Source organism: Lethenteron reissneri, chromosome 69, assembly GCF_015708825.2.
Source record: "Lethenteron reissneri isolate LAM-NWPU_2019-01 chromosome 69, ASM1570882v1, whole genome shotgun sequence".
In the NCBI taxonomy this organism is placed as follows: Eukaryota; Metazoa; Chordata; class Hyperoartia; order Petromyzontiformes; family Petromyzontidae; genus Lethenteron; species Lethenteron reissneri.
In genome coordinates, this window is record NC_083847.1 from 3,420,248 (window position 1) to 3,564,426 (window position 144,179).

The following is a 144,179-nucleotide window of genomic DNA, read 5'->3' on the forward strand; positions in this document are numbered from 1 at the left end:
CTCCTCACAATCCAACTTGGTTAAACCCAGGATGGATCGTAGGCAGGCCAGCCTAAATGTTTCTAACCAGCGAAGATGTTCCATTAGGGGGGTCCACGTTTCGCAAGCATAGATAAGGGACGGAATGACCCTGGCCGAGAAGACGTGAAGCTTAGTGCGGAGTGACAGACCAGGCAGCTTCCACAAAGCGTTAGGCAACCGATGAAAATATATTGCCGCTCGACTGATTTGGAGTGAGACACAGCACACACACACACACAAACACACGGGGCACACACAGACACACGCACACACACACGCACACACAGACACACGCACACACACGCACCGAAACACACTAACTACAACGTTCCCCCGTATCGCCTAAACAGACTGTCGGGGCAAGTGCTGTTAGCGAGCAGCGCCTGTGAAGGTGGCCACTGTGGCACACGAGGGGGCGAAATGGCCCTTGGAGTGGCATGGAAGGGGATGGGAGGGGAGTTGGGAATCGCGAGGCGCGGCGTCGATGGGCACGACGAGCTGTACACATTAGAACACGCGCCATACCCGGCGCATGTTCAAAGACGTGGTTACATTGCGTGGCTATGGGGTGTCTTTCTCTCTCCACGATTGTTTGCATGATTGTTCCCACAGCAACGTTCGGGTTTTAAGGGCATCGATTACAATTCTGAACCTCGAGATCAGTCGATTGTCGCATCGCCGACCATCAATAGACTGAAAATGACTGCATCACGGACATTGTGCGGCGACAGTCGGGGTACTATGGAACCCCGGGGTACCGCCACTAGGTTCACTTGCCACAACGGTCTGTTCCAGGCTACAACGCACGTGTCTAATGACACGTGCGTCTGCCTGTAGGTATCAAGTACATCGTAGACCACAGGCGTCTTATCATGCTTAACAGACCGTTTGAGCAAGTGCCGTGAGAGGCACCTATGAAGGCAGACAGCACGCACACCGCATAACCAAAGTAATTATAAAACCCTAACAGTCCATGTGTAAGTGTCTTTAATAAACAACCTTACCTGTCTTAATTTTGGAGCTTTCGTGACTGCAGGAATTATTCTTTGTTTTTTTCGGTAAAGTCACGTATAAAGATAAAATAATAAATTAAATAATAGCATACGACGTTTCGATTGCAACACAAGCAATCATCATCAGGTATAATGAAATAGCGACATAGAATATAACCAGAAAACTATAGACAGACATATAAGCAGACAGATATCACCAAGATACATATAGAGAGCAACCCAGGTACAGAGAGGGGTGATCGTCTCTGTGGGGTGGCCTTAAATAGACAGAGGGGAGCTGAGGCAGAGAGAGGGAGGGGGTAGGGAAAATATTTTTACATGTCAATGAGTACGAAGGGAGGGGAGTAAGGTAAGCGGGCTTAGAGGGAGACAGAACACACTAAATTAAATAACCTAGCAAAGTATCGAAATGTTATGTAAAACGACACAGAGAGTCGGTCAACACACAATTAACGCATAGCCTGGTCGATTACGTATTTCAAAGATTGCTAAGTTAGAATTTAAGTGTGAAAATTCCAAAGAAAGACAAGACATGAAAAAACAAGAGGAACGGAGACACACAGAGCAGAACCTAGGAACGATAAAAAACGAGTGTAGACAGAAAAAATTACACTAAATATACAGGCAGAGAGAGAGAACAAAAACCCAGAGAGAGAGAAAAAGGTAAACTTGGAACTTCCCCGTAGAAGTGGTTCAATCTTAATTTTGGAGCTTTCGTGACTGCAGGAATTATTCTTTGTTTTTTTCGGTAAAGTCACGTATAAAGATAAAATAATAAATTAAATAATAGCATACGACGTTTCGATTGCAACACAAGCAATCATCATCAGGTATAATGAAATAGCGACATAGAATATAACCAGAAAACTATAGACAGACATATAAGCAGACAGATATCACCAAGATACATATAGAGAGCAACCCAGGTACAGAGAGGGGTGATCGTCTCTGTGGGGTGGCCTTAAATAGACAGAGGGGAGCTGAGGCAGAGAGAGGGAGGGGGTAGGGAAAACATTTTTACATGTCAATGAGTACGAAGGGAGGGGAGTAAGGTAAGCGGGCTTAGAGGGAGACAGAACACACTAAATTAAATAACCTAGCAAAGTATCGAAATGTTATGTAAAACGACACAGAGAGTCGGTCAACACACAATTAACGCATAGCCTGGTCGATTACGTATTTCAAAGATTGCTAAGTTAGAATTTAAGTGTGAAAATTCCAAAGAAAGACAAGACATGAAAAAACAAGAGGAACGGAGACACACAGAGCAGAACCTAGGAACGATAAAAAACGAGTGTAGACAGAAAAAATTACACTAAATATACAGGCAGAGAGAGAGAACAAAAACCCAGAGAGAGAGAAAAAGGTAAACTTGGAACTTCCCCGTAGAAGTGGTTCCCGCTATTATTTAATTTATTATTTTATATTTATACGTGACTTTACCGAAAAAACCAAAGAATAATTCCTGCAGTCACGAAAGCTCCAAAATTAAGATTGAACCACTTCTACGGGGAAGTTCCAAGTTTACCTTTTTCTCTCTCTCTGGGTTTTTGTTCTCTCTCTCTCTCTGCCTGTATATTTAGTGTAATTTTTTCTGTCTACACTCGTTTTTTATCGTTCCTAGGTTCTGCTCTGTGTGTCTCCGTTCCTCTTGTTTTTTCATGTCTTGTCTTTCTTTGGAATTTTCACACTTAAATTCTAACTTAGCAATCTTTGAAATACGTAATCGACCAGGCTATGCGTTAATTGTGTGTTGACCGACTCTCTGTGTCGTTTTACATAACATTTCGATACTTTGCTAGGTTATTTAATTTAGTGTGTTCTGTCTCCCTCTAAGCCCGCTTACCTTACTCCCCTCCCTTCGTACTCATTGACATGTAAAAATGTTTTCCCTACCCCCTCCCTCTCTCTGCCTCAGCTCCCCTCTGTCTATTTGAGGCCACCCCACAAAGACGATCACCCCTCTCTGTACCTGGGTTGCTCTCTATATGTATCTTGGTGATATCTGTCTGCTTATATGTCTGTCTATAGTTTTCTGGTTATATTCTATGTCGCTATTTCATTATACCTGATGATGATTGCTTGTGTTGCAATCGAAACGTCGTATGCTATTATTTATTTTATTATTTTATCTTTATACGTGACTTTACCGAAAAAACCAAAGAATAACCTTACCTGTGTTTAGTAGTATAGGAGTGAGGGACTTTGGTACTTGTTAGACTATACTTATCCGCTTTGACACGTAATTGTCAGAAGATGTGGTGGGGAGGTCTCGTACACAGCTGGCTGAATAGTCTCGCTCGTTCCTTGCTCAAACCTCTGAGCTCACTGCGGCACGGCAAGGCGATGCGTGCTCGCTGAGTCACAGCAAGTGCCTCTGGGGAGAGGGGGGGCATGGCTCGACGGTCGCTCGGATAAGAACGTGTCGTCACACTCATAAACTGTCGGGTGGAGGAGGGTGGATGACACACACGGAACTCGTGTAATTGCTTATCATATGACGAGTTAATAAAAGTAAAATATAATGTTAAAGACTAGCATTTAAAGATGTATTGAATTTATGTAATCAAAATGTTATCTTTCTGCATTGATGTGAATAAAAAAAGTATTTGTAAACCATAAAAACAGGGCGGTGTTCCCCAATTTTCGCAAAAAATGTGAGCAAAAGGTGTCAATTGTATCAATGTTATATTAATCATCTATTGTTAGCTCACCTTTTGTTTTTCCGTGTATACCTAGGTTTAGTGACGAGTGTGTGTGCGTATTTTATTTTACGTATGCGCGTGCACGTACGCGTACAGTATATTGTGTGTATATGTATATATGTGTGTGTATATAAGAGTATAGTGTGTGTATATGTGTGTATGTATGTGTTTTTGTGTGCACATTTGCGCGCGTGTCTGTATGAGCGGAACGAACCCGGTGAGCAGATTTAGATTCCAGATCACGGCCAGCCAACACGAGTAGCGAATATCTCAAGTCAACCCAGCCCATTAAACAAAATAAGCACCTCGCACTCGGTCTTAAAAATAAATCTGGCATATTTTGTTCACGTGGCTGCCGGGTTGAAGAGGGTTGTTCGACACGACATGTATTTACGCGATCTGACCCAAACAAATATCTACACATCTATAAATCAGCTTGCAGTTTTGTAAGACCATGCAGGTGAGAGCGAGTTCATTGCAAAAAGACGCGGCCCTCGCTCATTCACAGTTTTAGGAGCTGCCGGGGGGAATGGGCAGCAGGACGATGGCTCGGAAGGGTCGATTACACACCGTGACATGGGACCTATGTTGATGTAAGTGCCTACACACGGACACGGTGGAGTTTAGAAAGACAAACATGTTACTCCAGAAGGGTAGCGGCCTCTACCTAGATTGTATCTCCTCATCGCCTTTTTTTTCGAATTTAATAAATGTTACATTATTCGTGAAATCTCAGGGTGAAACCAGCAGCCACCACCACCAGCAACCCCCCTCGGGTCGGATTAACCTAGAGGTTCGCGAGGCCAGAGACTCCTCGCGTGGTGTGGGCCCTCGGCTCCACGCTGACCCAGTAACAGTTGACATCAAGAACATTGTTTTTGCGTCTTTATATCACGCGGACATCTGTGAAAAGGAGCGCCATCGCTCATCGGATTCCTCCAGGATAAATATGGATTCTGAGAGAGAGCATGCATGTACTTCGTATCAACAAATTAGTTTAGTGAGTAATTTATATTTGATTCCATTTAAATTGAGTCGATTACATTATTTTATTTTACATGGATTAATCTAGAAACGTTTGACTTCAATTATTTGTGTTTGCAATCTGTAATGCTGCACATACTGGGGCCTCACGTTCGCTTTCGGCCCCCCACAGCCTGAACCTAGCTCTGCTCCTGTCCCATCATCTCTGATGTAAATGGGCACTGACGCTATGCTTGTTTATTCTAGATACTATATCTATGTTAGTTGTCGCCAATATATTTGATAAACTGTGACCGTCAGACCAGAGCAACTGATGTCACACACCGTCAAACCAGCATTGAAGATGCAGTCAACTACACTCTATGAAATGGCCGCTCATATGCTACATATACATGATATATACACACATATGATAAATATACTTATAATACATTATAGTTAGCGTCGAGTCGCCTGGCACGCACAGTCGAACATCAACACACGTACACGCTGTTGATTTATACCGGAAAATGCTCTCATGTTGGCGATTATTGAGGATATATTAAATAACGAAATATGAGGATATATTAAATAACGAAATATATTAACACACTGGCTTTATTATGGGTGATATTGCCGCAAATTAAATGCAGATCACAAACTAAACGGCAATAAACATCATTCAATGCTGCTTCCAAGTTCTCCTTCCAAGCACCGTGTGGGGTGCTGCCATCACAAACAAGGATTTTAGAATGAGACACTATACTGTGGCTATACTATTAATTTATATTGTTGTTTTCGTGACATGGGTTACTCTTGCAAATGCTTTGTCTGTCACTCAACAGCTACTGGTTAGGTAATTATTCTCATGGCAATAAAGAAACAAATTGGTCTTCGGAAAATGAATAAATTGTCATGTGTTGACGCGGTCCCGTGGTGAGAATGAGCGCTCGCCTACAACTCGGAGCACGCTCCGTCTCTGCGCTATCAAGAAGGGGCCACCGTGCAACGCGTCCCCACCAGACTCTAAACACGACACATGTGTGGACTGTCTTTGTTTAATTTCGGGACCAGCACTCTTGACAAATGTGAATAGGAGAGTGTGAATTATGGTCATTGGATAAAATGTTCTCAAATTGCATAATTTATTATTCTCCAAAGGCCAAACGTTCAAATTATAAATTGTCCACGTTTAATTACATTCGAACGTTTTTGGAATGTTAACGCTAATTTTTATTGTAACACTTTTCTCTCCCAGGGAGAAATGTTCCAAAAAGAAGTTGTATGTATATTTTTTCATGATTTCCATTCTATAATAGAAAAAAGCGTGTAAAAATACATTTAAAAAAGCACGCTTTAATGAAATGTACTGTCCAAGCTGCCCCTGCCCCTTCCCCCATCGCCCCTCCCCTCCTTCCACATCCCCCGCCCCTTGGCGTGGCTCTGAGAGGCTTGTTGTGACGTAAGGGTCCGTGGTGATTTACAGGCAACGTGAGTTGAGCGTCGACAATTTTAGCCGTAAACGTGGACAATTAGAGCCGTAAAAAAGATTATTTAAAAATAGTTTTAATTTTCAATGATAGAATATAGTATTGTCATCAGTATGACACATCTATACCAAGTTTGCAGTCGATACATTGGAAATACGGTTGAAATTGAGTTGCAAGATTTTAGGATACGACAACACACAGTAAGTTAAATAAATGCGTGTAAAATTTATAAAAAACATATGTTTTGGATTTTTTATGATAGACTATAGTATTGCCATCAGTATGACATAGGTATTTAAAGTTTGCAGTCTATAGCACATTTGGAAGTGGGTACAAATTGAGTTACAAGATTTCTTTTTTGAGGATACAATAGACGGAGTTAAATAAAAGCGTGAAATAAATAAAAAAAAGAAACGTATCCAGTGAGCTGCAGGTAGCCAGCGACGCGTCATGTGGCGCTGTCTTTGTGTTGAGAGAAGCGACTCGAGTCGACTGCGCTGTCACCGTGAGCGCAGTTCGGTGTTGCGTTGGCCTACAGGAGGCCTTGTTCGCGAGAGCTGTTTAGTTTGTATCGTTCGCAATCGCCGTGGTTTGCTTTTGACAACCGGTTGCTTGATATTCGTTTACTGCTTTAATATTCGAGCAGCTTGTTCCCGACTGCACTAGTTACCCTGCGCTAAACCGAGGATGAGACTAGGCGAGGCCGATGCTCTGCTCATACACCGAGAAACCCGCTCGGCCAGGGGGGACACCGCTGCCCTTGGCTCCAGAAAGAGAAAGTGCAGCTCTGCTGTGGACGTGAGCACCCCGCAGTGCCCACAAGCCAGCGGCTGGAGTCGGCGACTCGCGTTTGGGGTAACTGCTGGCTTCGCTTCCCCCGCATGCACTCTGGTGCCGCCATTCACTGATGATGAATGCTTGTGTTGCAATCGAAACGTCGTGATTTATTTTATACCTACGTGACTTTACCGAAAAAACCAGAGAGTATGGATTCCTGCAGTCACGAAATATTCAAATCTAGATTGTTGAGTATGTGTTACGTATTCACAAAAACACAGTTGATTCATTCTCACCATAGTACCTTACACTCTGACCTTTCAAGAGCCTATCTAACAACAATCTTAGCAACAACCTTAGCAACATCAATCTCGTAAAACCAAAACATCACCTCGAGTTATGAAAAAAAAATCTCATACACGTTCCTTCGGAGTGGGCAGGTAGGAACTTGGTTGGACAGCGCATTCGTGCACGACAGACAAATAATCCCTGGTGGGCAGTGTGGAAACCTGTTGTTCCTACCTGTATAAAAGATAACTTGACTTGAGGTAGCCAGGCAGCCAGCCAAGTAGCCAGACCCATTAAATATCGGCCCCTCCCCCTTGCTTAGGCCCCTCCCCTTACCCCCCCCCCTCCCTTAGGCCCCTCCTCTGACCCCCCCCCCTCAGGCCCCTCTCCTGACTCCCCCCTTTAGGCCCCTCCCCTGACCCGCCTCCCTTAGGCACCACCCCTCTCCATACCCGGCAGTTGGTCTCCACCAATCAAAGAGCTGCACGACAGACAGACAAAAAATCTCTGGTGGGCAGTGTGGAACATATTGTTCCTTCCTGTATAAGTAAACCGTGTACAGTATCATCGTGGCATAGTGGTGAGCACTCAAAATACCAGTGACGATTATCTGAACTGGTCCTGGGCCTCCCTTCGGTCGACTCATCCTAAAATTAGTACCTCGTGCAATGTGTAAACATGGCCATTTGGGAGACAAGGGCTGCTGGGCGTTGTGCTGGCCACCCACCTCTTCGTGTGCCATTCCAGCCGATTATAGATGCTCGCTGACAGCACCTGCCCCAAAAGTATGCAGGTAACACAGGAATCAGGATTTTCAACGCACTGCTTGTCACAGCAGCAGCAAGTGGATTGTGCATCTTACTGTGCAAGTGAAAGCCTCCGAATTCCAAAGATCATCAGCACTGCGAGTTTACTGTGAAGAGAGCAAACCGGCACGTACGTACATGATTCGCAAGGCAACTGCTTGCACTGCATCAGTTGTTGAGGGAAGCGTGCACCAGCTCAAGAAGGAAACAACAGAAATGAAAGTGCATGTCGTGAGTTTAGAATACAGTCTATGAACACTGCCGATTTGGGAAAATGAGAGCAACGTGCATCAAGTAATGTCGCTCTGTATTGACAAAGATGGCAATGGAGATGGCTTGTCTGATGCACAGTCTGGTTTTGAACGTGGTGTATGATGACAATATGCGTAAAACAAAGTCCATGAACGTATTTGAGGTGCATGGGAGATGTCACTTGCATGAAACACAGACAATAGATAGCGGCATAGATATTTTTTTCAATGTGTGTATATCAGAGTCTTGAGTCTAGTGAGGATGAAGTGAAGCTGTAATATTTACAGCAGTAGATTGAGAATGTCTTCCCTTTACTTCCATACTTCTAACTCTTGTATTACGCTTTTATTGAACCGATAACACAGACACAAGAGGGTAAACAAATTCACATGTGGACGGAAGCTGTGGCCCTCTGGGCAATTCTCCCCCCAATGGGGGCCGGTTAAGGTTCACCGGTTTTTAAATCCTTTATATTAAGTTCGCTTGCTTGCTTGCTTGCGTGCTTGCTTGCTTGCTTACGACTGTGCAAATCTTTCGGTCGTTTTTTAACCCACTTCCCATGATCCAATCGAGCTGACATTTTCCACACAGACTCGTTGTACGTGACAATTAATTTTCGTGAAAAGCAATTCCAAAATGTTACACTGTTTAGGGAAACAAAATTAAATATTTAATTACCAATTGCTTAATGCTGGCAGACAATCATCTGACCCATAGGTGGCAGCCATCTCAAGCCAGAGGACGAGAGGACTCTAGCCGCCGCGCATATAAAGGATTTAGAGTGAAAAACTTTGTTTTTACGGGTTAATTTTTTTTCTTCCAACAGTAGGGTCAAAGATTGGAAGAGGGGGATTAAAGGTGGGAGGAAGGACGGGGGTGCGAGATGGTGGGGTGGGGAGATAACCAAATAAAGAACAAGGAAATAAAAATCACGATTCCTGGTTCTGCCTTTTTCCTTCCTTGGAACAAGTCACTCAGAATGTGATAGTGTGGTTTATATGGCCCAGTTCTCTCTAGCTCCTTGCTCACTGAGAATACTCTTTACTCCTTCCAGTCAGGTATTTCATATTACATGGGTTTCTCAAGGAATGGGGTCTATATCGCCTATTATCCTTCTTTTCCCTTCAGATTATAGCTAAGGGGCTCCATTGCTGCCAAGGTGTATAGAAATCTGTACCAAGGTCTCCAGGTTCATGGTCTTTCTAGTTTCCCATGATTGTTTTCCATGCCATGGTGTAAAATGCTTGAATATATGCTGGTTGCCATTTGGTGACCCCCTTAGGTTTAAACTGGACCCGCCTGTGCCACAGATCAAGCTAAAGTCGTTGGTAATGTTTTGGTAGAACTCGGTGACATCTGGGCATAGCCAGAAAAAACCTTGTATATAATGTTGTTTAAAAATATTAAATAATTAGAATGAGATGTTAAATGTGTGAATGAGCAAATCACTCGGACTTGTAATGCGCCCGACCTGGTCGAACTTTGAAAGCCAAGCACCTCTGAGCTTGGACAGGTGCCTGGAAACTGCCCACCATGCACAAATAGGTTGTCATTGGGCTGCGGGGCGACGTGGTGTTTATATGCAGTTGTACTGTACTTCCATTCCAATCCACATGGACCAGCCGGGGTGTAGTATGGTCGAACGGCCTCCACAACCAGCCCTCATCCAGCAGTGGATTGACAAAAAAAGTCTAGATGCTCCTACGGGCATTGTGCGGCGTTCATCTCCACCAGTGGAAATTCCACATTGCCATGGCAGGGACCATTTTACACGCTTTCATTTAACTCACTCTGTTGTTGTATTCTCAAATCTTGTAACTCTATTTTAACCCACTTCCAAATGTGGTATCGACTTCAAAATTGGTATACTTATGTCATACTGATAACAATACTATATTCTATCATAAAAATATATATTTTTAAACAATCTTTTTTTATTTTTTTATTTAAAGCTGTCGCGATTGCAGAGATTCATATTCTTGGTTCTTTCAGTAAAGTCACGTAGAAGGTAAACAATAAAGTAATAATAAAATAATAATATTTTATTGTTTTATATTTTTTTATTTTATTGTTTCCCTTCTACGTGACTTTATCGAAAGAACCTAAGAATATGCATCTTTTTATGTTTTGTTTTGGCTTGGGTCTAATTGTCCACGGTAAACTGACGTTGGTTGTAATTGGCCACGGTCCCTTACGTTATGGCAAGCTTCGTGGCCACTTCCTGGAGTCGTGAAGTTCTGCCATTACTAGTACATTTCATAAAAGTGTGTTTTTAAAATAGTTGCTTTTTAAATTACTTATTTAACAACCGCTGACGACTTGGCACAGAGTGGTACCTATATTATGACCTGTAAAGATGACAATGATGTCTTGCTTATGTCAACCCTTGACCCTACAAAAATGAAAGCATGTGAATTGCTATAGCTATGGTACTAATTATTACAGTATAATAATAATTATCCTGTAATTATTGGTCCCGCACGAAGAAATAGGCAACCACAGCGTTATGATGAGCGGCTAATAAGCGCGTCTTTCGTTGGTTATAGGCTGCCTAGCAACAACCGTTCTGATTGGACGAGACGTTTTATGCGTAGCTGGGCACGATCATTCGTGATTATTAAACACGAATCGGGCCATAATCGGTGGGACCTGGACCGTTTTTTAAAAGTAATCTTGAATTGTCACGCGATACGAATCTATGTAGAAATTTTAAGCTCGTTAGGCTTTGTAGATTCTAAGATATTAGGCGTCAAAGATTTGAAAGAATATAAACAGCAAGGCAAGTTGAATCAAAGTGTGTATAAAATAAAGTTCACGGGAGAAGAGGGAAGAGCTCGTAAGAGGAATAGATAAATATAAAGAAGGAAAGAGAGGGCGTGGACGGATGGCTGTGAGGTAGGCGGCGAAAGCTGCAGACAACGTGGCCCCATTCCCGCAGCCGTGCCCTGGAACCACCACAACACGGAACGTGTCACGTTATAACACTTAACGTGTCCCGTTATAAACACAGAATGCGTCCCGTTGTAACACGGAATGTGTCCCGTTATAACACTTAACGTGTCTCATAATATGAAACGCCCGTTATAACATGGAACGTTCATCATTTTAATGCGCACTGATATAACATGCACAACGCAAAAAGTTCCGTTATAATGCGGAATGCACACAACGCAGAATGCGCATTGTTATATAACGTGGAACGCGCCCGCCATAACGCTTAATACACTTGTCATAATGCTGAACGCGGCCATCATAACGCTTAACACACCCATAATAACGTGGAACACGCCCATCATAATTCGGAACACGCCCATCATAACTCGGAACACGGCCATGATAACGCAGAACACGCCCATCATAACGCGGAGCACGCCCATCATAACGCTGATCGCGCCCGTGATCACGTGGATCGTGCCCGTCATAACACGGAATCGCCCGTTATAACCTGGTTTCTGAGCGGTCTAGGATTATCTACTTTCTTGAGCTGCGAGACGGAGTGGATGTGATACAATACGCGGAATGATACAGCAACGCTACATACCCTCAGTTATTTGTCCCGCCATCTCACTGCATGTGCGTAGTACATCGTATCTCGCCAAACTGTATTGTTATGTTATTTATGGGGAATTGTTTTTACTCAACACTTTTTTCGCTTAATGTGGCACTTCTCAGGAATGCATATACCGTTTTAAACGAGGACTTGCTGTACTATTTATTTTTATTTCTTTGTTTTTGCTTTCATCGTTTTGTGTGAGCCAGGTCACTCCTACCTCTGGCCTCTCCCAACTAGTTCAACAACATCAAGGTGAAACCTGGTTAGTTTGATTTGTGACCTATGCAAAGGTCATCAGGGTGGTAACTGATTGGGAAACTGGTCCTATTTCTCCTACCTTGACTAAACTGCACTGACCAGCGTGAAGTATGGCCAAACAACCCACACGACTGAGAAGGCAATGGAGGGCCTTCATAGTGTTCTGAACTGACAAAGCGCTGTAATAATGAATTCTTATTAAGTACGGACAGTTCCAGACTTACGAACGTGTTCCTTTCCTGAGAACCATTCGTAAGTATAAAGGTGCGTAAATTGGAAGACAATAATGCACTTTATTTAAATGCCCAGACGGTCACTGTTATAAAATGTTTTACGGTTCAACAAAAAATGAAACATTGTTAAACTCATAAATAAGAAATTGTACATTTGCATGTAATGTGACAAATATTGCAGAGTAAAACAAACATTAAATAAAGTAACATTAAATGAACAAAAACATTGACTTAAAACTTTCGTGTCTGCAGGAATTCATATTCTTTGGTTCTCTCGGTAAAGTAACGTAGATAGAAGAAGAAGAATAATAAAAATAAAAATAATAAAAAACAAAAATACTATTGTAGACTGTAGCCTGGGTTTTAAGCTTGGTGAGCCGATTGGCAGTCACTGGAGCTACACACTTTTAAATCATCTAGATTGACAAACTCATTTCTTTATAACTTCTTTTTGTGTTTAGTTTGTCCTGCACCTACAATTAGCACAGTTGGCTACATACATTGCGAAAGACCTTCAAAATACATACATACGAGAATATGAATTTAAAATATATTATCTATGTGCTATGAATGAGGGACATTGCCTGAAATATCATCTATTGCATATATATTTTGTTCCTATCAAGGCTACGGTGTTATTGATACATTTTCTTGAGTTTTTATATTTACACTTGTTGTATGCAGTATCACCAGAATCACATGTTTAGTTTCTTAAGAGCTGCCTTCCTTAACTGGCGCGTGCTCTCTCGTCCGCACGTTCCTCTGTCTCATTGACATTTGAATTACAGCGCCTCTAGACGCTCTGTGCATGGTGACACTTTTCCCATGTTTTTGTCAATGTCTATATTTGTTAATCCATGTCATTGTGAGTTGTATACACTGATTAATAATATTCTTCTTCTTTCAGCACATACCCAGTGAACATGGAACAGTTCCAATCCCATGCCAACGTTGGGCAAACGTTGGCATTTTTACAGCAGAGTTTGTTTTAATTACTAAGCTCAGTTGACCAAACAAGGATATTTTATTTCATAGATTTTCTCCTGGTCACATTCAATAACTGGGTTTACAAAGTCACTGCATTCTCCAGCTGTGTTCTCTCTCACAGCTCTCTTCAATTGTTCAGCGATCTCGTCTTTGGGTGACCTCTGTGTCTCGGTCATTTCTATCTTGAGCCGAACTCCGTTGCTGTGTGCCGAGGAAGACGACAGCACATTCCTGCATTGTGCGGACACGCGACACTCCTGTTGAAACAAGAACACTGCTGTTATACACAACGCACCCTAAAACAATGTCTTCGAATGTACATACAAAATGTGTGTACATACGAAATGAAAACCACAATAGGAGTCAATTTAGTATTACAATGGGAAACACAGTAAACTTTGCTTATTCCCTCCGCAAGTTAATTAAAGTTAACAAAATTGACGTGGTACACAATGCATGAACTGTCAGTCATATGTGGTCGGTTAATCTTCACGGCAAAACCCCCCAGAAACCAAACGGGCAGATGGAAACACGTCAAGAATGAATGCATCCATTGTTCCAGATTGTTACAGAATATTGACTGAGAGCTCAGTGTGACAGAGGGGTATTCTTCGACTATAGACACGCCCTTAAGGCACCGTGAAGCGCCGAGTATATAAACTTACGGGACTCCAAGCCCTGACAGGTCACCTCCTTGCGAGCCACATCTTGTTGCCTCTTCAGTGCTCCCGTGAAGGTTCACGTAAAGGTTCATGTCAAGGTACGTCGTCGCCAAATTGTGTTGAAACCGTCACCAGATTGGTGCCATAGGCTTTCAGGATCGACTTTCATGACTCGTGACGAGTGTCCTTTGGACTCGATCTTCGTGTAGGTTTAATGCCAAATTTCAACTAAAATTATCAGGCATGAATATTATCAGGCATGAACATTATTTCCTGCAGTTGCAGTGTAACGGTTGTTGTGGCGATGACGTGATCAGCAAATGTGAGATGGTTAAAATTTTACTCCGTTGATGTTTACGCCTTTAACTCGCAAACCCAATTTTCAGAAAACGTGTGATGAAGTTGCGAATAGGTTAGAGATAAATTAAGCATCCTTGCGTGACTCCTCCCCCTCCTCCCCCCTGCTCACTCCTCCTACTCCTCCTCACCATTCCTTTTTTTACTGATCAGTCCCAGGTTCACAGATCGTGAGCTCCATTTGGTCATCATTTTTGGATTTTTTTGCTTTTTTTGCAGGTGAGTGTCCGTTACTTTGGACAAAAAATTTAAATGTGCTCATACAGTAAATAGAGTGGTGTGTAACTGACCAGGTCTCTGTTGGCTAGTACTGAGCACACGGGGCCCTCCACCGCCCATTGCTCCAAGGAAGGTACCCGGTGTCCCCGTTGAGATGGGTGTGGCAGAACTCCAGCCACACTCTTGCAGAGAACAGGGCCCTGAAAATGCCCGGGAGATTCGGTTGAGCGGTTCCCACCCACCGACGCCTTTCTTGTCATGTTAATCGCCAGCTTGGTGTAACTCATCAGAGTGTTAACAAGTCCGTCCCGCCGTTTGTCATCTATGCCTCCCCTCTGGCCAAAAGACGAGCATTGTGGGGGAGAACTGCAGGTTGAATCTCAGTAGGATGTTCCACAGGAGCTTGAAAAGTGAGTCGAGAGCTTGCACTGGGTGTACAGGTGCGCGACCGTTTCCACCTGCTCCCCACAGAGAGAGCACTGAGGTTTGGTGTCCGTAAACTTGGCTCGGAAGGCGTTGGTGGTGATGTTGCCGTGGGCTAGGCTCTGACTGAGGTCTCCGTGACTTGTAGGATGGCTTGCAGTAGAAGACCCTCCATAGAGGCTTCTCTTGGACCTCGCAGGACAGGGTCTCCCTCCAGGCGTGGTCCTTGTGGGTCCTAGTTGTGGATCTCAGGAAAAATCAGAACACTGTCAAATAATCACACAAGCATCCCTAAGAATAAACACCTAGACCCCCACCCATACCAACTGAGCCCGAGTACAAAGCAACAGCCAATGTCAAGATTGACTCGTGAAGTATATAATTGTGTCTGTTTCAGCATGTTCTGTATAACAACAAGGTACATTTTGCAGAAAGGTCTATGACTTATTTCGGGGCAGTTAGGGTTTGCTTGGCTGCACTTTTTTTCATGTAACACTGCGGAATTTTTGCTTCCTCTGCACTCGCAGAGCAATACAACGACGGAGGAACTTTCTCGCAAGTGCTGTGTTGTGAGCCCACAAAGCCGTGGACGGATGGGGCTCCTCGGCTTTCTTCCCATTGTGCTCTCCATCCTGCACCTCATTTGTGCCTTGGAATCCATGTCCGTGAATGATGACACGGACTACGGTGGCCTGGTGTTCACGTACACGAGCGACGGTGAGTGGGGGACCCACCACTGAGACATTTTTTTTTCAGAACGCCTCCACGTATTTTGTCGAAGGACGAAAGAAGTCCACTGTCGTAAACGCGACTGGAATTGAACGCAGACGCAATCAGGAGATGTGATGGGTGGTTCAGAGGTCAGGGTGCTGAGCCGACACCCCTGGAAGTGGGGTGTGAGTCTGGGTTAGAGACTCCCAGCGACTAAACTATGTTGATGGGCACAGCCTGGTCAGCAACAGCTGTACAAAGAAGACATCGCATACAACTTGGTTCAGTAATTAAATTGGCGACATTCCTGCTCGGAGAAGTAAAATTACGAGCGGGAGAATTGTGGTGGGAAAGTGCCACCCACACTGTTGACCAAAGGTCAATTGAAGGGATCTCAGTGGTAGCTCTGCAATGTCCACTTTTCCGAGCCGCTGCCTATTACTGAGGCTTGCACTGGGATACAATTTAACACGTAGGCTTTTGCAACCAGTCTTATTCATAATACAGGTTTTTGGGTTAGATCGCGTTATTTATAAATGTGTCGCAACCCTCCACCACCCCACATGGCCCATCAGTAAAAAATGTGTCACGTTGACAAAATACAAATAGTTCACTACTTTAGCCCACCGGTGTGTTGAAGAGTGAATCCACAACATTTACAAACAAAAATTGAGTACGACGTTTCGCTAGTAAGTACATCCAGCATCATCGGGCAATTTGCCAGAATAGTGAAGCCCTCTGCCTGCTCCCGGTCTTGAATAGAGCAGCAGGGTGACGTCATCATTTAATCCATTCAGGTGCAGTGATTTTAGGTGGAGAGGGGCGGTATTGTAATTATATAATAGATTAGTAATCAGTCAATTGTTATGATTAGTAATCAGTTGTAGATTAGTAATTAGTTGTAATGTGGATTATTTAACAACTGCGTTCGTCTTCAGGCTATCATCGCCTTTAGACGAACGCTTGCTTTGCGTTCGAAAAGTCGTGATTTATTTTATTTCTACCTATGTGACTTTACCGAAAGAACCAAAGAGTATGAACCCAATTACTATAACCTGCCATCCAGTTCACCATGGAAATGGAGGTGAATAACACACTCCCGTTCCTAAATATTTTGCTTGGACATGGCCTAAATGGCAAAATAACACAGCGCTTACAGAAAGCAAAAGCACACTAATGCCTATCTGAATGCAGTTTCACATCATCACCCAGCTCAGAAATCCTCTCTTATCATACATCGGGTTAAAACAGTGTCAGATAGCGAAAGTCTAGTGAGAGAGATTAAACATTTTAAAGAAGCGCTACGACAGAATGGCTACAATAATTCTCAAATTAACAGAACACTGAATGCCAAATCACGATTGCAAAGCAACACTGCTCAAAGTGATCAAATTATTAAAATAATTAAAATACCATATATCTCAGGAGTAACTGACAAATTAGCCCGTGTTTTGCAAAAGCAAAACATTAAAGTAAGATTTGGTAAAATACACAAAATAAAAAAACTAGTTTCTTGCACTAAAAACGAATTAACTAAATTATTAACAGAATATGTATATCGGATTAATTGTTTATGTGGCAGATGCTATATTTGGCAGAGGGGACGTAACATCAGCGTAAGACTAAAAGAACACCAAATAAATATTAAATTATCTCAACCACAACTGTTGGCAATGGCAGAACATGCTTGCCAACAAGGCCACACAATTGATTTGATAATGTTGAAGTTTTGTGTAAGACTAATTATTACTTGCCAAAACTAATTAGAGAATCAATTGAAATTGAGAGAAATACAAATAACTTTAATTGCTGTGACAGCTACAGGCTTAGTGCGGCCTGGAAGCGTATTATTAGATAATACATGCTACAATTACAATTCCTTATAGGGGAAACATACTAATTAACTGAATACGAACGTAGTATATAATTACAATAACCATCTCCCTCCCCCCATTCCGACCCCTCTGATTTCTGCACTTGCTGTTGTACTAATCTACAACTGATTACTAATCATAACAATTGACTAATTACTAATCTATCAAATAACTACATCTGAATGAGTCAAATGATGACGTCACCCTGCTGCTCTATTAAGACCTGGAAAATTGCTCGATGATGCTGGATGTAATTACCAGCGACACGTCGTACAATTTTTTTTAAATGTTGTCAATTCACTCTTCAACACACCGGTGGGCTAAAATAGTGAACTATTTGTCTTTTGTCAATATGACACATTTTTACTAATTGGCCGTGTCGGGTGGTGAAGGGTTGCGACACATTTATAAATAATGCGATCTCACCCAAAAACCTTTATTATGGGATAAAATTGGTGAAAAAGACAAAAAATAACAATAGATAGACAACCAAAGACACAAACAGCCTTTGTCCTGTAGCTACACACCTAGACTGTGTCCTGAGCTGTCCTACGCGAGTTTTAAACTTGAAGACAAAAAAGGCTTCAAAGGGATGTTTAGGAGCACTCCAGTGATTTTGAATCTCAAAGTCATTCTTATTTTCCCAAAGTTAATGGTAATCGTGCTGGGTGCGGAGTGCACCAACTACTGTGCCACTGCTCCTCGGAGACCCCTTCATTGGGTATGGCTACTAATCAGGAACGTCAATTGCTGTGCTCCTTATTGCATGAATACTGTCAGGAAACTAAATGAAAAGGGTCCCCGATAATCGGGGACAAAGACATTTTGCAAAAACGGACGATCAGATTCTCGGGGCCCTTGTATGGTGATGTGTGTCATGGTATCTTTATACCAGGGCCACTTTATTGGGAGTATTACAAGATAATTTGTTTAACGTCTCAAGATTTATTTCACAACTCAAGATACCATACACAGACAGTATGACATTCGCATCATGTAGATGGCAACGTGTACAGTTTATGTGTTTGAATATTAGCTGGCTTTAAACAATAAATTAAATAATAGCATACGACGTTTCGATTGCAACACAAGCAATCATCATCAGGTATAAATGAAATAGCAACAAAAAATCTAACCAAAAAACTATATACAGACATATAAGCAGACAGATATCACCAAGATACATAGAGAGAGTAACACAGGTACAGAGAGGGGGATCGTTTCTGTGGGGTGGCCTTAAATAGACAGAGGGGGGCGGAGGCCCCCTCTGATGATTGCTTGTGTTGCAATCGAAACGTCGTATGCTATTATTTAATTCATTATTTTATCTTTATACGTGACTTTACCGAAAGAACCAAAGAATAATTCCTGCAGTCACGAAAGCTCCAAAATTAAGATTGGCTTTAAACACTTTGCTACATAGAGAATTGCAGACCTTGGGTAATTGTGGGTAGCAGCTGGCTCAACTGCCTGCTGCCTTTCCGCTCGTATCTGGTTCCTCAGCAATTGTGATATGCAATGCAAATGAACGACGACGCTATTATTGGTATCATCATCATTATACGAGAGAAGAGGTATTCAAAGGCAGAAGAGAATAGGAAGGTATTGAGCCCCAAGTTGAATAAGGGCAGGAAGATGACAGCACGGGTGGCTGGGGGGAGGGAGTTATATTTTGTGCTGACTGGCAACCTATCTGTCCGTGCTCACAGATGCCAGCGCTGTGCAAGCGGTGATGTTCCACTTCAACTTGAACCACACTGTGACCACGCACTTCCCAACCGTCTACTCCAAAAGAGCCTGGCAAGCCACAGGTATCGCGCGCCACACTAGGAGCCATGTCCTAAACACAGGGTCATTTTCTATGAACGTCTGGTGGTTCAGCAAGCATTGACTCAAGCAAACCTATCTCTGCTGATTAGACAGCGTACGTCTATGCTGGTCCAGTTTTCTGAGTAATGAATCAACGCTGCTGAAATTGTGCACTCCCAGAAAGCCCGTGTGTGGCTGATGAGCTGTGTGAGAAATACGTTAATTTTATGTTTAAAGCTGAGAGATGGATATCTTGCAGGAAGACATATTGCCCGCTTATCTATCTTGTGTAGCCCAGAGGTCACGTGAAGGGAATCTCAGAAGTAGCTCTGTGACATTTGCTTTGATGGGCCCTTCGCTAACAAGCAGAGAGGGTTCCACTTGCTCCCCACAGGAGTTCCGTTTGGATTCTTCCCCTGCAGTGACATTGGAGGCAGGATCGCCATGGAGTTTGGAGGAAAGACGATGTGTGTGTTTTTTTTTTCAACACTCACATGGGCTTTATTCGTAAGTCAAGACAAAACTGAATGTCAAAAACTGCTGGTAAAAAATTTGACACATTTGGCAACATTATGGAATTTCCACTATTAAAGTTTATAAAATTAGCTCCAGGAGTGACGGCATCTCTTTAAAGGTAGAACTCCAGTTGATCTTAACCTATCAACAATAACGTAGTTGAAGGGAGTATGGATGAGAGTCACGAAGAAGCTGATGAAGCCCATGATGGCAAAGCCAACTTCCGTTGCCATTGCGATATTTTGAAACTCTCTTTGCGGTCGGGCTTTGGCGTACTGCCTGGCGGGCTCCAGGAGCGTCATCAGCTGCTCCATGATGGATTTGTCTTAACCTGGCCCGAGTCTCTCATTACCTGGAGCCTCTCAGTATCTCCTTCTTGGCAGGCCGCACTCTTGACGTGCTCTTTCAAATACTTCACTTGAGACGACGTGTTTTTTTATCTGTATTAAATCTGCTCTGTTCCAGACTCCACATGGGTTCATCGCAACTTGTATCTGCCCTCCCTGAAGACTACTTGTGTATTCTTCTGGGCTGCAGTCACCATTGGCGACTGGACTCGCTTTTTGACGGACAACGGATCGGCTTGTGGTGAACAGCAGCACACCGTACACTGTACACAAGGCCATGCGTTGCGAATGATCGTCGCCACACGAGTGAGCCATCGTCATTAGCAACAACAAGGGCCATGATCCACCCACTGCTGGATGACAGCCCCTGCCCCTCCCACGTGTTACTCCGTGGTGGTCATTCTAACGGGCGTGGCCCCTCCTTGGGCTGCCGTTCTGTCGCCAGCCTCGTGCGTTGACCTTCACCCTTCATGCCCATGACGCGTCCAGCCCACGCCCCCTGACTTATCATCGTCGTTCTTCCCCTGCACCTCCGATTAGTAGAGTTGGCTACATACGACGTGAAAAAAGTTCACCGTCCACACATACATAACAGTTTGGATAATGATGTCATGAACCTGCGTATGCTGTCAAATTCATGTTTCTCTTTTGGTCTCTCAATTTTATTTCAAGCATGCACCTTTGCATGCTTTTTTGGGCACTTTTAAAATTTTCATTCTGTATTTTCATCAATAACAGTGTATCTGAACCTCGTCACAGCAGGTAGTATGTACTGATGAAAAACTTCAAGAGATAACATAGCAAACCTATATTATTCTAAAATTCAACTCTTAGTCAACAACATACTCCACTATATCCCATGATATTTAGTCGGAGCAATGAAGGCAATGTACAATTAAAGCAACTCGATTATTCAATGAGCATTCATGACAATTAATAGGATGTGAATATGGCATGAGGTGCGACTGTTTAGAATACCGCGCCACCACAGCCTGGACCAGATGGGGACATTTTTATTGTTTATTCATCAAATTATTTTCCTTGTCTTCTACAAGGAAATTTGCGATAGCTGCCACCTTGTATTCTAGAATGTGCTGGAATCGTAGTCACACCGCCCCCTACAAATAACTTTGGATTCATTGAATCTTATTTTTTTAACATCCGTTATTCAACTCATAACTGTAAAACTTTACTCAAAAACCGGATATTACCCTCTCCCAATTTTGAGGGGGCACTCATTGGGCCGAGCTAATCTACTTAATATTTACTACGTTTAGTTTACCAAGTAAGGCCCACCGAGCTAGTGAGCTCTTTTTCAGACGCGACCTGCCCACAACATTTATAGCAGCCAAATACTCTAAAACGCATGTTTCTAAGTGTGAATAAAAACCGAAGGACCCGGAGTAAAATCCACACGACCTGCGGGAGAATACGCAAACTCGAAATATGCAGGCGTCAGTGTCGGGATTGAACCCACGACCTGTATACCAGGCGCAGTTTTTGACATCTCGCCACTGCAGCGCCCCTAAGATGCATGCACACTCAATGCAGCTTATGGCCTCTCCACAGCGTTCTTTCCCAATCACAAATTCTCAGATTCCTGGGTTGCTCCACATGTACCAACGTGCATGCTACCCAAGACAGATCACATCACATGGTTCTAATTTTTTTCGTGTTCATGCCATAAAGACTCCTGGAATTTCATCGCTGTTAACATGTCCTTATTAACTCATCCACCTTTTTCACAATGTGGTCTTACATTTTCGATTCAGCATGATTATTTCACTGGCAATTGTATTTTACATGTAACCTTGCTTGTATATAGTTTTCGTGCAATTATCACCTGAAATCAATGGTAACATTTCCATTACTTAATTATACTTATGAACGTTTTTTTCATTGTAGAATTTCCCAAGCTAACTTTCGTTATGGACAATGTGCTTAATTTGATGTTTATTCCATTAATGTAGTATTTATTATTTATCCTGTAACATCTTTGTCTGTGTTCTGATTCATATCCAGTTGTCTGCAATGATCTCTATCTGACTGTCTCTGCTATGATCTTTATCTGGCTGTGTCTGCTATGATCTCTATCTGGCTGTCTCTGCTATGATCTCTATCTGGCTGTCTCTGCTAATGATCACTATCTGGCTGTATCTGCTATGATCTCTATCTGTCTGTGTGTGCTATGATCTCTATCTGACTGTCTCTGCTATGATCTCTATCTGGTTGTCTCTGCTATGATCTCTAACTGGCTGTCTCTGCTATGATCTCTATCTGGCTGTGTCTGCTATGATCTCTATCTGGCTGTGTCTGCTATGATCTCTATCTGGATGTCTCTGCTATGATCTCTATCTGGCTGTCTCTGCTATGATCTTTATCTGGCTGTCTCTGCTATGATCTCTATCTGGCTGTCTCTGCTATGATCTCTATCTGGCTGTCTCTGCTAATGATCTCTATCTGGCTGTCTCTGCTATGATCTCTATCTGGCTGATCTCTGCTCTGATCTATATTTGTCCGTCTCTGTTATTATCTTTATTTGACTGTTTTTGCTATGCTCTCTCTATGGCTGTCTCTGCTATGATCTCTATCTGACTGTCTCTGCTCTGATTTCTATTTGGTTCATCACGGTACTTTATTGTCTATGTTTCGCTCGAGTAATTTTGGAGACGCTGATCACTCTTGAATCATACACTTATACTGGTCTCTTGAGTTCCAACGAGGTAAAAAAAGACATTTGAATATGCGTGTTAATTATTTAATAAAATATGAAACATCTTTGGTGGTGTTAGTACGTAGACGGTGGACAGGTCTAGTAGCGTGAAAATGACACGAAGTTTGAGAATCGCCGATCTAAGGAGCTCGCTTTTAATTGTGTCACTTCAACAATCATTAATTATTTAATAGTAGGAGTCTAGGTATTGATCTCATGAATCTGTATTGAAAAAACTGTCATCTGCATCTGCTCATGCAGCAAACAGCATACAGCAGGAGCTTGGAAGTAGAATATCATCTTTACCTGATGAATTATCTGATGGTGAGTAATGGTATACAGTATTTCATCTTCACAATCTTCTTCTTTCTCATGGACATTGAAAAAAGCATCGGACTATAATTGTACTTTAAATTATGGAAGCCATTCCACTGCATCATCTGGGGTGGTAGCTGAGTGGCGTAGTCTGCTTGTTCCACCAGAACACGTGTGGTTGTATTGGGGTAGTCATCAGTGATGAACGCCTGATGAATTGTAACTCACCGCATACACCGTTTGCTGGGGTCCCTGACCGTTTATGGAGCTAATATCCACACCTCCCCGTGTATTTGGCTGTTGGAACGCGGTTGAGAGTGGTCACCACTGTCGTTGTGACAGCAGAGAGAAACCAGGAATGTTTATCCACTAGGTCTTTAAGGAGGGTCTTGTTTGGGACACCACTTGTTCCATCGTGTCTCACACCAACAGGTAGCACAGATATCCTTTTCGGCTGACAGAAGAGTAGACTAGGCATGTGTCCAAAAAGGATGTCTTGATTTCAACTGGAAGGAGAGTTACAGTGTGATTTGATGATAATAATGTGAGGGGGGGGGGGAGATTTGGACTTTCCAAGATCTGCTTGCGATCCCTTAAGAGTTGCAGCAGCGGTGGGGATGTCCGCGAGCGCTGGCTGCCGATTGTAGGAGTTGCTCTCTGCACACGGCAATGGCAGCAGCATTGATTTGAGTCGAGCCTGGCAGTCACAGCCGCTGGATCAGATGGGCACGGTGCGAGTGCTCTGTCGTGGAATGGATCAGGGCCTGCGTTTATATCCAAAGGGTTCTGGCAGCGTCGCATCCCAACGAATGATGTTGGCCTTTGGATTCCGTCTCCTTGCTGGTGGATTAGTCTAAAAAGGTGTTAGACCAGAGGATGCCTTATGGTTCCAAAGAAAGCTGTCTCTGGTGTTGACCAATCAGTTTAAAAGACAATGCATATATTATCAGAGTATGTTTTTTTGTTTACATTCTAACCACAAGTATTGTGGTTAATGCAGACATGATTCCTTGTTAAAGGTTTCAGTTTGGTGTTTTAACATCTTAACACCTAAATTTCGATTTAAATCTTTCGTGACTGTAGGGATTCATCTTCTTGGTTCTTTCGGTAAAGTCACGTAGAAGGGAAGTAATAAAATAATAAAAATAAAACATAATAAAATAATTATCACAACGTTTCGGCCACAACACAAGCAGCCGTCCTCAGGTGAAGACCAGGTCTGTCGAGGCGACAGCATCTAAATGAAACACCACCATGCTTGGAGCGTCTATTTAAGCTGGGTTGGAAGGGGGGGGGGAATGCGCCTTGACAAAAGAATCTGCATATCAAGAGGAATTTTAGCATATTTATGGGAAATGCAGGAATGCGAATAGTGCTAATTTGTGAAATGTGTAGGAGGTGGGCGGGGGGTTTTCAAAGTTATATTATGCCTATGCATTATGCAGGATTAGCAGCATCAAAGGGAGGGGGTAGGGGTAGCATTAATAAAGAGAAGAAATGTTAATAGTATGTAGCTGCAGTAACTAAACAACCACGTAAAAAGCTAAAGTATAAACTACATAGTATCATCAGTATGCTAAATATACTCTAAATAAGCTGAGCTACCAACCGTAAGCAATACATTACAATTCTAGGTCGCAAAAAATATAATGTGTCTGTGTCTATATATATATGGATGGCTTCATGAACGAAACTTTGTTGATAGCCACTGGGTTTGCAAAGTACCTTCGTCTTTGAGAAATCAATTTCGTGTGAGCCTACTGCATTAAAACAATGATAAGACACGGCCGAGGTATTGGTCCTACCGTGGTTCAGATCTGCCTTATGTTCACGAACACTGTACGAGACATATCTCTTAGTTTCCCAAATGTAACTACTGCCACAGACACAGCTTAGTTTGTAGACGCCGGGATATTGCATGCCATGGATCACATCCTTCACAGATGGGATCAGATCCCAAATTTTATGTACTGTGTTAAATCGAACCTGGATCATGTGTTTGTTCATGATTTTGTAAATCTTATCGGTGATCCCTGCAATGTATGGCAATGTGATGGTTTTGATTGGGTCCTCAGATGGTTCTTTCCCACTGGTTGGGTGATTGTAGTCTGAATATCCATTCATCTTGAGAGCTTGGTGTAGGTATTCCAGTTCACTGGCTAGGTGATGATGGTCAGAAATAAATCGAGCTCTATGGTGTAGAGTTTTGATGAGGAAATTCTTCTGGGATGGGTGGTAGTGGGAGTCAGGTTTTAGGTAGGCATCTGTATGGGTGGCTTTCCTGTAGACAGTGTCCCATTGAGCCATCTGGTCTCTTTTCGATTAACCCATCCAAGAATGGTAACTTGACATCCTTTTCCACCTCCATTGTGAAGTTGATGGCTGGGTGTATGGAATTGATGTGGTTGAGGAATTGGTTTAGAGCTGGTCGGCCATGTGGCCATATGACGAACGTGTCATCTATGTACCTCTTCCAAAAGGACGGACGTAGTGTGGATGCCTGGATGTCACCTGTCTCAAAATTTTCTATGAAAACATTAGCTACAACTGGAGATAAGGGGTACCTTCAACTTGTTTGTAGAATGTTCCATTCCAGGTGAAGTAAGTGTTGGTGAGGCAGTGTCTCACCAGAGTCGGTACATCAGCATTCAGTCCTTGTTTGACCAAATCTTCAATGATTGCAATGGTGTCAGGCACAGGAACTTTGGTAAACAAAGAGACCACATCGAAACTAACGAGCAAATCACATGGAGATCGTGAGATGTCCTTAATTAACGATACCAAGTGAGCTGAGTTGAGTACAGCTGAGGTGGTCTTACCAGTGAATGGTTGTAAGGTCTCAGACAGAAATCGGGTTAGTTTGTTGGTGGGTGAGTCGATGGTGGAGACGATAGGACGAAGGGGTGTCCCTTCTTTATGGATTTTTGGTAAGTCATACAATCTGGGTGGTCTAGCAGCAGAGGGTTTTAAGGAGTTCAGTGGAGACACTCTCTCCTCTGGGTTTAGAAGACATTTTCTCACGTGCGTTGAAGAGGTTTTGACATAACTAATCTTGCTGTATAAATATCCTCATTTGTCAATATTTCTTTTTCTTACTCAGATGATGTAATTTCACTCTTATTGGATTATGGACGCATCCTGCAGCAACCTTATGAAATCGAAAGCTCCATGTCACTCCAAGGTAATTGTGGAATGAAATGACCTTCAAATAAAACTCTCATTTTCGCACAATATTTATGTGGTCTATATTATAATCAGGCGGCGGCTATGCACATGGCCTGTTGAGCATTAGTCATATCCTAGCTCGCCAGAAGGGGCTACAGCAAATGTGGACCCGACCTCTTCGATCTTTATGGGATAGAATGTTACCCTCTCGCGCGAGTGGGTTTTCTCCAGGTGCATCGATTTTCGCTCGGGTGCAAACACTCATTAAATGTTCGATAACACCTTCATATATAGAGGACCGCAGAGCTTGGACAATAGTTGGTGCTGGTTCACAGAGTGGCTGCCTTCCTGCTTGTCTGTAGTTGCTCCCCGAACCTCTGAGCCGTTCTCTCTCGACAAAAGTGATTATTGTGCTGCATGTTACAAGTTTAATCTATATACACTTATATTGAACCTGGCTGAGTTCAATCCTGGCTGGGACTAACATCAGCAGTGGCATTATATGTCAACCGATCCCTGCACCAATCCACGCCGACGAGCACGGTGAAGCACGGATCTAACAACTCACATGGATGGCACGACATGGTGTCCTTCATCCAGCAGTGCTTTGACAAATGGCTGTGAATGTAAATGACAGCGGTGTGCCACGTCGTCAATTAGCTTGAGTTGCCATTGCGTGAGGTGTGCGGAGTGTCCCCCGTGTGAAGCCACCTTAACGCGTTTTTCATTCCCTCCCTCCCTGCCAGTTACTCTGAACGCCTCGTTCGACAGAGTCGCGATCATACGTATGATTAACACAACCACAGATACTTTCGATGCACTACTCCTTTCTGGTAATCTCTACGAAGTTCTTTCATGTAGCTCCAACTATAGTTGCGTCCTCAAACTTTCCTACAATCAGCCAAGTGGTGACGGTGCCGCAAACTCTACGACGATGGATTTAGAACACTTTATGACCTTATCGGTCGCCTACGTGAATGACTGGCAAGTGGATCTATCCTCGTTCTCCATTGTCATCATAGACATCCACCGCAGTGTCAAGAACCCTGCTGTTAAAAGTCTTCAACGCAGTAAGTACAGCTCCATGCACTTAGCCAACACCGCTGGGATCCTGGGTTCGAATCCGGGATTTCAGCCGTCTATGATCGAACTGGGTTTCTCTGTTAAGCTGGGTCAATCTTCCCTGCTACACTAAACAAAAAAAACTCACCCTGTGCTCCGGTGTGTGGGAATGCATTACAGCTGAGAGAGAATTCACACTCCCTTGCTTATGTAGTGACGACAGGGACGGTCGAGCTTGAGGCAACACCCGTTTATTAACACTTACGTAGGTACAGCATATAACTGAAGAGGTAGCGGCCTCTTCACCCGTTTATTAACAGTAAGCACTCCCAGGCTAGCTGCCACCCGTCCTCTCAAGGAGACTACCTGATCTGGCCCTGGCTAGGCACAGATCTCGACTACCAGCCACACGAAGTCGGCCCTTAGAAGGACGTCGACCTTCGCGGCTCTGGAGTCGCACCACTGGCTTGCTCTAGGCGGCCCTTAGAAGGACAGCGACCAGAGGAGTTCCAGGGACTAGCTAGCTGGCCTTCAATCTTCACTGGTTCTTCATCTTGACCCGTTCCCAACGTCTGCCTCGAGCTCTCTGGCTCTCCGATTTTTATACCAACTTGCCACCGAGGGGCGGGGCTGTATGGGATCACAGCATCCTCCCACAGCCCCCCAGGGTGGTAACCGTTTGTGGATGTGGACACCCCTGTGTAATCGTCCGTTTTCCTTCTGTAACACCCCTACACTTATACCAATCTTGTTAAGAACAAGGAAATCAAGTGGCACTGACATAATCAGTACAAGAATTTCCCAAACTGCGTGAGTGTCTCCACGTCTGTCTCCGTGTCTGCCTGTGTGTGTCTCTGTTTATGGGGAGCTGTGGCGCAGTGGTTATCGCGTTGCACTAGGAAACCGTCGATCCGACTTCGATTCCCGCTCACGGCCAACATTTTTGATGATTATCTAAACCGGTCCTGGGCCTCCTCTATATCGGTTTAGCGTCAGATGAGTACTCGGTACAGTGTGTAAACATCGCCACTGTGGAAACAAAGGCGGCCGGGCGTGGTGATGGTCTCCTACCCCCTCGTGTGCCGTGCTGGCCTACATAGGTGCTCACTAACAGAACTTGCCCCAACAGTCTGTTAAGGCTTTGTATTTGTTTGCCCAACTGCTCATGCGAGGGAGTTGAAAGGGCCAGGGGTGGGGGCTGATGGCAGTCTGCTTCCGTGCTGTGCCAAGGCGACTGATTGAGGGGGTGGGAGGTGAGGGGTGGGGTCTTGAAGGTCTTTCCTCTCCAAAAACTCACAAAATAATTCCCAGCACACCTGGTGGGCCACTGCTCACCGCTTTCGAAGTACTGCTCCAGTTTGTAGTGATCTGGTTCAACTCTTCATGCATTTTTATTGATACCTGAATTTGGCACATCTCACCCTGAGCACAAAAGGAAAACAATCTGTTGTATTGCTACTTGATGCTTACTCTTGTAGAGTCCGTTCTCTAACGTGAGCTGGCATTTCCAATGGCATTGTTTTGTCTGAAGACATGATGTCTGCAGAGACATGCTGCTGCTAATCCTGCATAATGCATAGGCATAATATAACACACTGAAAGGGAGTTACACGATTTCTTGTCAACAACTACCCGCCATCACCAACCTCAACAATGTTCTTCATCACTGACTCAAGTCCCAACCCCTTTCTGGGATCGCACTGCGGTCACCATCCTAGAATCTCACCCAGATCCAGAAGAATGCTGATGGTGAACACAGTGGAAAAGAGCCGACATCCAGAATTAACAGTTCATTCAAGACCCAAACATCGCCCCTCTTAGCTTTCGCCATTCCTCCAATATACTGGTGTAGCCATCAATCACATCAGAATTTCAACAGGCCGATAGCGCACATCTCCTTCACGCATGTAAAATGAAAGCCAGGCCACAGCAGTGCGATTGTGGCCATGCAACCCAAACTATGGCTCATATAGTAAACCCCTATAGTCTTCACTCCTTCACTGGACTAGGAACAGCAAAACGATGCAAACTCTCTCCTGCAGTCCTCTCGTCGTTGCCAGCAGCAAACCTTCACATTGGCACCGATCTCCTAAACGTATCGCTGCTGCCATCATGCACAAGAATACAATATGCAGTACCAGTGAGCAGTTCTGGGCTGTCACCAGACGTAGGGCCTAAGTATAGAAAATTATCTTAAGATAACTCATACATTTGGCAGGCAAATATTTTAACTAGACATTATATGGCATGAGAGAAGGCAAATTGTAAGTCAAAGCCATCGTGAGATCGTAACCGTCCCTGAGGCAAGAGCCGTTGATTAGGAAAACGTCATCCTACTGCAGCAGCCCGTGGGTTTCCTGGGAAGACAAAAACTTCCATCCCACATGGTCATTGTGACATTATCTCTCCGTGAGTGTAAGCAGGTCTGTGGCTGAGGAAAGTATATCAATGTTATACGTTGATTATATGAGTGAAGTTAATAATGTTAAAGGTGGTGTCAATGTTTTTCATTATTATTTTTCGCATTGTGATATTAAGTATCACCGGCTACTTTAAACCTACAAGTGGTCCTGACCACAATTGTTACATTACTACGACGTTGTAACGTGCCATGGACTCCTTTGAGGATGCACGAGAGTTTTTTTGGCTGGACAACCTGAGGTTGCTTCTAGATTTAAAGCTTTAGATTTGAAGCTTTCGTGACTGCAAGGATTCATATTCTTTAATTTTACTTTTATTAATTTAAAATTTTTACCTACGTGACTTTACCGAAAAAACCTAAGAATATGAACCTGAGGTTGCGTTCGCTGCCCACGTGACTTTTAGCCATGGCACGTGACCGGTATCGCAACTCCCCGAGCACCCAGAGCCAGTGCTTGAATACAGACGCCTCGAGGTGCTGGCTCAAGGGCCTGCCAGGCATTGGCTTTCCAACTGACAGTCAATGCAACGTTCTTGTTGTTTTGCAGGTCCTGACATCCGTAACATGGGCTGCCTGTGTATCAATAAAGATTTGCCATTAGGTAGAGAAAGATGGTGTGTAACACTCGGCAGCGCACCGTCACTGATCACACTAAAGCGCATGGAGGCTTGCACCGAACCCTTTGCGCACAGGGCAAATCGGACGCTGCAGCACGTGCTCAGTGGAAAATGCCTCACGCTTTCCTCAACATTGGACTTGAGCTTCGATGATTGCTCATTCGCCAGGACTGTTATATTCCAGCGCCAGGCAATGAAATTGTGGAGGCCTTTGTCAAGCAGCGATTACATCTGCGTGAAAAGTGACGGTTACACTCTCCAGCATGGCACGTTCAAGGAGAGAGCTCGCTTCTTCTTCAGCACAGGTAAATACTTTTGCATAGACCAACTCTGTCATCTCTTATACCGCTCTTCCACTGGCACATCCGAGCTTCACGGTCCAGGTTGTTTTTCATTGACTATTTGCTGTGCCAGACTGTAAAAACACTGTGATACGCTGGCCTCAAGACATATAAATGTGGCTGGGGCTAAACGGGGCCAGGGGTGGGGCTAACGATGCATTTGTTGTGTGCGAACGTCCGTCAGTACACTCGGACACAGTGTCACCGCATCGTCCAAATGACTCGTTCGTTACTTGCAAAGTTGACAGCACACAAATGGCTGGGCTTTTTAAGTGGAAAAATAACCTGGTGCCGTGCCTCCTGAGCTATGCTGGGCTGGCTCGACACTGGCCCAGCGTGGCACGATAGCAGAGGTGTGGACTCGAGTCATGTGACTTGGACTCGAGTCAGACTCGAGTCATGAATTTGATGACTTCAGACTCGACTTGGACTTGCATAACAATGACTTTGTCCCACCTCTGAGGTGTGGACTCGAGTCATGTGACTTGGACTCGAGTCAGACTCGAGTCATGAATTTGATGACTTCAGACTCGACTTGGACTTGCATAACAATGACTTTGTCCCACCTCTGCACGATAGTACAGCAGAAAAGAGGTGATAGAAAAACGTTGGCCGGGTATACATCCTCAGATATCGCTCGCCACTGCTGTTAGCCATGGGCAATGAATCAAACTGAGGTCAGCAAGTTAATGTCTCAGTGTTTAAAACCATTGTGTAACCACTCCCCACAACAATAGTAATTTGTGAGAGCCACTATCTCTGATACAATCCGGTGACCATCAGAGTTGTGTGGAAACTCATGGCCAAACAAAGTAGATCTTAATCTTGATGTGAAAAAAAACCTGCTGGGGGATTAAATCTTGACTTAAAGCGTTCGTGTCTGCAGGAATTCATATTATTGGGTCTTTCGGTAGAGTCACGTAGATACGTTCAGAGAAAATAACAAAAATAACAAAGAAAACTTCGACGTTTCGATCGCAACATAAGCGGTCGTCTTGAGGAAAATTGGGGTTAGCTTCCAAGGCAAACTTTTTATAAAGGTTTGCAAATAGTCGTAGCCCAAATGTCAGCAGCCAATGATATTGTAAGTGCTGGACAGCCAACCCGACGGTGGTTGGTTTTTCACCAAAGGGCTGCCAGGTGAGAATTAGCATGTTAAAGAGAGTTTAGCATGTTAATGGAAGATCGCAGTGCCGCAACCAAAGGGTCAGCGCGCGAAGTGACTGTGAAAGCGCAAGTTTGAAATGGGCGTAAAGCACAACTAACATCGGAAGGTGGTAGGATGGGAACATCATAGCCAATTATGACTAAAACTGGTTGATAACGTCCTTCCAATGTTCAGTTTGTACCCATTTTCTCGGTGGAAATTGTGTCTATGTCTATATACAGTATATGGATGGCTTCATGAAGAATCTTTGTTGATAGCCAGTGGGCTTGCAAGAAGAAGCCAGATCCACACATCAAAAAGTTAGACGTGGACAAGACTGTTATCAATCAGAGTAACACTCCAATTTCAGACAGCCTAAAATCGGTTCTAGCCAAAGGGTTGAATTTCGCAGTCACCCCTAAACACATCCCAGTTGATGATATGATTGCCCAGGTCGATGTAGCCCTTATGGGATTGGGACACATTACTGCAGACGTGGCAAGATCGGAAATTGCTGCAATCCTCAAAAACGCTAAGACACCTATTAGCAACATCAGTAAAGATGAGCGCTTTGAGCTTTTTCAATTAAAAAAGAGAGATGACATCGTCATCCTTTCACCCTACAAGGGCAATGCCACAGTTATCATGGACAAAACCACATACAATAACAAAATTCAGGACATACTTAATATGATGGTAGCTATACCAAAATTAAAAGAGATCCCACCAACCGCCTGGTTACGAAAACCAACAATATCATCACTGATTCGACATCTTTGATCGAACCAACCAAGTGGTTATCCTTAAAACCCTCTGCTGTTAGACCACCCAGATTGTATGGCTTACCAAAAATCCATAAAGAAGAGACACCCCTTCGTCCTATCGTCTCCACCATTGACTCACCCACCAACAAACTGGCCCGATGTCTGTCTGAGACCTTACAACATTTTCACTGGTAAGACCACCTCAGCTGTACTCAACTCAGCTCACTTGGTATCGTTAATTAAGGACATCTCACGATCTCCATGTGATTTGCTCGTTAGTTTCTATGTGGTCTCTTTGTTTACCAAAGTTCCTGTGCTTGACACCATTGCAATCATTGAAGATTTGGTCAAACAAGGACTGAATGCTGATGTACCGACTCTGGTGAGACACTGCCTCACCAACACTTACTTCACCTGGAATGGAACATGCTACAAACAAGCTGAAGGTACCCCTTCAACTTGTGGGTTTTCCCTTATCTCCAGTTGTAGCCAATGTTTTCATACAGTAATTTGAAACAGATGCCATGCAGGCATCCACTCGACGTCCGTCCGTGTGGAAGAGAGCAATGATATCATCAACTGGGATGCGTTTAGGGGTGACTGCGAAATTCAACCCTTTGGCTAGAACCAAGTTTAGGCTGTCTGAAATTGGACTGTTACTTTGATTGATAACAGTCTTGACTACGTCTACCTTTTTGATGTGTGGATCTGGCTTCTTCTTGCAAGCCCACTGGCTATCAACAAAGATTCGTTCATGAAGCCATCCATACCATGAGGGAAAAAAGTATTTGATCCCCTGCTGATTATGTACGTTTGCCCACTGACAAAGAAATGATCAGTCTATAATTTTAATGATAGGTTTATTTGAACAGTGAGAGACAGAATAACAACAACAAAATCCAGAAAAATGCTTGTCAAAAATGTTATAAATTGATTTGCATTTTAATGAGGGAAATAAGTATTGTGACCCTCTGCAAAACATGACTTAATACTTGGTGTCAAAACCCTTGTTGGCAATCACAGAGGTCAGACGTTTCTTGTAGTTGGCCACCAGGTTTGCACACATCTCAGGAGAGATTTTGTCCCACTGCTCTTTGCAGATCTTCTCCAAGTCATTAAGGTTTCGAGGCTGACGTTTGGCAACTCGAACCTTCAGCTCCCTCTACAGATTTTCTATGGGATTAAGGTCTGGAGACTGGCTAGGCCACTCCAGGACCTTAATGTGCTTCTTCTTGATCCACTCCTTTGTTGCCTTGGCCGTGTGTTTTGGGTCATTGTCATGCTGGAATACCCATCCACGACCCATTTTCAATGCCCTGGTTGAGAGAAGGAGGTTCTTATTCAAGATTTGACGGTACATGGCCCTGTCCATCGTCCCTTTGATGCGATGAAGTTGTCCTGTCCCCTTAGCAGAAAAACACTCCCAAAGCATAATGTTTCTACCTCCATGTTTGACGGTGGGGATGGTGTTCTTGGGGTCATAGGCAACATGCCAAAGAACTCCATTTTGGTCTCATCTGACCACAACACTTTCACCCAGTTGTCCTCTGAATCATTCAGATGTTCATTGGCAAACTTCAGATGGGCATGTATATGTGCTTTCTTGAGCAGGGGGACCTTGCGGGCGCTAAAAGATTTCAGTCCTTCACGGCGTAGTGTGTTACCAACTGTTTTCTTGGTGACTATGGTCCCAGCTGCCTTGAGATCATTGACAAGATCCTCCCGTGTAGTTCTGGGCTGATTCCTCACCGTTCTCATGATCATTGCAACTCCACGAGGTGATATCTTGCATGGAGCCCCCGGCCGAGGGAGATTGACAGTTCTTTTGTGTTTCTTCCATTTGCGAATAATCGCAACAACTGTTGTCACCTCATCAAGCTGCTTGGCGATGGTCTTGTAGCCCATTCCAGCCTTGTATAGGTCTACAATCTTGTTCCTGACATCCTTGGAGAGCTCTTTGATCTTGGCCATGGTGGAGAGTTTGGAATCTGATTTATTTATTGCTTCTGTGAACAGGTGTCTTTTATACAGGTAACAAGCTGAGATTAGGAGCACTCCCTTTAAGAGTGTGCTCCTAATCTCAGCTCGTTAACTGTGTAAAATACACCTGGGAGCCAGAAATCTTTCTGATTGAGAGGGGGTCAAATACTTATTTCCCTCATTAAAATGCAAATCAATTTATAAAAATTTTAACATGCGTTTTTCTGGATTTTCTTGTTGTTATTCTGTCTCTCACTGTTCAAATAAACCTACCATTAAAATTATAGACTGATCATTTCTTTGTCAGTGGGCAAACGTACAAAATCAGCAATAGATCAAATACTTTTCCCTCACTGTATATATAGACACATACACAATTTCAACCGAGAAGATGGGTAAAACTGAGCAATCATTGGAAGGACGTTTTCAACCAGTTTCAGTCATAATTGGCTATGATGTTCCCATCCTACCACCTTCCGATGTTAGTTGTGCTTTACGCCCATTTCAAACTTGCACTTTCACAGTCACTTCATGTGCCGACACCTTGGTTGCAGCGCTGCGATCTGCCATTAACATGCTAATCTCTCTTTAACATGCTAATTTTCACCTGGCAGCCCTTTGATTGGTGGAAAACCAACCAACGTCGGGTTGGCTGTCCACCACTTACATTATCATTGGCTGCTGACCTTTGGACTACGCCCATTTCAAATCCTTATAAACAGTTTGCCTTGGAAGCTTACCCCAATTTTCCTGAAGACGACTGCTTGTGTTGCGATCGACACGTCATAGTTTTTGTTGTTGTTTTGTTATTTTCTTTGAACCTATCTACGTGTTTTTTACCGAAAGACCCAAGAATATGCTGGGGATTCCCCGTTGGGTTTTTCTGTTGATGATAAATGTTTAGCATGATCAACACAATGTCGCATATTTGACCCATTACACATCTGATCTCATCAATTAACCAGCGCAAGATTTGTGCAGATGGTGTACAACTCATATTCTATAGATGTTCACTATCTGACTATACCTTAGACACCGTATTAGAAGCTTGTTTTGAGAAAAATGTGGAGGACATCAGGGCTTTCGGGCGATGACAGATGTCTGCAAAAACAAAGTTCTGTGAAATGTATTATTCTTTTGCTGTTCAAAGGGATCTCATTGCCGTGAAGTCACCCTACTCCTACTCTTCCGCATGCACTCTCCCCCATCCACAATTACCATCACTACCCAAACCAGCCCCATCCCGTTTTTGTCCAGGGGAGGGGCCTACAAAGGTAAGGGTGGGGTCTAAAGAATAAGGGGCCAGACCTAAACAAAGGAAAGGTGTACAGCCCAAAGATACAGGGTCCTTATTCAGGAAGCGGTTGGGGCCTGATCAGGAAGTGGTGGGGCCTAATTGGCAAGGGGTTTGGCCTAATGAATAAGTCGGTAGAGAAAAATGAGGAAGAAGGCGGGGACTAAAGAGGAAGTGAGAGGCCTATAGAGGTTGAATTTCCTGTTTATTTAACGTAATGGAAGCATATAATTAAATGCGTGCAGCAGACAGCAGCAGAATAACTTTAGTGCTGCAGATCTGGGCACAGTCCAACGAGTATGTTACATTGTAAATCTATTCACGTGTGAATACACCCTTTTTATATATTTTAAATGTCCATGAACACAAAATAACTTGAGATCTGTCAACACTGGTGTATTAATGAAATATTCAAATTTTTGTTGTTGGGGCGATTTTTTTGTATATCACCAATTATATTATAACATTGCTGTTCTTGCCTTTTGCACATAAGCCTTCCCACCTCTGGCTACCATTTAATCGATGCACATTGCCTAATTACCAATCTGTCTACCTATCTACCTACTCACCTGAGGGCACAGCCACATTTTAGAAGTTGGGGGCACTCACGAATGGTTCCTGGTGATTACCGGTTCGACGACACAATCTGTCAAGTTCCGACCCCATTTTATGACTAACAAAAGTTCTACTAAAACTAATGTATATAATTCTGCTTGATTATCCAGGAAAGCCTCACTGAGTCTCAAGACTCTAACAGGAGGGTCCTGCCAAGTGTTTATGCAGAGGAGAGCGATGTTGCTGCTCTGCTTATAATCACAAATGAGGAATTTGTAGGTAGATTTTCAGCATTGAGACACTTGGCCAATACCAGTCACACTGTCTATGGCTTTAGCCATGGGAGGAAAGCGGGTAATCCAGAGGGAAGTACGCAAAATAGGGGGAGATCATACTAACGGCATTTACTCACACACACTCATACTCTCACACGCATTTTGCAGAACAAAGGGAGAACAAACTCTCCGCAAAAGGCACCTGATTCGGGAAATTAACCCAGGCTCTTCTTTCTGTGAGGCACAATTGTTACCTCTTTGCCACTGTGCCAGCCTGCTGCCCTAAATTGTGACCTATGCAAATACTGAGCCGACTATTCACGTACTACTTTGTATTTAATGGTTCCATCAACAAGCATAATCTATGTCGTCTTGTTGAATGAAGAAAAATGCAAACTCAATTACAATCTTAACCCCAATTATACAAAGACTATTGTCCAAAATACTGCAGTTGTCTTCTAGCCATATTTGAAATATTTGGGGTAGTCTGGACACCCACAAAGCCCGGAGTGGTTGCACCCCTGTACTCACCATATTCCTACCTGCCCACCTACCCTCCCTGCTTAGAATACTCAAATCCTGTCGGGATGGAATCGAAGTTTTTACCAAATGCCTTCATCCGAGCCTCGTCAGAATTCAGCAAAGCACTGGGCGCAGGCGAGGCCAGGCTGGGCAACCTTGGCGGGTTTTGGAGACCGGCCATCGATGCCGGTTCCTACATCGAGGTGGATTTTAAGACGCCCGTAAATGTGACGGGCGTGATTCTGCAAGGATCTAGCCCAGAGGTCGACTTTGCCAAAAAGTGGGAACCCTCGTGGGTCACGTCTGTGATATTCAGTGCTTCCAACACCAGCGTGTTCAAGGATATACAGGTGACATAAGTTATCACTGATACAGTGTGCTGCATATAAAGATATTAATACGTAGGATAAAGAATAAGACAAATTGAGTAATAGTGAATCAGTGTCGATGAGACAAGAGAGGGCTGTAGTAATCATAGGTTTATGGTAAGTGAGCTGATTGAGTCGGGTTGTGAGTATAGGGAAGATCTTCGGGTTTACTTTGTAGGCTTTAAGCAGGCGAATTACTCTTGTGTGGAGGGAGGGAGGGTGTGGGAACGGCTCTATTATGGCATCTCAGGTAAGAGAAGTCAGGTGCTTAAAAACGTTCATGATGGTACTCAGGCCTCTTGTTCGAATAGGAGAGACATCAGAACGGATTTTATGTTGTTGCTCCAGGTGTCAACCGAGGTTGTATATTGCCTCCTACGTGATAGACTATGCATTCAGAACGCGGTCATAACAGTGGAACATTTAGGCACCAATGCAGATGAGATGAATGTGCAGAACTTAGAATGCAGATGACACGGGTTCATTGGTTTGTGCGTGGGCATAGATACCACTCAGACTGGACACTCAGAAGGCAAATCTGATTGCAGCAGTTATTAACGTGGCCACTTCGGTACGCTCACAATTTCCGGTAGGTGGAAAGAGGGATCCCGTAGCAGAGGACTTTGTGACTTGGGCAGTAATGTGAACAGTGCAGGGGTTGTCAGAAGGAGGTCGAGAGATACAATTATTATTCTCGCAGGCGAGTTTCTAGATTGGTTGTGGAAACCGCTTTTAAAAGTGAAAGGATACGTTTGTAGAGAAAATGAGATTCATGAAGACAATGCCATCATCTGTATGCTGTATGGGTCAGAGGGCTGAGCTCTGTGTAGCTCCTCAAGACAAGATGTGTATTTGAGCACAGATATCTGAGATGGACACGAGGAAGGTTGTTTCAAAGACAAGATAGGCGATGCACAAGTCCCGAAGGGATCATACCAAGTACTTAAAGTGTTTGTGTGTAATTGTATCAACCTTGCTTAAACTACCATTTAATCACCATTAACGATGAACCATACCTTTGTGATCACGCAGTGCAGTGCATTTTTATTATTTTGAGGTATTTCCGTTGATATTTCCGAATAACCATTTGCACTTTGTGATGTTCTCAATATAAAAAAAAATGTATGCCAAATTATAGGAGTGAAAATAAATATAAACACGGAACCTGAAGCACACAGTACTGCCTGACATGTATGTAATATATCCGTGCAGTTAACGATTAAAGTAATTTAAAAAAACTTTCCCTCTAATTTTCTGGGCGTCAAACAAACCCCCGTCATTTCTGGGATGCAGTAAATCTGACTTTGTTATTTTTACGTCAGGCTGTGTATAAGGTGCACGCTTCTACAGGTTTGCTGTAATTGTTGCTTTTTTCCATTGCATGAACACCTCTCTGTGTGTGACAAACAGGTGAGCAGCGTCGATCTTGACGAGTACAGGAAAGTGAAGATCTACTTTGCCAATATGACATGCGCGACCATTTTACGATTAACTCCGACTTCGTCGCATGGCAACGTCTCTCTCCGATTTGAGGTGCTCGCAAACTACCACAAAATTAACACCACCTTCATAGACTATATCCCAATCGACACTAACGGATCGATAAAGTTCTTCGCCAACAACACCTTCAGCAACCTCGCCTGCTACTGGTGGGATATCAGCAACGTCAGCAAAATCATGATCGGCCACGCGCTCTGCGACTACGTGTGCAACTGCAGCGCTAAAAGGTTCCCTTTGCAAAACGACCTGGAGTTCGTGTACACATTCCCGCTCCTCGGTTTATACAACGTTACTGTCACCGAGCTGGTGCCCTTCGCCTCCGCGACGTATGAGCGCATGGAGGTCGCTGTGAACAGCAGGGGTTGCAAGACCCTGTCGGTAAACATCGACGACAACAGCGTGAGCCTTGCGAGAGCACGGACCGTTTCTCGTAAAGACGCCCTCGTACGTTTAGCGACGTTATACGGCTTCTGCATCCGTGCGCAGATGTACTTTTTCGATTGGATCGCAACCGACCTCTCCAAGGGCTCGTCCAGGCAGCTCAACGCCATGTCGAGGTACGTTAGGTTCCCGCCAAACTTTTTCAGTCCTGGGAAGTTCTCAGTGACGGCAAAGGGAAGATACATCGGGAACTTCTCACTGGAGAAATCGAGCACCATCTATATCAACGTGCCAGCCTCTCAGCTCGTTGTGGCGTTCCGCGGAGCAGGCACTCGGGTTGTGGGCAACGACCAGGACCTCGTGGTTGATGCCGGAGAATTTTCATATGACCCCGATGATGACATTTTGCCCGGAAACCTGAGCTTCGCCTGGAACTGCTCGCTGGTGCTAGATCTGTCGGCCACCCCAGCAGGATGCGGAGACGGCACCGTCACCAATGGCTCCATGTTCATCGCTAATGCGAGTGCCCTGATCGTGGGTTCCACGATGTCCATCACAGTCACCGCTACTAAGGGTCACAAGACGGGATCGGCAACGCAGATGGTTAAAATCACCAGCGACTCACCGCCGGATATTTACATAAGGTTAGCTATCACTTTTTGTGTGCTACCTGTAGTGTTCGTGTCAACAAAAAAAATCGAGGTGGCCACGTGGATCAAAGGGATACTGCTACGCCAGGGTACCAATCTGACACTGTTAAGCTCTGGGTGCAAATATATTTATTCTTGAAACTATTCTAAATTTGGAACGTGTCACTGCCATACCATATTCGCTTAGTCTCATAGAGAGAGAAGGACTCGGCACGAGAGACAGGCAAGCAGGAAGGCAGCAGCCATGCGGTGAGCTGGCGCCAACTATTGCCCAAGCTCTGTGGTCCACAATATATGAGGATGCTGTCAGCTAAGTAATGAATGTTTACACGTGGGAGGAGACTTGAGCATTTGGAGAAAACCCACGAATGCGAGAAGGTAACACTATCCCATACAGATGGAAAAGGTGGAGTCCAGATATTTGCCATACTGCCGTCTCCTGGCGAGCCAGGGTATCGCAGGGTATCGCACCACCTTGAACCCAATGACCTTTTACCTGTACCCAAGTACAGTGCACTGTTAACAAAAGGACTGCAATTGGTAACCGCTCATCAAAATGTCCATCATTCAAATTATTTTGTTAAACCAGAAGAAAACTCAAGAGACTAGGATGAGTCTAATTTCAAGAGTGACCCGAGTAATTTGTCTGCCAGTAAAGGGGCGATTATTCCTGCTATGTGTGTGCAATCCCAAATGCATAATTTGTGGTAAAATCTGAATATGGCAAATTTGGACCCTGCTCTTGTGTATCACATCATGGGATCTTGTAACCTCCACTGTGAAACAGGTGCCACATAGTATTATCCTGGTTATTGCACCCGGTAGTGATAATCGGTTGATCAATATCACCAAAGGCACATTGTGCTCACAGTACAGGCAGATGGTGCTTAGCGCTGAAGATGCATTCCTGGAGTAGTGAGCGCTCATCAAATCAGCATTAAAGGGGTCATCATACAGTTGTTTCCATGGGGGTGCGTTCCCGACATTGTTATTTCTTATATATGAGCAATGTATGAGGGCTTCATTGGGATATCGGTAATAGCGCAAAAATTAATACAGATGGCAAACATTATTTGAGAATTCAATAACATCAATATTATGTACTGTACTCACAAGTGCATCTTCCTACAAAACAGTGGAGGGAGACGAGGTTTGAGGAACTACTACTGGGAATATGGTGTATTTTTTTTAACTAGCAAGCTTGGCTTGGACCACAGCATATTGTAATAATATTGAATAACAAATTAATTGTTCAATATGTAATCGTGACCACATACAGGCTTGTCTCGCTTAGCGAGCGTTCTTTTTTCTAGAATTCGCTATAACGTGCAATCTGAATTTAGACCCATTTATTTGAAAAACGAGAAAAAATGTCACTTGGCAAGCAGAGACCGATCGATCGAATGCCCCCCGTGGTCCGTCAGGAGGTGCACGGCGGCCCGTATCTGTTTGTTTACCAGCTGTGCTGTGCCCGCGTATTTTGTTGTGTGGGAAGGGGACCTCGTGGTAGCCCTGCAATGGGTGGGTTGGCAGGCGGATGGGGTGGGCGGCGGCACTAATTATATGCGGACACTGATGGCAAGAAGTCATGCTCCATCTCGCATCGCTGCATCATGGCCAATAACCCAGCAACTCTAATTCGATTCCGAGCCACGGTTAACATCAGTGGGGAGTGATATTTGAAACAGTGGTCCTGCACCGCCCCTGTTGCTCTCTCAACCCACTATCAAAATCGGAATATGTATTTATCCTGAAGAAATCTGATTATCTATGAAGCTCTTTCGCAGATGTCCAGTAGAGGTGGGTCGGAAAGTTACAACAACGAGCGACACAAAAAAACTATTGGAGTGCAAAGTATATGAAAGAAAAGTACATCGCAAAAAATAAATATGTAAAATAGATACAATATTTAAATTCAAATTGTATAGGTACACTAATTCCCAAGCTTGAGCAAGCAGCAAAAAATAGCAAGAACTGTCCCAGACCACACCAAGATCACATACAATCCCTCCATAAAAATGCACTAACAACTTCTACCCTACAAACAACATAAATGCCAGGCACCTGCGAGAACTAAGTGGTACATTTGATGTTTTGTTACTTTATTTGAAAGTTACGATTTATATTTATCGCATTAAAAAGTCGTTCAAGAGGGGAACATTTTGGGGACGAAACGTAGTTCAGATTTTAATATGGGAGTAAGTCAATGGGAAAACGAGTTTTGCCTCTCGAGCAATTGTCTCGAAATGTATCTCGCTCGTTCAGTGAGACGCGTATGTGTCGTGACAATCTAATTTGTAGAAGGCGGGGTGCTGATTCGCTCAGCGCGTTCGTCGCTTTCATTGGTCAAGCGATTACATGCAAAGATGGTGGCTGAGTACATGTTCTCGGCTAACGCTTCTTGAAAGAGTGCAGTAAAGTCGAATATGTTTTGACTCTTTTTTTCGGAAAAAAATGTTACGAGGTCGCACTAATCGATGTCTGCCTGTACAAGGTAATCGTATCTCTCACAGCATCCTCCATGCGTCCAGCATCTTCGCGATTTGGTACAACCCCTTTTAGCAATCCCGGGGCACTTACAGCGGCACAATGGCTGGGTACAGAGAGTTCCAAACCAATTGGGGCAGCAGAGGAGAAAGAGCAACTTCCTAAAGGCAAAGGTTAAATGGATGTACATGGATGTACATCTGCCACGACGCGGATGTGGGGCTGAATTATTTCTTGAGACTATACGATTCATGATAATCATATTAATTATGATTAACACATTTAATGAAAGTTTGGATGAAAAACCTTTGCGAACAGGTATTGATCCTAAGCATTTCATGCAAGCAGCCAAATAAACTTTGGGATGCAACGCAACTAAAATTAGCAGTATGCTGAGTCCTTGTCTCACTTCGCTCAGATGCATCCACAACTGCAAGACCAAGACCGCAGTAACTCATCCATTGTCTCTGATGGCCGTGTGCTTGAACTGCAAGGCCAGTGACGTTGTGACATACTGTTGGAAGCTGTATGATCATGAAGTACTTCACAGTTATTTCCACACGCTCACAGACACAGGTAAACCCCACCCTCTGTGCGTCTCAGGAGAGACACTCTCCGTCTGTATCTCAGTAGAAAAATTCTCCCTCTGGGTCTCAGTAGGGACATTCTCCCTCTCGGTCTCAGTAGAGACACTCTCCGTCTGTGTCTCAGTAGAGACACTCTCCCTCTAGGTCTCAGTAGAGACACTCTCACTCTGTGTCTCATTAGAAACACTCTCCCTCTGGGTCTCATTGGAGACGCTCACTCTGTGTCTCAGTACAGACATTCTCCCTCTGGGTCTCAGTAGAGACACTCTCCCTCTGGGTCTCAGTACAGACACTCTCCCTCTGGGTTTCAGTACAGATACTCTCTCTCTGTCATAGTAGAGACACTCTCCCTCTGGGTCTCAGTACAGACACTCTCTCTCTCTCTCTGTCATAGTAGAGACACTCTCCCTCTGGGTCTCAGTAGAGACACTCTTCCTGTGGGTCTCAGTAGAGACACTCTCCCTCTATGTCACAGTAGAGACATTCTCCCTTTGGGTCTCAGAAGAGACACTCTCCCTCTGGGTCTCAGTAGAGACACTTTCCTTTATAATTGTGTGCTCTTGTATTTCCCTTCAGGTGTCCTTTCTAGTGGCCTGGAAGTGAAGAGTAATTCATTGCTTAGTGGACTTGTCCTCGTAATCAAAGTGGAAGTCACAATCTCGAGAAGGTCTTCAACTGCCGAGTTTAACTTGACAACAAACTTCCCCCCTTACAATGGCAGCTGTCATAACAAAGAACGAGAAGGTGCGTGTGTGCTTGTGTGCATAGCTGACAACACGCCCCGCTGTACACCTGGTGACCTGAATTTTAATTACACTCAAGGCTGAGATCAGTGGAAATACTTAAACCTGTCGAAAACCTCCCTGTAAGGTTGACTTGGCTGACTGTTCCTGCAGGCATCGCCAGCATGACACTCTTTACGATCATATGCGATGGCTGGCTGGATGAGGGTGACGCGCTGCTCCGGAATAACGTGGTAGATCTGGATCTGGGATTCTTCTACCAGGTGTCCACGTTAGAAGGGCAGCGTGAACGTATTGTGCACACGAGCTGGATTAAAGATATGCAGAATATCCTCCTTCCGGTCGGCGATCCACTCAACGATTACTGTCTCCCACTGATCGTCTATGTCTGTGACATCTACACAGACTGTTCCATCTGGCAATCATCTGTGAAGGTTGGTGCTGAACTAAGCCTCTAGGATTCACAGCTCAACCAACTCAAAGCGGTCAATGACACGTCATGAAAATATATATTTGTATCGTTAAAAAATACATCACAGCAAGTGCAGCTAACACTTATCACCTTATTGCACTTGGGCACCAGCAGTGTGTTAAATTGGCAGAGTGCTCTGCCATGGTGCTCCTAAAAGACGGAGTGTAGCTCTTATTGAACGGTGGGTGATGTAATGCACACACTCAGCCAATGATTGCGCCTGTTCTGTCTGTGAACCGAGCATTCATAGGAAGCTATGGCGCCTTCGATTGGCAGAATTCTGACATGCCAAATTAATACTCTTTGGTTCTTTCGGTAAAGTCACGTAGAAATAAAAAAATATATATTAATGTTATTTATTTATGTAATATTTCTACGTGACGTTACCGAAAGAACCAAAGAGTAATTCCTGCAGTCACGAAAGCTCAAAATCAAGTTTGATGCCAAACTAATGTTCAGTGATGCAGCTTCCAAAACCATTAGCCCCTTAGAGGTGAGTCAAACCTGTCATTAGATTCGCCACCACCCGACATAGCCAATTAGTAAGGTTTGTCACGTAAACAAAACATGCCAATCAGTAACCAGTTCAGCACACTTGTGTGTTGGAGAATAAACCCACAACATCTAAAATTCGAGTACGACGTTTCGTCAGTAATTACAACCATCATCAGGCGACAGCCAGAGTTGTGGAGAAATCATGTTAATCATCCCACCCACCTTTGGCCTTCCCAGCTGATTGGCTCACAAGTTACGACCGAAACAGGAGGATTTCTTCATTACTTTGGCTGTTGCCTGATGATGCTAATTGTAATTACTGGTGAAACGTCGTACTCATATTGCAAGTGTTGTGGGTTTACTCTCCAACACATCGGTGTGCTAAACTCGTCACGAATTGGCATGTTTTGTTTGCGTAACAAACCTTACTAATTGGCTGTGTTGGGTGGTGGCGGGTTTAACGACACATTTATATTTATGCGACCGAACCCAAAACAATCCCTTTATTATGAATAATTTTGGTCGCGAAAGCCTACTACGTGTTAATTAGAAGAGACACAATACATCTAATACTCTGCTGTATAAGAAACGTATTTTACAGCTGTTAAACCGCACGATTGGAACTGTCAAAGTAGAAATGTTGAATAATGGACGATACGTTTCTTTGATACCCTGAATAGCCAAGCAGTGCTGATGATTTCCACGTGTGATTAATCTTGACGCAGGCCCACCCGCCGAATATGAGTGAGTTCGAGAACTTAGCCAGCAACATCGCACCGCCCGACGGGATGTTATGGATGTCAATTGCAACCAACAACAGTAAGATAGCCATCGAAGCGATGCAGACCTACGCTACAGTATTTTCGACACAGAACGACACGTCCACACAGCAGGTGAGCCATTTTCACTGGCCTCTGGGAAGACAATGTTCCGATATGCACAAGGGATCTCTGTCTTCTTGGTTCTTTCGGTAAAGTCACGTAAAAGGGAAATAATAAAATAATAAAAATAAAACATAATAAAATAAAATTCTCACGACGTTTCGGCCACAACACAAGCAGCCGTCCTCTGAAAGACAGCGCTCCAATGAACACTGCTAAGCTTGGCAGCGTATTTTAAGCTGGGTTGGAGGAGAAAAGCGCCTTGACAAAGGAGTTTACATATCAACAGAATAATTTAGCATTGAATAAGCTGTATTAATGTGAGAGAATTAGCAGGATGTTAAAGTCAGAAATTAGCATGTAACTGGGAGATGAGCATGATGTTAATGTGAGGAATTAGCATGTAACTGGTCACAGAAGTGGCTATGTTAAAGTCAGAGTTTACATATCAACAGAGGCATTTAGTATATTGACGCAAAAGAACTGCAACCACCCACTATCATACAATAAACCGATGTGAAAGAACTAAATATAAACTACATCAATATAATCAATATACTCAATATAATCTCCAATAAGCTGAGCTACTAACAATAAGTCATTATACATTACACTTCAATGTTTCTTCTTACATCACACGACTATACACCGTATTATAAAGTGCCATAGACAGACCACAACATAGAATTATACACTGCGTTACTATAGACTATAATAATATTAGACTTGTAATATTACACTAAGTATTATTCTACCAACCCTACTGTATACCACACTGCTGTATATTCACTATGCTATTACGATACTATATATTACCTCATTAATATATTAAACATTACACTGTTATACTATTTATTATTATTGTGATTCGGTTCGAGACATGTCGTTTGGTTTCTTCAATGTAACTGCTACCACAGAGGCAACTTAGTTTGTAGATGCCCGGATACTGTATGTCTGGAACCACATCTTTTACAGATGGGACCAGATCACGGATTTTATGTACTGTGTTGAATCGGACCTGGATCTTGTGTTTATTCAGGATTTTGGAGATATTTTTGGTGACCCCCGCAATGTAGGGTAAGGTGATGGTTTTGAATGGCTCCTCAAGAGGATCCTTCTTCATGGTTGGAGTGATGGCTTTACGGATTGTGTAGTTGGAGTAACCATTAGCCTTGAGAGCTTGGTGTACATGCTTGAGTTCACTGGCCATGTGTTCCTGGTTGGAGATGCATTGGGCTCTATCGTGTAGAGTCTTGATGAGGGAATTCTTCTGGGATGGATGGTGGTGGGAATCCGGTTTTAAGTAAGCATCCGTATGGGTAGCTTTCCTGTAGACAGAGTGGCTAATTGAACCATCAGGTCTCCTTTTAATTAGGACATCCAAAAAAGGTAGCTTGCCATCCTTTTCGACTTCCATGGTGAATCTGATGGCTGGGTGTATGGAATTGGTCTAGAGCCGGCCGGCCATGTGGCCAGATGAAAAGTGTCATCCACGTACCTCTTCCATAAGGTCGGGCGTAGAGTGGCAGTCTGGATGGCGTCAGTCTCTAATTTCTTCATGAAAACGTTGGCTACAACCGGAGATAGGGGGGAGCTCATTGGGGTGCCCTCAGTTTGTTTGTAGAAAGTTCCATTCCAGGTGTAGTATGTGTTGGTTAAGCAGTGTCTCACCACCTCGGATTGGGAACATGGAGACAATATGACTGCCTCTTCAGCTGCCACTACATCGACCAAATGTAAGGACAACCTGATTTCCAAATTTAACGCAGTGTATAATTCAATGTTGGGGTCTGTCTATGGCAGTTTATAATACGAGGTATAGTCGTGTGATATAAGAAAAAAGATTAGATGGAGGCATATGATAATAATTTTTGCGACATTGAAGTGTAATGTGTAATGACTTATTGTTAGTAGCTCAACTTATTGGAGATTATATTGAGTATATTGATGATATTGATGTAGTTTATATTGTAGTTTTTTATCGGTTCACTATATTATAGTCATTATATAGTGTATTGTATACCCAGTCATTTAATGTTAATATCTCAGCTTATGAGAATATATTGAGTACATTGATTACACTGGTCAACAACAACAAAAATTCTGGCTTGGACTTTGCAGCTGTTTTAGACTTTCAGGGTGCTGATTCCAAATCTGATCTCAGATTTGATATACCCCATTTTCATTAATTTTACCTCACTTATGATTGCAAGTTGTTGCGAGTCAGTGACTGCTTTAGTGTTAAAATATGATGCTGTATTGTTAGTATAGTGTGTTTATAATATCATTTTATGTAGATACTAGCGGTGAGTACCCGGCGTTGCCCGGGTGAAAAAGGCAGACACATGTAGTTACACACGCAAATCCAGTGATACACAAAAATAGAGTTACATGCACAAATGGACTCTCACATACATACATAGACTGAACAACAACCGCCATTCGCCACTAAGTGGCGGTGACGTCACAACAACGCGTGTGCCAGGCTATGTGCACCTTGAGGCCATGTGAAGTGTCGAACGCCCGCTGGCAAGAGGTCACGGGGCAAACCCAGATGGCACAGGTCGACTGACTGAGACGACTGGCTGATGCAGCACCTGTGGCCCCTACTGTGGCAACTTTCTGTGCTTTAGCCACCCGGCGCTCCGCTCGTTGTTGTGAGCGTCGCTCCTCCGCCCTCTGTTGTTGTTGGAGGGTGACTGCCTCCAACTGGCCAGTAGCGTCTTTCAGGAGCCTCCTCCACAGTGGCCGATCTTGACACGGCTGGTACCAGTCATCCGCAAGTCTTCCTGTAGCACATAACTCCCATGTCTTCTCCAGCCGGTGCCGCACCTGTTTAGCCCCCTCGATCCGGCGGAACAAAAGCTGTTTAGGCATGTGGTGGCTGGCCATGCGGGCTACATGACTCAGGCAACGCAGCCTTGCCTGCCGAAGGTCACCGATGGGACTTTGTCCACATCTTTCAAGGATTTGTGAGCTCCTCACACAATGCAGCCTGGTTAAAGCCAGGATGGATCGTAGGCAGGCCAGTCTAAATGTTTCTAACTGGCGAAGATGTTCCATTAGGGGGGTCCAAGTTTCGCAAGCGTAGAGAAGGGAGGGAATGACCGTGGCCGAGAACACCTGAAGCTTCGTATGGAGTGATAGACCAGGTAGCTTCCACACAGCGTTACGCAGCCAATGAAAAGATACTGCAGCTCGACTGATTCGGTGTGAGACCTCTGCTGTTAAACCGGAGCCGGTCATTAGCACACTTCCCAGGGAAACTCTCCACTGTCTCCACAACTGGCCCATCACCAATTGGGAGTTGTGGGGGTGGAGTGTCCGATGGTACAAAATAGCCAGGCAGGTGCTTAGCTTTGGTTGGGCTGATGGTAAGGCCCCACCTGTTGGTGGCAAGCTCCAGGTTCAGCAGCAGCACCTGGAACTCCTCCGAGTGAGCAGCCATTAGCATCGGCATACATAACGTGGTTGAGCAATAGGGAGCCATCCCTTGACCGCACCCGGGCATCGATCAGCCTCCCATTGTATCTGTAGCAGATGGGAATTCTTCCGGTACAGTCATTGAAGGCTCGACGAACTACGTGGTCCAATGTGGGAGCCAGAGGACATTCCTGTTGCACCTTCAAGGTGTAAAGGGAATTGCTCTGACTCACGGCCACGTAGTTAAGACGCGGAGCCGCTCACCATCATGAAGGTCCTTAAGGATGGTGATGAGTGGGTTCGGGACTCGGAAAGCACGAAGAGCAGCCCAGAGGCCAGGCCTACTGATGGTATCATAGGCTTTGAGCAGGTCAATAAAGCACACGCATGGACTAAGATGCACACATGGACCTACAGACACGCAAATAAATGAAGTTACACTGACTAACATGGAGGCATGCACACACAGCGACTAACACACACGCACATGGACTGAGACACACAAACACATCGACTTACAGACAAACAAACATATGGACTCACACATACATAGACATGTACTTGAGATATGCACACATGGAGTTACACACACATATCGACGTACACACATACAGCGACACACACACATACATAGAATGACACACACATTGCCGTACACACACATACACATGTCGACTGTCACACAGACATCCACTTGAGATATAGACACATGGAGTTGCACTCACATATATGGACGTACACACATACAGCGACTCACACACACACCGACTCGCACACAGCAATACGTGGACTAAAATACACATTGACGTAAACACACATATGTACTCACACACACACACATATGGACTAAGACACACATACACATGAACTTACACATACATAGACTGACACACACATAGCCCTACACACACATACACATATGGACTGTGACACACAGATATCTACTTTAGATACACAGACATGGATTAACACACATATGGACTAACACACAGACGCATTGACTTACACACACACATCGAGTGACACACACATGTATAGACTTACACACACATATGGACTGACATACACATCGACATACACGCACACAGATCGACTGACACACACACATGGACTAACACACACACATAAACACTTTTGACGTTGTCCGTTCTAAAAAGACACCCACATGGAGTGAAAGACACGCATGGCTCTACACGCACACACATATGGACTCAAAGACACACACATGGACTCACACACACACACATCGACGGGCACAGGAATCCCCGATGATGGCACAGCTATCAGTATCGCAGTACTACGTATGAGTAAATAGCGTGACGTGAGCGATGAAAACAATATAAATGCATTGAAGAAATAAGCAGAAATCACAGACTGGCAGTAGATCGTGGCAGCGTTATAAAAGCGCATCAAAAAAAGGGGAAATTGAGCAACCCAAAAATCCAAAAAGAGTTTTGTGTACACAAACATAATTATTGTAACATGTCAACTCGTTTCATAATGGTAAACAATGAACCTGAGTAGTTATCTTCACAAAAACAGAATTATTGTAACATCTGTGAACTTGTTTCATAATGGTAAACAATGAAGCTGAGTTTTTATCTGCACACAAACATTATTGTAATGTTTGTCAACTAATGTGTTTAACAATAATAAACAGTGGACTTGAGTTGTTAGCGTAAGAAGCAAAGAAATTTGTACTTAGCATAGGCGTGTTGAGGCCTTGTGCGATGCGTAGCCCCCGTCCTGGCCTACATTTGCGAGGCGCGGAGTTGGCACGTTGCCAAGCTAGGGGCTGGGCCGCTACCCCCTCTCCAACATCCGCCGCCAGTGCAAGAATAATGCTATGTAAGCAGTAAAATATTATTATGTACGGAGTCTGTAGTATAAACTGAACGCATCGTGTTGGGGGGGGGGGGGGGGCGAAGAGGACATGACACTGTGAAGAAATATCCACAGCGTCATGTGTGTACGTGTTGACTGTAAAACGCGTAAAAGAAAATGTCTCCCGTGAGCTCGAGCGAACGCGCATGACTTGGCAGGGTCCGCCCCCCCCCCCCCCCCCCCCACGAAATTGGCGTCACTTGGTACAGTCGATGTCGTGCAATAAGTAAATAATGAATAATAGAAACGGCACAAATGTGTTAATTAAACTACTTTAAAGTTTACGGACGGGAAAACGGAATAGCCTATACCCACCACGGGGCTTAGGGCGTGCCGCCTGGCAAATTATTTCAGTGTTAAACACCACCGTCCGAGAGCCAAATCCCCCGCAAGCGCGAGCGCACGGAGACTTTTATATATAAGAAGATCCACATTTATTTAATATTTTTCTTCTGCAGTTTTATTGAAAATGCAATATTTGATATCTAAAAAACCTGATGTGATAGACAAAAATTTCCTTAAAACCGTTGGAATACCTTATGCCAGAAAAAAGTGTGTTGACCAGTGTTATATTGATGTAGTTTATATTTAGTTCTTTCACATCGGTTTATTGCATGGTAGTGGGTGGTTGCAGTACTTTAGCGTCAATATACTAAATGCCTCTGTTGATATGTAAACTCTGACTTTAACATAGCCACTTCTGTGACCAGTTACATGCTAATTCCTCACATTAACATCATGCTCATCTCCCAGTTACATGCTAATTTCTGACTTTAACATCCTGCTAATTCTCTCACATTAATACAGCTTATTCAATGCTAAATTATTCTGTTGATATGTAAACTCCTTTGTCAAGGCGCTTTTCTCCTCCAACCCAGCTTAAAATACGCTGCCAAGCTTAGCAGTGTTCATTGGAGCGCTGTCTTTCAGTCAGCTCTGTCTTCACCTGAGGACGGCTGCTTGTGTTGTGGCCGAAACGTCGTGAGAATTTTACTTCATTATGTTTTATTTTTATAATTTTATTATTTCCCTTCTACGTGACTTTACCGAAAGAACCAGGAAGATGAATTCCTGCACTCACGAAAGCTTTAAATCGAAATTTAAGGGATCTCTGCTTTAAAGTGAATAATTAATGGCTTTGATATTCCTCAAAGATACTTATGTAACCATCAACCCCATCAGATCATCAACAGGCTGATGCACATATGTGCTTCATGAATGGAAAATGACAGACAGACCACAGAAGTGCGATTGTGGCCATGCAACCAAAACTATGGACTATATAATAAACCATTGTAGTCTGTCCTCCTTCATTAGAAGAGGGACAGCAAAACAATACAACACAACCTCGACATTGGCATCATGCTCCTTCCATTCGCAATTACAGAATATGTGTTTAACCTGGCCTGTTTATTCCTGCTTTTTTCCCTTTTGTAGACTACTTCACACAACATGTTATTGGCCATGTCCCAGTCAACGGGTCAGTTCTACATACCTGTGGACATACTTCAGTACTCAGGCACAGTCGCGACTCTCACCAGAAATGTCGCGGTCGTGAACCAATCACTGTGGGTGAGTAAGTAAGTGGCAGATTACGGACAAGAGCTGACACGCAGAAAAACGCTCTCCCGTGTAGCCCACACAAGGCTTTCGGGGCAAATGCTCTGAGTGAGCAGCATCCATGAAGGCTGACATTGTTCACCTGTAACAGGATGGTGTGGCCATCGTCATACCCCCGGATGTCTTAGTCTCACAAGTGCTAATGTTTACACACACCGCACCAGGTGCTCGTTTTTGAAGCTGAGTCAACTCACAACTCATGGGGAGGCCTAGCACCGGTTCATATTTTTCTTCATCGCTGTTGGCCGTGAGCGAGAATCGAACACATGTCACCTGGAGATGATAGCGCTAACCAAGACACCACCTATACTCTTTGGTTATTTCGGTAAAGTCACGTAGGTATAAAATAAAATTAATTAAATCACGATGTTTTGGGCGCTATACAAGCGTCTGTCATCAGGTGGGACAACCACAGCAAGAAACAATTGCTGAAGTGGGCAAAAGGGCTGCTGCAACAAGAGACTATATAGGTAAGAGAGGGGGGAGGAGCAAAGGGGGGAAAGATAGAGAGGGCAGGGGTGTGGGGTAGGGGAGTGCTGCGAAAACGTTTTGAGGACGAGCAGACAATGCTGGGGGGGGGGGGGGAGGGAAGTGGGCGGGGCTGGGGGTGGGGAGCTGAAGCAACAAAAACAAAATGCCAGGGGGGGAGGGAAGTGGGCGGGGCTGGGAGTGGGGAGCTGAAGCAACAAAACAAAAATGCCGGGGGGGGAGGGAAGTGGGCGGGGCTGGGAGTGGGGAGCTGAAGCAACAAAACAAAAATGCCGGGGGGGGAGGGAAGTGGGCGGGGCTGGGAGTGGGGAGCTGAAGCAACAAAAACAAAATGCCGGGGGGGGGGGGGTGGGGAGTGAGTGGGGAACTCAAGTAACAGGAGATGTGGAAATGAAGGCAACACCATAAAGAAGGTAAGGTTTTACCAGGTTAATAACATCCTTCCGATGATTGCTTAATTTGTATCCATCTTCTCGGTTGAAGTTATTTCTGGATGGCTTCATTAACAAACCTTTGATAGTAGCCCGAAGGTTTTCAGAGTACCTTGTTTTCAGAAGAAAAAAAATATCACGAGAGCCCACAGCGTTATAGCAATGGTCAGCCACGGCGGATGTATTGATTCTGCCGTGTTTCAGATCTGACTTGTGCTCGCGAACATGGTGACTGCAGGGATTCATCTTCTTGGAATCTTTCGGTAAAGTCACGTAGAAGGGAAATAATAAAATAATAAAAATAAAACATAATAAAATAATTCTCACGACGTTTCGGCTACAACGCAAGCAGCCGTCCTCAGGTGAAGAATGAAACACCACCAAGCTTGGAGCGTATATTTAAGCTGGGTTGGAGGGGCAAGAAGAGCGCCTTGACAAAAGAATTTGCATATCAAGAGGAATTTAGCATATTTATGGGAAATGCGTAGGAGGTGGGCGGAGGGTTTTAAAGTCATATTATGCCTGTGCATTATGCAGGATTAGCAGCATCAAAGAGAGGGGATAGGGGGAAGCATTAACAAAGGGAAGGAATGTTAATAGTATGTAGATGCAGTTACTAAACCACCACGTAAAAAACTAAAGTATAAACTACATAGTATCATCAGTATACTAAATATGCTCTCCAATAAGCTGAGCTACTAACAGTAAGTAATACATGACAATTCTCTGTCGCAAAAAATATAATATGCTTCCAGCTAAACTGTTTTCTCTTAAATCACACGGGTCTACCCCGTACTATATACTACCATAGACAATCCCAAAATTAAATTATATACTGTATTACTATACACCAGCGGTCGGGAACCTATGGCTCGCGAGCCATATATGGCTCTTTCGGTGACGGCATATGGCTCCCAGACAATTTTGAGTTGAAAAAAATAAAATAAAAAATCAGTTTGGAACTGATTTTAAAATACTTGTGATATTGCTTAATAATACTGTGTCATTTTTAAGTAAACATAAATTAGTTTTGAAGATAAATTCCACGGGTCACGGGGCCTCAACGCCTGCATGAAGCTCAACCTTACCACGTATGAACCAGACTACAAGGCCATCAGCAAAACCACGCGACACCAGAAGTCGCATTCAAAGTAAGACATATTTAATTTATTATACGTTAAAAATACTATATGGCTCTCAATGCAATATATTTAGAAATATTTGGCTTTTATGGCTCTCCCAGTCAAAAAGGTTCCCGACCCCTGCTATACACACTCTATACCTTCGACTACAATATTACCCTAAGTATTATTCTACCCACCTTACTGTATACCACACTGCTGTATATTCGCTATACAGTTACGATACTGTATATTATCTTATACACCGCATCAAACACTACAATTGTATACTATTTATACAATCTGTTATACACTATACCATTGACCGTCGTGTGAAAGATACTAAGAAGAAGCAACGAAACATGTCAATGGGAGAGCGGTGACAGGAGACCCGCAGCGGAGCAAATAATCCATTCCCTGTGGAGAACACAAGATACACAGTCAATGCCAGTGAGTGGACTGCGGTCTGAAAGTCACCGTAAACGTGAACACAATCAGTTAAGATCCGAAATGGTTTATTACGTCCTTCCAATGATTGCTGAGCCAGAATCCATCTTCTCGGTTGAAATTGTCTCTGTGTTTGTATATGCGGATCGCCTCATGAACGAATGTCTCATGGTAGCCAGATGGCTTGCAGAGAACCTCTGTCTTGGAGAAGTCAATGTCATGTGAGCCCACTGAATTGTAACAGTGATCTGCCACGGCTGAGGTGTTTGTCCTACCGTGTTTCAGGTCTGCTTTATGTTCACGGATGCGATCCAAGACATGTCGTTTGGTTTCTCCAATGTAACTGCTACCACAGAGGAAACTTAGTTTGTAGACGCCAGAGTAATGTATGTCTGGAACCACATCTTTTACAGACGGGACCAGATCACGGATTTTATGTACTGTGTTGAATCGGACCTGGATCTTGTGTTTAATCAGGATTTTGGAGATATTTTTGTGACCCCAGCAATGTAGGGTAAGGTGATGGTTTTTAAAGGCTCCTCAACAGGATCCTTCTTGATGGTTGGAGTGACGACTTTGCGTACGTGTTTGAGTTCACTGGCAATGTGTTCCTGATCGGAGATGCATTGGGCTCTATGGTATAGAGTCTTGATGAGGAAGTTCTTCTGGGATGGATGGTGGTGGGAATCCGGTTTTAGGTAAGCATCCGTATGGGTGGCTTACCTCTACACAGAATGGCTCATTGAACCATCAGGTCTCCTTTTAATTAGGACATCCAAAAAGGGTAGATTGCCATCTTTTTCGACTTCCATGGTGAATCTGATGGCTGGGTGTATGAAATTGATTTGGTCGAGGAATTGGTCTAGAGCAGGCCGGCCATGTGGCCAGAAGACAAAAGTATCATCTCCGTACCTCTTCCATAAGGTCGGGCGTAGATTAGCAGTCTGGATGGCGTCAGTCTCAAATTTCTCCATGAAAACGTTGGATACAAACGGAGATAGGGGGGGGCCCATTGGGGTTCCCTCAGTTTGTTTGTAGAAGGTTCCATTCCAGGTGAAGTATGTATTGGTTAAGCAGTGTCTCACTAGGGGGGTACCCCAGTATTCAGCCCTTGATAAACCAAGTCTTCAATGATTGCGATGGTGTCAGGTACAGGAACTTTGTGAATAAAGAAACCACATCAAAACTGACAAGCAGGTCATCTGGGGACAGGGAAATTACCTTGATTGTCGATACCAGGTCAGTAGAGTTTAGTACCGCAGAGGTGGTTTTTCCAGTGAAAGGCCGCAGGATTTCAGACAAAAATCGAGCCAGTTTGTAAGTGGGGGAGTTGATAGTAGAGACAATGGGACGAAGAGGTGTATCTTCTTTTTGTATCTTTGGCAGGCCATATAATCTTGGTGACTTGGCTGCAGAAGGTTTCAACGAGAACTGTTTGGTTTTATCAATTAATGCGGTTAAATCAGAAGTTATTTTGTTGGTTTTAATGACGAGGCTGTTGGTGGGGTCTCTTTTTATTTTTAAATCCTTTATTAAATCCTTTATATTAAGTTTACTTGCTTGCGTGCTTGCTTGCTTGCTTAGGACCGTGCAAATCTTTCGGTCGTTTTTTAATCCACTTCCCGTGATCCAATCGAGCTGACATTTTCCACACAGACTCGTTGTGCCAGACAATTATTGTTCGTGAAAAAAAAATTCCCAAAATTTTACACTTTTAGGCAAAAAAAATGTATTTTACATATATTCAAATAGAACGCATTCATGGCTTTGGCTGAACGTCAGAGTGTAAGAGCCCAGAGCGTAACCCCTCCACAGGCCGTGGCGGAGTAGCGCAGTTGGTAGCGCCCTCGCTTCCCATGCCAAAGGTCGCGGGATCGATCCCCGCGTCCTCCACAGGCGAATATATTTTAAAATCCTTTATTAAATCCTTTATATTAAGTTTGCTTGCTTGCTTGCTTGCGTTCTTGCTTGCTTACGACCGTGCAAATCTTTCGCTCGTTTTTTTACCCACTTCCCGTGATCCAATCGAGCTGACATTTTCCACACAGACTCGTTGTGTGTGACAATTAATTTTCGTGAAATTTTTTTCCAAAATTTTACACTGTTTAGAGAAAACAAATTAAATATTTAATTACCAATTGCTTAATACTGGCAGACAATCATCTGACCCATAGATTGCAGCCATCTCAAGCCAGAGGACGAGAGAACTCTAGCCGCCACGCATATAAAGGATTTAGAGTGAAAAACTTTGTCTTTACGGGTTTACTTGTATTAAGTTCGCTTGCTTGCTTAGGACCGTACAAATCTTTCGGTCGTTTTTTAACCCACTTCCCGTGATCCAATCGAGCTGACATTTTGCACACAGACTCGTTGTGCGTGACAATGCATTTTCATGAAAAAGAATTTCCAAAATTTTACACTGTTTAGGGGAAAAAATTAAATATTTAATTACCAATTGTTTAATGCTGCCAGACAATCATCTGACCCATAGGTGGCAGCCATCTCAAGCCAGATGACGAGAGGACTCTCGCCGCCCTGATGCCACGCATATAAAGGATTTATAGTGAAAAACGTTCTTTTTACGGGTTAATTTTTGTATAGCTGCCATCGTTGAGTAGTTCTTGAATTTAGTTGTTGTATTATATTTTGTCCATTATGACAATGGCATTGCCTTTGTCGGCTGAGAGGATGACAATGCCATCCCTCTTTTTTAATTGAGCTAATTCAAAACGCTCATCTTTGCTGACGTTACTAGCTGGCATCTTAGCGTTTTTGAGGGTTGCAGCGATTTCAGATCTTGCTACGTCTGCATCGATGTGACCCAGGTCCTTGAGAGCCACATCTACTCGGGCAATGATATCATTAACTGGTATGTGTCTAGGTGTGACTGCAAAGTTTTGTCCTTTAGCTAAAACGGATTTCAGACCATCAGAAATAGAACTATCAGCTCAGCTTATTGAGAGTATATTTAGCATACTGATGATACTATGTAGTTTATACTTAACCGAAAGAACCAAATAATAATAACAATCTACCCTTTTTGGATGTCCTAATTAAAAGGAGACCTGATGGTTCAATGAGCCACTCTGTTTACAGGAAAGCCACCCATACGGATGCTTACCTAAAACCGGATTCTCACCACCATCCATCCCAGAAGAATTTCCTCATCAAGACTCTATACCAAAGAGCCAAATGCATCTCCGACCAGGAACACATTGCCAGTGAACTCAAACACGTACACCAAGCTCTTAAGGCTAATGGTTACTCCGACTACATAATCCGCAAAGCCATCACTCCAACCATCAAGAAGGATCCTGTTGAGGAGCCTTTCAAAACCATCACCTTACCCTACATTGCTGGGGTCACAAAAAAGATCTCCAAAATCCTGATTAAACACAATATCCAGGTCCGATTCAACACAGTACATAAAATCCGTGATCTGGTCCCGTCTGTAAAAGATGTGGTTCCAGACATACATTACTCTGGCGTCTACAAACTAAGTTTCCTCTGTGGTAGCAGTTACATTTGAAAAACCAAACGACATGTCTCGGACCGCATCCGTGAACATAAAGCAGACTTGAAACACGGTAGGACAAACACCTCAGCCGTGGCAGATCACTGTTACAATTCAGTGGGCTCACGTGATATTGACTTCTCCAAGACAGAGGTTCTCTGCAAGCCATCTGGCTACCATGAGAGATTTGTTCATGAGGCGATCCACATATACAAACACAAAGACAATTTCAACCGAGAAGATGGATTCTGGCTCAGCAATCATTGGAAGGACGTAATAAACCATTTCGGATCTTAACTGATTGTGTTCACGTTTACGGTGACTTTCAGACCGCGTTCCACTCACTGGCATTGACTATATATCTTGTATTCTCCGCAGGGAATGGATTCTTTGTATCCGCTGCAAGTCTCTGACCACTACTCTCCCATTGACATATTTCGTTGCTTCCTCTCAGTATCTTTCACGCGACGGTCAATGGTATAGTGTATAGCGGATTGTATAATAATAAATAGTATAAAATTGTAATGTTTAATACAATGTATAAAGTAATATATAGTATCGTAATTGTATAGTGAATATACAGCAATGTGATATACAGTAGGGTGGGTAGATTAATACATAGTGTAATATTACAATGTATAAGGTATAGGGTGGGTATAGTAATACAGTATATCATTTAATGTTTAGTTTGTCTATCTATATATATAAAATCGCAAATCTGTCTGTCTGTCTGTGTGTGTGTGTGTCGCCGGACCATACGCACTTTCATTGGACGCCGGTTGCCCCTGCCAACGGCTAGCGATGCCTTCGCCGCTTTCATTGGACGGCGGTTGCCCCTGGCAACGGCTAGCGATGCCTTCGCCGCTTTCATTGGACGGCGGTTGCCCCTGGCAACGAGTAGCGACGGGCCGCGGGGTCGACGCCATTTTTTATTCCCGTTAAAAATAGGCGCACGCATTAACACGCGACTCTTAGGTCAATTCATCTCAGTTTTACGTCCTCTTCACTCCCCTCCCACCCCAATGTGTTCAATTACTATTATAGGCTCCGTAGATAATAAAATAATAGCGATTAGACAGTATTATTTTAGCGCGGGGGGGGGGGGAAACGGCACCCGTACCCTGCCTCTGCCGGGTGGGCAATTTAGGCGAGGCCGGAGGCTCTGCACGTTACTAGGCCTCGACACCCACCACGCCACTCTGAGGTAAATTCATCAAAGTTTCACATACTTTTCACTCCCCCCCCCCACCACAATGTGTGCAATTAATATTACTTTTCAACCCAACGCGCCAACAATCTATTCTTTAAATGTTGACTGTACAAATAGTCATTAAGCTGGGTGAGCGTACTGCCAGTCTATAATCTAGACTGTAGCCTGCTTATTAAATTGGGTGAGTGTACTGCCAGTCTATAATGTAGACTGTAGCCTGCTTATTAAGCTCGGTCAGCGTACTGCCACTCTCTCATGTAGACTGTGGCCTGCTTATGAAGCTGAGTGGGTGTACTGCCAGTCTGTAATGTAGACTGTAGCCTGCTTATTATAATCGATTCTTTCAATGCTCTTTGTACAAATTGTCATTAAGCTGGTTGAGCGTACTGGCAGTCTATAATGTATACTGTAGCCTGCTTATTCAGCTGGGTGGGTGTACTGGCAGTCTATTATGTAGACTGTAGCCTGCTTATTATAATCGATTCTTTAAATGTTCTTTGTACAAATAGTCACTAGGCTGGTTGAGCGACCCCAGTTCGATTCTAACTCACGCCCACCACCGCTGACGATTATTTGAACCGGACCTGGCCCGCCCCTAGGTAGACTCAACATCGTCACTGGGGAGACAAAGGCGGCCGGGCGTCGTGGATCCAAGACCTGGGCGAAGCCGGGTATTCAATCTAGTGGCAGTATATAATACGGTGTAGACTCGTGTGATGTAAGAGAATAAAGTTTAGCTGGAAGCACATTATTTTTTTGCGACGTAGAATTGTAATGTATTACTGTTAGTAGCTCAGCTTATTGGAGAGTATATATAGTATACTGATGATACTATGTAGTTTATACTTTAGCTGTTTACGTGGTGGTTTAGTTACTGCAGCTACATACTATTAACATTCCTTCCCTTTATTAATGTTACCCCTACCCCCTCCCTTTGATGCTGCTAATCCTGCATAATGCACGGGCATAATGACTTCAAACCCCCCGCCAAACCTCCTACGCATTTCACAGGTAGTACTAATCGCATATCTGCATTTCCCATAAATATTCTAAATTCCTCTTGATATGCAAATTATTTTGTCAAGGCTCGCTTCCCCCCTCCATCCCAGCTTAAATAGACGCTCCAATCCTGGGGTGAGTCATTCAGACTCTGTCTTCTCGACGGACCTGTTCTCCATCTGAGGACGGCTGCTTGCGTTGTGGCCGAAACGTCGGGAGAATTATTTTTTAATGTTTTATTTTTATTATTTTATTATTTCCATTCTACGTGACTTTACTGAAAGAACCAAGAAGATGAATCCCTGCAGTCACGAAAGCTTTAAATCGAAATTTAAAGGGGAGGATCTAAAACTAAATGAGCAGTCGTTTAAAAAGTTAGGTCTTCTCGTTGCGACCGAGTGTGTAGCAAAAAGAAGGCATCATGCCAGGTGGTGGTCAAAGGATTAAGAGTGGAGCTTATAGGTCAGTTGTCAATTGAGGGAAAGAACGAAAGGCGAGGTGTGGTGGCATCGACAGCACTCACTATGATCATCTCTGAACCTTAACGTTTGGTGTGTATTGGTTTCTATTTTCCTGAAGGATGCTCTGGGGAAGAGTAACCTCTTTGTTGCCGAGACTCTTGGTAATGGGTTGTCATCCCTGAGCAACATCATAGATGTATCGAAAGGTGAGGTCCATATCCTCTTGTACATTGGGAATGTTATCAATTATTTCCCTCACACTGCCATGGGTCATTGCGGCCTTAAAGCTGAGGAAAGGCTGATTTCGGTGATATGGTTTGTAAACGTAATGCGGATGTGATATTTCTCCATTTGTGCCGGGCGTAAAATGTTAAAACGATTATACCTATTGCAAGGCAAACAAACATGCTCTGATTATATATATGCATTGTATTTTATACTGATTGGTCGACAACAGAGACAGCCTTCTTTATGGCCTTGTCTCACCAGTTATTAGACCAGAGAACACCAAAAGTACTAAGGCAATACAAGAACTAAATTAGTAATAGCTCGGGTTGAGCAGCTACATCTATCGGACCTTTTGCTAGTATAAAATTATGATAACACATTTTTTAAAATATATTTGCAATAAAAGTCCCATAGATGTAAAAAAAATTGCCAAATTAGAACATAGCCAAAATGACGCTAAGAATTTAGAAACAATGAAGTGGTCTCACGGCTAAGAGTTTAAAGCGCTGAGCTGGAACGGCTGACTTCGAATCGAGGCTATTGGCTGCCTGTGGTTACATTTGGTTTTCGGGTGCAGTGATTTGATGGCCTTAGCCCGGTCACCATTTACCCCACACACAAACCCCATCACGTTAAGTTTTTGCTCCATTTTAAACTGGCTTCATTCCAACTTTGAGAATGAAAAAGATTGGTTTCACTTTCTTACAATGAATATTACTGTCGTAAGCATTATGAACGCCATTGTGTAGGCTAGAGGTCACTTGAAGCGATCTCAGCAGCAGCTCCTTGGCAACTACTTCTATGGGCCATTATCTAACACGAAGGGTTGCACTGCTCCATGACAGAGATACACATGGATTATTTGCCTTGTGAAATGACAACGATAGCACAATCGAGATACAAGTTGGGAAAAGGAACAACACAGATGAAATAATTTATTAGCATTGACAAATGTCCTTGGTAACCTGGCCATCGATTGCCAATTTTGACAGATCTCACGGAAACGGTTGGCAATCTCTTGGACTCGTCACATATCACGACACAAGCCAGCCTCAGCGACACCTCGGAACAAGTACCCTTCATGTCGTTTTGGCACATTATATTACTGTTCACACGCTGCATGCACACGTGTTGTACACACATTGTTATTCACATGCTACATGTGTTGTACCGGGTATTCCCATGCAGTCTCTATTCAAAGTCATAACCAAGGTCAACACTGATGGGGCGGTGACGTGGCCTAGCAGCAGGGCATTCACCGCTTGTTGCAGAGATTTACGGTCCAGCGGCTGCCCTGATTAATAATGTGGGTACAATAACCGCCATAATAATACAATGCACTTACCGCTTCATATTGGACGTTAAAATCCCATGACGTCATTCACAAGGCCATCGTGTTAGGGTGTCCGGCTCCACGTTTGCCAAATTCGAAAAATTACATCGCAAATTACTCAATTGGGATTACCCAAAGTAGCATTCATCACCCCTCTACTGGCAGACTGATGCCCGGGGTCACTCTTGCAAACGAGAGCACGCTCGTTTTTTAGTTCTCACCTAAAACCTATTAAACTTGAAAATTTTACTCGGGACACTTGTTTAAATTAGCACTGTGAGCATTCTCCACGTAATATTTCATCTGACAACAAGAAGGCATATAATGAGTAGGCAGTTATGCTCATTTTAACACGTAGGCTTTCGCGACCAATGTTATTCATAATCAACGTTTTTGGGTTTAGATCGCGTTTATTTATAAATGTGTCGTAACCCTCCACCACCCGACACGGCCAATCAGTAACAATGTGTCACGTTGACAAAGACAAATAGTTCACTGCTTTAGCCCACCGGTGTGTTGAAGCCACAACATTTACAATTTGAGTACGACGTTTCGCTGGTAATTGCAACCAGCATCATGGGATTTTAGCGAATTGCCCGATGATGCTGGTTGCAATTACTAGCGAAACGTCGTACTCAAATTGTAAATGTTGTGGCTTCAACACACCGGTGGGCTAAAGCAGTGAACTATTTGTCTTTGTCAACGTGACACATTTTTACTGATTGGCCGTGTCGGGTGGTGGAGGGTTACGACACATTTATAAATAAACGCGATCTAAACCCAAAAACGTTGATTATGAGTTATGCTCATGGTACGCACATTAAACGGCACATGTTATAGTCATGTATGGTAAGCATCGCTTGAGCCTGTACACTGCATGGATGGGTGGCAGGAATGCGTGGCGATCGGTTATGGGCCACGTGGTTTTGTTGTGGGCATCAGGGGATGACTACAGAAACCCCACCATTATCTCTGCTCGCCACGCGTCACCCTGGCATGGCTGTTCAGACCACAGCGGGTGTCGCGATGATGGAAGACGTGCGGCGTACTTTGTGTAGTGGCAGGCTTGGATTGGCATTGATCGTTTCCAATAGCTTTCTGTCGGATGTAAGGGGGAGCAATGTTACTCAGGGCTGGAATCCATGGTAGAGGGTTTGGTCAAAGAGTTCCTGAGATGATGCACACAGCTGCTTATTAATATAAATTAAGGCTTCCATTTTGAAGCCCCCCCCTCCTCCTCCTCCTGCCACGCTTCCTCCTTTTCCTCCTTGAGTCTATGTTTCACATCTGTTCTTTTACAGGCCATGAATCTGTTCAAGCTTGCATACAAAACCATACAGTCCTTCGGGAATGCTGTCAACACGCAGCAGATGCCTGGCACGCCGGCCAGAGAGATGGAGCACAAAAACCTCTCCGTGACCCTGGTGACGGCCAGTCATGCAGACACGGCTGATATAAATGTAACAGGGAAGTACGGAGGCGTCGCCTTCGGCCGGAACCTGCGCGACCCCAACAACACGGAAAAAGTAGCCTTGCAGGTATGCATCGCCACGCGCCCCTTTCTCACCGATTGACTGCCCGCACTGGGGCCGTTGCCGAGCCAGCCTGTGTGCAGCTCTGGAGGCGCGAGGTTGATTTCTCCACTGGAGAATCCGAGTGACACAAGACTCAAGGTGATTTTTGAGGCTGGAATCGCACGGGTTTGTTTCCGGCTTGGTATGGAAAATATAAGAGTGGAAAACCACCTTGGCTTGGATGTATCAGTAGATAAAGGGGGTAACTACCCCAGTTCGCCCAGGATAGTCTTGCTGATTCTCACTACTCATTATCATTCTCTCATTGCTAATCAATCATCAGAAAAGCTTTGTTTTCTGTTTTATGTCGATATCTTGCTCTGTAACTCCAAACGTTTATCACCGCTCCTACCACTGCACATGGCACAAATTCTGTTTAAATTGGAATCCTGTTGCTGCTGTCACATTTGGGGTGCAGCACCCAGTTCCTATCTTGCTGCTGCACCGGATAGGACTCAGAGTGAAGTAGTTATGGCGAATGATGTTCCAGCATTCGCCGATATACTACGACCTTTCGCTCACCGGCAGTCAATTGTCCTCCTAATTGCTTTGCTATTGCTACTAGCAAGGGTGGTTACTGTTCCCGTGAACTTCACTCGTAGATTTTTCCACCAATTATGAAGACTGTCTGCCATATTCTATGGTTACTCTTTGGTTCTTTCGGTAAAGGTACGTAGGTAAAAAAAAAATAGATCACGACGTTTCGGTCGCGACACAAGCGGTCGTCATCATGTGGAAAAAATTGAGGATAGCTGCTGAAGCAGACTGTTTTAAAGGGTTGAAATGGGTGTAGCCAAAGAGTCATAAACGAAGTGGGCGGGGCTATTGAAGTCAATGTGAAAAATTAGCATGTTAATGTATGATCGGAGGGCGACCTACACAACAAGGGCACGGAAGTGGCTGTGTTAATGTGAGAGATTAGCATGTTAATGTAAGATCGGAGAGGGGCCTACACAATGTAAGAGATTAGCATGTTAATGTAAGATCGGGGAGTGGCATCTAAGACGGCGACGCGGAAACATCACAGCCAGTTATGAACGAGGGACAACACCACATCGAGGGAAGGAGAGAGAGACACACACCGAGAGGCATACCCACAGAGAGAGAGAGAGAGAGACACACACACAGCGATACATACATAGAGAGACACATATAGAGAGACACACAATGACAGAAAGAGACACACACAAAGAGACAAGAGAGAGACACACACACAGAGACACATAGAGAGACACACCGAGAGAGACACAGAGAGAGAGAGACGCACAGAGAGAGGCACACACAGATATAACAACAACTGCCATTTGCCACTAAGTGGCGGTGACATCACCACGACACTTGTGCCAAGCTATGTGCACCTTGAGACCAGGGCTGCGTTGGCATGCCTAAACAGCTTTTGTTCGGCCGGATCCAAGAGGCTAAACGGGCGTGGCACGGGCTAGAGAAGAGATAGAGTGATGTGTTACAGGAGGATGTGGAGCTGAGTGGATTTGCCGATAACTGGTACCAGCGGTGTCAAGATCGGCCTCTGTGGAAGAGGCTTGTGAAGTACACTACGGGGCAGTTGGAGGCAGTCGCCCTCCAACAACATCGGAGGGCGGAGGAGCAACGCTCGCAACAATGAGCGCAGCACCGGGTGGCTAAAGCACAGCAAGTTGGCACAGTAGGGGGCACAGGTGGTGCATCAGCCAGTCATCTCAGTCAGTCATCTCAGTCAGTCGACCCGTTTCACCTAGGTCTGCCCCATGACCTCCTGCCAGCGGGCGTTCGACACTTCACGTGGCCTCAAGGTGCATATAGCTTGGCACAAGCGTCGTGGTGACATCACCGCCACTTAGTGGCGAATGGTCGTCACGAAAGCTTCAAATAAAGATATTCTATGGTTATTTCGGTAATGTCACGTAGATAAAATAGATAAATTGAGCTCTATCGTGTAGTATTTTTGATGAGATAATTCTTCTGGGGTGGATGGTGGTGGGAATTAGGTTTTAGGTAGGCGTCAGTATGGGTTACTTTCCTGTAGACAGAATGGCTCATTGAGCCATCTGATCTCTTTTTAATTAGGACATCCAAGAAAAGTAGCATGCCATCCTTTTCTACCTCCATGGTGAATTTGATAGCTGGGTGTATGGAATTGATGTGGTTGAGGAATTGGTTTAGAACCGGTCGGCCATGTGGCCAGATGACAGACGTGTCATCTATAGACCTCTTCCACAGGGATGGCCTTAGAGTGGATGCCTGGATGGCGTCCATCTCAAAATTTTCCATGAAAACATTGGCTACAGCCAGAGATGAGGGAGAACTCATTGGGCTGCCTTCAGTTTGTTTGTAGAATGTTCCATTCCAGGTGAAGTATGTGTTGGTGAGGCAGTGTTTCACCAGGGCCGGTAAATCAGCATTCAATCCTTGTTGGACCAGGTCTTCAATGATTGCAATGATATTGGGCACAGGTACTTTGGTGAACAAATAAACTACATCGAAACTTTCGATTTAAAGCTTTCGTGACTGCAGGGATTCATCTTCTTGGTTCTTTCGGTAAAGTCACGTAGAAGGGAAGTAATAAAATAATAAAAATAAAACATAATAAAACAATTCTCACGACGTTTCGGCCACAACGCAAGCAGCCGTCCTCAGGTGAAAACCAGGTCCGTCGAGGCGACAGAGTCTGAATGAAACAGCACACGAGCTTGGAGCATATATATAAGCTGGGCGAATTGACAAAGGAATTTGCATATCAAAAGGAATTTAGCATATTTATGGGAAATGCAGGAATGTGATTAGTACTGCATATGCATGTGCATTATGCAGGATTAACAGCATCAAAGGGAGCTGCAGTTACTGCTGCTGCAGCAGTTGCTGCTGCTGCTGCAGTTTCTGCTGCTGCTGCAGTTGCTGCTGCTGCTGCAGTTGCTGCTGCTGCACTTGCTGCTGCTGCTGCACTTGCTGCTGCTGCTGCAGTTGCTGCCTTATCCATTTTAATATAACACTATGTATTATTCTACCCACCCTAATGTGTATCATACTGCTATATGTTTACTGTACAATTACGACACCATACATTACTCTGCACACTGCACCATGCCAGTGAGTGGAACGCGGTCTGAAAGTCACCGTAAACGTGAACACAATCAGTTAAGATCCGAAATGGTTTATTACGTCCTTCCAATGATTGCTAAGCCAGAATCCATCTTCTCGGTTGAAATTGTCTCTGTGTTTGTATATGTGGATCGCCTCATGAACGAATCTCTCATGATAGCCAGATGGCTTGCAGAGAACCTCTGTCTTGGAGAAGTCAATGTCATGTGAGCCCACTGAATTGTAACAGTGATCTGCCACGGCTGAGGTGTTTGTCCTACCGTGTTTCAGGTCTGCCTTATGTTCACGGATGCGGTCCGAGACATGTCGTTTGGTTTCTCCAATGTAACTGCTACCACAGAGGCAACTTAGTTTGTAGACGCCAGGGTACTGTATGTCTGGAACCACATCTTTTACAGACGGGACCAGATCACGGATTTTATGTACTGTGTTGAATCGGACCTGGATCTTGTGTTTAATCAGGATTTTGGAGATCTTTTTTGTGACCCCAGCAATGTAGGGTAAGGTGATGGTCTTGAAAGGCTCCTCAACAGGATCCTTCTTGATGGTTGGAGTGATGGCTTTGCGGATTGTGTAGTCGGAGTAACCATTAGCCTTAAGAGCTTGGCGTACGTGTTTGAGTTCACTGGAAATGTGTTCATGGTCGGAGATGCATTGGGCTCTATGATATAGAGTCTTGATGAGGGAATTCTTCTGGGATGGATGGTGGTGGGAATCCGGTTTTAGATAAGCATCCGTGTGGGTGGCTTTCCTGTAGACAGAGTGGCTCATTGAACCTTTGTCAATGCGCCCAGCTTATATATATGCTCCAAGCTCGTGTGCTGTTTCATTCAGACTCTGTCGCCTCGACGGACCTGGTTTTCACCTGAGGACGGCTGCTTGCGTTGTGGCCGAAACGTCGTGAGAATTGTTTTATTATGTTTTATTTTTATTATTTTATTACTTCCCTTCTACGTGACTTTACCGAAAGAACCAAGAAGATACATCGAAACTGACGAGTAAATCATCTGGGGACTGAGATGTCTTTAATTGACGATACCAGGTGAGCTGAGTTAAGTACAGAAGAGGTGGTCTTACCAGTGAATGGCTGTAAGGTCTCAGGCAGATATTGGGCCAGTTTGTAGGTGGGTGAGTCAATGGTGGAGACGATGGGGCGGAGTGGTGTACCTTCGTTATGGATTTTTAGTGAGCCATATAATCTGCGTGGTCTAGCAGCAGAATGATTCAAAGAAAACCGTTTGGTCTGTTCAATTAATGAAGCCGAATTAGTGCTGATAATCTTCGTTGTTGTAACAAGGCTGTTGGTGGGATCTCTCTTAATTTTTGTGTAGCTACCATCATTAAGTAGGTCCTGAATTTTGTTATTGTACAGTTTTATCCATGATGAGTGGCATTGCCCTTGTTGGCTAAGAGGATGATGATATCATCCCTCTTTTTCAATTGAGATAACTCAAACTGCTCATCCTTACTGATGTTGCTGACTGGTATCTTAGCGCTTTTGAGGGTTGCAGCGATTTCAGATCTTGTCACATCTGCAGCGATGTGTCCCAAACCCTTAAGAGCTACATCGACCTGGGCAATGGTGTCATCCACTGGTATGTGTTTGGAGGTGACTGCTAAGTTGAACCCTTTAGCCTAAACCGACTTTAGACCATCGGAAATAGGGCTATTACTCAGATTGATAACAACCTTGTCAACGTCTAATTTTTTAATGTGTGGATCTGGTTTCTTCTTGGAAAGGAGGTTGAACTTGGAAATCAGGATATCTTTACATTTAGCTGACATTGTAGCGGCTGATGAAGCAGTCATGTTATCTACATGTTCCCAATCAAATGTACACATTTTTTCCGTCAATGACTAATCAGTCTGACTGGTTCGTCTCATCTACACTGTGGCAATCAACCATTGTGCAGGTCACAACTCACAAATCCACCCACTCACCACCCTGCAGGTTATTATTTCTTGCACTGTTCCATTTTTGAATTCCTTCCCATCGTCTCTCTTCCTGACCGCTTATAACTCTTTTTTCTATACAATAATCTTGTCAACATTGATCTATTCGCAACTTTGATAGTGCTTTTTGTTGCTGACCGCGTGATGTTGGGCCTGTGGTCAGCAATCGTGTTAAAATGAAATTTGCAGTAAAACGTCATTGTAAGGCGTCACAAATCCGCCCTGACCAACTGAGGCCCCACACCCAGTGCAGGTACACGGCTGAAGATGTTTACGCATCCAACCTTTCAACACACGGAGGAGTGCGCATTCATATATATGTTATAGATGTTCACATATCTGACTATACGTCAATATATGTGGAAACGTACTTATAGTATTCAAAACGCTCATTGCGATTGTTCATTCCATCTTCAAACTATTATTACATTGTCTGCCAGCCGAGTTAAATAAACTCCTGATTTTTTATTATATTCCTCTTATCTATAAGCGACCATAAGACCTCGAGTAACTGCTGCCTGTGCTCAGTTGGTCTCTTTCAGGGCGGACCCGTTCGTGTGGAGCCCCACAGATCGGCTCGAGTCGTCCGTCATCAACGTCAAGCTGACCGGAAGCATCGCCTCAGCCTTGCCTTCCGCCACGATCCGCCTGACAAATCCCTCGGCGCCGAAAACATTAACGATCAACAGCACCTGCCGAGCCAGCGTGTGCCTGCAACAACATAAGTTCAGCGTCAGCACACAAGGATCGATGATCGCTCTCACGATCCTGTCGACGACCGTTCACCAGATGCTAGAGATATTCGTCGCATTTCGACAACCAGTTTCTCTTGAGCCGCCAAACTACAGCTTCAGTTTCTCGATGAACGAGTCGCAACAGCTCAGTAAGAAGGTGGATAAAATTACACCCATGAGGTTTGTCATCCCAGGAAATTCCACTCAAGCTGGCGACTACTACATGTGCTTTAAATTTCCAGGTTTGTATCATCGATCATGCGACGGCTGTTCTTTGATAGTTCACGCTTGCTCTCTTTCTCTCCTTCATTTGTTCGCTCCCACCTGCTCGCCCACATAAATACGCGCTCTGAGATGCTTGTTACGTTATGGGGACATACAAATGTTGAGTTATTGCTGTTAACCCAACTACCAACACTATGGGCATAATCATTAACAGCAATTCAACGTGCGTGATTAAATAATGGTAATCCAATTACATAAAATAAAACCCAAAACTATTTTATGGTCTTACTGTTAAATGCATGAGATAGCTCGACACAGCCGTTATCATGTTGGGCAGCAGAGGGCAGTACATCATAACCCATTGTTCTGTACTTCTGTGCTCCCGTGTCTAAGCATCACCGTTTTAACCAATGGGCAGCAAGTACGGTCAACTTAACCCCCACAATCTTAAAGAACCAAAGAATAATAACCAAAGAATAATTAACCCCCACAGCCCGCACGGCATCAGAAGTGGATTGACAACAGGGCTGTGAAGATGCATTAAAAAATGTTAATCCTTGGGATGTTAGGCAGTCCCCCTTTAGTGTTGTACAGGTTGCTCTGCTGATGCTTATTGGCGCAGCAAGATAGACCTGCAGATAGACCTGCAAAGAGACCTGCAGCCTCAGCGAATCCTCGCTTGGAGCCTGAGTACACAAAAGGCTCTTAATATTTCGATTTAAAGCTTTCGTGACTGCAGGGATTCATCTTCTTGGTTCTTTCGGTAAAGTCACATAGAAGGGAAGTAATAAAATAATGAAAATAAAACATAATAAAATCATTCTCATCACGACGTTTCGGTCACAACGCAAGCAGCCGTCCTCAGGTGAAGAACAGGTCTGTCAGAAAGACAGCGTTTGAATGAAAACCACCAGGCTTGGCAGCGTATATTGAAGCTGGGTTGGAAGGGGAAGAGTGCCCCGACAAAGGAATTCGCATATCAAGAGGATATGCGAATTTACGTGGTGGTTTTAGTTACTGCAGCTACATACTATTAACACTCCTTCCCTTTATTAATGCTACCCCTATCCCCTCCCTTTGATGCTGCTTATCCTGCATAATGTACGGGCAAAAGTAGTACTAATCACATACCTGCATTTCCCATATCCCCTCCCTTTGATGCTGCTAATCCTGCATAATGCACGGGCATAATTAGTACTAATCACATACCTGTATTTCCCATATCCCCTCCCTTTGATGCTGCTATTCCTGCATAATGCACGGGCATAAGTGGTACTGGTCGCATACCTGCATTTCCCATGGGTATGCTAGATTCCTGTTGATATGCGAATTCCTTTGTCGGGGGGCTCTTCCCCTTCCAACCCAGCTTAAATATACGCTGCCAAGCCTGGTGGTTTTCATTCAGACGCTGTCTTTCTGACAGACCTGTTCTTCACCTGAGGACGGCTGCTTGCGTTGTGGCCGAAACGTCGTGAGAATTATTTTATTATGTTTTATTTGTATTATTTTATAGCTCTTAATATTGTCCATAAATTCGGTGGTTACGATTTTACTATTATCATAAATGTCATAGGAGAAGACGTATTGCAAGGCAAAGTCGTCGTGAGATCGTAACCCTCCCTCTGGCAAGACCCGTCGCTTGAAAAACGTCATCACTCACCGCAACAGCCCATGGGCTGCCAGAAAGACAAACCTCCCATCCCACAGGGTCACTGCGACATCCTCATTCCGTGTGTTGAGGCCGCTCCATGGCTGAGGCGAGTACATTTTAATGGTTACGTTGATAATTTTATCAATGTTATTAGTTGCTATTATTATCGACTTGAAAGATTTCTCACGACTTCATGTAAGCCCAATTTTTTGTAACATTTACTGAGTTACGCAAAATCTTGTAAACCGAACGTATGACATTTTAATGTCAATACGCATTCCCTGCTCAGGCCTTTGGATAAAGATAATTGAGCTTCATGGGAAGAGAAACTACAGATGGTGAGCAGACTAGGTAATACTTTGGACTGCTGCGAACAGAAAATGATTGCCACCCCACACCTGTGTGAGCCAGAAACCACTTTCATATATTTATGTGCAAACTGTACACGACCTCACATACATGGCGCTCCCATGCAATGTTTACAGCCGGGACAATTGATCCACTAATCTATTAAACATGATAATGGACCCATTTTCTTTCACGGAGATTACTCGGGCTGTTTGAAAAATAGTGGCAGCCCCCACATCCTGCCTTCTGAAGGCAGGAAATCCCCTACAAGCTACGGCGTGGCCGATGATATCGATGACGTCACTAAGCACCTGCCGTCACCTCCAGTCCAGGGGCACACTTTTTCTTCCCAACTGTTTTCGTGTTATCCAATTGGTCGGGTAATAGAGCGGAGAATCAATATTGTGATGAATAGTATTTTGTTGGGGTAAGATTGCATAAATACAATGTCCATAGTAAACTTTTCTCGACCGGACTAAGCAAGTTAATAGATTTGTCACATAAACAAACTTGACAACTTTACATGCTGTGAGATTACTGTCCAACAAACTGAAGTGCTGAAGCAGTAATAAATTGGCACGTTTATTCACTTGACAAATATATTACTTGGCTCTCGGGCAGAGGGGGATTCACAAAACGCGTTGCATTTATGCTATCTGGCATATACAAATAATGTATGAATCGGTAAACCAACCACTTAAATAGATGGATAGCCCAGCTGGAGCTTCATGTTTCATTGCCATGAAATAAACATTTCTACCACCATTGGCTCATGGACCTATATCTTATTTGGCCGATGAATGAAAATCTAATTTTTTGTCATTGCAATGAACATCGGACCCTCGTTTGTTTTTTCCTGCTATATATTTATTTTTAGCTATGTAAGTGTTACCCAATGAGTTGTATAATCGAACCAAATAATTTGTAGTCTTTTACTTTAATTATCCGATAGCTCAACTCTAGTGATGTTGCAACGGAGAAGCGCCATGTTTTACAGAGCATACTCGAAGGTCTGCTGACCATCCCCAAAAGCAGGACTGGTGCTGGCTGAGCTTCAATATGAAGCATTCACACTCCCTCTACTTACAGCAGTCAGCTGAAGGCTCCCTCTATCTACAGTAGTCATCTGGGGCTCCCTCTACCTACGGCAGTTATCTGAAGGCTCCCTCTTGCTACAGGAGTCAGCTGAAGACTCCCTTTAACTACAGTAGTCAGCGGAAGGCTTCCTGATACCTACAGCAGTCAGCTGAAAGTTCCGCACTTCTTTTTCAGGCCGGTGCATGAAAAACTGGGAGCCAGTGCTTTGCGCCTCCAAGTTTGCGATGCAACAACGACTTTGTCTGTTTCACAGAATTTATGGATTTTTATTTTTGCTATACAGGCTCAAACGTAACCATGGTCACAGTGATGACTCTAACTGTGACCCGCTGCGAAATGAAAAACGACATAGGCGGCTCGTGGGATCACCACTCGCTGGAGGTGAGCCCACGGTCACCCGTGTCCGTAGTTTTGTCGGCTCTCGCCATTTCATCGAACTCCATTACTGTGTCCCACGCACCCGGAATTCTGTCACTATACAAATGTCCCCGGTTACTCATCCGTCCACAAATCACACTTTTATAATAAATAGTCAATTATATACGATAATTTACTTTTCAATTTACATGTACTGTTTTCTGTTTCCATATTCGTGTAATAACCACCCTAAATCTGTTTAATGCGTTTGTAGCTTAATTTTACTAAATATCGGTTTTAATATAATTTGTTCTAGCCAAATTTACAATGCTGTTCAGGGAACTAATTATATAGGCACGCCACATCCATCTCACCTTGTTTTGTCATATTGATGTGATATGTTCAACGGTGTATGGTAAAATCGGCACGCCGCTCGCTGTGTTGCCAGACACATGACAGCTCCACCGAAAATTTCATCACGTGCGTGGTGGACTTGGCGTCTCAGAACTTGCGCTCTGCGAGTGGAGGAATCGCCATGTTCATTGGGGCGCAGGTGTATGTCCCCCCCAACGTCATCCACTTCGACACGGTCTTCTCCAAATTCGACCTTGTGGGAAACGGAGCCGTGTTTGGGACGATGCTCGCGATACTGGCCGCGTACGCCCTCGCCATACTTCTGACTCGCAGGGCGGACAGGAGAGACGCCCTTAAGGTCTGGGCACACCCCTGCACAACAACAATAAGAGCAACGCAGGCGAGATTGTGATTACACTTTTAAACTATTGTTGGGGCGGTGACACACAGCACAGCATCAATGCATTTTCCGCTTGTTGTGGAGGTTCGCTGCCTTGATCACAGTGCACATTAAAGATTCCGTTAATGTTATATGGCAAAAGAGTAGGCCATAGATAGAAGTGATAACCTCCTCCTGCAAACACTTGGCAGGACCCTCCCTAAAAAAGGGTCATGAGAATTAGTAAAGCTTTGATGCGTAAACAAGCGTAACAATACCAGTAAGTGCAACAAGTCATGTTTAACGAATGGTACACAGAAGGAGTCCATATCACAGAGCTATTGTCAAAGCCAAAATATTTGCAATGTGGGCAGAAAATTATGATTTTCACAAATGCTTCATGGGGGGTATCAGGACAGCCTTTTTAAAATGGGGAATGTCACCGTGTGTCTTATCACTTGCAGTGGATGGTGCTCCCTATCTCCGACAACAGCAGCAGCTACAGTTACACGTACCTCATGTCGGTGACGACCGGAATGAAATGGGATGGAGGGACCAAGTCCAAAGTGTTTTTCACAATCTACTTTGAAGGAGACAACACTGGCATACGTATGATGCAGAATGGTGTATATGATGTACGGACACTGTCGTTCTATTTGCAATAGATTGCGTATTTAATTTTATTTGTATATGTTAGTGTCGAGAAACGATATGGCCTGTGGCTGCATCTGCAGCACGAAAGCTATCGCTGCTTGGGCATGTATTTGATTCTATTTTACGTATTAAATTTTAGCATTTGCTTACCTTTCCTATACTTGGCACTCCTATCGTTTTTGTATTGTTGTTGGAACTTTCTGACTCGCCCCAACTGGACCTCTGGGGAAATAAACTTCATAGCTGATCGGATTTCTCCAGGATAAATATAGATTCTGACTTTGACTTTAATAGCTTTAAATCAATATGGAAGTGCACCTTTTCCAGCCCCACCCCTTCCTATTTAGGCCCCACTCCTTCTTTTGTAGGCCCCACCTCTTACTTATAAGGCCCCACCCCTTCATTAGGCCCTTCTCCTTTGTGATTAGGCCGCATCTCTTTCGGCTCTGTGCCTTTCCTTTTTAAGACCCACCCATTTTTTTAGGCCACACCTTTTTCTGTTTAAACTGCACCCCTTTTTGCTCTGGACACACACTGTGTTGGGTTGGCTGAGGCAAGGGTGGGCAGGCTCAGTAGAGGTAGGGGTTGAGCAGTTTTTACAACTACGACCAAAATCCCTTAGAGCAGCAATATAACAGGTGAATGTTGTGCTGCTCACTTTGTCTCTTGGGCCTTGCCACTGAGGCCACGCATTCAGGGCGTCCATCACTGTGCTCCTTTTGTTTCTCAAGTTTAAAAACAGAATAATTGCCAAACATGTAGCAACACAGCAATAGCGGCACAATAATAATTAATGCTCTTTCAATAAATAAAGAAATGGTATAATACAACTTATTGAAGATACTAAGAGGAGTGGAAGAATGTATCCATGCTGTCCCAAGCATACATTAAATACATTAAACATAACACATACTGTACTTTAATGTCACATATATTATCACCTACACTCAAGCATTGAAACACTCTTGCACTAGAAAGCATATGCATTAACTATTTCTTACGCATTAAACACACATTAATACCTACCTCCTTACATTCAACCAGACTTAACATGTACTGTATGTACACATATACACTTGTACATTTCTTACAAAACACGTTATTCACACAGAGGCATGGATTTCTCCATATAGCCTATACAGGCTGTTGGAGTGAGTGCTGCCAGCGTGTGCTTATGTAGTGTCATTGATGATGGCACTATAGTAGCGATAATACAGTGTGAGTGGTACTATATGTGCGTAGCATCTCCCTGGCACCTGAGTGAGCATACCAGAGAAGGGGCTGAGTAAACACGAGGGGGCAAGTGACCGGATGAGGTGGTAACGAGGACCAGGGAGAGGATGAGAGGAACACCTGATGTGGGTCCTGAACTGTCGCGAAGGATCGGGAAAAGAGGTGTGGCCAAGGGCGGGGCCTGGCCACGCCGCAGGGATAAAAGCCGAGCCCCGGGGGAGACCGGGGTTGGTCCTGGCTGAGAATAAACCTCCGTCGTCATGGTCCTCGGGCTCCAGGCTTTGCGCACGTGGACCAGGCAGCGCATTGGCTGTCCTGGTCCGGTTTAATAGTAGTCCTATCCAGAGTGTATTATAGCCATCTCCCCCAAGTGCATATAGCTAGTACAGGAACGGTGGGTTATCACCTTATGTCGTTACCCCGTTAGTATTAGGAGTTAATATAATGTTAGTTAATAAAATGTGCTGCCTCCAAGTTCAAGTGTGCACCTCGATTGAACCCATTTAAACTGGTGTTAGAAGTGGTTATATTTTCTAACAAATTAGCCCTAAATTAGGTGATATGTTCACGCGTCTGAAAAACTCACAAAGACAGCTTCAGACGACGACGATGACGACGAGGGGACTCCACCACAGACAGCCCCGGGGATGGCAACCCCGGAGAGAGGGGGAGAGGTGGTGCTACCTGCGGAGCAGCGGGACGACCACCACGTCGCCGCTTCACCGCCACCAAGGAGACAGCTCTCCGCGCTTGCCTCGCTGAACTGCTGGAAGCGGTGGCTTCACTTGTCGCCGAGCTCGACCGAGAGGAGCCGGCGATGGAGGTTGCAGCCCCAGGGTCGCGGGATTTGGAAGCAGAAGCGCGCTGGAAACTTCCCCCATGCACAGCGCGCTCGCGGCCGCCGTTTTGGCAGTCGCGTGGCAAGAGGAGCCTGCATAAATTTTACTTCCTGCCAAAACCGCCAATAGAGATCCTATCATCCAAACACCGGCTCCCATTCGTGAAGGAGTGCACAGCTGCAGGAGGAAATTGGGAGCAATTTCGGCGGTGCTCCACTGCAAACTGTGAGTTGGCGGGCTGGACGGAGGAAGAGGCGCTGAGAACGCTCCCCACCATCTTGGATGACGACGCCTTGGCGGACTTTTATGCCATCCCGCCAGCTGAGAGGGCCATGTTGTTGCTGGCCTTTGCACAGATGGCGGCGATCTACGATCTTCCATCGAATGTCCGTCACAAGTTCGCTACGCGAAGGCAAGGGGAGGCCAAGATGCCTCTTGCCTTCCGCAGCGCACTGTTGTTGCTGGTACAAGCAGATTTTCTCAAGATGGAACAAGCTGGCTTGGACTCGTTGGTATTGGAATGTATGCTGGCCTTAGTGAAAGAATTTAACGTCGTCCTGCCAGCAACGGAAGACGACAATATATCGTCTCTCAAGATTACTCGGTGCATTCAAGCGCATTTCAATTTGAAACGGCGTACGCAAGTGGTAGCGTGCCCCGCACCCTGAGGTGTTCAGTGCAACTGAAGATGGTGATCCCGCTCAAGCCTGTGCTTCGGTCGATGATGGCGGTTGGCGGAGAGGCGCCTCGGAGTGGCGGGGAGGAGCGGCTCCATCCTCTGAAATAATTTCGGCCTGCCGGGACACATCTCGACAGGGCCGTCACTGTCATCTCCGTGGACATCCCCAGCTCTGCATGGTCCTAAGGTGAGTCGCGGCACACCACGCACTCGGCCCTGACAACTATCTCACTCATCCCGCTCGGTTGTCGGTTCACGCTTGCTCGTTGCACGCTCTCGTCGGGATGCGGAGCGGGAGAGTTCAGTTTTTCCGGGAGAATTCCTTGTTTGTGCAAACTTACATGGCGATTAAAACCGTTTCTGATTCTGATTCTGAGATGGCTGGCCACGCCGTTCTGGTCAGTGGTCGGAGTTGGCTCACCATGTGGTCGCCGCGGCAGCGAGATTGTCGGCCGTTATTAGAAAAGTACAGGGGGTAGAGGTACTTGTGCTGATCGACACCACAGCATCCGCTACCATTATTTCAGAATTTATTTTTAGCATGACTCGGAACCTTCGTCCAGTCACAGCTCCATGCTTTGCAATGAACGGCAGCTCCCTCGGAAATATTGGTCAAATAACGGCAATGGTGTGCATCGGTGACATTCAATTGACGGGGTCGGTCTTAGTTTCGACATCCCTTGATGTACCGTGTTTGTTGGGCACCGACTTCTTGGGGAAAATGCCCCTTAAAGTTTTAGTGGATCAAGGATGCATTGAATTTCCATTGGGATGCCACATGGCCTTTTTGTCTTCGCACACTCAATTGCGCTCGGTTAATGCCACGGATCGGGCGCTAGCGACAAAGACTGTCACCATTCTCAAATGTTGATTCACTTGCGGCTGTGGAACCAACTTGATAAATCAGCGACTGCCAAAGAGATCCTGCTCACACCTTCTAATAAAGCGGCTCGGGGTCTAGCGCTCGTGCGTGCACAAACACTGTGAACCCTTCATTCACAGAGAGTCGGTCAACACACAATTAGCGCATAGCCTGGTTGATTATGTTCTTCCAAAGATTGCTAAATTAGAAGTTAAGTGTGACATTTTGAGATAGACAAGACAGACACAAAGACAGACACACAAGCAGAGAGAGACAACACAGAGACACACAGAGAGAGAAACCAAACTGCAGGATATATTCGAGAGACAACACAGAGACATACACGAAAGCTCCAAATCAAGTGTGAACCACCTCTACGGGGAAGTTTTAAGTTTGTTTTCTCTCTGTGTCTCTGTGTTGTCTCTTTCTACTTGTGTGTCTGTCTTTGTGTCTCCATGTCTGTGTCTTGTCTCTCAAATTTCACACTTGACTTCTAATTTAGCGATCTTTGGAAGAACGGAATCGACCAGACTATGCGTTAATTATGTGTTGACCGACTCTCTGTGTTGCATTGCATTACATTTTCAAATTTTACTAAGTTTGTTTTTATTAAGTGTGTTTTCTCACTCTCTCGCTGTGTCTCTGTGTTGTCTCTCCAGTATTTCCTGCAGTTTGGTGTATCTCTCTGTGTGTCTCTGTGTTGTCTATCTCTGCTTGTGTGTCTGTCTTTGCGTCTTTGTGTCTTGTTTCTCTCTCAAAATCTCACACTTAACTTCTAATTTAGCAATTTTTGGAAGAACGTAATCAACCAGGCTATGCGTTAATTGCGTGTTGACTGACTCTCTGTGTTGCATTGCATTTACAAATTTTACTAAATTTGTTTGATTTAGCGTGTTTTCTCTCTCTCTCCCCGTCTTGTTGCTCTTATTTCCTGCAGTCACAAAAGCTCAACATCTCTCATTGACATGCTAATTTAACTATCCCCCCTCTCTCTCTCTGCACCCCTCTCTCTATTTAAAGCGTCAACACAAAGGCGTTGTTTATCTGTGTGCCTATGTGTGTGTATCTCTCTCTGTATCTCTGTGTTATCTCTCTCTGCGTATGTGTCTGTCTGTGTCTCTGGTTCTGTGTTTCGTGTCTCTCTCAAATTTAGCAATCTTTGTAAGAACATAATCAACCAGGTAGGGTGTTGAATGTTATGTTAGCCGACTCTCTGTGTTGTATTATATTTCTAAGTTTACTAAGTTTGTTTTCTCTTTCATTTGTACCTGATGATTTATTGTCTTGCAATCGAAACGTCGTATGCAATTATTTAATTTATTATTTTCTCTTTCTACGTGACTTTTGCCGAAATAACCAAAGAGTAACTTTCTCAGTCTTTACAAATTTGTGGTTCGTCTGTTTTTTCAGTTTTTATTTTTTTAATCTGCGTTGGTTGTCCACTTCATGCTGCGTGTGACCCTCCCCATCATTGTTTTGTATGGCTGTGGCCCTCTATCTTTTTGGATTGTCCATTGCCTCTGCTCATTTCTGCCTGATTGGTTTATCGAATTTCATTAGTAGATTCATGTATATGACGACAGCAGTCTGACATTACGATGGCTGGTAACTCTATAAAAGTATTATTGAGTTTGCGCTCTGTTTTTCAATCGCATGATGCACAGTTGTCCCGACTCTGTCATTCCCTGGGTATTCTCAGGCGATCACCCTATGTTCAATATGACGCTAGTCGTAGCAAAACCATCAGTTCACTTGCAAACCAGGTCATAACATAGATATTTTGTCATAGCCCCACCATTTCCATTGGTACATCTTCCGTTCATTGCCCATTGGGGCCTGTTCAACGATCACCATTAAAGGGTCCCATAACTGGTGTACTCATTTAGCATTACTTAATGTACGTTCCATCAAAAGTAAGGCATTTGCGGTGAACTAACTTATCACAGACCAGTGTCTTGACTTGCTATGCATAGACCTCTTTACTATTTTTCACTGAACGAGACGACTCATCTGGTTTTTCTTTTTGTGAGAATCCACAAAAAGAATCCACGTTCATCAGGTGGCCTGGCTTTATTTCATGCAAATTCTGAATTTGTTAAATCTGTCCCATTGCCAACCTTTCCATCGTTTGAGCACCTCGCATTAAATTGGAGGTCAATTTGTACCCAGCCAGCATTGTTAATATTGCTCTATCACCCTACAAGGTTAATTTCCACTTCCTTTCAGAGTTCTCGGAGTTCCTCTCAGTGGTGTGTGTTCGTTCTGAACGGATTCTCATATTTGGTGACTTCAATGTTCAAGACACACAGACAGAGCAAAATATAAGAACGACAAAATGAATGGAGACAGAAAACATACACTAAATACACAGGGGAAGAGAGAGAAAACAAAAAACCCAGGTATCTTGGTGATATGTCTGCTTATATGTCTATAGTTTTCTGGTTAGATTTTTTGTTGCTATTTCATTTATACCTGATGATGATTGCTTGTGTTGCAATCGAAACGTCGTATGTTATTATTTAATTTATTATTTTATCTTTATACGTGACTTTACCAAAAGAACCAAAGAGTAATTCCTGCAGTCACGAAAGCTCCAAATTCAAGATTGAACCACTTCTACGGGGAAGTTCCAAGTTTATCTTTTTCTCTCTCTCTGGGTTTTTTGTTTTCTCTCTCTGCCTGTGTATTTAGTGTATTTTTCTGTCTCTACTCGTTTTTGTCGTTCTTATGTTCTGCTCTGTCTGTGTGTCTCCGTTCCTCTTGTTTTATGTTTTGTCTTTCTTTGGAATTTTCACACTTAAATTCTAACTTAGCAATCTTTGAAATACGTAATCGACCAGGCTATGCGTTAATTGTGTGTTGACCAACTCTCTGTGTTGTATTACATAACATTTCGATATTTTGCTTGGTTATTTAATTTAGTGTGTTCTTTCTCCCTCTCTCCTAATGTTCTAGCTTGCGTACTTTACCAGGCGTTCTTCGTATTCATTGACATGTTAATTTTTTCTCTAACCCCTCCAACTCTCGCTGCCTTCTCCCCCCTCTGTCTATTTAAGGCCTCGCCACAGAGTCAATCTCCCTCTCTGTGCCTGTGTTACCCTCTCTCTCTATGTATCTTGGTGATATCTGTCTGCTTATATGTCTGTCTATAGTTTTCTGGTTAGATTTTTTGTTGCTATTTCATTTATACCTGATGATGATTGCTTGTGTTGCAATCGAAACGTCGTATGTTATTATTTAATTTATTATTTTATCTTTATACGTGACTTTACCAAAAGAACCAAAGAGTAATTCCTGCAGTCACGAAAGCTCAAAATTCAAGATTGGTCCCATAACTGGTGTACTCATTTAGCATTACTTGATGTACTTCCATCACAAGTAAGACATTTGCGGTGAACTAACTTATCACATACTCTTAGTTTTTTCGGTAAAGTCACGTAGGTAAAAAATTTAATTAAAATTAATAAAAGTAAAAGAATAAAAATCATGACGTTTCGGAGGCAACACAAGCTTCCGTCTTCAGGTGAAACCGTCACAGCAAATATCTGTATTAAGTGAAGAGGCACGACCTTATATACTGGTTAAGGAGGGAGGAGCCAAGATGGGCCGCGGGAGAGGAGGAGTGTGAGATGGTCAGTACTGCTGCTGGAACTGAGCCTTTGTAATGTAGATGGCGGAAGTAGATAAGCCAGCTAGGATTAAGCTGTCTTTTGTTATGCTGCTGGGTGGGTAAAATTAATTCACTACCCATGTGGTATTAATCAGAGACGCAATGATCCAATGAATGGAAACGCTGGGGATGTTAACACTCGGTAAAGTAAAATAGTGCCTGTCAGATAAGATGGTCCAAAAATGTGTAGTTAAATCTTTTTTGCATGGTTAATAACATCTTTCCAATGATTACTAAGTTTGTACCCATCATCACGGTTGAAATTATGTCTGTGTTTGTATATCTGAATGGCTTCGTGTACAAACCTTTGATGGTAGCCAGAGGGTTTGCAGAGCACCTTAGTCTCAGAAAAAACAATCTCATGAGAGCCCACTGCGTTGTCGCAATGATCAGGAACGGCGGAAGATTACATTTTGCCGTGTTTCAAATCTGACTTGTGCTCGCGGACACGATCAGAGATATGACGTTTCGTTTTGCCAATGTAACAATCACCACAGCTGCAACTCAGTTTATAGACTCCAGGGTATTGCAAGTCAGGGATGACATCCTTCACAGATGGAATTAGATCACGGATTTTATGTACTGTACTGAATCAGACTTGGATCTTATGTTTGTATAGAATTTTGGAGATCTTTTCGGTCACGCCAGTTATGTATGGTAACGTGATAGTTTTGATCGGAGTTTCAAGTGGCTGTTTCTGTATGGTGGGAGAAACAGGTTGGCGGATGGTGCGGTCAGAGTATCCGTTCATCCTGAGGGCCCGATGTACATGTTTTAATTCACTGGCCAGGTGGTGTATAGCGTTTTGATGAGATAATTTTTTTGAGATGGGTGGTGGTGGGAATCAGGTTTCAAGTAGGAATCTGTGTGGGTGGCTTTCCTGTGTTCCTCTCAATGGTGTGTGTTTGTTCTTAACGGATTCTCATATTTGGTGACTTCAATGTTCATGATGATACACCATTCAAACCTCATGTTAGGGACTTTTCTGCCATCCTTGACTGTTGGTTTCATCCAGATTGTCAAACAGCCAACACTGTCTGACGTACATACTTTTATTTGGTTTGTTCTCTTGGGCTTTCACTATCTGAACTGACTGATCGTTGTTCCTCTTTGGTATATCCCTGTTCCCTCCTGGTCCTTTTGTTAAACATCGAATTTCATTTACCAAAATTATATCTATGACCCCGGCCTCTCTCACAGATACGCGATTGAGTTCTGCAATAGCTAATGAGTGTGAGCTTCCCGTTGAAGAGGCTGCTCAATTATATAACTGTACTGTCAGAGATCCTGGGTCATCTGGTTCCCTTCCAAACCCATTGTATATCTTCCCATCGCCCTTCACCATGGTACACTGCAAAATTCAGGGCACAAAAAATAATACGTGCTTGGAGAAAGTCCGGCTTCACTATTTATCATCAAATATTTAAAGAACAACTTCGCACTTATCACAAAAACATTGTATTGGCTGAATCCTCCTACATTGCTGGCTGCATTACAGATAGTGACAATCATCAGACCTTATTTTCCTGTATCAGTCAACTTTTCAATAAGGAAAAAATGAAATCTCCCACTCCTCCGCTGATTTCTGTACTAAAATTCAAGTGTTTTTTCACGGTCCAAATGAATGTCACTTCCCTCTGTTCCCTCTCTTTTCTACTTGCCTCCAGCTCAGTTCGAGGGCATATTATTAACCCAGTTTTTCCCACAATCTGAACTGTGGAACTAATTTCTTTAATTGCTGTCTCTCGACCTACCAGCTGTCCACTTGATCCCTTCCCTTCAAGGCTGTTATGTGACTATTCCGTCATACTGAGGCCGTTTAGCCTCAGCATTTTCAATGGGTCCCTAAAAATCAGCACAGTTCCTGACTGCTGCAGTCACCCCACTTTTATAAAAGCCGGGTCTTGATACCGAACTTCCAGAAAATGTCCACCCAATATCTAACCTTCCATATTTGTCTAGAATTCTAGAACGAGCTGTGGTCACTCGTTTACAGAGGCACCTGGCATCAAACGATTTATTTGACCACTTTCAATCGGGGTTCAGACTTGCGCACAGCACTGAGACTGCCCTGGTAAGGGTGGACAATGATTTACTTTGTCAGCAGATAAAGGCTTTGTCAGCCTCCTCATTTTGCTCGATATAAGCACGGCATTAAACTCCATTGATCACGGGGTTCTCCTTGAGCGATTGGAAGTTTCAATGGGGATCTCTGGCATAGCTTTATTGTGGTTACACTGATTTGAAGCTTTCGTGACTGCAGGAATCCATACTCTTTGGTTATTTCGGTAAAGTCACGTAGGTAGAAAATAATAGATCACGATGTTGCGATCGCAACACAAGCGATCGTTATCAGGTGAGACAATTACAGCAGGAAAATTGCTGAAGCAGGCGAGAGAGCTGCTGTGACAAGAGGTTATATAGGTCTGAGCTGGGAGCAACCCAAGGGTAAGTGGGTGGGGCTAGAGATGGAAGAGAGAGGGGGTCGGAGCAGCAAGATCGGTGGCAGGGGGCGAGTGGGACAAGGGGGGAGAGAGAGCTGCCGCTACAAGAGTAAGTGATCGGCGACAAGGGGAGATGGGGGGGGGCAGAGATAAGAGAGGGGAGGCAAGGGGGGGAGATAGAGGGGTGGGACACAGATAATCGGTGGTCGGAGGAGAGAGAGGCTGTGTTAGTGAATGTGACTCAGAGCGTCGGGAATAGCTGTTAACTTAGGCAGGCAGGAAGGGTGACATCACCACCAGTTATGATTTAAACCGGTTATTAACGTTCTTCCAATGATTGCGCAGTTTGTATCCATCTTCTCGGTTGAAATTGTCTTTGTGTTTATATATTTGGATGGCTTTATGGACAAATCTTTGAAGGTAGCCCGAAAATTTGCAGAGTACCTTGGTCTCAGAAATAAACAATGTCGTGTGAGCCCACTGTGTTAAAACAGTGAACAGCTACGGCAGAGGTATTGGTTCTGCCATGTTTCAAATCTGCTTTGTGTTCACGAACACGGTCCGAGACATGTCGTTTCGTTTCCAAAATGTAACTGCTACCACAGACAACTTAGTTTGTAGACACCAGGATATTGCATATCAGGGATCACATCCTTCACAGATGGGATCAAATCACGGATTTTGTGTACTGTGTTGAATCTAACCTGGACCTTGTGTTTATTCAAGATTTTGGAAATATTTTTTGTAACACCTACTATGTGTGGCAAGGTGATGGTTTTGATTGGGTCCTCAGATGGTTCTCTCCCCATGGTTGCGGATACAGCTTTGTGGATTGTGCGGTCTGAATATCCATTCATCTCGAGGGCTTTAGTGTACGTGCTCAAGCTCACTGGCTAGGTGGTGCTGGTTGGAGATGCAACGGGCCCTATGGTGTAGTGTTTTGATGAGATAATTCTTCTGGGCTGGATGGTGGTGGGAATCAGATTTTAGATATACATCCATGTGGGTGGCTTTCCTGTAGACAGTGACCCAATGAGCCATCGGGTCTCTTCTCGAATGGCAGCTTGCCATCATTTTCCACTTCCATGGTGAGTTTGATGGATGGGTGAATGGAATTGATGTGGTTGAAAAATTAGTGGAGTGCTGGCTGGCCATGTGGCCAGATGACAAACGTGTCATCTACGTATCTCTTCCACAAGGAAGGACGTCGGGTGGATGTTAGGATGGCATCTGTTTCAAAATTCTCCATGAAAACATTTGCGACCACCGGCGATAAGGGGGAACCCATTGGGGTACCTTAATTTTGTTCGTAGAATGTGCCATTCCAGGTGAAGTAAGTGTTGGTAAGGCAGTGCCTCACCAAATTTGGTACATCCGGATTTAGTCCTTGTTGGACCAAGTCTTCAATGATTGCAATGGTGTCAGGCACAGATACCTTGGTGAACAGAGATACCACATCGAAACTGACAAGTAAATAATCTGGAGACAGTGAGATTTCCTTGATTAGAGAAACCAAGTGAGCTGAGTTAAGTACAGCTGAGGTGGTCTTGCGCGGGCCAGTTTGTAGGTGGGTGAGTTAATGGTAGCTTCTTCTTGGTTCTTTCGGTAAAGTCACGTAGAAGGGAAGTAATAAAATAATAAAAATAAAACATAATAAAACAATTCTCACGACGTTTCGACCACAACGCAAGCAGCCGTCCTCAGGTGAAAACCAGGTCCGTCGAGGCGACAGAGACTTTACCGAAAGAACCAAGAAGATGAATCCCTGCAGTCACGAAAGCTTTAAATCGAAATTTAATGGTAGCTTGTGTTGCGATCAAAATGTTGTGATCTATTATTTTCTACCAAAGAGTGTGGCTCCACTCTTACTTACAGAATCGTAGGTACTTTGTCACAAAGGATGGCTTTAAGTCACTAATTCGACCGGTTTTCTGTGGTGTTTCGCAGGGATCTGTGCTTGGCCCATCACTTTTTGGTATCAACATGGCACCATTGGGTGTTTTGCTCCAATAGTTTGGCTTATCCTACTATTGCTATCCAGCTGATACTCAAATGTACCGTATATTCAATTTGGATCAGACTATACAACAGCATCGTTTGCGCTATCTGCATCACGAACAGTAGTCATTCATGGATGCGCCAACACTTTTTGCTACTAAATGACGACAAGACCGAAGCCATATTCGTCAGCTCCCCTCTGCATCTTTCTAAAATTGATTCACCTTATTTGTTGATTGATGGTCGCGATGTTAGTCCCACTTGGGAGGTCAGAAACCTTGGTATTCAGTTTGGCCAATCATTGTCCTTTGAGGGACATATCTAAGGTGGTTAAAATGTGCTTTTTCCACCTCAGAAATATTGCCAGAATCCATCGCTTCCTGTCACCTGCTGACCTGGAGAGACTGGTTCAAGCTTTTCTGTTATCACGACTCGACTACTGCAATGCCTTACTGGTTGGGATACTGAGCAAAATACTTCGCAGTCTCCAGCTTGTTCAGAATGCAGCTGCAAGAGTGCTTACATGTACACCATTCCGTGAACGCATTACACCAGTCCTCTTATATCTTCATTGGCTACCGGTCAAATTCCATGTGGATTTTAAGATACTGCTATTTACCTAAGTCTTTAAAAGGGCTCACCCCAAATTACTTTCAGCAACGAATACATTGATATATTCCATCAAGGTACTTAAGATCTTCTTATCTCCAACTGCTCAGCACTCCCAGATCTAGGTTGTGCTCTTTTAGTGATCGGACTTTTGTTAGCGTGGCACCCACTGTTGTATGTGTTGGGATTATGAAATTTTGATAAAAATAATAAAAATTAATAATTTTCCGAAAAATGCGCAAATCGCATTAAATATGATAGTGTGTGTATTAATATGCATAAATTATGATAATGTGTGTAATTATATGCATAAATTGTGATAATCACGGAGATAATCGTAGTAATTTATGCGGATGCTTGCGGTTATGTTAATGTGTGCAGTTGTGATAATTAGGCTTAGCTTCGTTTATCCAGAGTTATATCAATCAGGATAACACGATTATCATCGATTAAACATTTGCTGATTATCTTAGTGTGTTTGTTATTTTAGGTCTCCAGGTTCAGATCTCGTCACAGGATACAGTTATCAAGAATAAGACAGTTTTGCATGGACTTGGAAGGAACACTCGAGTCGCTTCTGTGATAACAATTTTATTCTAAACAAACATGTGACATTCTAGCATGCAGGTCAAACATGCATCAATAATTCATGAGCAAGATTATGCAATTAACAAAAATGGATAACTAAAAATACTCCTTCATTTGCGAGACTATGCATTTAACTAAATTAGATAACCACTCTTATGCTTTTGCGAGATTATGTATTCGACTAATATAAATAACTAAAACTCTTATGCAATTGCGATATTATGCATTTGACTAAAATGAATGGATAAACACTTATGCATTTGCGAGACTATGCATTTAACTAAATTGAATAACTCAAAACTCTTATGCATTTGCGATATTATGCATTTAACTAATATGAATGAATAAACACTTATGCCTTTGCGATATTATGCATTTAAGCAACCGAATGACTAAAAACCCTCCTAACAATCGTAACTTCTACCTTTCCACCAGGCATCTCAGTAGTTCCCCCATGTATCGAGCACAATCGGCGACTGGCGGAGTTTTAAAACAGACATGCGACGATTTATATGAAGGCAATAAAAGCAACTTATTATATCCCAGAGGCGAAAGTATGTCAATAGATTCATCGGCAAGTATAAAATCCTTTTTAACGAAATGTTTGAGACAAGGGTGGGTGGATGCGTGTTGTGAGAGGGAGTATCGGCTCTGCTTTGATTAATTCCTCAGCGAGATTCTCTGACAAAGAAAACCGATTTGACAAGATATTCTCTCTATATATATATGGGTCGATTCATAATGAGGATTCCGAGAGTTTGAGTTTGCCTCGACGAATCTATTGATCGCCTATGCGATGAACGGGACAAAAGAAAAAGGCAAGGAGAATAACCTCACTCTTATAACCGACGGACTCTTAATCACTCGATGGGCCGCGATTTCTCATGGCCAGCTGATGGTTCATGTAGTTGATAATCAGTCTTCTGATAATTGACTAGGGTTGATACGATGGTAAGGGTGAAATAGATAGGATAGTCTCACAGGTGAGTGGGGCGTCGATGCGTGTGTGTGTGGGTCTATTGGTGGGGGAAAGTTGTAGGTACGAACGACTTTCGGAGAAGGACCCTCTTGGCTTGCGCGGCTGCGGTGAGCGGCTCGCTTTTCGACTCCTCCCTCGGCTGACCCCGTACGATGACTGACGGCGCGGCCGCGCTCGTTTGCGTGGTCAGGCGATGCACCTCGGCGTGGCGACACGGCAAGGGAGCTGGGCTCGTACACTCGTGTGCGGCAGGCGATGCACCTCGGCGTGGTGACACGGCAAGGGAGCTGGACTCGTACACTCGTGTGCGGCAGGCGAGCACCTCGGCGTGGTGACACGGCAAGGAGGTTGAGTCTCGTGTACTCGTTTGCGGCAGGCGATGCGCCTCGGCACCCCGCGAACCTCGTCCTTCTGGATGACGAAAAGCTTCTTCGTTGGCGGCGACGAGAAGAGATGGAGCCGAAGCCCTGGAGATCTGTGGTGGGGGCCAGAGCCCCTGACGATCTGAGTTGAATGGATTTTTCCCCGGCTTATATTGGAAAAAATCCACTCAGTCTTCCCGAGTTGTTCGAAGGCCGTCATATATTTTTCTGTGGGTTGAACACATCTGCGTCCGTGTGTTTCGTGTGTCGTGTGCGTGTTTATTAGTAAAGACACAGCTGTCTAATCATTCTTGAAGGAGGGGTGGGGAATGTTATTTGCTCGCGTGTGCAAATCTTGCTGTCCGTGCTGCGGGGAGACAAAGGCGGCCGTGTTTAACTCCAACACGCGCACAATCTCCTCTCTCCGCGTCTCATGCGAGAGAAAACAAACAAAAAAAAACAGACCGAGAAGAAGCAGACATCCCCGCGACTCCTCCTCGCGACCTTTCCTAACCCTCCTAGCATTCATGGGCCATTTGTTTGTGCTGCGGGGAGACAAAGGCGGCCGTGCTTAACTCCAACATGGGCACCCTCTCCTCTCTCCGCGTCTCTTGCGAGAGAAAATAAACAGAAAAAAAACCAGATGTTCTCGAATGTCAGCACAAACCCCCCCCTTTGTGACCTTTCTGCTCCCTTCTTGCTTGCCCTGGGTGGGTCATTCTGAGGTCAGACCCCGCTGGAAGACAAAGGTGGTCGAGGAGATGTATGCGATACATTTATGTGGTCCTGTGTGTTACATTTATTCTTGAATTATATTTTATGAGTTCCATCGGTCTTAGTATCGTGGTTATCATTCGTCTATGTTCAATGAATATTCGTAATGATCCTCGTCACATTATTATTTTGGGGCTTCGCCAAGTTTAGTTCTCCAGAGATTGGTGTTTTATTCAGAGTTATATTTTAATGTCCTGAGGTTAAATGTAACTATGTTTCCACTTAAGCTTTCTGGAATTCGTACTCTTTAGTTTTTCGGAAGGTCGTGTAGATAGGAAACATATAATTCTAAATAATATGTATGCGGTGAATACGAGTAATATAAGATAATTACTAATAAAAAAAAGCTATGGTTTGTTGGTTAATTCTCTTTGTTAAGTTTCTACTTTTCGGTTAGGAAAACGTTAAGAAAACGCGAGTGGCAACCGTTATTTACTCTGCACCTTATCTGTACATCTCCAGATGTCTTGGGAGGCTAGTCCATACATCTTTTTGTCCATCTGGATGTCTATGACCTCTCTGTGACCGAATTCTTATCATTTTAACCGCCCTCCATGTTTCATGGATTCCTGGTGTGCTTGTGAGGAGAAGTGAGTTGTTTTCATTATTTAAAAAAATATATAGATATAATAAAAACACATTTTTTTCTTATTATTCTTAATATTAATAACGGAAAACAGGGCATAGATATGTAGAGGTGTAATTGCGCATGGCTACGAATGTTGAGGTGTGATTATGCATGGCCACGGATGGCCAACAAACACAAGGGGCGGGGTTACGGCCGTACACAAGGGTGGCGCTAGCACCGACGTCCGCATGTGTATCCCCCACGGGCCCCCCCCTCGGGGGCGAGTCCTATAAAAGGTGATGAGCTCGAGGGCTCGAGGTCGGGACTCAGCTTTAACCAGAGAAGACGGAAGACCAGCTAGTGTAGGCCCCAGAGCTCCCCTGGCTCGCTGTCCTTATAAGGGCCGACCAGGGCAAGCCGGTGGCGTGGCCCCGAGAGCCCAGACGAAGCTGGTCTGGTGACTCAGGGAGCCGGGATCCCAGCTTAACCAAGCTGGGACAGATAGCCTCCCCTAGTCCCGTAGTGGAGGAATTGGTATAGGTTAGAGGGGTTAGCTGTCGAGAATCCCTGTAGCCAAGTGACCTGTACAACTGTGTTGGTGTAATAAATAAGTGTGCCTCCGATCCTGTCGTCAAGCCTCCATATATACTTACTACATCTGGTGTCAGAAGTGGGGTCGAATCGGAGCAGCCGGGGCCGAGTACGCCCGCGCCGCTACGACAGGAAGAGGGGGATGCGTCGGCCGAGGGACTCCGGCTGGCCCACTCCCGCCTGGCGGACCTGCTCTACGCCGCGGCCGCCGCGTTGGAGGAGATCACGCGGCTGGGGGCTGGAGGAGCAGCGCGGGTCGACGACGGCAGCCGGCGCGGGGCGACGTTTCCCGCCACCCCGACGCGGCTCGCGGTCAAATTTCCCGCCATCTCTACAGTACGAGCGGAGGGCGGGGCCGGCCCGCGTCACGTGTCTGCTGAGCGCCAAGCACAAGCCGTGACATCATCAACGCCGGCCGGCGCGTCAACATCAGAGCGACCGGCGATGCCATGTGCACGGCCCGCCCACACTGTATCATCGGCGGGGAGCGACGGAGAGCGTTCTGCGGCCACGGACGCCGCCTTACAACAGCGTCTGCCGCCTCTTAAAGAATTTGTCGGCGCTGACGGAGACTGGGGCGGCTTCAAGAGGCGGTTCATCGCTCATCAAGAGATGGCGAACTGGTCGGACGCCGAGGCTCTACGCGCGCTGCCAGCGATGCTGGACAACGACGCCCTGGCTACCCTCACCTCGGCGCCGAGGGAAAAGCGCGCCACTCTACACCTGGCGTTGCAGCTGCTGTCAGCCGTCTATGGGCCGCCTTCGGACTGCAGGCAGCTGTTCCACGATCGGAGTCGGGGCGCCAACGAGTCACCCCTGGCCTTCCGGACGGCTCTCCTGGCTCTGGCAAAGGCTGCTTTCCCAAGGATGGACGAGGAAGGAGTGGATGCCATGGTGGCTGAGAAGCTGCTGCTACTCGCTGACGAGCTGGACGTCAACGTCCTGGCTCAGGACGACGCGGAGATGTCGTCCCTGCTGGTCGCGCGCCACATCCACGGGGGCTTGCGGTCCCTGCGTCGGAAGGCGGCAAAGGGGGCGGCCGGCCATGCCATGGCGACCACCGCCCTCCCATCGGAGGAGGTCTGCGGGGTGGAGCGGCGAGGGGAATGGAGATCGGCGGCACCGCAGGCTCGGAATGGACCGAGCCGCCAGGAGCAGCCCAGGTCATCTGGGGCGCTCACACGCTGCTACAACTGTGGCCTGCAAGGCCACGTTGCGTCTGGATGCCGGGCTCCCCGTCAGCGCGGGGCGACACCTCGTCAGGACGCCACGCCGTCTCCTCCCAAGCTCCAGCAGAGAAATACGGCGAGTCGCGGCACCTCACACGTTTGGCCCACGCACACATCCGACACACACTCACGCGCTCAACTAAACAGGGCTCCAAATTCCCCGTCCGTCACGCGCGATTGTTCGGTAATGCGGCGAGCGCTCCAACCGGGTCAGTGGTCGGAGCTCGCCCATCGTGTCGTTGCTGCGTCGGCGGGATCATCGGTCGTGGTCGGTCACATTGATGGGGTAGAGGTGCGGATTTTAATTGACACAGGGGCATCGGCGACCATTATATCTGATTTAATTTATAACATCCTTCCCGTTCAAAGTCGTCCCTTGCTCCCTGTTGACGTGCCGTGCTATGCCGCTAACGGAGGCTCTCTGGGCATTATTGGCCAAATCCGCGCCACTATCTGCATTGGGGACATTAAATTATCCGGCCCTGTTTTGGTTTCCTCCTCACTCGCGGTTCCGTGCCTGTTGGGGACGGATTTTCTGGCCAAAATGCCCATCCGTATCCTTATTGACCAAGGGTGCATTGAGCTCCCATCGGGCCGACGCGTTACATTTCTGTCTTCCCCCACCACGGAGCGTCGGGCGTTTGCCACCGTGCAGGCGCTCGTCACAAAAACTGTGCGCGTGCCTCCGGGGGCTCAGATGCTCGTCCCTCTTAGGTTGCGTCGGTCATTTGATGCAGGGGTTGCGGATCGGGGGGTCTTGTTGGGTCCATCTCGGGCCGGGGTCAATGGACCCGATTTGCTCGCGGCTCAGACTATGGTGAGAGGGGATGGGGACCCCTTCATTGCAGTCCTTAATGTGGGATCGCGAACGGCCGTGGTTCCTCAAGGGACCGTGCTTGCACACGCAACGCCGGTGCCCTATGAGGAACCACTCGTGGGTCAGGTATCCACCGATCCTCCGTCGCGACCGCATTCGGACTCTGATGACGGATGGCTGGATGCGCTTTGCGCGGGTTCAGTGGACCTGTCTGACTCGCAGCGCGCGCAGCTGCGAGTTCTCCTGAGCGAATTTGCTGACGTTTTTAGTCAACACAAATTTGATATTGGTTGTACAAAATTGCTGCGACACCATATTGACACGGGTGACAGCGCGCCGATCCGCCAAAATCCCTTTCGGTTGAGTCCCGCCGAAAAGGATCATGTCAAATCGGCTGTTGATGACATGCTAGCCGCCGATATCATTTCCCCTTCCACCAGCCCGTGGGGCGCGCCGATCGTTTTGGTGAAAAAACACGACGGCTCACTGAGATTTTGTGTTGACTTTCGGCGTCTCAACAAAATCTCTGTGGCAGATGCGTACCCGCTTCCTCGGATGGATGAGTCGCTCGACGCCTTGGCCGGTGCGCGATTCTTTTCCACCCTTGATTTGCTATCTGGATTCTGGCAGCTTCCTCTGGATGACGAATCGAAACCTAAGACTGCTTTTCGTACACCGCAGGGCCTCTTCCAATTTAACCGTTTGCCGATGGGTTTACATTCTGCGCCGGCAACTTTTCAGCGGTTAATGGAATTGGTCTTGGCAGGTTTGCAATGGGATTCGTGTTTGATTTACTTAGACGATGTCATCGTCTTTAGCAAATCCTTCGAGGAACACCTCCAGAGGTTGCGTGCTGTTTTTCTCAAAATGCGGGCTGCCAATTTGAAATTTAAACCACAGAAGTGCCATTTACTCCGCGAATCGGTGCGATATTTGGGTCACATTGTTGGGCGCTCGGGGATATCCACTGATCCCGCCAAAACGGAATGCGTCAGCTCCTGGCCGACTCCCACCTCTGTGGGAGAGGTCAGGAGTTTCATTGGGTTCGCGTCGTATTATCGGCGATTTGTGGCTGACTTCGCTACGATTGCGAAACCATTGCATGCCTTGACGTCCAAGGGAGTCAGGTTTCATTGGGGGCCGGAGGAGGAGGCTGCTTTTCGCGCCCTCAGAAATGCTTTGGTGGGAGCTCCGCCGTTGAATTACCCGGATTTTTCACAACCCTTCTTGCTCGATACTGACGCAAGTAACACGGGCATCGGGGGTGTGCTGTCCCAGCTCATCGGGGGCGTAGAGCATGTGGTGGCTTACGGTAGTCGGGTACTGTCTCCAGCCGAACAGCGGTACTGCGTTACCCGTCGGGAATTATTGGCCATTGTTTATTTCATTCAGCAGTACCGCCCGTATCTGTACGGTCGGCGGTTCACCGTCCGTACAGATCATGCGGCCCTACAGTACGCCCTGCGGGTTCAACAACCATCGGGCCAGTTGTCTCGATGGTTGGAGATCCTCCAAGACTATGACTTTGTCACCACATATCGTAAGGGTGTCCGCCACACGAACGCTGACGCCCTGTCACGATTGCCACCCACTTCGGAGTGCGCGTGCCTGTTGGGTTCGGGGCGTTGTAGGCCCCCGAACGTCACCACCGATTCGGTCCTCGTGGCCGCTACCGATGCACCTTCGGCTTCGGGTCCTATCGAGCAAGAAGGGAGGGATTCGTTGCTGGGGTTGCCGGTCGCGGAATGGGGACGCCTCCAAATGGAGGACACCTCCCTCCTCGCTTTGCGCCGTCGCGTCGGGGGGGCTGGTCAGGGGGTGGAAAACGTTGACTCGTGGGGGTTGTTCCAGGGTCTTTTGATGCACTGGGATGGAAAAACCCGGCGCCAGCGGCTTGTGGTGCCTGCTGCTTTAAGGGGTAAGGTGGTATGGGCTGTTCATGAGCGGCTTCTGCACTTGGGGGTTCACAAGACCTTTGCCACGCTCCAGCTGGATTTCTTCTGGCCGGGCATGGAAAAGGACGTGGGGGATCTCTTGGGGTCATGCACGCAATGCGCGCAAAGGAAGCCGCCTGCGAGGGGGTCCAACCCTCCGCTGCAGTCCATAAAAGTTTCCCGGGTTAACGAGCTCGTCGCTCTGGACATACTTGGGCCATTTCCCGCTACGCCCAGGGGCAATAGGTATTTACTAACGGGGGTTGAATACTTCACGAGATGGCCTATGGCCTGGCCCCTGGCGAACCAGTCGGCAGCAGCCATCGCGGAGGCCTTTGTCCAGGGCCATGTCCTCGACAAAGGTGCTCCGGAACGGCTGCTTACTGACCAGGGTAGGAATTTTTCTGGTAAACTCCTACGTGAGGTGTGCGACCTCTTGGGTACGGAGAAGGTTCGGACCTCTCCGTATCACCCACAAACTGACGGGATGGTGGAACGGCTGCATCGGACCATCACGTCCATGCTGTCCCAGCAGGTGTCGGTATCCCAGACGGATTGGGACCTCCGCATAGCCGGTGTGTTGCAGGCCTACAGAATGGCTCCTCATGCGGCCACCGGATTTTCCCCTTTCTTTTTAATGTATGGGCGCGAAGTTAACCCCCCTGTGGCGACCCAGCTGAAGCTCTCGGCGCTCCCGGCGAAGTCTAATTTGTCCGAACACATTAAATTTAACATCGCTAAATTGTCTGAGGCGCGGGAAGCGGCCGTGCAAAATTCTGAACTCCGCCAGAAGGCGAACGAGAGGCTTCGGTTGGGGCGGGTGCAGGTGGTCAAATGGGAACCAGGGGACAGGGCGTGGTTGCACTGTCCTCAGGTGCCGCTGGCAACCTCGTCGAAATTGGTACGGCCGTGGCGGGGGCCAGTGGAGGTCGTGCAGGTTTTGCGGCCGCAATGTGTTCGCGTCAAATGGGGGAGGCGCCGGTGGTATGTGCACCCCTCAAGGTTAAAACCATTTGTCGCGCCGCCCCGTGGTTCACACACACACACGCATGGCCAAACGTGTGAGGGTGTCGCCGACTCCCCGTCGTCGCTGCACTCGCCTAACCTGACGCCAACTGTTCCATCCCCAGGTGAAACAGGAGTGACGGGTCCACACCCACCAACCCCTCCCGGAGGGGTCGGGGGTCACTCGGCAGCGACGCCTGACTCTCTTGCACCCGGACCGTCAACAACCGTCACTGAGCGTGCCAGGACGGGCCCTTGTGACGGGCCCGCCGCGCGGACGCGCGCCAAAACGCGCAGACTATTGTGAGGTCGGCCGTTGGGGGGCCTTGCGGACAATGGGAGGGGTGGCGTCCGGAGTGTGTGTATATATGTTGGTTTTGGGGTATTTATTCGGGGGGGGTGCGTCGGGTTATTTTTTTTCCTCTCTCTCTCTCTCTCTCTTCCTGTTGTTGTTCTTGTTAAGGTTCTCTTGTTCTTGTTAAAAATTACGCGAGGCACACACACGGGGTTTTTGTGAGGGATGCACCTTTATTCTGATTTTTTTTTTTTGCAGCCAGTGACGGCTGCGAGCTGTACAGGGGGGGGTGATGTAGAGGTGTAATTGCGCATGGCTACGAATGTTGAGGTGTGATTATGCATGGCCACGGATGGCCAACAAACACAAGGGGCGGGGTTACGGCCGTACACAAGGGTGGCGCTAGCACCGACGTCCGCATGTGTATCCCCCACGGGCCCCCCCCTCGGGGGCGAGTCCTATAAAAGGTGATGAGCTCGAGGGCTCGAGGTCGGGACTCGGCTTTAACCAGAGAAGACGGAAGACCAGCTAGTGTAGGCCCCAGAGCTCCCCTGGCTCGCTGTCCTTATAAGGGCCGACCAGGGCAAGCCGGTGGCGTGGCCCCGAGAGCCCAGACGAAGCTGGTCTGGTGACTCAGGGAGCCGGGATCCCAGCTTAACCAAGCTGGGACAGATAGCCTCCCCTAGTCCCGTAGTGGAGGAATTGGTATAGGTTAGAGGGGTTAGCTGTCGAGAATCCCTGTAGCCAAGTGACCTGTACAACTGTGTTGGTGTAATAAATAAGTGTGCCTCCGATCCTGTCGTCAAGCCTCCATATATACTTACTACAGATACAACACCACGCTATGGAACGTCTTGCCACTTGAAATCAGGCAATCAGAGTCGGTAGATATATTTAAGTCTGCTTTGTAAACCTAGCTCTTTAAAGTGGACTACCTTCTTTAGTTTGGTCGGTTGCCCTGGTTCTGTTTTTGTTTCCTGCTTTTCATGCCTTCGCATTGGGATCTTATTGTAATACGATAGTTAACCGATGGTTGCCGATCGGTGGGATAGGCTCCGCCGCCTTGGTCATCAGCCAATCAGAGGGATGCACCAAAGTTCAAGGGTGGAGCTCAAGGGCTCTTTTGAGTAACCAGCTAGAAGGTTCGTTAGGGGGCGTGGATGTGTGGGGGTCGATAGCCCCCGAGATCCCTCCCTCGATAATGCTAACGGCCGGGCTAGCATCATCAATCGCCCCCCCGCTGCTAAGCGAACCGCTGCTAAGTTCCTCACCCATGGTGTGGGAGCCGTCGCCCGAGGATTCCCCTCCACCGCGGGTCCGCGTAGCAGGCATGGTTAATTACGTACGCACACACCCACACACACAGCTCTGCACGGCACTCACTCTTGCGCCGCTCTGCGCCGCGCTGGCCGCTCACGTTACAATCGCGCACCTGGGGTACGCCGATTTCGCACGACGAGAGCTTACGCATACACCGTACCACACGCGTTCACACTTATAACACGGGATCACACGAGCACACGCAAGCGGGGCACGCGCCGACACAACGACTCAAGTTGCCGCCGCCGTGCGCGCGAGATAAACCGTACAAAAATGCGCAGCCGATTACGCGCTCGAGCCGCGGGGCTGGGGGTCAGGAACTCACCGCCGCACTTTACGCACGTAACGAGCACACGCAAGCGGGGCACACGCCGACACAACGACTCAAGTTGCCGCCGCCGTGCGCGCGAGATAAACCGTACAACAATGCGCAGCCGATTACGCGCTCGAGCACACGCAAGCTCGCACAAAGCTAACAGCTTCACTGCGCACCGCGGTTTCGCACACGCGAGCGGGGTGCACGCCGGCACGACGACTCGTCCCCTCCCGCACTCGCGCGGGCACGTCAACACAAGTATCGTGCAAGGACGATTCTCCTCTCACACGGCTGCGTAGGCACGCCAACACACAAAAGTGCTCTCCCCGGGCGCTAACACACACACCTCCGTACCCGCACCATCGTACAGAGACCACGGCCTTTACGCATACAACGACCACACACCCGCGAATGCAGTGCACGCTAATACCACGTTCAAAAACACCCAACAACACGGTTTTGTTACTACGCTCGAGATTTTATTAACCCTTGTTAACCCACCGAGCCACCCGTGTGTGTGTACGAGCCAGCAAGGCGCTTCCAACCCACTCTCTAGTGGCGTGCAGCCCCATTCTATGCTGCGCTCTCTGTTACACCGCTTTCCTACTCGTCCTTACCCCGAACTAACCTTCTCCTACGGATCCTACTCTCCGCTCTGAGGTGTTGTAAGGCGCGTAATACGATACCGTCTGTAGTCCTAGGTGACCTTGCAGCGCTCAGGTCGTCCTGCAGACGATCCTGCGGCTCGCCCGATGACTCCCTCGTCGTTGACCCCGTGTCACTACTGCAGAAGAAGAGAGTTCCCTACTGCCCCTGCGTTTTCTTTTAAACTATCCACATCAAAGGCTAGGCGCCCCCGTCCCGACCGCCTTGGTCTCTCGACCAATCCTGAGCCTAGGATTTCCCGCCCTTTTGCGATCCCGCCGGCCTTTGACCTTTTGGCTAATCAGCAGCCCCGGGTCCTGATCCTAGCTATCTGCCTTGCTGACCCGTGTTTGTGTTTGTATGCGTTTCTAACTGCGGGGCTCTCTGAGCTCGCCGTGGTCGTGCGATCTCAAATCTGCCCACGGCGCCGCAGTGTTACTTAGCCTGGGAAGGGTCCTGTCCAATTCCCTGGCCCTGAGAAACCGTGGGGTAACCCCCCGAGGGGGCCCTCGGGTGAAAACTCAGGGTAGGTGACCCGACCACAAGGCCCTACGTGGGTGCGGGTGCGTGCTTATGTGGGGGGGGGGGGGGGGTGATGGGGGGCAGTGCAGTGGTGGAAGCCGGGCGGCTCCCTGGCTCGGCAGAGCGGCCCCGTCGTTGTGGTACCACAAATGTAGGCGGGGCTTGGTGACGTACATGAAGGGTTATAAGGGGAAGCCAGAAGGGGCTCGAGATCAGTGTGTGGAGTCTAGAGGCGAGACCATGTCTCGCACCTCTGGAACGCCAGGGGCCACGTGGCAGGCCAGAGGCTGTCTCCTTGCACACCATCTGCCAGCAGCGTGCAGGAGCGGGGGGAAGTGTGAGCAGCCCGTATGGGGAGCGACAACACGGAAAAAATGTTTTTGCCGTCTCCGTTGGGTCGTCCATTGCCATGCCTTGCCGTGCAGGTGCTTGCAGATGTCACGGTGGAGATTCCGCCTGGCACACAAATGTTCGTCCCATTACATTATCGCAAACCTTTCGAGGGAGTTAATGGGGTGGCTGGTGTGCTGCTACCCCCGTCTAACACCATTGCCAAGAGTTTTTCTCTTGTGGCTGTGCAGACAATTGCCGAGACGGCCATGCCCCATTCTTGCAAGTTTTAGACAGGGGCCCGGAGGGCGTAGTGGTCCTGGGTGTTGGTCTTGGCTCACTTCACTACTGCGTTCACAGACTACGAGGAGGGTTCTTCGCATGATATGGCCGCAGGGGTGGTCAACGGTGCTGGTTCCAATGATCGGAACCCACATCGCATGAGTCCCTCGGAGAGGGACCATGTGCGTGGCATGGTGGACAAAATGCTCGCCGCTGACATAATTTCGCCATCGAATAGCCCTTGGAACACTCCTGTTGTGCTTGTTAAAAGGAAAGATGGTAGCCTCCAGTTTTGTGTTAATTTTTGTAGACTGAATAAGGTGTCCGTGCAGATGCGTACCCTCTGCCACAAATGGACGATTCCCTTGATGCTTTGTCAGGACCTAAATTCTTTTCCACCCTCAATCTTTCATCAGGCTTTTGGCAGCTGCCTCTCGATGACGCGTCCAAGCCGAAGACAGCATTTCGTACGCCTCAAGGCCTGTTTGAATTTAACTGCCTTCCTATGGGCCTGAACGCTGCTCCCACCACGTTCCAGGATTTGATGGAGCTGGTTTTGGCTGGGTTGCAATAGGACACATGTCTCATACTTAGAGGATATCATTGTGTTCAGTCGTACATTCGAGGAACACCTTCAATGGTTGAAGGCTGTTTTCAACAGAATGCGGTCCGCTAATTTTAAATTCAAGCCTAAAAAGTTCATCTTTTGCAACGGTCCATGCATTACCTGGGTCACATTGTCAGCTCAGACAGCATCACCACGGACCCGGACAAAACCTCTTGCGTCCGTGACTGGCCGACCCCCACCTCTGTGGAGGAGGTACGTCGATTTGTCGGGTTCGCGTCCTACAACCTTCGTTTCATTCAAAATTTTGCCACCATTACTAGGCCTCTGCACATCCTGTCGGGAAATAATGGGGATCCGAAGAGGAGCTGGCATTTCGAACCCTCCGGGATCGATTGGCGTCTGCACCAACACTCAATTATCTGGACTTTTCATTGCCCTTTATCTTGAACACTGACGCCAGTGATACGGGCATCAGCGCCATTTTGTCCCAGCATAAAAATGGCGCGGAAAGGGTCGTGGCGTATGGTAGCAGGGTTCTCTCTCTGGCGGAGACTCGTTACTGTGTTACGCGCAGGGCGCTATTGGCGAGCATCCATTTCGTTCGCCAATATCGCCCTTACTTGTATGGCAGGAAATGTATTGTGTGTACTGACCACGCCGCCCTGCAATACTCGTTAAAGATTGAACAACTACCTGGCCAGCTGTCACGATGGCTTGAGACGTTGTAGGAGTTCTCCTTTGACATATGCTACCATAAGGGTACTCGACACGGTAATGCGGACGTGCTCTCCAGGTTGCCAGGGGGCTCCCCTTGTGCATGCGCGTCTGGCACTAATCAGTGTACTATTCTTCCTCAGCCCCCTCGGCACGTCATGTTTGCGGTGGCACTCCATGGACCATGCCGGGCCGGGGCTGGCCGACAGTGCGTTGAACCTGCCGCGATCTGTATGGATATGCGAGCAGCTTTTGGATTGCTCGTTAGTTTCGCTGCGTGGTCGAGCTAACGGATCGCGGGCGGCCTCGTCCAAAAACGACTCACAACAGGCTACCTTCCAGGATGGCCTGTTGATGTGGAGGGATGACCTGTTGATCCGTTGGCGCCTGGTGGTTCCCGTCGCGCTTCGGCACGAGCTGATTCGGGCACTGCACGCCGAAAAATTGTTGCATCTCAGCGTGCAGAAAACCTTACTCACGATGCAATGGGATGATGGACGATGTTGCCAAGGTTATTCAGGCGTGCCCCAAATGTGCTCGGCGGAAACCTCCACGCAAGAAATATATTCCGCCCTTACGATCGATTTAAGGTTACGTGAATTAATGAGCTTGTGACTCTTGCTATCCTCAGGCCATTCCCTCCTTCCGCCAGGGGTAACAAATTCCTGTTAGTGGCGGTGGAGTATTTTTCACGTTGGCCGATGGCTTGGCCCCTGCCCGATCAATCGGCGGCGTCCATTACGGATGCATTCTTGAACGGTTATGTGATGGACAAGGGCGTGCCAGAACGGCTGCTCACAGACCAGGGCCGGAATTTCTCATCCAAATTGCTGCGTGACGTGTGCGATGCCTTGGGCACCAAGAAGATACGCACTTACCATCCGCAGACAGATGGGATGGTGGAGCGGTTGAACCATACCTTGTCTATATTCTTGGATTTTTTCGGTAAAGTCACGTAGGTAAAAATTTAAATTAATAAAAGTAAAATAAAAATAAAACAAAAATCACGACGTTTCATAAGCAACACAAGCTTCTGTCTTCAGGTGGAACCGTCACAATACATTTGCTGTATCAAGTAAATGAGAAATTCCAAGAGATCCGACCCCGTATATATACTGGTTGAGGGCGGAGGAGCCAGGGCAGGCCCCTGGATAGGAGTTTTTTTATTATGGTAAGGTTGGTGCGGCTAAAGCTACGGCTAGTCTACATAAAAAAGGACTGCGCCTTTGTTATGTAGACTGGCTGAGAGGGGGGGGGGGTGCCAGAGTTGTTAAAGTGCAGCTGCTGCTAATGGGACTGAGCCCCTGCCATGTAGATGGTAAAAGCATAAAAGTAGGTCAGGAAGAAACAGCCTCCTGCTATGTTGCTTGGTGGGTAAAACTTAAAGCAGGAAACCAGCGTGTGAAAAAATAAGCTACACTTGATAAAAACAAAACTGGCTGTCTATCAGTAAACTGTACAGTAACTAAATAATAGTTGTCTGTCAAATAAGATGGTCCAAATATGTGTAGTTAAATCTTTTTTTCATGGTTAATAACATCTTTCCAACGATTACTCAGTTTGTACCCATCATCACGGTTGAAATGATGTCTGTGTTTGTATATTTGTATGGCTTCGTGTACAAACCTTTGATGGTAGCCAGGAGGTTTGCAGAGAACCTTGGTCTCGGAAAAGACAATTTCATGAGAGCCAACCGAGTTGTAGCAATGATCGGCAACGGCCGAAGAATCAGTTCTGCCGTGTTTCAGATCTGACTTGTGCTCGCGGACACGATCAGAAACATGACGTTTCGTTTCTCCAATGTAGCAATCACCACAAATGCAACTCAATTTGTAGACTCCAGGAAACTGTAAGTCAGGAACGACATCCTTCACAGATGGAATCAGATCACGGATTTTATGCACTGTACTGAATCGGACTTGGATCTTATGTTTGTTTAGAATTTTGGAGATCTTTTTGGTCACGCCTGCTATGTATATGGTAACGTGATAGTTTTGGTCGGAGTTTCATGTGGCTGTTTCTGTGTGGTGGGAGAAACAGCTTGGCGGATAGTGCGGTCAGAGTATCCGTTCATCCTGAGGGCCTGATGTACATGTCTTAATTCACCGACCAGGTGGTGTTGGTCAGAAATGCAATGGGCTCTGTGGTATAGCGTTTTGATGAGAGAATTCTTTTGAGATGGGTGGTGGTGGGAATCCGGTTTCAAGTAGGAATCTGTGTGAGTGGCTTTCCTGTAGACAGAATGTCCCAAGGATCCGTCAGGCCTCCTCTCAAACAGAATATCCAAGAATGGTAGTTTACCGTCTTTCTCCACTTCCATGGTGAATCTGATGGATGGGTGTCTAGAATTGATGTGGTCCAAGAAGTGGTTCAATGCTGGGAGGCCATGTGGCCAGATGACGAAAGTGTCATCCACATACCTCTTCCACAGGGAAGGACGCAGGGTGAATATCTGGATGGCGTCTGATTCAAACTTTTCCATGAACATGTTGGCTATAACTGGTGACAAGGGGGAGCCCATAGGGGTACCCTCATTCTGTTTGTAGAAGGTGCCATTCCAGGTAAAATAGGTGTTGGTGAGGCAATGCCTAACCAGCGCAGGTACATCAGAATTCAATCCATTTTGGGCTAAGTCCTCAATTATTGTTAGGGTGGCCGGTACTGGGACTTTGGAGAACAGAGATACTACATCAAAGCTGACGAGGATGTCATCAGGAGATAGTACCATGTCCTTAACCATAGAGACTAATTGGGTTGAGTTGAGTACTGCCGAAGAGGTCTTGCCTGTGAAGGGGAGCAGAGTATCTGATAGAAAACGGGCTAGTTTGTACGTAGGAGAGTTTATCGTCGACACGATGGGTCGTAGCGGGGTGCCTTCTCTATGGATTTTGGGAAGACCATAGAGTCTGGGAGGTCTAGCCGCCGATGGTTTTAGAGAGGGATGTTTGCTTGGTTCGATTAGGGAAGTCGAACTCGTGATGATACTGTTGGTTTTTGTCGTTAGGCTTTTAGTGGGATCGTTTTTAATTTTGGAGTAACTCCCATCATTAAGAAGGTCCAGGATTTTGTTGTTGTATGAATTTTTATCCATGATGACCGTGGCATTGCCCTTGTCTGCCGAGAGGATGACTATATCATCTCTTTTTTTGGTCCGCGAGTTCAGAGCGTTCGTTTTTGCTGATGTTACTAGTGGGTTTCTTGGCATTCTTAAGAATAGTAGCTATTTCAGCTCTTGCTACATCCGCATGGATGTGTCCTATGCCTCTGAGGGCTACATCAATCTGAGAAATCATATCCTCTACTGGTATATATTTAGGGGTGATGGCGAAATTTAGTCCTTTGGCCAGTACCGTTTTTAGATTGTCAGAAATTGGGATGTTACTCTGATTAATCACGGTCTTGTTAACATCCAGCTTTGCGATGTGTGGCTCTGGTTTCTTCTTAGATAGGAGGTTGAATTGAGAAATCAGGTTAGCTTTGCATTTGGCTGACATTGAGTCAGCAGAAGCAGAAGTCATGTTATCAACGTGGTTCCAATCGGAGGGTGACATTTTTTGTGTTAACATTAAATGTGTTTGTAAGAGAGTCTTGTCTAAATTATCGAGTTCAACTCGGAGTAACCTTATTCTCTCCGAGATTAGTGATAGGCTAGCTTTAAATAAGATCTGTTTAGAGTTCGGTGAGGACACAGCAGCGGATGTGAGTGTGAAAGCGATGGGTATTACCTTGTTATCTCGGCATCTCTTGAGGAAGGCCAGCGTCTCGAGAAGCTGTGACTTCTTGTCTCGTTGTCTGTTAAAAACTCTAACAGATAGGTGGAATTCCTCCCCGTAGAGGGCATTAATTCTTCTCAGTCTTTTGTTATGCAGTCTATTCATAGTCTCAAGCCGCACCTTTAATCATTGGAAAGATGTGATTAACCATGCAAAAAAGATTTAACTACACTTATTTGAACCATCTTATTTGACAGAAAACTATTGCAGGTTACTGATGGACAGCCAGTTGTTTCACCAGGTTCAGCTTTCTACCAGGTTTAGCTTTCTTCTTTTTTCACACTTTTATTATGTAGGCTAGGCGTAGTCACAAACCGAACCTCTCCATAATAAAGGCTCAGTCTTTTGTTATGCAGTCTATTCATAGTCTCAAACCGCACCTTACCATAATAATACAGAGTGGGCCATCCCTGCCCCTTCCCCCCCTCCCCCCTCAACTATTCTATATACGGAGTGGTATCTCCTGTAATCTCTCTTTTACTTGATACAGCTGTCGGGCTCTGACGGTTCCACCTGAAGACGGAAGCTTGTGTTGCTTCCGAAACGTCGTGATTTTTATTTAATTTTACTTTTATTAATTTTAATGTTTTACCTACGTGACTTTACCGAAAAAACCTAAGAATATGAATCCTTGCAGTCATGAAAGTTTCAAATCTAGAATTCGTACCTTGTCTGCCATGGTTTGTCACACGGTGAGCGAAAAGCAGGCTGATTGGGACCTTCACATTCCTGGCGTACTGTCTGCATAGCGTATGGCCCCCCATGCAACTATGGTATATTCACCGTTCTTCCTCATGTACGGTCGGGAGAATGTGCCGCCGATTGGCGTGCAGCTGAGAGCACCCGCGCTGACCCTACCGGAACATGTCTGTGATTCGGTTCACCATGTCACAGAAGCACGTGAGGCAGCAAGGATTGCTACAGCCAAGACCCAGGCCCGTAATGAGCGGTGCGCTCGTCGGTCGCGACGCGACATGCCATGGGCTGGGGGCGACCGGGCCTGGCTTCATTGCCCCCAGGTGCCAGTGGGTACTTCTCTCAAACTGCACAGGCCGTGTCAAGGGCCTGTTGAATTGATGTAAATACGCAATCCTCAATGTGTACGTATCTGGGCGGGTTCGCGCAGTTGGTACTTCCACATTTCGCGATTGAAACCCTTCTTTGCTCTGTGCATTGATCCTTCATCCCCATTGCCTACCCTGTCGGGGTCTGATGCATCCGATGTGCCACCTCGGTTGCCGGTTGATCCCCAGAAGGGGCCTGTTTTGCCTCCCACAGACTCACAGGCTCTGAACGCCCCGGCTGCTGCCGACAGCCCCACTCCCGCTGCCGCTTCCTCCACCGCTGCGGATGCTGGACGTTCCACTCTTCCGCCTCCTGTTGCGTCACAACTAGCGGAGCCTCATGCCACTGTTGGGGATGGACCGGCATCGTGTACACGTTCCAAATCTGTTCCCTTTCATTGAAAATTTTTCTGACTTATCTTGCATAGTGCATTTGTATGCATCTCATCATTGTTGCTGTGTTGCGTTATGATTGTTCTTCTTACTTGCCTTGCGTAGTGCTTTCATAAGGCACCTTGTTTTATTGTTGTTGCTGTTGCGCTGTTCCTTGGTCTCAGTGGCTTTCCTATTGCGCACTACTTCATTCCTAGCTGGGATGGTTAGCCTTTTACACCGGGGGGGGGGGGGTAATGTAATACGAGAGTTAACCGACGGTCGCCGATTGTTGGAATAGGTTCCGCCGCCTCGGCCATCAGCCAATCAGAGGGATGCGCCGAAATTCAAGGGCGGAGCTTAAGGGCTCTTGTGGGTAACCAGCCAGAAGGTTCGTTAGGGGGCGTGGCTGTAGGCGGGGCTTGGCGGCGTACGTAAAGGGTTATAAGGGGAAGCCGTAAGGGACTCGAGTTCAGTGTGTGGAGTCTAGAGGCGAGACTATGTCTCGCACCTCCGGAACGCCAGCAGCCACGTGGCGGGCCGGAGGCTGTCTCCTTGCACGCCGTCTGTCAGTGGCGCGCAGCAGGAGTGGGGGGAAGTGTGAGCGAGCCGTGCGCGGAGTGACAACACCTTATACGTAGAACAAGAGTGTAACGGTGTCGAAGGGAAGAGAATGCGGAGCTGTCCAGCCGTCAAGAAATAAATAATAGAGAAGACACGAACTAAGATCGTCGTCGAAGTGGTTTATTACACTATGATGGTATGTGCTTTATAAATTGAAGTTATTATTCAATACATTAACAGTACAGGTTGTACTGTACTCTATTCCAATGGTAAATGAGCCATAGCTTTTATAGCTCAACGTTATAGGAGTTTGAAATCATTTAACCTGCAACACACAGACGCACAATATTCGCTCACTTTCATAGAGAGAGAATGATTCAGAGCTGCAAGGAATCGTGGACAAGCGGGAGCTGATGCCTACAAATACTAAAGCTCTGCAGTCCTCTATATATCAAAGTGTTACTGATCAATTTGTAATGCGAGCCAAGAATGAGGGGGTGGAGTCTGGGTCACGTGAGGAGAAGGAGGAGTCAGGGTCACGTGGGGGAGAGGATTTAGGGGAAGAACCGGAAGGGGTCGAGAAGGAGTAGAAACAGGAGGAGGCCACGCTGGGCCGTGGCGAGAGAGTGGCGAGATTGCCACGTGGTGGAAGGCCGTGGCACCGTCAGCCAGCGGCACCGTCAGCCAGCGGCGTACGTGGGCACAGCAGAGCTAGTGGGTGAGAGCGAGTGGAGTGTGGGAAGCTAGCTGGGAGCGAAGGCTAGCAGGGTGTGCCGGGCACGCCGAGCAGCGGTGTGGCTGCGGAGCGGAGCAGCGGTGTGGCTGCAGGGTGCGCGGAGGAGGTGGCACGAGTCTGAGCGAGGACGCTGTAAGGGCGAGAGAGACAAGAACCCGAATAAAGGACAACGGAGATCAACACTGTGAAGGAGTCATTTTATTACAAATTTAAGAGTGTTTATATATGGGAGGAAACCGGAGCACTGGGAGAAGACCCATATGAAATGTTGGTAAATTCACTGGGACACCCTGTGGAATAGCGACAGTTTGATATTAAGAGCCAAAATCAATTTTTTCGCAAAAGAGAATTTCTTGATGATGATGGTCTCCTGATTTTTCCGCCCAGGAATTTCCACCCGGTGTCACGAGAGCATTCATTGTCTCGATCCCGCGATGTTATGGACGAGCAAAGGCCATGGAAGTTTGGCTCGATAGCTCGGAGCTCAGCGACGACCACAGCTGGTTCCTCAACGAAGTCCTGCTGTACGACATCGAGCAGCACACCACGTAGGTGGCCTCATCAGCGGGGTGCAGGGCGGGGTACAAAGATGGAAAAGGTCTGGAAGGATCCAGTGTCGTTTTGGGAGTGAACATTGAAGCTATGAAAAATAAAAATAGGTTTTGCCCTTCCTACCAGTAAAATGCCTGTTGACATGTTCAAACACCAAATAATTACTTATTGCAAGGAATAAAGTGTGCATTAACCACACGTACTTGTGGCAAAGACATGCAAACATGCTGTGATAACATATCCATTGTCTTTGTAATTGATTGGCCTACAACAGAGACAGCCTTCTTTATGGCCCTGTCTCACCAGTATCAGACCAGAGAACACCAAAAAGTGAACAATGCAAAGAAACATTGGAACCTGACTGCATCGTTCCAGAAGGAACTCGGGAAAAGTCTAGCGGCCGGGAGCCCATGTACAATAATACCCAGATTTACGCCTTCCCGTTCTACGTACTTCGGCAATAACGTACTCAACTTGTCGATACCCAATCCCGTTTTACGTACTGTGGTACATTGGCGGAATGTATTCGTAATTTATTAACTTGACCACTCAGAACCACGTTGTTTACACTGCATGCACCAGGAGACACGCAAGCGTTGGCGTCCCTGACTGGCTGTCGTCTCTTTCATGTGTACACGTACTCTCAATATTTTTTCCCCCCACATACCGTATTGATGGCGACTATGTTTATACAAGTGTAAACTATTTTACATGATAAAAAACTAATAATACATAGAGTATAATAGACAATATATCTTTATATATCAACAATATACACTTTTTAAACCAATGGTTGTAGAGTATAGATTCACAATAGGTAACTGAACATCCTTTCTTTAGGCTTTGTACCACGAGTTCTTGTGTGTAGCGTGTCAATAGTGCATGACGAACCGAGGCATAGTTACTACATTTCAAATTGTATTCTAGATCGAGTTATTGTCCTTTCTGTCACTGTTAAGCACTTAAAAAAACATCCGCTTTGGTGTCTTCTAAAATATATTGAAGGAATTGCATTGCAGAGAAAATGTATCCTAACTCCTCGCTCTCCCATATAAAAAAATGTAGCAACCAACACAGGCCACCTGGGTTTCGCATGGTTGTCTACGTGCGGTATGAAAGAAGTTCAACATACATACATGCCTTTGGTGGGCAGTTATCTTAATATGTAAATGCTCAGTAATTTATGTCCACTCTAATTCAAAGTGAATTTCAATAAATAAATTACTATTTTTGTCACGAGAGTAAAGCCTAGCCAGCTGGACAAACATGGAGAAGCACTGTTTCGGGTATCCGAAAAGTCCAGTTTGAAGACAAACGTAATTGTAAACAATACTACAATAAAGCGTAATATAAAATGCGTGTAAAAAGTTGTAATATAAAACGTAAAAAACATTTATGTTCCTTAAAGGCTAGGAGATAAATAAACATACCAGAATACCAAAACTACTGTGACATATATTGCCTGTGTAGTGCAGTGCACGGTTATGTTCTCACCACTGCTCTGCGCAGATTTTTTTTCTGCAAAGTGAGAAGAGAGAGAAGTACCTCGGTGAACGGAGCCTCTTGGCGTGAAGCTCCATTAGAACCAAATGATATATCTTCAGAAATTATGCAAAGTGAATAAGAAGAGTAAATGTTTAACGCCGCTCGTACCCTGTAAACACAGCCGAGTGAAGTTGTCTCAGTTGTTAGCAGCCAAATAGCGAAATGCTTATTGGCGAGCCTCCCTCGTGTTGGTAACATATTATTGTGTTCTTTGCTGTGATCAAGGGACTGTGTTACCCCCATAATGTAATCCAAAGACCAGCTAGTGCGCGTGACCGTCGCTGGGCTAAACGTGCAACATAAATCCATCGTTTTGGAAATGAAACGCAGATCATAAGGAGGGCAGAGGCCGGGGAAACGAAAAGTTAAGTGGCGCGTTAGGGTTAGTGCAGTCCATCCTAAAGATCGTTTTAAAGCAAGAAGACAAAGTAACAGCTACTGCGCAGCAATATTTTCCTATTGCACCCCCTTCTCTAAGGTCATGGAACGCATCCCAATCCCTCACTGTTATATCTACCTCTAGTAAACGAAGTTTATGATATGGACGATGACGTCATGGAACCCCTTGCTCTTCGTTAACCGAGGTGTTACTATAATGAGTTGACACAAAAGTGCATCACCGGATCATCTGTCACTGCAGGTTCTTCTTTATCTTCAATGCGTGGCTCTCGGTCCTGTATGGCGATGGAAGCCTCTCTCGGCGCACGGACTCTGCGCCGGGACACAGCATCACAAGTTGGTCACGGCTGCTCACGCAGTCTTTCAAGAAACACTTCTCTGACGACTTCCTATGGTAGGCAGGGGTGGGAAAGCGAAAAAAGGAACTACTGCTGGATGTAGCCTGCACCACCCCAAATCACCACTCTAGGGCTGGATCATACCAACTCAGCCTGAGCGCAAGGGGGGCGGAGGACATGAGCATTGCCTTATAAGTTAGGAATTTTTGACTGCTTCTGGGCAATTATCAGAAATAATAAAGCATTGTTAGATATATATTCCTTATGTATATCCCTACGTAGTATTTGGGAGATCCAGAACGTGATGGACAGAATCGCACATGACCTAGATAGAGATATAGATGTACACTACCCACCGCTGCTGTTCCTGGTTCCTTCTACAATGATGCAGTTTGGTTCAAAAGTTCACTTCCACTGCCGCATTCTGGCTCTTAATTTTTGTAAATGTATATAGCGCCTTAAACAGTGGCATTGATACGAAAAAATATAGAGGCAAGAATACAGGTGTTAAAATCTTTAAACACCAAATAGAGACCAGTTATCAAAAGGCATCAAGTCTACATTAACCACACAGCATGCTTTGAGTAAAACATGCAAATAACCATGCTCTAGTATGAATGTATGCATTGCCCTTGAAACTGATTGGATTAAATCAGAGACAGCCTCCTTTATGGCCTTTTCTGAACACTGTTGTTAGCATTATGACTGCATTATGACTGCAGGTATTGTGGTCTATGCAAACATGACTCCTTGTAAAAAAGGTGTCAGTTTTGTTGCCAGATAGATAGAAGGGTAAAAATAAATTATCACTGTTGTTAGACCAAAGAACACGAAATGGCAAACAGCACAAACTCAATGCAAATATTCTAGCTGGAAAGCGTAAAACTTTTTTCATTTTCTTGATACTGGCATAAAGGGTCCCACACATAAAGAATGGGGTTATTAAAAGTGGTGGTGTAGATATGGTGACAGGAGGCCAGGTGGGAGTGTATAATGACGGGTTGCGGTTGGCCTGGTCGCAGCTGGGGACCGCTGGTAGGGAGTACAAGTAGGATGGGCAAAGGGAGACGATGGGGGTTGTTTGATGGGAGGAACGGAAGCTGCAAGTTGTTATAGTGAAGATGGTTGCTCTGGATGCTGCAGTGGGAGATGGTTCCAGTGGAGGGGAGCGAGAGAGGCGGAGGAGCTAGAGAGCGAGACTGGGCATAGCCGGGCGAGGGAGGCACAGAGAGGGGCCGTAGAGACAGGGAGCGTAAAGGACGACATGGGACAGAGTCAGATAGACTGGAGTGAGAAGTTGACACAGACAGGGATCCAGCGGAGTTGGGAGAGTAGAGCAGAAGTGTGAGAATCCTTCCGGCCCATTTCCATCCCCGTGGTAGGGGCCCCACAGGGGTGACGTGCAAGCCGTCCCTCGCTACTCCTTCAGCAAATCCCATTATTTATAAATTTATATTTCTAATTTATTTACTTTGCCATACTGTGTTCAACTACCACACTGGAAGTTCAAAAAGAAATTGTAAACGCGCTCCCATCGTTTATTTTCCTAAGTTATTATTATAACATTGTTCAATTCAAGATATGTACGAACTCTCATTCATTGCATCATCAGCAGCGCTGCTCGTCACTGGCCGCTTGCCGTGTTTTGACCTCTAATTCTCCATCGTAATGACAACGATTGCCTCGATTGTGCTGTCGGTGACATTTCCCGATGCGATTTGCCATTTCGATCTCTCGCAGTGCATTACAATCCTCTGTTTTAGAGAATGGCCCATTGAAACAGATATATAAGAAAATCCCTGCTGAGTTCCATTCACGTGACCTTTCCCTTTAACCCTTTGTGTAAAAGATTGGCCCACGGAAGCGGATATCACAGCGCAATCTCTGAGAATAGCTTCACTCGACCTCTGGTCCACACAGCAGAGGGCAGAACATTCATCACCGAATAGTCAAAACAGTCGAAATTTTGATAAATTGAGGACAAAACCAAATTTAAGTGATTGGCGTGGTTTTATGCGGTCATTGATGACCGCGTGTTTGCTTGCGTGCGTGTTTGGGTCTGCGTGCCTGTGTGTGTGCGTTCCCGCTGGCAGGAACTCGTGCACAATGCGCATCAGCAAGGACAACTTCACACGGACCCAGCGCCTCTCCTGTTGCGTGTCCCTGCTCTTCCTCGTCATGATCACCAATGCCATGTGGTTCACGGTGGAGCGCGGCAGCAGTGCCACCGCCCTCCTGGGCAACGTGTTCATCGCGATCGTCAACAGCCTCATCGAGATCCCCGTCAGCATCCTCATCATCTTCATCTTTCGGCGACAGCGGCCGGCGGGCGAGCGAGCGGGCGGCGAGGGACTGCCGCGCTGGACCATCTACGTGGCATGGGCCCTCGTCTTCCTCATCATCGTGACGAGCGGCTTTTTCACCGTCCTCTACAGCATGGAGTGGGGGCCCGAGAAGGCCAACCGCTGGCTCGTGCTCTTCCTGATGTCAAGCAGCGTCTCCCTGTGTCTGGTGCAGCCCATTAAGGTTCGTGTGAACCTATGTAGGGGTTTGCCTCTCACTCTCCCATCCAATGTGATGCTTAATCGAAGTCCCATTCCCTCAACCTCCGGGGCCCCGCCTCCCAGCCTGCGAGCGATGCTCAACTGTGAACCGCATCCTTCTCGCAGGGAGGGTGTGTGCACAACTGCTGCATAGACGGACGATTAAATAATCTCTGACGTGTGGCTGCGTAGCAGCAAAGCGATCATGTCTTGCTGTGTTCATTCTCAGGACTGCGCGGAATCAAACAACGACTATCTCATTCTGAACGAAGACGTCTATTTACGATTGCTTCGCAACATCTGTATGAAATAATAATTCATCTGATATTTATTGTTGTTCTGTTGTGTATGCCAATACATTCAGGAGCTAGATGGCAATGCCTGTTAGCCATGACGAGAGGGGTGTAGGAAAGTTCGTGTAGTTTTGCTGTTCCTCCTCCATTGAAGGAGTGCAGACCACAGTGGTTTACCATATGGTCCATAGTTTGGGTTTCATGGCCACAATCACACTCGTGTGGCTTGTCTTGAATGTATATCTTTATATCTCTACGAGCCTCTGTCTCTATGGATTTACTATATGGCCCATAGTTTTTGTTGAATGGGCAAAATCGCACAAACGTAGGTTGTCTGTAATGTATATCCATGCGTCTCATATCACTGAGTGTCTGTATCAATGTATCTCCTATGGGTCGCTATGCGTCTCTATCTATCTCCATATGTCGCTATGTATCGCTATGGCTCGCTATGCTATGTATATCTATGGGTCGCTATGTATCTCTATGGGTCGCTATGTATCTCTATCGTTCGCTTTGTATTTCTATGCGTCGTAATGTATATCAATGGGACTCAATGAGGATGCATCTCCTTGAGCATTTACCAATATGAGTATGTATCTCTGAGTTTTTTTTATCTCTAGATTGTATCGCTATGAGTCTGTCTCCATGTATCTCAATGGGTTTATATGTATCCATGTCTCTATGGGTTTTACTATATGGTCCATAGTTTGAGTTGCATGGCCACAATTGCACTGCTGTGGCTCGTCTTTCATTGTCTATTCATGAAGGAGAAGTGCACGCAACGGCCTGTTGATGTTCCGATGCGGCTAATGGTTCCACCAGTGTCTTTGACGAATGTCAAAGCCGGGAGGTTGCGATGTTTAAGTCTCGAATTACCTGGTTATTGTGGATGTCACTCTTCGTTGTTGTCAGCGTGCAACTTCCCACTGCTGGATGAAGGCCTTCCTCCATTCCCTTGCATTTTTTTCCCCGGTTCCTTCCTGTCCAGTCGTGGCCTCCGAACTCTATGATTTTGTCTCTCACTGCTATCTGCTGCACCATCTTCCTCTGATTCCTTCACCTGTTCAGCATCCGCGTTGTCGTTAACTCTGTCTATCTTTTGTCAGCTGTTCTCACCATGTGTCCTGCCTCTTTCCACCATTACTAAAGGTTCACTCGCCACTTTGAAATCGTTATTTTAGAAACATTCTTTAAAAAAAAAGATTTCAGGGCCACACCGTGTATATTATTCATTGCAGTCTCAAACGATGATTTATTCCATCTCTCTGGCCTCTCTTGCTCTCTTCTATGAAGAAGGCTCACTGCCGAAAACATCACCTCATTTTTAATGTTCCTGTTGAAGGCGGAGTTCACAAAGGATGTGTTGAGTTTTCGAGCGCCATTTACGATTGCTCCCTAGGTTCGCTTCGCCCTGCCTGCAGCCCAGAATGCAGCCCATCTTGCTCGGTCTAAGAAGCCAAACAGGCTGTTCGAGCCTGGACAGTGACAGTGCTTATATGCCCCCGCGTCTGTGGCCGCCACCTTCGTTCACCAAACCGCAGCGACCGGCAGGGTGAAGTATGTTCAACTAGCCCCTGCGAGCCGCGCGGCATGGGGGGTGGTCTTTTATCCAGCGCAGGATTGAATAAAGAGTTTCGAACGGACAACCCATGGGCCTTGTTACACGATTCGCACAAATTGCATCACTGAAGTAAAGTAAAAGGAAATCTCAAGAGGAGAATGACAATCTTGATTTGAAGCTTTCGTGACTGCAGGAATCCATACTCGTTGGTTCTTTCGGTAACGTCACGTAGGTAGAAAAAATAATAGATCATTGACGTTTCGATCGCAACACAAGTAACCATCTTCAGGTGAATAAGTATAACCAGTAAAAACAAAGTTTTTCACTATAAATCCTTTATATGCGTGGCGGCGAGAATCCTCTCGTCCTCTGGCTTGAGATGGCTGTCACCTATGGGTCAGATGATTGCATTGCACCATTAAGCAATTGGTAATTAAATATAATACTTTTGTCACGCACAACGAGTCTGTGTGGAAAATGTCAGCTCGATTGGATCACGGGAAGTGGGTTAAAAAACGACCGAAAGATTTGCATGGTCCTAAGCAAGCAAGCGAACTTAATATAAAGATTTAAAAAGAGGGGGAATCTGCTGATGCAGGCTGTTTATAAAGGTTGAGAGATGGGCGGGGCAGCTCATCTCAATGTAGGAGCGAGCAGGAGAGAGCGAGTAGGAGAGAGAATTTTGCTTGTAAATGTAAGGAGAATGACACTTGATTGATTTTTGTTTTCAGGTATCAATTTTGGCACTCAAATGTCTCATCACGTCAAGGAGCAAGGAGAGCTATGGTGAAATTGAGATGCAGCTATTTCTGGACGAGTGGCACCCAGAAGAGATAGAAGCACATCACTCGTGGAGCAACGAATCCAGCGGGTCTGGTGAGCGGCGTTTTAACAAGGGAATCACTCAACACAACCTCTATGCCGCGTCTCCTCGTGAAAGTGAGGAAAGCCGCTGAGCTCTCCGCCGCATCTTCGCACCGCACCGCCCGTGGATTTCCACCACATCCGAGGTGGAACTGAATCTCAATCTGGTTCTTGAAGAGCTATCCACTCTGGCAGAGTCATTATTTCATTGTCATTTAGAGTGATATTTTCATCAGATACAGAACTCTTGTATCATCCGCTGCAGAACTAGAGGAGACAAAACATTAATGCAAGGAATACATAAAACATATATAATAGGCGACGTTTTGGGCAATGGCCCTTCACAGCGCATAAAGAGCCATTTCCCTAAAAGTTACATACTAAATAAAGTATCTATTTTAGGCCGCGCAGTGTTGCTATCGACACGGAACGTACTACATTATTGTAAATTTTACTCGTGCACCGCTGCCAACACAGCAGCAGCAGCAGCGGCAAAGAACCCTTTGTTGGAGATGGGACGAGGGTCCTGTACTGGATGAGATAATTCATTCTAAATTAAATTCAATTCAGTTTCAATTCAGCTCTCCCAGGACGTGGAATGAAATGTTGGACATCGATATGAACAACGCGTTGTGCAACCCGAAAGTGGAAACGGGTCAAAGAGCTCCTCAAAAACACAAACCGCGAGCACAGACACGCAGCAGTCGTTCATTTGCGTCATCAGCCGATTGGCCTTTCTGACCAATACCTCAATCGTAGGGGCCTTTGTCAATTCACTTCTGGACGAGGGTGGCCTCTCCACCACGTGCACGTCGTGCGTGGAGTTATATAGCTCTATACTCTTTGGTTCTTTTGGTAAATTCACGTAGGTATAAAATAAAATGAATTAAATCATGACGTTTCGGGCACAACACAAGCGTACTTTATCAGGTGGGACAACCACAGCAAGAAACAATTGCTGAAGTGGGAAAAAGGGCTGCTGTGACAAGAGCCTATATAGGTAAGAGTGGGGGGGAGGAGCCAGGAAGGAGAGATAGAGAGAGGGGGTGTGGGGTCGGGGAGGTGGAGACGTTGCTAGGGGGATTAGGAAACGAACAAGAACAAAATGCCGGGGGGGGGGAGTGGGCGGGGCTGAGAGTGGAAAACTGAAATAGCTGGAGATGCGGAAATGAAGGCAACACCATAAAGCAGTTAAGGTTTTACCTGGTTAATAATATCCTTTTAATGATTGCTCAATTTGTATCCATCTTCTCGGTTGAAGTTATGTCTGTTTATATATCTGGAAGGCTTCATGAACAAACCTTTGATAGTAGCCCGACGGTTTGCAGAGTACCTTGGTCTCGGAAAAAGAACAATATCATGAGAGCCCACAGCATTATAGCAATTGTCAGCCAAAGCGGAATTCGTTCTGCCATGTTTCAGATCTGACTTCTGCTCGTGAACACGGTACGAGTTATGTCGTTTCGTTTCCCCAGTGTAACACCCCCCACAGGTGCAAATTAGTTTGTAGACTCCAGGATATTGCATGTCAGTCTATGTGACTATGTGACTATATATACCTATGTGACTTTACCGAAAGAACCAAAGAATATAAGAGCTATATAACCCCACGCACGACGTGCACGTGTCGTCAGATATTGGCACGAGGTCTTCCTCGCAACAAGGAACAAGCTTAGGTTATTGGTAAATGGGCGAATAGCATCAACGATTTAATCACAGTCGGCGGCCTCGAGATAAACCCAGGATCTTGGTGCTGCCACCTCAGGACTTTGACCTCTGAGCCACCCCGGCCACCCTCCAGGTGTCTCCTTAAATCCCCATTAGGCCAACGAACAAAATTCCTTTGCGTTTCGCTCAGTATTTTCCTGACGATGCCTTCTCCATGGGACGATGATGCTGCAGCTCCTGTATTGCCTACCATCGAGACCGGGAGTGCTGCCGCCACCGTCGAACTCCAGTGCAGGATTTTAAAGCGCAGACAGATGTCCTCCTTTCTGCTGGACACTGTGGTACACCTGTGCTACGTGGTGGTGCTGCTGGCCGTGGCCTATGGTGCCAGCGGCGGCAACGCCCGTGAGGCCTTCCTCGTCAAGGATTCCCTGGAAAAGATGATTTCCATGACGGACTTGGACAAGGTCAGGCTGCGCTTTCGTTGTTGAATAACATTTACATCACTCTCTCTTGTCCAAATTTGTTCCAAAAGTGCCATCGGTGCACCATCACGAGTCGTCGTTTTTGCTGCCATTGTTGTTGCTGGCCTGTAACATCCCACTACTAGGCAGAGGCCTTCCCTTCCAGTTTTCTTCCATTCCTCCCTTTCCTTCGTTGGTGCTGCCCAACAGTGGCCTGAGATGAAGCATCTATTCGGAACTCTCACGCAGAACTACTTCTGAGATCCGTGGAAAGAGATTTCACATATCTACTTCTGAGATCCCTACAAGTGTCCTGTTTAATTCACGTAAGGGGGGCATTTATTTGAACAGAAAGACTCTTTAAGATGTTACATTGAGATGGCCGTGTGGCAAAAGAGAATCATAATGGCCATGTCACTGCCCTCAGATGACCATGCTAAGACCCCACAAGCAAATTTGCATCAGCCACGATCTATTCACTGCTGGATAACGGTATCCCCAAGTTGTCGCCATCTATCGTGGTTTTCTCGATGCAACATTCCATCTGGCTGTTGCAAATGAGATGATCTCATCGCTCCATCTCCACGGTGAATGTCTTCCAAGGTTATCCCTCTCCTTTGGCTAACACCGTCGTTAGTTTTTCCTTCACCGTCACTATTATTTGCCTAACTTACATTCTCCGATCCATGCATGTGTTTCTGTATGGCACTCGGTGTAATCACAAGCACCATGTCTCCACCTGCTTCTTTACACACCTGCGTTCCACCTTCGCACATCAGTATCCGTGCGTCTCTTCCATGTGTTGTGTCATATGCACAGGTCACATTGGGTCATATAAAATAAAAACACGTATGCATCCTCCCGTAATTTACTCAGCTTCTCAAGGATAAACAAGCTCTGTTGAGTTGGCAGCAACATTACTGAAGCATCTACACCAGGCTAGGTGCACCTTGAAGCTATGTCAAAGTGTACATGGGCTTGGAGACAGAGCCCAGGTGTTATGAGTTAACCGGCTGGGTTGGCTGGCATTTGAGATACAGTGAGAGAAAAAAGTATTTGATCCCCTGCTGATTTTGTACGTTTGCCCATTGACACAGAAATGATCAGTCTATAATTTTAATGGTAGGTTTATTTGAACAGTGAGAGACAGAATAACAACAACAAAATCAGAAAAACGCATGTCAAAAATGTTATAAATTGATTTGAATTTTAATGAGGGAAATAAGTATTTGACCCCTCTGCAAAACATGACTTAGCACTTGGTGACAAAACTCTTGTTGGCAATCACAGAGGTCAGACGTTTCATGTAGTTGACCACCAGGTTTGCACACATCTCAGGAGGGATTTTGTCCCACTCCTCTTTGCAGATCCTCTCCAAGTCATTAAGGTTTCGAAGCTGACGTTTGGCAACTCTAACCTTCAGCTCCCTCCACACATTTTCTATGGGATTAAGGTTTGGAGACTGGCTAGGCCACTCCAGGACCTTAAAGTGCTTCTTCTTGAGCCACTCCTTTGTTGCCTTGACCGTGTGTTTTGGGTCATTGTCATGCTGGAATACCCATCCATGACCCATTTTCAATGCCCTGGCTGAGGGAAGGAGGTTCTCACCCAAGATTTGACGGTACATGGCCCCGTCCATCGTCCCTTTGATGCGGTGAAGTTGTCCTGTCCCCTTAGCAGAATAACACCCCCGAAGCATAATGTTTCCACCTCCATGTTTGACGGTGGGGATGGTGTTCTTGGGGTCATAGGCAGCATTCCTCCTCCAAACACGGCGAGTTGAGTTGATGCCAAAGAGCTCCATTTTGGTCTCATCTGACCACAACGCTTTCACCCAGTTGTCCTCTGAATCATTCAGATGTTCATTGGCAAACTTCAGATGGGCATGTATATGTGCTTTCTTGAGCAGGGGGTCCTTGCGGGCGCTGCAGGATTTCAGTCCTTCACGGCGTAGTGTGTTAACAACTGTTTTCTTGGTGACTATGGTCCCAGCTGCCTTGAGATCATTGACAAGATCCTCCCGTGTAGTTCTGGGCTGATTCCTCACCGTTCTCATGATCATTGCAACTCCACGAGGTGAGATCTTACATGGAGCCCCTGGCAGAGGGAGATTGACAGTTCTTTTGTGTTTCTTCCATTTGCGAATAATCGCACCAACTGTTGTCACCTTCTCACCAAGCTGCTTGGTGATGGTCTTGTAGCCCATTCCAGCCTTGTGTAGGTCTACAATATTGTCCCTGACATCCTTGGAGAGCTCTTTGGTCTTGGCCATGGTGGAGAGTTTGTAATCTGATTTATTGATTGCTTCTGTGAACAGGTGTCTTTTATACAGGTAACAAGCTGAGATTAGGAGCACTCCCTTTAAGAGTGTGCTCCTAATCTCAGCTCGTTACCTGTATAAAAGACACCTGGGAGCCAGAAATCTTTCTGATTGAGAGGGGGTCAAATACTTATTTCCCTCATTAAAATGCAAATCAATTTATAACATTTTGACATACGTTTTTCTGGATTTTTTTGTTGTTATTCTGTCTCACTGTTCAAATAAACCTGCCATTAAAATTATAGACTGATCATTTCTTTGTCAGTGGGCAAACGTACAAAATCAGCAGGGGATCAAATACTTTTTTCCCTCACTGTATCCTTCTTCTTCCCATGTCATGAGTGTTGGACCTCAGAGGTGGCAACCCTCCCATTTAACTATTAAGTAAAGTCCTCCACGTTGTCCTCATTACTCAGACACCACAAAAATTGTTAACAGCACATCACAACAAATGCCCAAACCCAAAACATCCCAAATCAGATCACTCTGGACGCCCCTGATCTCAGCAGATTCTGAGGCTGAGCCGGGTTAAGCCTGATTAGTGATTGGACGGGCGGCCACCAGGGCATGCCTGGTGGTGTAGGCATGGGTCAGGAAATGTCAGCGTGTTCATCCTTTTGTATGCATGTAGTTTTTCTCCGGGTCTTTCCCTACCACTTCCCAAAGTACCATCCCAAATCTTGAAAACTAGTGAGAGTTCTTGGGTGAGTAATTGGTGGTATTTTATCAGAAATCTGTTTCTGCCCAGTGCCACATTTGGTTTGATGGGAGCCCGGTGGTGTTTTAGTTTTGGAAGTTCAATTCCTTTCCCTTGACTGTTTTACCACCAAATATGCCAGATTCTATTCCACTGTTATTCCCCTGGGTTACTTCAGTTATAGTGTTTAAATGTGATCCAAATTGTGTATCTTATGCAAAGTTAAATGAACAAAACTAGTTTAAATATTTTCTGCAACTGACAGTAGCACACATAGTGATGCTATGGCTTTAATTACCAAATTACACAATACCATTTACCAGTAGTGCACTTCTGCCATTAAAAAGCAGTAAGTATAGTTTATTAACTGGGCTCTCAATATCTGAGGCCCGAGGCGGTAACCCCTGATTCCCATAAAAAGTGAACCTGGCCCTGTTGCTGCTCCATGAATGACGTGACGAACCTTGCTACTCTGTCACGCAGATTTTTGGAACGCAGTCATTCTGGCAGTGGGTCAACACCACTCTGCTCCCTGCACTTTACCCATCCACCTGGTACAACGGACGGAACCTCTCTACCGGAGAGCGGCGATTTACCTCTGACCTCAGCTCCTTCCGTGTTGGCACTCCAAGGCTTCGGCAGAAAAGATTCAAAGCAGGCAAGTCATCGGTGCTTGAAAACCTGTGGGTCGCATGACACTCAGCCAGCACCGCTGAGATCTTGAGTCGAACCCAGGCTTCAGCTGCTCCTCGATTTAGCCGGGTTCTCAGGTGTGGCGAGGTTGGCCATCTTTGCCGCTATCACCAATAACTGCACAACAAGAATCGGGCTGAATTTGGTTTTACACTTAATTCAGCAGAATTCCCACTGAATATTCAAAATGTCAGTTTCTGAGTATCATGCGACATGCGGCGTCTCCGAGGGTGATAGAGGGCACTTGGAATATGGCCTCGTGATGGTCTCCCCTTGGCCATCAATGACTGCTCCATTCCAATTATGAGACTAGTTTAATTAAAAAATTTTAATAAACCATTTTTATTATTTTACCCCATAAGAACCACGAAGATATATATATATTTTTTCAGAAGCGATCTGGCCACAAATGATAGCACATTGAAGTGGCTTATGAGGTGAGCAGCCAAATACTCTAAATGCATGTTTCTAAAGAGGACCTGGAGAAAAATCCATGCGACCACGGGAAGAACATGCTAACTCCAAATATACAGACATCAGGATCGGGATCGAAGCCACTGCCTCCATTTATACCAGGCGAGGTAGTTAACATCTCGCCACCACGGCATATAATATATGTATTTATATGCTTCAGACAAGAAGTGCGAAGCATGTCAAAGATACTGCTCCGAGTCATGTGGATAATGATGCCTCATTAAGAAGTGACTTCGCAGGTAGTTCTGCGACGTCAAGTTTGGGCCCCGATATTGGGCTGATACGGCTATTTTAATGCATACAATAGACAGGAAGGACAAGATCAAAGGGCTCACATAAAGCACATGCATGATGTACGTTGACTCAGTAATCCCCTCCACTTTGCGTAAGAGCGCAGAAGCATGGTCACTACATCTACGCCTCTATATAAGGAACGAAACAGTAAGACTTCTCTACAAATCTGGCTGTCGCCTGATGAAGCTAGTTGTACTTACTGGCGAAACCTCGTACTCAGATTGTAAATATTGTGGCTTGACTCTCCAACACACTGGTGTGCTGTGCTAGTGACGAATTGGCATGTTCTGTTTACGTGACAACCCTTACTAGTTGGCTGTGTCGGGTGGTGGCGGATTTTAACAACACATATATTTATGCGATCTAACCCAAAAAACCTCTTATGGATGATATTGGTCGCGAAAGCCTACGTGTTAAACTGAAGTAGTAACTATGTGGCGTTTTGTTTACGTGACAAATCTCTTACTGATTGGCCATGTCGGGTGGTGGAGGGTTTTGACACATTTATACTTGTGCAATCTATCCGAAAAACTTTGTTATGAGCCTACACTTATCCTCATAACGTCACGAGATCTCTAACGTGCACTGGTGAATCAGACGGTTACACGAGTCTTTAAAAAAAAACTAGCGGTGAGTACCCGGCGTTGCCCGGGCGAAAAAGGCAGACACATGTAGTTACACACGCAAATCCATTGATACACAAAAATAGAGTTACACGCACAAATAGACTCTCACATACATACATACCTGAACAACAACCGCCATTCGCCACTAAGTGGCGGTGACGTCACAACAACGCGTGTGCCAGGCTATGTGCACCTTGAGGCCATGTGAAGTGTCGAACGCCCGCTGGCAAGAGGTCACGGGGCAAACCCAGATGGCACAGGTCGACTGACTGAGACGACTGGCTGATGCAGCACCTGTGGCCCCTACTGTGGCAACTTTCTGTGCTTTAGCCACCTGGCGCTCCGCTCGTTGTTATGAGCGTCGCTCCTCCGCCCTCTGTTGTTGTTGGAGGGTGACTGCCTCCAACTGGCCAGTAGCGTCTTTCAGGAGCCTCCTCCACAGTGGCCGATCTTGACACAGCTGGTACCAGTCATCCGCAAGTCTTCCTGTAGCACATAACTCCCATGTCTTCTCCAGCCAGTGCCGCACCTGTTTAGCCCCCTCGATCCGGCGGAACAAAAGCTGTTTAGGCATGTGGTGGCTGGCCATGCGGGCTACATGACTCAGGAAACGCAGCCTTGCCTGCCGGAGGTCACCGATGGGACTTTGTCCACATCTTTCAAGGATTTGTGAGCTCCTCACACAATGCAGCCTGGTTAAAGCCAGGATGGATCGTAGGCAGGCCAGCCTAAATGTTTCTAACTGGCGAAGATGTTCCATTAGGGGGGTCCAAGTTTCGCAAGCGTAGAGAAGGGAGGGAATGACCGTGGCCGAGAACACCTGAAGCTTCGTACGGAGTGATAGACCAGGTAGCTTCCACATAGCGTTACGCAGCCAATGAAAAGATACTGCAGCTCGACTGATTCGGTGTGAGACCTCTGCTGTTAAACCGGAGCCGGTCATTAGCACACTTCCCAGGGAAACTCTCCACTGTCTCCACAACTGGCCCATCACCAATTGGGAGTTGTGGGGGTGGAGTGTCCGATGGTACAAAATAGCCAGGCAGGTGCTTAGCTTTGGTTGGGCTGATGGTAAGGCCCCACCTGTTGGTGGCAAGCTCCAGGTTCAGCAGCAGCACCTGGAACTCCTCCGAGTGAGCAGCCATTAGCATCGGCATACATAACGTGGTTGAGCAATAGGGAGCCATCCCTTGACCGCACCCGGGCATCGATCAGCCTCCCATTGTATCTGTAGCAGATGGGAATTCTTCCGGTACAATCATTGAAGGCTCGACGAACTACGTGGTCCAATGTGGGAGCCAGAGGACATTCCTGTTGCACCCCAAGGTGTAAAGGGAATTGCTCTGACTCACAGCCACGTAGTTAAGACGCGGGGCCGCTCACCATCATGAAGGTCCTTAAGGATGGTAATGAGTGGGTTCGGGACTCGGAAAGCACGAAGAGCAACCCAGAGGCCAGGCCTACTGATGGTATCATAGGCTTTGAGCAGGTCAATAAAGCACACGCATGGACTAAGATGCACACATGGACCTACAGACACGCAAATAAATGAAGTTACACTGACTAACATGGAGGCATGCACACACAGCGACTAACACACACGCACATAGACTGAGACACACAAACACATCGACTTACAGACAAACACACATGGACTCACACATACATAGACATGTACTTGAGATACGCACACATGGAGTTACACACACACATCGACGTACACACATACAGCGACACACACACATACATAGAGTGACACACACATTGCCGTACACACACATACACATGTCGACTGTCACACAGACATCCACTTGAGATATAGACACATGGAGTTGCACTCACATATATGGACGTACACACATACAGCGACTCACACACACACCGACTCGCACACAGCAATACGTGGACTAAAATACACATTGACGTAAACACACATATGTACTCACACACACACATATGGACTAAGACACACACACACACATGAACTTACACATACATAGACTGACACACACATAGCCCTACACACACATACACATGGACTTTGACACACAGATATCTACTTTAGATACACAGACATGGATTAACACACATATGGACTAACACACAGACGCATTGACTTACACCAGGGGTCCTCAAACTACGGCCCGCGGGCCACATGCGGCCCGCCGAGGACATTTATCCGGCCCGCCGGGTGTTTTTGCCGCCGCTGTCTGTCTGTTACTTTTTTTCTACATGAGAAGGACGGTCATTGGTGGAAGAGGGAGAGGGGGCGGAGTTCCCCCCAATCAGACTGCATTGATGGGCAGTGCAGTCTGTATGTCTCTGTGTGGGCAAAGTTATTGCTGGTATATTGTTTTTGTAGCGCTGTATATATATTGGTATTTTACTAATAGCAATTTTGACTCCCTAGGAAACAATGATGTCAAGAAAGAGGAAAATTGACTCAGAGTGTAGGATATTCAAAGAACAGTGGACTTATGATTACTTTTTCATGCAGTACAAGGAAAGAGCTGTGTGTCTGATATGCCAGATTATAGTGTGTGTTCAAAGAATACAATTTACGTCGACACTATGAAACTCAACATAAAGATAAATATGCTTGTTTGGTCGGAGAAGTGAGAAAAGATAAAATATTAAAACTGAAAAATACATTAACAACTCAGCAAAATACTTTTGTGAAGCAGAAGCAGCTAAATATTTCATCACTGCGAGCAAGTTTTCAAGTTGTCAAGCTAATAGCGTGCACTGGCAGACCATTAGTGGAGGGAGAATTTGTTAAAGAATGCCTTCTTTCTGTTGCCAAAGAGATGTGTCCAGAGAAGGCCGATTTATTTAGTACAGTGAGTCTTTTAGGACCTACAATTACACGGAGGATTGAAGAAATGGGAGACAATTTGCATCAGCATTTGCAAAACTCCACAAAAAAACTTTCCTATTTTTCCTTGGCACTCGACGAAAGCAATGATGTTCGTGATTCTGCACAACTTCAAATTTTTATTCGTGGGACGAATGACTATTTCGAAGTCACAGAAGAGCTTGCTGCACTGCAAAGCATCAAAGGAACAACTACAGGAGAGGATATCTTTCGATTTAAAGCTTTCGTGACTGCAGGGATTCATCTTCTTGGTTCTTTCGGTAAAGTCACATAGAAGGCAAGTAATAAAATAATTCTCACGACGTTTCGGCCACAACGCAAGCAGCCGTCCTCAGGTGAAAACCAGGTCTGTTGGGGAGACAGCGTCTGAATGAAACAGCACACGAGCTTGGAGCATATATAAGCTGGGTTGGAAGCGGGGGAAAGAGCGCCTTGACAAAATAATTTGCATATCAAGAGGAATTTAGCATATGTATGGGAAATGCAGGAATGTGATTAGTACTACATATGCCCGTGCTGCATATGTAGTACTAATAACATTCCTGCATTTCCCATAAATATGCTAAATTCCTCTTGATATGCAAATTCTTTTGTCAAGGCGCTCTTTCCCCCATTTCCAACCCAGCTTATATATGCTCCAAGCTCGTGTGCTGTTTCATTCAGACGCTGTCTCCCCGACAGACCTGGTTTTCACCTGAGGACGGCTGCTTGCGTTGCGGCCGAAACGTCGTGAGAATTATTTTATTATGTTTTATTTTTATTATTTTATTACTTCCCTTCTACGTGACTTTACCGAAAGAACCAAGAAGAGAGGATATCTATGAAAAGGTTTGCCAAACTGTGAATGGTTTGGAGCTGAACTGGGCTAAACTAGCCAGTGTGACAACTGATGGTGCTCCTAGCATGGTGGGGTCTAAGAAAGGAGTAATTGCTCGCATTAACCAAGAGATGGACAAACATAACCATTCTCATCCAATAGCCATACACTGCCTCATCTACCAACAAGCGATGTGTAGTAAATCACTGAAGTGGGGCTCGGTTATGAAATTTGTGGTATCTTGTGTTACCTTCATTAGAGCTCATGCACTAAACCACAGACAATTTCAGGCATTTCTGTCTGAGCTAAATGTTGACTATGAAGATGTTCTGTATCACACAGAAGTCCGTTGGCTGAGTCGAGGGAGAGTTTTGAAACGTTTCTATGACTTACTTCCACAGATTACAGCTTTTCTGCTTAAAAAAAACAAAGAAGTACCAGAGCTCAATGATGCAGAATGGAAATGGCACCTTGCCTTTCTGACAGATGTAACAGAGCTACTCAACAGTTTCAATGTGCAACTTCAAGGAAAGGGGAAGCTCATCTGTGATATGCAATGACATGTCAAAGCATTTGAAGTAAAATTAGGCCTCCTCATCAAACAAGTGAAGGAGGAAAACTTCTGCCATCTCCCCACAACTCAAAATCTGTTAGCGGAAAAACCATTGGTTGCATTCCCAAACAAAAACGTGTGGATTCACTGGAAAAATTGCAAAAGGAGTTCCAATTTGGATTTAAAGAGCTTCATCTCCATGAACAGGACATACAGCTTTTCCGTAACCCATTTTCTATTGACATTGAAAATGTGGATACAATTTACCAAATGGAACTGGCTGAACTGCAGAATTGTGACTCTCTGAAAGACGCATTCAAGTCAAGCAGCCTTCATAATTTCTATGCATCTCTCCCCTCTGAGACATATCCTCATCTCAGGAACCATGCACTCAAAATGGCAACCATCTTTGGCAGTACTTATGTCTGTGAACATACTTTTTCCAGAATGAAACATTTGAAATCTCCAACCAGATCTAGACTAATGGATGCACACTTGCATCACTTGTTACGACTAGCAGTGACAAATATGGAACCGGACATTGACCATCTCATTAGCCAAAAGCAGGCCCATAGTTCCCATTGAAATACTGGCAAGTTTGTTGATTTAACTTTACGTGTTCTTCATTTTAAATATTGTATTTGTTCCCGTTTTGTTTCTTCACTTCAAAATAAGATATATGCAGTGTGCATAGGAATTTGTTCATAGTTTTTTTTTAACTATAGTCCGGCCCTCCAACGGTCTGAGGGACAGTGAACTGGCCCCCTGTTTAAAAAGTTTGAGGACCCCTGACTTACACACACACATCGAGTGACACACACATGTATAGACTTACACACACATATGGACTGAAATACACATTGACGTACACGCACACAAATCGACTGACACGCACACATGGACTAACACACACACACATAAACACTTTTGACGTTGTCCGTTCGAAAAAGACACCCACATGGAGTGAAAGACACGCATGGCTCTACACGCACACACATATGGACTCAAAGACACACACATGGACTCACACACACACACATCGACGGGCACCGGAATCCCCGATGATGGCACAGCTATCAGTATCGCAGTACTACGTATGAGTAAATAGCGTGACGTGAGCGATGAAAACAATATAAATGCATTGAAGAAATAAGCAGAAATCACATACTGGCAGTAAGTAGATCGTGGCAGCGTTATAAAAGCGCATCAAAAAAAGGGGAAATTGAGCAACCCAAAAATCCAAAAAGTTTTGTGTACACAAACATAATTATTGTAACATGTCAACTCGTTTCATAATGGTAAACAATGAACCTGAGTAGTTATCTTCACAAAAACAGAATTATTGTAACATCTGTGAACTTGTTTCATAATGGTAAACAATGAAGCTGAGTTTTTATCTGCACACAAACATTATTGTAATGTTTGTCAACTAATGTGTTTAACAATAATAAACAGTGGACTTGAGTTGTTAGCGTAAGAAGCAAAGAAAGTTGTACTTAGCATAGGCATGTTGAGGCCTTGTGCGATGTGTAGCCCCCGTCCTGGCCTACATTTGCGAGGCGCGGAGTTGGCACGTTGCCAGGCTAGGGGCTGGGCCGCTACCCCCTCTCCAACATCCGCCGCCCGTGCAAGAATAATGCTATGTAAGCAGTAAAATATTATTATGTACGGAGTCTGTAGTATAAACTGAACGCATCGTGTTGGGGGGGGGGGCGAAGAGGACATGACACTGTGAAGAAATATCCACAGCGTCATGTGTGTACGTGTTGACTGTACGCGTAAAAGAAAATGTCTCCCGTGAGCTCGAGCGAACGCGCATGACTTGGCAGGGTCCGCCCCCCCCCACGAAATTGGCGTCACTTGGTACAGTCGATGTCGTGCAATAAGTAAATGATGAATAATAGAAACGGCACAAATGTGTTAATTAAACTACTTTAAAGTTTACGGACGGGAAAACGGAATAGCCTATACCCACCACGGGGCTTAGGGCGTGCCGCCTGGCAAATTATTTCAGTGTTAAACACCACCGTCCGAGAGCCAAATCCCCCGCAAGCGCGAGCGCACGGAGACTTTTATATATAAGACTAGCAGAAGTTGCCCGGGTGAAAAATATATTTCTTAATAACCTTACATATATACACAGATACTAAGGTATTGTCAAAGCCCGGTGGGCTTTGACAATACCTTTCACCACTCACCACTCACAACTCACCACTCATCGTCACCACTCCCACTCACTACTCACCCTCACCATTCGCCATCACAACTCACCACTCACCAATCTCCCTCACCAATCTCCCTCACCCTCACCACTCACCCTCACCACTCACCCTCACCACTCACTCTCACCACTAACCCTCACCACTCACTCTCACCATTCACCCTGACCATTCAGCCTCACCACTCACCACTCACTCTCACCATTCACCCTGACCATTCAGCCTCACGACTCACCCTCACCACTCACCCTCTGCCTCACCACTCACGCTTACCACTCACCCTCACCACCACCACTCACCCTCACCACTCACGCTCACCACTCACTCTCTCCCTCTCCACTCACCCTCACCACTCACCCTCACTACTCACTAATCACCCTCACCACTCACCCTCACTACTCACTAATCACCTTCACCACTCACCCTCACTACTCACCATCACCACTTATTCTCACCACTCACCATTCACCACTCACCCTCACCACTCACCCTCACCACTCATCCTCACCACTCACCATCACCATAAACCCTAACCACTCACCCTCACCACTAACCCTCACCACTCACCCTCACCACTAACCCTCACCCTCACCACTCACCCTTACTACTCACCACTCAACGTCACCACTCTTCGTCACCACCCACCCTCACCACTCACCCCTCACCATCACCACTCACCCTCACCACTCACCGTCACTACTCACCATCACCACTCACCCTCACCACTCACCCTTACCGCTCACCCTCACCACTCACCCTCACCACTCACCCTCGCCACCACCAATCACCCCTCACCACTCACCCTCACCACTCACAATGACCACTAACCCTGACCCCTCACCACTGACCACTCACCCTCCCCACTCACCCTTCCTACTCACCACTCAACCTCACCACTAACCCTCACCCCTGACCACTCACCCTCCCCAATCACCACTCACCCTTCCTACTCACCACTCAACCTCACCACTCACCCTCACCACCCACCACTCACCCTTCCTACTCACCACTCAACCTCACCACTGACCACTCACCCTTACCCTCACCACTCACCCTCAACATCAACACTCACCCAAACCACTCACCATCATCACAAATCCTAACCACTCACCCTCACCACTCTCCCTCACCACTCACCCTCACCACTCACCCTCAACACTCACCCTAACCCCTCTCCCTCACCACTCTCCCTCACCACTCACCGTCACCACTCACCGTCACCACTCACCACTCACCCTCACCACTCACCCCTCACTATCACCACTCACCCTCACCACTAACCCTGACCCCTCACCACTGACCACTCACCCTCACCACTCACCATCACCACTCACCCTTACTACTCACCACTCAACCTCACCACTCTTCGTCATCACTCACCCTCACCACTCACCCCTCACCACTCACCTTTACCACTCACCCCTCACCATCACCACTCACCCTCACCACTCTCCCTCACCATTCACCCTCACCATTCACCCTCACCACTCACCCTCACCACTCACCCTCACCACTCAACCTCACCACTCCACCTCACCCTCACTACTCACCATTCATCCTGACCAATCAACACTGACCAATCACCACTCTCCACTAACCCTCACCACTCACCCTCAAAACTAACGACTCTCTCACCACTCACCCTCACCACTCAGCACTCACCCTCACCACTCACCCTGACCACTCACCCTCACCACTAACCCTCACCACTCACCCTCACCACTCACCCTCATCACTAACCCTCACCACTCACCCGTACTACTCACCACTCAACCTCTCCACTATTCGTCAGCACTCACCCTCACCACTCACCACTCACCCCTCACCCTCACCACTCACCACTCACTCTCACAATTCACCCTCACCATTCAGCCTCACCACTCACCCTCACCACTCACCCTCACCACTCACCACTCACCGTCACAACCACCTCTCACCCTCAACACTCACCCTCACCACTCAACCTCACCACTCAACCTCACCCTCACTACTCACCATTCATCCTGACCAATTACCACTGACCAATCACCACTCACCACTCTCCACTAACCCTCACCACTCAACCTTACCACTCACCCTCAAAACTAACGACTCTCTCACCCTCAGCACTCACCCTCACGACTCACCCTCACCACTCACGCTCACCACTCACCACTCACCCATCACCACTCACAACTGCCACTCACCCTCACAACAACCACTCACCCTCACCGCTCACCACTCACCCTCACCACTCACCCTCACCACTCACCCTCACCACTCTCCCTCACCACTCACCGTCACCACTCACCACTCACCCTCACCACTCACCACTCACCCCTCACCATCACCACTCACCCTCACCACTAACCCTGACCCCTCACCACTGACCACTCACCCTCACCACTAACCCTCACCATCACCACTCACCCTTACTACTCACCACTCAACCTCACCACTCTTCGTCATCACTCACCCTCACCACTCACCCCTCACCCCTCACGACTCACCCTCACCACTCACCACTCAACTTCACCACTCACCCTCACCACTCACCACTCACCCCTCACCATCACCACTCACCCTCACCACTAACCCTGACCCCTCACCACTGACCCCTCACCACTAACCCTCACCATCACCACTCACCCTTACTACTCACCACTCAACCTCACCACTCTTCGTCATCACTCACCCTCACCACTCACCCCTCACCCCTCACGACTCACCCTCACCACTCACCACTCACCCTCACCACTCACCCTCACCACTCAACTTCACCACTCAACCTCACCCTCACTACTCACCATTCATCCTGACCAATCACCACTGACCAATTACCACTCACCACTCTCCACTAACCCTTACCACTCAACCTCACCACTCATCCTCAACACTCACCCTTAAAACTAACCACTCTCTCACCCTCACCACTCAGCACTCACCCTCACCACTCACCCTCAGCACTCACGCTCACCACTCACCACTCACCCCTAACCGCTCACCTATCACCACTCACAACTGCCACTCACCCTCACCACTGACCCTCACCACTCACCCTCACAACAACCACTCACCCTCACCGCTCACCACTCACACTCACCCTTCCTACTCACCACTCAACCTCACCACTGACCACTCACCCTTACCCTCACCACTCACCCTCAACATCAACACTCACCCAAACCACTCACCATCATCACAAATCCTAACCACTCACCCTCACCACTCACCCTCACCACTCACCCTCACCACTCACTCTCACCACACCTTCAGCACTCACCCTCCCCACTCACCCTCACCACACACCCTCACCACTTAACCTCACCACTCAACCTCACCACTCACCCTCACCACTCACCCTCACCATTCACCCTCAACACTCACCCTAACCCCTCTCCCTCACCACTCTCCCTCACCACTCACCGTCACCACTCACCCCTCACTATCACCACTCACCCTCACCACTAACCCTGACCCCTCACCACTGACCACTCACCACTCACCCTCACCACTCACCATCACCACTCACCCTTACTACTCACCACTCTTCGTCATCACTCACCCTCACCACTCACCCCTCACCACTCACCCTCACCACTCACCCCTCACCATCACCACTCACCCTCACCACTCTCCCTCACCACTCACCCTCACCATTCACCCTCACCACTCACCCTCACCACTCAACCTCACCACTCCACCTCACCCTCACTACTCACCATTCATCCTGACCAATCACCACTGACCAATCACCACTCACCACTCTCCACTAACCCTCACCACTCACCCTCAAAACTAACGACTCTCTCACCACTCACCCTCACCACTCAGCATTCACCCTCACCACTCACCCTCACCACTCACGCTCACCACTCACCCATCACCACTCACAACTGCCACTCACCCTCACAACAACCACTCACCCTCACCGCTCACCACTCACCCTCACCACTCACCCTCACCACTAACCCTCACCCTCACCACTCACCCTTACTACTCACCACTCAACGTCACCACTCTTCGTCACCACTCACCCTCACCACTCACCGTCACTACTCACCATCACCACTCACCCTCACCGCTCACCCTCACCGCTCACCACTCACCTTCACCACTCACCCTCACCACTCACCCTCACCACCACCAATCACCCCTCACCACTCACCCTCACCACTCACAATGACCACTAACCCTGACCCCTCACCACTGACCACTCACCCTTCCTACTCACCACTCAACCTCACCACTAACCCTCACCCCTGACCACTCACCCTCCCCAATCACCACTCACCCTTCCTACTCACCACTCAACCTCACCACTCACCCTCACCACCCACCACTCACCCGTCCTACTCACCACTCAACGTCACCACTGACCACTCACCCTTACCCTCACCACTCACCCTCAACATCAACACTCACCCAAACCACTCACCATCATCACAAATCCTAACCACTCACCCTCACCACTCACCCTCACCACTCACCCTCACCACTCACTCTCACCACACCCTCAGCACTCACCCTCACCACACACCCTCACCACTTAACCTCACCACTCAACCTCACCACTCACCCTCACCATTCACCCTCAACACTCATCCTCACCCCTCTCCCTCACCGTCACCACTCACCATTCACCCTCACCACTCACCCCTCACTATCACCACTCACCCTCACCACTAACCCTGACCCCTCACCACTGACCACTCACCCTCACCACTCACCATCACCACTCACCCTTACTACTCACCACTCAACCTCACCACTCTTCGTCATCACTCACCCTCACCACTCACCCCTCACCACTCACCCTCACCACTCACCCCTCACCATCACCATTCACCCTCACCACTCACCCTCACCACTCAACCTCACCACTCAACCTCACCACTCCACCTCACCCTCACAACTCACCATTCATCCTGACCAATCACCACTGACCAATCACCACTCACCACTCTCCACTAACCCTCACCACTCACCCTCAAAACTAACGACTCTCTCACCACTCACCCTCACCACTCAGCACTCACCCTCACCACTCACCCTCACCACTCACGCTCACCACTCACCACTCACCCATCACCACTCACAACTGCCACTCACCCTCACAACAACCATTCACCCTCACCACTCACCCTCACCACTCACCCTCACCACTCACCCTGACCACTCACCCTCACCACTAACCCTCACCACTCACCCTTACCACTCACCCTCATCACTAACCCTCACCACTCACCCTTACTACTCACCACTCAACCTCTCCACTATTCGTCAGCACTCACCACTCACCACTCACCCTCACCACTCACCCCTCACCATCACCACTCACCCTCACCACTCACTCTCACCACTCACCACTCACTCTCACAATTCACCCTCACCATTCAGCCTCACCACTCACCCTCACCACTCACCACTCACCGTCACAACCACCTCTCACCCTCAACACTCACCCTCACCACTCAACCTCACCACTCAACCTCACCCTCACTACTCACCATTCATCCTGACCAATTACCACTGACCAATCACCACTCACCACTCTCCACTAACCCTCACCACTCAACCTTACCACTCACCCTCAAAACTAACGACTCTCTCACCACTCACCCTCAGCACTCAGCACTCACCCTCACGACTCACCCTCACCACTCACGCTCACCACTCACCCATCACCACTCACAACTGCCACTCACCCTCACAACAACCACTCACCCTCACCCTCACCACTCACCCTCACCACTCACCCTGACCACTCACCCTCACCACTAACCCTCACCACTCACCCTTACCACTCACCACTAACCCTCACCATCACCACTCACCCTTACTACTCACCACTCAACCTCACCCTCACCACTCACCCTCACCATTCACCCTCAACACTCACCCTAACCCCTCTCTCTCACCACTCTCCCTCACCACTCACCGTCACCACTCACCCTCACCACTCACCCCTCACCATCACCACTCACCCTCACCACTAACCCTGACCCCTCACCACTGACCCCTCACCACTAACCCTCACCATCACCACTCACCCTTACTACTCACCACTCAACGTCACCACTCTTCGTCACCACTCACCCTCACCACTCACCGTCACTACTCACCATCACCGCTCACCCTCACCGCTCACCACTCACCTTCACCACTCACCCTCACCACTCACCCTCACCACCACCAATCACCCCTCACCACTCACCCTCACCACTCACAATGACCACTAACCCTGACCCCTCACCACTGACCACTCACCCTTCCTACTCACCACTCAACCTCACCACTAACCCTCACCCCTGACCACTCACCCTCCCCAATCACCACTCACCCTTCCTACTCACCACTCAACCTCACCACTCACCCTCACCACCCACCACTCACCCGTCCTACTCACCACTCAACGTCACCACTGACCACTCACCCTTACCCTCACCACTCACCCTCAACATCAACACTCACCCAAACCACTCACCATCATCACAAATCCTAACCACTCACCCTCACCACTCACCCTCACCACTCACCCTCACCACTCACTCTCACCACACCCTCAGCACTCACCCTCACCACACACCCTCACCACTTAACCTCACCACTCAACCTCACCACTCACCCTCACCATTCACCCTCAACACTCATCCTCACCCCTCTCCCTCACCGTCACCACTCACCATTCACCCTCACCACTCACCCCTCACTATCACCACTCACCCTCACCACTAACCCTGACCCCTCACCACTGACCACTCACCCTCACCACTCACCATCACCACTCACCCTTACTACTCACCACTCAACCTCACCACTCTTCGTCATCACTCACCCTCACCACTCACCCCTCACCACTCACCCTCACCACTCACCCCTCACCATCACCATTCACCCTCACCACTCACCCTCACCACTCAACCTCACCACTCAACCTCACCACTCCACCTCACCCTCACAACTCACCATTCATCCTGACCAATCACCACTGACCAATCACCACTCACCACTCTCCACTAACCCTCACCACTCACCCTCAAAACTAACGACTCTCTCACCACTCACCCTCACCACTCAGCACTCACCCTCACCACTCACCCTCACCACTCACGCTCACCACTCACCACTCACCCATCACCACTCACAACTGCCACTCACCCTCACAACAACCATTCACCCTCACCACTCACCCTCACCACTCACCCTCACCACTCACCCTGACCACTCACCCTCACCACTAACCCTCACCACTCACCCTTACCACTCACCCTCATCACTAACCCTCACCACTCACCCTTACTACTCACCACTCAACCTCTCCACTATTCGTCAGCACTCACCACTCACCACTCACCCTCACCACTCACCCCTCACCATCACCACTCACCCTCACCACTCACTCTCACCACTCACCACTCACTCTCACAATTCACCCTCACCATTCAGCCTCACCACTCACCCTCACCACTCACCACTCACCGTCACAACCACCTCTCACCCTCAACACTCACCCTCACCACTCAACCTCACCACTCAACCTCACCCTCACTACTCACCATTCATCCTGACCAATTACCACTGACCAATCACCACTCACCACTCTCCACTAACCCTCACCACTCAACCTTACCACTCACCCTCAAAACTAACGACTCTCTCACCACTCACCCTCAGCACTCAGCACTCACCCTCACGACTCACCCTCACCACTCACGCTCACCACTCACCCATCACCACTCACAACTGCCACTCACCCTCACAACAACCACTCACCCTCACCGCTCACCACTCACCCTCACCACTCACCCTCACCACTCACCCTGACCACTCACCCTCACCACTAACCCTCACCACTCACCCTTACCACTCACCACTAACCCTCACCATCACCACTCACCCTTACTACTCACCACTCAACCTCACCCTCACCACTCACCCTCACCATTCACCCTCAACACTCACCCTAACCCCTCTCTCTCACCACTCTCCCTCACCACTCACCGTCACCACTCACCCTCACCACTCACCCCTCACCATCACCACTCACCCTCACCACTAACCCTGACCCCTCACCACTGACCCCTCACCACTAACCCTCACCATCACCACTCACCCTTACTACTCACCACTCAACCTCACCACTCTTCGTCATCACTCACCCTCACCCATCACCCCTCACCCTCACGACTCACCCTCACCACTCACCCTCACCACTCACCCTCACCACTCACCCTCACCACTCAACTTCACCACTCAACCTCACCCTCACTACTCACCATTCATCCTGACCAATCACCACTCACCACTCACCACTCTCCACTAACCCTTACCACTCAACCTCACCACTCACCCTCAACACTCACCCTTAAAACTAACCACTCTCTCACCCTCACCACTCAGCACTCACCCTCAGCACTCACCCTCACCACTCACCCTCAGCACTCACGCTCACCACTCACCACTCACCCCTAACCGCTCACCTATCACCACTCACCACTCACCCTCACCACTCACCACTGACCCTCACCACTCACCCTCACCACTCACTCTCACCACTCACCACTCACTCTCACAATTCACCCTCACCATTCAGCCTCACCACTCACCCTCACCACTCACCACTCACCGTCACAACCACCTCTCACCCTCAACACTCACCCTCACCACTCAACCTCACCACTCAACCTCACCCTCACTACTCACCATTCATCCTGACCAATTACCACTGACCAATCACCACTCACCACTCTCCACTAACCCTCACCACTCAACCTTACCACTCACCCTCAAAACTAACGACTCTCTCACCACTCACCCTCAGCACTCAGCACTCACCCTCACGACTCACCCTCACCACTCACGCTCACCACTCACCCATCACCACTCACAACTGCCACTCACCCTCACAACAACCACTCACCCTCACCGCTCACCACTCACCCTCACCACTCACCCTCACCACTCACCCTGACCACTCACCCTCACCACTAACCCTCACCACTCACCCTTACCACTCACCACTAACCCTCACCATCACCACTCACCCTTACTACTCACCACTCAACCTCACCCTCACCACTCACCCTCACCATTCACCCTCAACACTCACCCTAACCCCTCTCTCTCACCACTCTCCCTCACCACTCACCGTCACCACTCACCCTCACCACTCACCCCTCACCATCACCACTCACCCTCACCACTAACCCTGACCCCTCACCACTGACCCCTCACCACTAACCCTCACCATCACCACTCACCCTTACTACTCACCACTCAACCTCACCACTCTTCGTCATCACTCACCCTCACCCATCACCCCTCACCCTCACGACTCACCCTCACCACTCACCCTCACCACTCACCCTCACCACTCACCCTCACCACTCAACTTCACCACTCAACCTCACCCTCACTACTCACCATTCATCCTGACCAATCACCACTCACCACTCACCACTCTCCACTAACCCTTACCACTCAACCTCACCACTCACCCTCAACACTCACCCTTAAAACTAACCACTCTCTCACCCTCACCACTCAGCACTCACCCTCAGCACTCACCCTCACCACTCACCCTCAGCACTCACGCTCACCACTCACCACTCACCCCTAACCGCTCACCTATCACCACTCACAACTGCCACTCACCCTCACCACTGACCCTCACCACTCACCCTCACAACAACCACTCACCCTCACCGCTCACCACTCACACTCACCCTTCCTACTCACCACTCAACCTCACCACTGACCACTCACCCTTACCCTCACCACTCACCCTCAACATCAACACTCACCCAAACCACTCACCATCATCACAAATCCTAACCACTCACCCTCACCACTCACCCTCAGCACTCACCCTCCCCACTCACCCTCACCACACACCCTCACCACTTAACCTCACCACTCAACCTCACCACTCACCCTCACCACTCACCCTCACCATTCACCCTCAACACTCACCCTAACCCTTCTCCCTCACCGTCACCACTCACCCTCACCACTCACCCCTCACTATCACCACTCACCCTCACTACTAACCCTGACCCCTCACCACTGACCACTCACCCTCACCACTCACCATCACCACTCACCCTTACTACTCACCACTCAACCTCACCACTCTTCGTCATCACTCACCCTCACCACTCACCCCTCACCACTCACCCTCACCACTCACCCCTCACCATCACCACTCACCCTCACCACTCTCCCTCACCACTCACCCTCACCATTCACCCTCACCACTCACCCTCACCACTCACCCTCACCACTCAACCTCACCCTCACTACTCACCATTCATCCTGACCAATCACCACTGACCAATCACCACTCACCACTCTCCACTAACCCTCACCACTCAACCTCACCACTCACCCTCACCACTCAACCTCACCACTCCACCTCACTACTCACCATTCATCCTGACCAATCACCACTGACCAATCACCACTCACCACTCTCCACTAACCCTCACCACTCACCCTCAAAACTAACGACTCTCTCACCACTCACCCTCACCACTCAGCACTCACCCTCACCACTCACCCTCACCACTCACGCTCACCACTCACCACTCACCCATCACCACTCACAACTGCCACTCACCCTCACAACAACCATTCACCCTCACCGCTCACCACTCACCCTCACCACTCACCCTCACCACTCACCCTGACCACTCACCCTGACCACTCACCCTCACCACTAACCCTCACCACTCACCCTTACCACTCACCCTCATCACTAACCCTCACCACTCACCCTTACTACTCACCACTCAACCTCTCCACTATTCGTCAGCACTCACCACTCACCCCTCACCCTCACCACTCACCCTCACCACTCAACCCTCACCATCACCACTCACCCTCACCACTCTCCCTCACCACTCACCACTCACTCTCACAATTCACCCTCACCATTCACCCTCACCATTCACCCTCACCATTCAGCCTCACCACTCACCCTCACCACTCACCCTCACCACTCACCACTCACAACTGCCACTCACCCTCACAACAACCATTCACCCTCACCGCTCACCACTCACCCTCACCACTCACCCTCACCACTCACCCTGACCACTCACCCTGACCACTCACCCTCACCACTAACCCTCACCACTCACCCTTACCACTCACCCTCATCACTAACCCTCACCACTCACCCTTACTACTCACCACTCAACCTCTCCACTATTCGTCAGCACTCACCACTCACCCCTCACCCTCACCACTCACCCTCACCACTCAACCCTCACCATCACCACTCACCCTCACCACTCTCCCTCACCACTCACCACTCACTCTCACAATTCACCCTCACCATTCACCCTCACCATTCACCCTCACCATTCAGCCTCACCACTCACCCTCACCACTCACCCTCACCACTCACCACTCACCGTCACAACCACCTCTCACCCTCAACACTCACCCTCACCACTCAACCTCACCACTCAACCTCACCCTCACTACTCACCATTCATCCTGACCAATTACCACTGACCAATCACCACTCACCACTCTCCACTAACCCTCACCACTCAACCTTACCACTCACCCTCAAAACTAACGACTCTCTCACCACTCACCCTCAGCACTCAGCACTCACCCTCACGACTCACCCTCACCACTCACGCTCACCACTCACCCATCACCACTCACAACTGCCACTCACCCTCACAACAACCACTCACCCTCACCGCTCACCACTCACCCTCACCACTCACCCTGACCACTCACCCTCACCACTAACCCTCACCACTCACCCTTACCACTCACCACTAACCCTCACCATCACCACTCACCCTTACAACTCACCACTCAACCTCACCCTCACCACTCACCCTCACCATTCACCCTCAACACTCACCCTAACCCCTCTCTCTCACCACTCTCCCTCACCACTCACCGTCACCACTCACCACTCACCCTCACCACTCACCACTCACCCCTCACCATCACCACTCACCCCCACCACTAACCCTGACCCCTCACCACTGACCCCTCACCACTAACCCTCACCATCACCACTCACCCTTACTACTCACCACTCAACCTCACCACTCTTCGTCATCACTCACCCTCACCCATCACCACTCACCCTCACGACTCACCCTCACCACTCACCCTCACCACTCACCACTCACCCTCACCACTCAACTTCACCACTCAACCTCACCCTCACTACTCACCATTCATCCTGACCAATCACCACTCACCACTCACCACTCTCCACTAACCCTTACCACTCAACCTCACCACTCACCCTCAACACTCACCCTTAAAACTAACCACTCTCTCACCCTCACCACTCAGCACTCACCCTCAGCACTCACCCTCACCACTCACCCTCAGCACTCACGCTCACCACTCACCACTCACCCCTAACCGCTCACCTATCACCACTCACAACTGCCACTCACCCTCACCACTGACCCTCACCACTCACCCTCACAACAACCACTCACCCTCACCGCTCACCACTCACACTCACCCTTCCTACTCACCACTCAACCTCACCACTGACCACTCACCCTTACCCTCACCACTCACCCTCAACATCAACACTCACCCAAACCACTCACCATCATCACAAATCCTAACCACTCACCCTCACCACTCACCCTCACCACTCACCCTCACCACTCACTCTCACCACACCCTCAGCACTCACCCTCCCCACTCACCCTCACCACACACCCTCACCACTTAACCTCACCACTCAACCTCACCACTCACCCTCACCACTCACCCTCACCATTCACCCTCAACACTCACCCTAACCCTTCTCCCTCACCGTCACCACTCACCCTCACCACTCACCCCTCACTATCACCACTCACCCTCACTACTAACCCTGACCCCTCACCACTGACCACTCACCCTCACCACTCACCATCACCACTCACCCTTACTACTCACCACTCAACCTCACCACTCTTCGTCATCACTCACCCTCACCACTCACCCCTCACCACTCACCCTCACCACTCACCCCTCACCATCACCACTCACCCTCACCACTCTCCCTCACCACTCACCCTCACCATTCACCCTCACCACTCACCCTCACCACTCAACCTCACCACTCAACCTCACCACTCCACCTCACCCTCACTACTCACCATTCATCCTGACCAATCACCACTGACCAATCACCACTCACCACTCTCCACTAACCCTCACCACTCAACCTCACCACTCACCCTCACCACTCACCCTCACCACTCAACCTCACCACTCCACCTCACTACTCACCATTCATCCTGACCAATCACCACTGACCAATCACCACTCACCACTCTCCACTAACCCTCACCACTCACCCTCAAAACTAACGACTCTCTCACCACTCACCCTCACCACTCAGCACTCACCCTCACCACTCACCCTCACCACTCACGCTCACCACTCACCCATCACCACTCACAACTGCCACTCACCCTCACAACAACCATTCACCCTCACCGCTCACCACTCACCCTCACCACTCACCCTGACCACTCACCCTGACCACTCACCCTCACCACTAACCCTCACCACTCACCCTTACCACTCACCCTCATCACTAACCCTCACCACTCACCCTTACTACTCACCACTCAACCTCTCCACTATTCGTCAGCACTCACCACTCACCCCTCACCCTCACCACTCACCCTCACCACTCAACCCTCACCATCACCACTCACCCTCACCACTCTCCCTCACCACTCACCACTCACTCTCACAATTCACCCTCACCATTCACCCTCACCATTCACCCTCACCATTCAGCCTCACCACTCACCCTCACCACTCACCCTCACCACTCACCACTCACCGTCACAACCACCTCTCACCCTCAACACTCACCCTCACCACTCAACCTCACCACTCAACCTCACCCTCACTACTCACCATTCATCCTGACCAATTACCACTGACCAATCACCACTCACCACTCTCCACTAACCCTCACCACTCAACCTTACCACTCACCCTCAAAACTAACGACTCTCTCACCACTCACCCTCAGCACTCAGCACTCACCCTCACGACTCACCCTCACCACTCACGCTCACCACTCACCCATCACCACTCACAACTGCCACTCACCCTCACAACAACCACTCAC

General features: G+C 46.6%; 1 protein-coding gene across 1 annotated transcript; it reads left to right on the top strand.

The window, feature by feature from the left end:
* The first annotated feature begins 14,057 nt into the window (after positions 1-14,057).
* On the top strand, positions 14,058-116,455 carry LOC133360632 (uncharacterized). The gene is made up of 26 exons (XM_061579429.1): positions 14,058-14,106; positions 15,535-15,724; positions 19,302-19,403; positions 20,383-20,505; positions 23,239-23,301; positions 26,393-26,473; positions 27,204-27,527; positions 30,489-30,863; positions 37,482-37,786; positions 39,215-40,329; positions 43,241-43,398; positions 43,986-44,153; positions 44,306-44,586; positions 45,845-46,012; positions 52,745-52,879; positions 61,718-61,805; positions 62,820-62,899; positions 64,462-64,698; positions 70,312-70,759; positions 74,123-74,220; positions 74,645-74,908; positions 75,394-75,564; positions 108,653-108,813; positions 111,003-111,155; positions 113,193-113,625; positions 116,231-116,455. Exons 2-26 carry the CDS (start codon positions 15,601-15,603, stop codon positions 116,453-116,455), a joined length of 5,880 nt encoding a protein of 1,959 aa, XP_061435413.1. The 5' UTR covers positions 14,058-14,106; positions 15,535-15,600.
* The last annotated feature ends 27,724 nt before the right edge of the window (positions 116,456-144,179 follow it).

Coding starts and splice junctions, on each gene's coding strand:
- LOC133360632 (XM_061579429.1), top strand. CDS start 15,601: ATGGGGCTCCTCGGCTTTCTTCCCATTGTGCTCTCCATCCTGCACCTC. Junction 40,330..43,240: donor CCGCCGGATATTTACATAAG/GTTAGCTATCAC, acceptor CACTTCGCTCAG/ATGCATCCACAACTGCAAGA. Junction 108,814..111,002: donor GACATCGAGCAGCACACCAC/GTAGGTGGCCTC, acceptor CTGTCACTGCAG/GTTCTTCTTTATCTTCAATG.